General features: G+C 36.2%; 3 protein-coding genes across 3 annotated transcripts in view; all 3 read left to right on the plus strand.

The window, feature by feature from the left end:
* Positions 1-2,261: 2,261 nt before the first annotated feature.
* Positions 2,262-60,647, plus strand: LOC148949164 (tyrosine-protein phosphatase non-receptor type 11-like). The gene is made up of 13 exons (XM_089093215.1): positions 2,262-2,373; positions 14,227-14,352; positions 21,215-21,409; positions 23,435-23,597; positions 34,046-34,222; positions 39,297-39,444; positions 44,161-44,253; positions 48,588-48,718; positions 51,538-51,705; positions 53,441-53,624; positions 56,068-56,219; positions 59,117-59,298; positions 60,518-60,647. The coding sequence occupies exons 1-13, from the start codon at positions 2,360-2,362 to the stop codon at positions 60,618-60,620; spliced, it is 1,836 nt and encodes a 611-aa protein (XP_088949341.1). The 5' UTR covers positions 2,262-2,359; the 3' UTR covers positions 60,621-60,647.
* A 14,950-nt stretch (positions 60,648-75,597) lies between these two features.
* LOC148949165 (uncharacterized) lies at positions 75,598-76,212 on the plus strand. The gene has a single exon (XM_089092640.1). The coding sequence runs from the start codon at positions 75,598-75,600 to the stop codon at positions 76,210-76,212; it is 615 nt and encodes a 204-aa protein (XP_088948766.1).
* A 13,885-nt stretch (positions 76,213-90,097) lies between these two features.
* LOC148949166 (uncharacterized) overlaps positions 90,098-144,179 on the plus strand; it is a 173,160-nt gene continuing 119,078 nt past the window's right edge. Inside the window, exons 1-2 of the mRNA XM_089092641.1 lie at positions 90,098-90,141; positions 96,985-97,195. Coding sequence (XP_088948767.1) covers positions 90,098-90,141; positions 96,985-97,195 — 255 coding nt within the window. The remainder of the gene's footprint in view (positions 90,142-96,984; positions 97,196-144,179) is intronic.

Raw genomic sequence — 144,179 nt, forward strand, 5'->3', positions numbered from 1 at the left:
TGTAACTGCGACTATTTCCGACTGTGACTACTTGCAACTGTGACTGTGACTACTTGCAACAGCGACAACATGTGAATACGACTGCGACCACTTGCGAAGGCAACTACTCTTGACTGTAACTGTGAATAATTGATACTGCGACTGCATGCAACCACTTGTGACCACGACTTCAAATCTGACCACTTATGGTTGCAACTACTTATGACTGTGAGTGTAATTACTCGCACCTGTACTTTCAACCACTTACGACTCTGACTACTTGTGGCAGTGACTGGGACTACTTTTGACTGTGATTGTGACTAATTGCAACTTTAATTGCTCGTAACTGCTACTACTTGTGACAGGGACTGTGACTATTTGTAAATTTATTTGTGAATAGAAGTACTAGCGACTGTTACTTCTTACGATTGATGCTGCAACTATTTGCAACTGTGACCAAGTTTGACTGTGACTACTTGTGACTGAGGCTACCTTTGACTACAAATATTTGTCACTGTGATCGATGTTACTTGCAACTGAGTATATTTGTGACTCTGACTGGAGCTACTTGCAATTGCGATTTCTTGCGTCTATAAATTTTACATTCTAAGTTTATTCGATAACAGTTCACCAAAATTTATAAATCACGTTGTTTTAATTACTTTGTAATCAATGACTGATGTGAATCTTAATTTTTTGAATGAATAAAAAAGAAATAATATGATAATGGTAAATTATTCTGAGCTATTACTCTGAGGTGTAACATTTTAATGATTTACAAAAGACCTTTCCATTGAAAATTAAAATAAGTTAAAATAGATCCATTCCTGATGATTTTGACAAATTGGAAGACAAATTCGCTTGTAGCGCTGAACCAGTTTGGGACAAGAGTCTAGCGTGACAAAACTCACAAACACAGTAGAAGGAGGGAAATAAAATAAGACTAAGCATTAATAAGAGAGAAAAATTTCCGGGAGAATGGGGAATTTTGTGTCAAAATCTTTCTTTTAAATGAGTTGAGTGATCCTTAGAACTTGCAATTGTCGTTTTAGGTCACGTTTTGACTATGATGTAATTGTGTTTGTACTGGATTGGTAACGTATTTCGACTACTAGCATCCTTGCGTTGGCCGTGCAGTGTGCTACTCCAGCTCGGTTCGAAATCTTGGTCTCACGTTACTAAGCCAAGATCAAACCTACTGCACCATCACATGACTTGACACTTAGGTCCTTGCTGACCACTTCCATCAAGGAGGCACACTTGTGCCTCTTTAAAGAGGCGACCCACCACAATGTTAAGCGATTTCCGGTCCTAGAGGTCGCAGAGAGACGGCGGTGATTGCATTTTGTAGCCCAAGCTCAAACTAAGAAACGTGCAAAATTTCATCCTCCTCCGAATTTATCTTCATGGGGTAAACTGGGCCGGAAGTTTCGACCCTCACACCACAGCCCCCCTTTTATGTTGTCCGATCGGGCTGAAATTTAGAGGTTAAGCTTTCCTAGGGCCTGGGAGCTTATCCTCGAAGCTCATCCCCCTGGGAGCTTTATCTCCTGACACGATCAGCTAACAGTTAGTCAAGCAATAATAAGTAATAAACTGTACAAAAATGTGCAGAAATTATTTGAATAAAACTAGGTTTTCTAAAGAGTTAAAGAGGCTGAGTCACAAGTTCGAACCTTAAAACATACAGGGATTAGGAGGTACAGTTGGGGGGCTGCCGCCCCCAAACCCCCCGCTTTCGCAGCCTTTAAATGAAAAAAAAAAGTTTTTTAAAACTGAAAGTAAGGAGCGACATTAAAACTTAAAACGAACAGAAATTATTCCGTATATGAAAGGGGCTGTGCTCTCCTCAACGCCTCGCTCTTTACGCTAAAGTTTTTATTGTTAAAAAAAAGAGTTGTGAGAAAGTCAAACTTTAGCGTAAAGAGTGAGGCGTTGAGGAGGGCACAGCCCCTTTCATATACGGAATAATTTTTGTTCGTTTTAAGTTTTAATGTCGCTCCTTACTTTCAGTTTAAAAAACTTTTCTTTTTTTTATTTAAAGGCTGCAAAAGCGGGGGGTTTGGGGGGCGGCAGCCCCCAAACTGTGCCTCCTAATCCCTGTACATTTTAAGGTTTGAACTTGTGACTCAGCCTCTTTAACTCTTTAGAAAACGTAGTTTTTTTTCAAATAATTTCACTAAGCAGAGGCATCTAGGATTAATCATTTACAGTATTTCTTTTATTCAAAGCGATGACGCATTATGTAGCCAAACGCCTTTAACGATATTTAGAAGAAATAAATAGAATAGCCTAGGCTTTATCAGGTTCCAATAATTAATTAACTAATGATTCTGTTCTAGCTACCCTAAAACGCCACTCTACTGAGTGCCCAACCAAGATGGGTTCTAGGAGGTAAGTTGATTTAAAAAATATTAGTAAGCATTGTATAGGGCCTAATAGTTCCTTTCTTTTCTACAAAGTATCCTAGGTTTAGGCTAGGAAGCTGCTTTTAACAATTTTTGTTGATCATCTAATGATTCAAAATGCTATTGAAAAAATCTGATGGTAAAATTCTACTGTAGCTACTTTTGGCTGTCTTGGAAAGGGGTTAGGCCTAGGTTAGGAAAATGAAACTTTCAGGGATGGGTCTAGGCTACAGGCTAAATGATTTCCCAGGAAGCATTTTGAAGTACCTCCTTTCACTCCTTCTCTCTCTAGAGGGTCCTGAAAATTGCCTACATGATAGGTCTATACCTAGCCTATTGAAATTTTGACAAATGAACATTTTATCTTAATTTTTAGTTATCAGTTTCCTTTTCTCTGGCTTTAGTTGTGAAAATGCAATTCCTGTTATTTGATTAGAATTTTAAGCCATATCAAGGTTTTTTTTTTCATTTCAGGAAATGTATTTGCATAATTTTAAACCTTATAAATTGGGATTCAGTAAAGTTGTGAATCTGAAAATTATTTTGTTGTAGGCTACTTCATCTGAGCAGAAGATCTATTTTGCAAGGTTTCACTTTTATAACACAGATTTTAAAGGTCATCAAAGGTCAAGACCCTCTAGAGAGGGAAGGAGTAGAGTTAGGTCCCTTAAAATACTTTCCCAGGACATACTTTAGCCAGTAAATTTTTCTTTATTCAGATTATTGACTTACAAATGAAGTAAACATACCACTTAATGCCTTTTTTTATGCTCTTTCCGAATATAATAATCATTTTTGTCAGAAATGAATTTTACCCCTACCCCTATAGGCTATATAGCCTACCAATTCAGGGTATATATTTGGGGTGTAAAATTTGTTTCTGACAAAAATGATAATTATATTTGTAAAGAGCATAAAAAGGATTATGTTTATAAAAAAGGATTATGTTTATAAAAAAGCATAAAAAGGATTATGATATAAAAAGGATAAAAAGGATTATGTTTACTTTATTTGTTACTCAATAATATGAATAATGAAAAATTTACCCTTTAGCCTGTAGACCCATCCCTGAAAGTTTCATTTCCCTAACCTAACCCCTTTTTAAGATTGTCAAAAGTAGCTAAAGTAGAATTTTACCAATTTGATGAAGGACTTTATGTAAAAATAAAAGAAATCAACCATCTGCTGAAGTTAGTGTAGCAAGAAACTGCAGGAAGTCAAATTCTAGAGAAGCTACTTTTTGCTAGCCTACCTTGGAACTTAACTTTCAGTAATGAATCTAAGGCCCAAAAACATACTCTGGGATGATATTGCCAAGCTACTATGTCAACCCTCCTCTGATTTCTAAGTCTTAGAAATTTGCCTACTTGACAGGACAGGTGTATAGGCTACCTAAGATATTGGAATTTTGACAAAACATCATTATACCTTAATTTTCACTTTCTTTTTTTCTAGTTTTAGTTTTGACAATGCAATTCTGATCATTTGAGTAGAATTCTAAGCCTTAAGTAGCATTATAATATATATAATTATTATAAGCATTTGAGTAAAATTATAATATCAATTGTTTTTTCTAGCCTATATTTAGGAAATATTTTTCAGATCTTTGAAACCTTTTAAGTTGGGATTCAGCAAAGTTGTGAAGCTGTAAATACTTTTCTTGTACTTCATTTAAGCTGAAGATTTCACTTAAGCAAGGTTTCACTTTATGGCACAAGAAATTTTTTTTAAGGTTATCAAAGGTCAGTGACCTTTAGAAGGTGAAGGAGGGAAAGTTGGTACTTCAAAATACCTTTCTGGAACATACTTTATTCTATAGATCCAGCCTTAAAAGTTTCATTTTCCTATCCTAACCACTTTCCATGAGAGCAAAAAGTAGCGCATTTAGAATTTTACTGTCATCACCACCTATCTTGCTGGCAGAGCTGTTCCTATGATCAGAGGTGGCAAAGGAAAAATTTATTTCAGTGCTGCTTTCCCAACTCAAATAAAAGCAAAAAACCAAATCAAAGTGGGTAACCCCTCCCCCCCCCCCCAGTTGCATTACCTAGGGTAGCTGACCTGGCTGCCCCCTTGGCATAATCAGTTTTGCCCCATAGTGTAACTTGTAATGTGAGGGGCTAAAGTGGCTAATTTTCAGTGGCAGTTCTCACCTCTCTTCTGCCTGGGGGAAAAATGTTAATTAGTTCCCCCCCCCCCCCCCCCTGTCTCCCATAAAATTTTCAGGCTGAATAAAACAAAATATTTTTTAATCAATTTATTTTTACTTTACTAATTAATTAACAATTTATTTTTTTATTATTTTTCATATTATTATTTAAATTATTTACTTATGCAACTATTTTTAGTTATTTTGATTTGATTATTTTCCTTTTTTAATGTATTTTATTATTTAATTAATAATCTATTAATTATTTTCATTTATTAACTGCACCCTTTTCTTTATTTTAATCAAAAATAAAATTTCAAAACTACAAAATGATTATAACCATTAGATTATTATTTGAAATTTTACATCCCTAAAATTTCTGCACCCTGGGCAAGTGGCCCCTCTGTCCCTCCCCTAAATCTGCCTTTGATAATTTTTCTGCATTTAAAAGGGTTGCTTTATCTGAAGATCAGAGTCTTGTGATGGTGCTGTGGGTTTGATCTTGGAAAAATAGGATACACATTTCCAACCTAGTTGTAGCAACACACTGCAGAAATGACAGAAGGACCTTTGTAATCAACAAGCATTGTTAATCCAGCAAAATAATAATAATAGAAGCTCACAAAGTAATGGAAGGCAAAATTAAAAGATATGGTTTGTTGCAAAACAAGTTTGTTATTGTTTAAAATTCTTTTACTTATTTTTGAAGCATTTACAAATTTTCTTATGGTGCATCATTGCTACCTAGTGAATGAAAGATAAGCTAAATATTAAATTGGTCCATTAGATCATGAAACATCTTACCTGATCATGTTTACCTTAAAATTACCTTAAATTGCATTGTCCAGTGAAATAAGGATTAAATCCTGTGGAATTGCTGTTTAGTGATGACAATGATTGGACATCTCAATGGCATCCCACTCAGTTTGCCATGGCTTTGATAACCATTCTACATCAACAGCTCTTTTAAAGACAGCAGTGCTAAGAGTAGTGACCACTTCTTTGGGGAGCAAATTCCACAAACTCACTATAATGTTGTTTCAAGAAATAATGTTGCAGCTTTTAAAACAACTTTGACTGGAAACTCTTTTTATGAAAGGCAGTGTATAGTACCATGATATTTATGGTTTGTCTTACTCAGTGCCCCTAAAAAGAGTTTAATGAATTTGTCTCCTTGTGTTCTGGTGTATTTGCTTATCTTTTTGTAATGTGTTCAGCCTAAGCAGTTTATTAGTTAGTTGTGGTACTAATCCATACCCTGGGGTTCAGTTCTTGTATATTGTCTTTTGTGTATTGTTGTTTATTGTTTTGTTTACTGTTAATTTATAATGAGACAAGCCTATGGCTTACTCTGTTTTTTTTTTAAAGTAAAAATAAATAAAAAAATTAGAGATTGATTAGAGGGAATTACTATTGATTGATAAAAACAAACCAATGATTTTCTTGTGGAAAATATTAGCCCAAAACATTGGAATAATGTTAAAAAAACAAAGTGTTCTAAATACAAGAGCCATGAATTTTGCATTGAAAGCTTCACTAAAAAGCCTCCTAGGGCTTTACAAATAGAAACAGAATGAAGCATAGCAAAAAGGGAGAGAAAAGAAGCAAAGTAATACCATACATTTTGCTGTTTGTTTACTCTTCTCATATGCTTCACTCAGTGCCTTGATGCTTCCTTCACTGTATAGCAACTATTTCAGTGATGCATGAGCTTTTTGCTTACTCTGCTCTGGGTCTTTCTCCTCAAAAGTTAATAATACCTTCAACAGTGTTACTCATTGCCTTTGATGTTCCCTGTATAATTTGAGCTTGTGGAAGAACAGGAGAACCATCCACTGCAGGTTCTTGTCCTTGACATGGATCTTTTTTTGGCAAACTGGGACTCAAGGGAGTGATGCTAGAAGGTTTGGTTGGGAGTAAAGAAGGACTGGATTGATTTTCAACTGAATCACCTCCAAGTGCAGAAGGACCCTGGTTGAAGCTGATTTCTAATGGGAGAAGGGGTGATGATTCTAACATAGTATTGTAAAGAAAGGAGTCATTCAGGATAGTTCAGAAACAAAAAGTAGTGAAAGATCTGATATGCTTGTCTGAAGCTCCTTGGCCTTAGTTGCCTGTTTTATGTCTTGCCAAAAATGAAAAAAGTTGTTGTAGGAGGTTTCTTCTGTTCATTTATTGATAAAATTGTGAAGTATGTTAGGCTCAGGATAGTTCTGACAGTGGCGATAACACAATGTACACACCAATATCACTGGAGCTTCCCTGCTTATATTGATGCTTTGCTGATTTGTTTATTTTGAGTTTCAGACTCTTTTTCCATGAGTTTTTTTTTTATATCAAGTGCTTCATATAGTCTATTGCATCTGTTGACCAAGGATGAATTGCATACTTCCTGAATGAATTTTTTGCAAAGAATTTTGATGAGGATTTGCTCAAAAATGGGAAACGCTGGGCTATAGTTTATTTGATGATTTTTTCTATTTTTTTTTTTTACTGAAATGATATTAGATTCCCCTGTTCATTACAAAGACCTCCTTTGAAACAAAACCTTTGGTGTCTACCACCTAAAACACTCCTGCCAAACCTGCCATACCTGCCAAAAGAAGTAAAAAAAAGAGCAATGAAGAAAAAGAAAAGAGCTTGGGCCAAGTATGTAAACTATAAATGTGATAACCACCATGACAGGTTAGAAACAGACTAAGAAATTTGACTTGGAAGGTTATGAGAGACCATGAAGATGCAATTGCAGCTAACTCAAAACAGAACCCAAAGATGTTTTGGTAACATGTCTCTGCAGCTAACCTGTCTAAACAAGATATCCCAGATCTAATGAGAGAGGATGGTAAAAAAGCTTCAGGTAGAAAAGAAAAAGTATACCTCCAAAATTCCAGTTTTAGTACTAATTCCTCTGCCCTACTCACAGCCAACACACCACCTCCTCTACCAGAACAACTAATCCCAGAACCGATGGTCATGGCAATTATTTGTAAAGAAGACGTTAAGAAGAGGCTAAAAAAACTTGAGGCTACAAAGCTCCTGGACCCGATAACCTATGCCCAAGACTGTTAAAAGAGACTGCTGAATACTTTGCCAAACTAATTGCTATGATGTTTGAGATGTCCCTCACTTCCAAATAATTGGAAGCAAGCCAACATCAAGACAATACACAAGAAAGGGAGAAGGGATCTTGCTAGTAACTATTGGCCTATAAGTCTCACATCAGTTGTATGTAAAGTACTTGAGGGCATCATAAACAATGTACTGGTCTCCCACCTCGAGAAAAACCAATTGCTTAGCAAAAGCCAACATGGTTTTTGAAAAGGCCACTCTATTGATACTAGGGTGAACTTGGGTAAGTCCGACACCGGGGTAACTCCGTCACCCCTGTCTTATCTGATTCAGTGAAGACAGACATCTGTGGTTCTGTACTTCATTTTCTTCCTTTGGCTTGGTACTTGACAACAGTGTTTAGTATTGCCGCCATTTTTAACCCCTCGTGCGGTGACGACCTTTTGAAATTTCGAGGAGCGGCATCTTTGCTGACCACGAGGTGGGTAGTAATTTTAACTGATAGTGCAGAAAACTAAGGAGAGGATGGACTGATTGTAAATAGCCGATGAGTTAATAGGATAGTTGAAGTATCTACTGTAATTTATTAGTATTTTATCCTCAAGCCAGTCAGGAGATACAAGGGGTGTCGGACTTACCCCAGAAAAACCCCCGTTCGGGGTAACTCCGGCATGTCGGACTTGCCCCGTACAGGGTAAATTCCGACACGGGGGCCGGACTTACCCCGTGTATACGATTGGCTAGTCTTTTGCAGTTCTAGCCTAGATCTCAGTGAATTGTATTTGTCAACTATTCCTTGATCCCAAGATCTTGACGAAAAGGAGCGACCTCAACTGAAAAATGGAACTGGAAAAGAAAGATTATGCCAAAAATATACTTATAGTTATGAGAAAACCTTGAATAAATTCCTTTTTTGATTTTAATTTGATCAAAGATACTTTTTTCAGATTTGACTGTCTTAATTTTTTGCTTAAGATTTTGCTTTCATATTTTTCAATTTTTATGTAATTTTCTTGCATCTTCCAGTTGTTTATTATGTTTTTTTCCAATAATAAAGGTTTACAGACATGAAAATGATATATACGAATCTTTTTTAGTTTGTTTATTCTTGACCCAAGTTGATAGTGTGATGGAGTATTATCAACTGCTTTTTCCAAACCATCTGCTTTTTCAGCCATATCTAATGTAAATTTGAAGGTCTAGAGGGGGGAGGGCAGCTGCCCCCCTCGCTACACCCATGAAAATCAATACTATTAATAACAGCTAAATCTGTCAAAGCTGAAAGTAATTAGGCATTGAAGAATCGCATTGTGCCAAGTTAATATTAAACCTAGTATCGTCGGATTACTTTCCAATGAAACACTAGATAACATCGGATTTTTGGTTCTAACAGAAAAACAAATGCATGGTAGACACGTTTAGGGGAATATATTTGAGTGTGAAGGGAGTTGGGGTCGAAAACACCATAATACTGCCTGTGATTAATATGATTTTTTTCTAAACTTTGTCAATCAGTAACAATATAGCTGAATTCACGAGTACCCATAGGGAATAAACACAATTTCTGATGTTTTTCTCAGGATGCAAACGCCAACAATTTTCTCATGAGAGAATATTTGTTGCTCCCCATCTTCAAGAGATTTCCCCTCCCCAACGAGGCCATAAGTGGAAAATAAAAATTGGTTTTTTTAATGTGGTTTAGAACAAAAAAAAGGTAAATTGTCTAACTGAGGCTCTAAAATTGTTTTCTGTAGGTTTTGGCTAATAAAAAACCTTGATGAGGATATCTGATAAACTTGTACAGATATTTTTTAAAAAAAACGTTAAGTCTGGACAGCTTTTCCTTCTTCCAATTTTCCAGAAAACGGATAGTCTGGACGCGCTATAAGCTTGAATTTGTCAATATGGCTTGTCGTTTCTTATACAATAGCTACGCTTTACTATTGTTACTATAAACCTGCATTTTTTCCAGATGCCACGCAAGTACAACCGAAAAACCAACAAGGGGACAGGAGGACGATATACTGCTGAACAGCTTAAACAATCCAAAGATGAAGTTCTATCATGTCGAATGTCTTTAAAAAAAGCTGTGAAATTTTACAACATACCGAGGACAACACTAATGGATCAGACGAAGAAGCAAAGGACTTTCCGCGAATCGCCCGCTGTTACTCTCGGGAGAGCTCTGGACCTACCTCCTGATGTTGAGAAGAGTATGGCAAATTCGCTGAAGGTCATGGAAAAGTGGGGCATGGGGCTTACCAAACAACAGTTCCCAGACGAAGTGCAAAAACATGTCAGCATGAACAAAATCAGTACTCGTTTCACGAACAACCGGCCAGGTGAGGACTGGTGGTTTGGGTTTAAGAAAAGAAACAACATCTCGCTTAAGAAACCTCCATCCAGATGCATGTTATTCAGCTACTAAGAAAGGATGGATGACTGCGGACCTTTTCTATAACTGGTTTAGAGATGTTTTCCTGCCTCAGGTGAAATAAAAACCACTTCTTATTCTTGATGGCTATGGCTCCCATTTATCCTTGGCTCTTGCGAAGCTCGCTTCAGAGAAAAACGTTACCATTCTCAAATTGCCAGCCCACGCATCCCATGTTTTGCAGCCCCTTGACAGGGTTATTTTCAAAGGGCTGAAATCATCCTATGAGCAGAAGCTCATGAACTGGCAACGAGCACACCCAGGTGACGTCTTGTCACGACCAGGCCTCGTGAAAATTTTATGTCAGATCTGGGAGACTTACTTAACCCCTTCACTGATTCAAAAATCATTTCAAGCAACAGGAATTTACGATTCCGCTATTCCAGCGCGTATCAACCGCGACGTGGTCGACAACGCGAAGTTTGATCCAGCCAGGTTCAAACAATATGTTGAGAGTAAGAAATAGGAGACTCAGAATTTAGCAAGAGTGACTACCAGGGTGAATACTGCAACTGGGAGTCCGAAGAAGAATCACACGCATGACAAATCCTTTGAAGAACTTCTCTTGGACTCAGTACGTTGCCCTTCTCTTGATGCCTCAGCATCCGGGACATCCGGTAGGCAGAGAGCTGCCCGGGAAGCTGAAGTAATCACATCTGCAGAGGCTTTGAGAGTGCTTGAACAAAGAGAGAAAGAGAAAAAAGAAAAGCTAGAGAACAAAAAAGGGAAAGTAAAAAAGAACACGCTCAAGCAAAAACTGAAAAATAAAAAGAAAAATGATCTTTCCAGTGAAGACTCTGACGTTGATGTGTCATCGGGTTCCTCAACTCACGAAATGGATATCTGTGATACTGTTGGCAGTGAGCATGAAGAGAAAGGGGAAAAGAAGCTAAACATACAGCTAAATGAGTACTATGCTGTAGCATATGATACCAAACGAGATCAACAAGGCTGGTATATTGGAAGGGTGCTTGATTTTCCCGATGAAAATCTTGTTCGTATAAAATATCTTCGCTGCCTGAGCCTAGCCAACTATTCATACGATTGGCCGAAAAAAGATGACATTGACAAAGTCGAAGAAAACTACATCTGTGCCGGACCATTGAGGCTCTCTGAAGCTGGAACCTTCACTCTACCACCATTCCAAATTTGGCACATCATCAGCCTGTACAAGAATCACACTAGTGCCTGCAAGTTATCAAAATTTTTCTTTTTCAAATCTCTTTGATACTAATTGAAACTGCTTTTTTTTTTTTTTATCCTATTATTTGTAGTATGTCGTTACCTTTTTCATATTTAAAATAAACAATTTTAAAAAATACCTTTCTCAGAGACTTCTCCTATGTACGGGGTGAAACCAGCACTGTCGGAGTTACCCCATGATAAGCAGAAAGCTGATGTTCCGCTGTGGCACAGACAAACCATTAACAAGAGTTTTTGGTTTTTATGGTTTTTCCGTACATTGAGGGACCCTCTATCATGTCTTAGTGTGGAATAATTTTTATCTCTACTTACATAAGATTTACCTGGGAGGTGCCGCATTTACCCCCAGACTCGGGGTAAGTTTGGCCTCCCTGAGATGGGTTGCTTTGGTGTAGCAACTCATGGAAACAACAAAACTTGGGGACTTTCTGGATTGTGCAGAATATTATTAGTATGATCAAAAACAACATCAAATAATTTTTATTGTGGCAGAAACTCCAAAACAATCTTGGGACCAGATTAAGCTGAAAAAAACTCGATAAAGGGCCGGACTTACCCAAGTTCACCCTAATCTAATTGAGTCATATGATTTTGTGACTAGACTCTTAAATACTGGTCAGCCGGTGGATGTCATATTGCTCAACCAAGCCAAAGCCTTTGACAAAGTTAAACACCAACTACTAATTTCGAAACTAAAGGCATATGGAGTGCATGAAGATGCACTCTAACCAGCAGGACTCAGAGGGTGTTGGTGTACAACTGCAATGGCAATGCTGTCTATTCTGAACAGCTACCAGTCACAAGTGGAGTGCCAAAGGGCACCATCCTGGGGCCCACATTATTCAGCATGTACATCAATGACTGTACTACAAACATGAAGAATCCTTTGATGCTATATGCTGATGACTACAAGCTCCTAGGACTGGCCCAGAATTACCTAAATCTATCAACTATGCAAGAAGATCTGGACAGACTATCTAGATGGTCATTGGATTGGTGTCTACAGTTCAATGCCTTAAAATGTAAAGTTCTACATCTTGGACACAATAATCCAAAACTTGCATATCACATAGGAGACGCCCAGCTTGAGGCAGTCAGTTAGGAGAAGGTCCTGGGGGTTATTGTTGACAGTGAGCTGAAGTTTCACTGCCACGCACGAGCTCAAGTTGCAAAAGCAAACCAAGCCCTTGGCCTCATAAAGTGAACATTTACCACCAGGAAGTCAGGAGTGATTACAAAACTGTACAAAGCCATGGTCTGTCCTCACCTGGAATTTGGCATGACCTTAGCCTCTGTACTATAAGATGGATGTGAAAGGACTTGAAAGTGTCCAAAGAAGAGCAACTAAACTTATCTCTGCATTCCAAGACAAATCTCACAAGGAACGTCTCACCTTACTCAAACTCCCTACCTTAGTATACCATTGGAAAAGAGGAGACATAATAGCAACTTGTAAGTTGCTAGAAAATGACCTATTAAGTCATGTCTTTTCCCCATCCTTCTCAACTACCACAAGAGGACACACCAAGAAGCTGCAGGCCCCCCGTTTCATCAAGCGAGAGCGCCAACAGTTCTTCTCAGTCTGTTCCATCCCACTCTGGAACAGCCTGTCCAAAGCCACCGTCCAATCTAAAACTCTAGATGCCTTCAAGAGAGGAGTTGATCAAGACTGGGCCAATGCCAAATGGAGGCTGAACTGGGATGTCAAATCATAACCTTGAAACACCAACAGCAAGATTTCTACAGGAGGCTCAACACCACCTTATCTTGCTGGACATGCAATTTAAGGTAAATGATATTGTTTTTTAATACAGTTGGGAAAGGACCAACAGATCATAAGAAGGGTGGCTTGAATGGCCAGCAAGCGTAAGAATAATGTTCTTGCTGTGCAAACCCCTTGCTTCTAGCCATGGAATGAACAGGGTTTCAATAAAGTCAAGACACAGTTGCCACAATTCTTTTTGGCACATTCTGGAGGAGTGTTGAGTCTGGACATTTTCCTTTTAGCAGCATAAAGAGTTTAGGGTACTCCCCTGCTGTTTTCATACATAAGAGGACAGTAAATCCCTCTTTTTCATGGTCTATAAGATGGTACCTTGACCCCTTATCTGCAATTACTTTTGTTTTTGCCAATGCTTCCAGATTGAAATGCATCATGGTTTCATGGGCATTGAATCCTAAGCAAAAGTTTTTGAAATCCTCTTATATTACTCTGTCTTCTTTAAGGGCTTGAGGTTTTTCATTTGTGACTGAGGTTTTGACCACTCTTCATGAATATATACTGTGAAATGACTAGATATATGCAAAAATTGTTCATTAATCCCTCATCAACATAATGCACCAGTGTACACAACACTGTCAATCAAGAGGTTTTTTTTAGAACATGTGGAACCACTGTGTTGGAGCATCCACTATTCAGGCTTGACTTTCATCCATTTGACTTTTTATCTTTCTGGTCAAGAGCTTATTAGAAGAAATATATTTTTGTGTCTGTAGAGACAACAAAGAAAACAGAAATGATGATGAGTGTCAAACCAATATGCAGCATTGGTTCCAAAAATGTAAAATTTCTATAGAGTAATGTAGGGATCAAGGAGATGTATATATTGAAAGGTGCTAAGGTTTTCAATGTGCAAATTGTGCTTATTAATTGTCTTTGTCCATACAATTGCTTTATATATTGAAAAAGACATTATAATTGTCAAAATTATGACAAGGAAGACTCAACAAGCATTTATTTACCTTGACTTTTAATATTTTTTTCACCTTTCATTTTATCTTTAGACTGATTATACTGGTTTTAAATCAACTTTTTTTTCCTTTTTAGCATTCATAATTACCCTTTATTACTTTTATGCCATAAATAATAGTGATTGCACATATTTGGAACTTATAAATAATCTATTATCATTATAATAATCAATAAATAATCATCAATAAATAAATAATCATTATAATAATCTATAAATGATTTTTTATTGTAGTCGATGGTTTCATCCAAGTGTTTCAGGAAGGGAGGCAGAATTGCTTCTGAAGAATCTTGGAACAGATGGAAGCTTTTTAGCAAGACCAAGCAAAACAAATCCTGGAGACTTCACACTTTCTGTCAGGTATCACTGCTTTTTTACTTTTTTTTTATCCTCTAGTAATAATTTAATTTCAGCAATAAATGGAATAATCATCATTTGCCACTAATAATTGTCTTTTCTATCAAACTGATGTAGTTAACCATTCAGATGCATCAAAAGAAAGGTTCATTCAGTTTTTTTTTCAGTTTTTAGTTAAGTAAAATAATATAAGCTTGTGAAGCTAAGTATAATATCTCAACTGTTTTTCAATTGCTTTTTGGACAAAGCTGGAAATTTGACATAATTTAATTCAATGACATCAGTGCTATGCTTTGGCAAGAGTTTCTGACCCTTTGGACTGTCTTACAATTTAACAGCTCTTCCATGTGCTGAATTTACTGGATTCCTACAACAACCTGTATTGCAAAGATAACAGACATGTTAGCCAAATTGTCTTGAGGATATTTTATTTTTAATAGAAATATTTAGTTTTTGAGTTCACTTCCTAATTGTTTTGTTCTAAATACAGTTTATCTAAAAAAAAAGTTTAGATTTGAAGAGCTCTGCACTTGTGCATCAAATCAGAGGGGAGTAAGTCACTTTCATCACTTGTTTAACCTGGGAGAATTCACTTTATATAAAGCACTTCTCAGGAGCAGACCATGTGTTCTGTGTGGAAGAATTTTGCTAAATTGGTGCTGGCAGGGCTGTATCTAGGATTTTTGTTCGGGAAGGTTTTTTTTGTGGGGGGAGGGGAGGGGGTTCACAAAAATAAGATAAAACACACATCAAAAATTTGTTTATATGCATTTTTTTTTACGTTTTTACAAGTCAGACAAACATTTCGGAGGGGGGTTCATTCCCCCCCCCCCGTAACTCCTCCTCTGGATACGACCTCAGGTGTTGGAGACTAGCATGGAGGAATTTTTTATGCAACCATGGATGGCATCATGATGCAATCTTCCAGTTATCTGGGAGTGGATAAAAGCGTTTGAGGAGACTAGTTCAACACTGGCCTAACTGAAATTTCGGTGATCAGGGTCTTCTAAGAGCTACTAATCAGAAGTTTCTGAGGGGGCATTAATGTCCACTCGCTGAATAATTGGGTCATACTCAGAGGTGATTTTTGGGGAGGGCCAGAGCACTTGCCCCAGGTGCAGAAATTTTAGGGGTGCAAAATTTCAAAGAAATGATCTAACAGTTATAATCATATTGTAATTTTTGTAGTTTTATTATTTACTAAAGTAAAGTAGAGGTCACAGTTAATAAATAAAAATAATTTTATAAATTATTAATTAATAAACCTAAAACTGAATTATTCAATAATAATAATTGGAATAATTGACTTAAAATAATTAAATAATTAACAAAAAAGATTAAAACATAAATTATTAATTTGTAAATGAGTTGGAAATAAATTTTTTTTTTAATAAAAATTTTGTTAAAATTTGGCCTGACAATTTTGTGGGAGACAGGGAGGGGGATGGGCACTAATCAAGAATATGTCCCGGGTGCAAGAGTAGCCAGCAGCACCAGTGCTGGTCATACTTTGTCAAGGCCAAGAGAGATTGTGCAGTTTCAGTGACCTGGAATGCTACTCGCCAATAGTAAGTGGCTTTTCGGTAGCTGAGCTGCAAAACTGTCCTGGATGCAATCAAAGAACTTGATTTCAGCAAGACGACGCCACAGCATACACATCCAATGTGTCTATTTTGCGAGTTCTTCAAATCCCTCCTTGCAGTTGAATTCCAGAAGAGGTGTCTTAAATTGACATCCCATGCAGTCCAGATTTGTACCCCTTGGATTTTTCTTATGTGTATGTCCAAAATTTAAATTTTTTGTCAGTAAACCAACTTCTTTGATTCAGATGAAAGAACATATCCATAGTATCATGGCAGCCATTTCAGGTCTACTTGTTGTGCTGTAATGCAATTTTTTTAATTATTTAAATGATTGTAGTATGCTTGCTGGACTAAATTTAAATGACACAATAATTTAGAAGTTCTTCTTCTTCTTCTTAAAAAAAAAACACCTAGAATCCTAAATGGACTCCTTTTGGTTTCTAACTTCACTTTTTCATAACCATAAAACAATAATAATAAAAAAACAAAAAACATAATACAGCTTCAATTACCGTTAAATACATAATACAGGATTTGATTGACTTGTGGAAAGAGCATGTACTCAAGCTACCTGTTCCTAACAGTTTAAGGCCTACATGCCGGATAGCACTGATACGGCTCTTCCTGCTCACTCAAGCTCTCTTCTGCAGAGGTTTACAAAAAAAAAAAAAAAAAAAAAAAAAAAATAAATCCCTCAAGGCACATCTAAATTTATTAACACACCAATTGCCAGTTAGTTAATTTCCACTTAGAGAAGTTAATTTCCAAAACTCTATATTTGAATGATAAATAAAAATTTTGTCAATAGACTTCTTCCTCTACTTCATTTTGACACATCAATCAGTAACTTTTTTTTCAAACATCCTATATAAAGCTGAATGAAAATACAGGAAGGGAACGTTGTAGTAAGAGTTCACGCCCCCTGTGACTTTCATTAACAGCCCTACAACAGATTGAATTTTTTGGTGCCCAGCAAAAACATGAACGTTAAAAATGACTGGCACATTAGTCTGAGTATCTTCAGGAACTTTTCATTAACACAAATATTAAAGTATCTTGTCAAATTTGGAATTATTTTGCTTTAAACATAAAGCTGTAATTTTATCATGATTTGATGCGAGTACGAGAAGGGAACATCACAATAAGAACTCATGCCACTTGATAATCCACTTGATATAAAGCACTTCTCAGGAGCAGACCATGTGTTCTGTGTGCAAGAATTTTACTAAAACGGTGCTGGCAGGGCTGTGTCTAGGATTTTTGTTCGAGAAGGTTTTTTTTTTGTGGGGGGGGGAGTCACAAAAATAAGATAAAAAACACATCAAAAATACGTTTATAAGCATTTTTGTTACGTTTTTACGAGTCAGACAAACATTTCGGAGGAGGATTCACCCCCCCCTCCCAATCCTGCTCTGGATATGACCTTGAGTGCTGGAGACTATAGCATGGAGGAACTTTCGCAGCGACCATGGATGGCATCATGATGCAATCTTCTACTTATATAGCAGTGGATAAAAGCGTTTGAGGAGACCAGTTCAACACTGGCCAAAGTGAGATTTTGGTGATCAGGGTCTTCTAAGAGCTACTAACCAGAAGGTTCTGAGAGGGCATTAATGTCCACTCAATGATTAATTGGGTCATACTCAGAGGTGGTTTTAGGGGAGGGCCAAAGGGGGCACTTGCCCCAGGCACAGGAATTTTAGGGGTGCAAAATTTCAAAGAAATGATCTAGCAGTTATAATCATATTGTAATTTTTTTAATTTTATTATTTACTTAAGTAAAAAAGAGGGCACAGTTAATGAATAATATTAATTCAATAAATTATTAATTAATAAACCTAAAACTGAATTATTCAACAATAATGATTAGAATAATTAAATTAAAATAATTACATAATAAACAAAAAAGATTAAAACATAAATTATTAATTTGTAAATGAGTTGAACATTTTTTTGTTAAAATTTGGCCTGACCATTTTGTGGGGACAAAAATTAAGATACGAGCTTAAAAATTCTACATTATGGTTCTCTGATACGCTGAATCTGATGATGTGATTTTCATTAAGATTTTATGACTTTCCGATAGTGTTTTCCCTTTTTTTGCAAATAATGCAGAGTTTTTGGGGTTTTTCACTTTACGCTTATCGATCTGAGTAAAGTTGACGAGACTTATATATTTCACATAAAAGTAAAAATCCGATCCTTTTGATGTATCTATTGATATTAACAGTCCGTTTTTAGACTTCCGGTTACTATTGAGACGAGTCGCTCATACTGTACAGTTCGTTGCCATGAACTGTTTGATTGTCCTTACTTTGGCCCTGCAGTTTGTGGTTGCAGCTGAGTTTGAACTCTGAGTCCCGTATTACCAAGCTGAGAGCAAACCCTCCGTGCTGACACAGGACTTGTAGGAACTGAAACAAATTATTTACGTAATAAACGGTTTTTTAAATCTTGGTTTTGTAGGTGGTTTTGTAGGTTGTTTTTTGGTTTTTCAAAAATTGTGAAACTGTTTTGTATGTCTAGCTAGACTTATGTCCAGACGTGTTTTTCTCCAGGAATTTGTGCGAAGGTGTGAAAACCTTGCTAGGGATGCATATGAAAAGCGCTTTTAAAAATATTGGTAACAAGATTCTTGACTGGATGAATTTTTCACCCTTACCACAGAGTTATAGGCCTAAGAACTGAATACTAGGCTGCAACTTATTTCGGCCAAGCGCTAAATTGCATGCGTGAATGAGCGCTGCCTTGACACGATTTTCTGATCAGAAGTTACTAGTTTCACTTAAAGTGTTGCATAACCCAGCACTGAGTGGTGGAACACCAGCTTTAATGTCAATTTATTGTTCCCCTTTGTGTATAAAAATAACGCACTAAGATGAATATGATAAACCTAAAAACGAAAAGGACACAGAGAAAATTTCACGCAATTATTGCCAACTTTGACTTTTAAGTACTCACTCGACATGGGTCAAATACTATAAGGTTTCACAACTTACGACACTATGCACATGATAGAAGATACATCATTGGCAAATTGATGATTCTATTGCAGCATACAGCAAGCCTACGTGACAGTTCATCTATTTTTTGGCAAATCTTTAAAATACCATACCGTCGGGAAATGTAGCTCTAATAACAAGGATTTTGATAAAGATATCTTCATCCAATAAGGATGCTGATAGTGTGGGCATAGGATAGTTATAAAGATACTATATCCAAATAAGGATTCTGAGATAATACTTGCAGAACCTTAAGAATAACGTCTGAATTTGCTCTCTGTCAGAGATAGTGAGAATTGTGTGAGATGCTGTACCTTCTTTGAAATGGTCTTCCAAGGGATGCTCTCCCTGAAAATCCGTCTGTTAATTCCTTTAAAAAGAAGTTTAACTGACACAACTCTAGGGAGATAATCTAGGTAAATGGTTGGCTAGTGGCAAGCCAGGCCCCGTGTTCTCAGCAGCTGGTTGCCAGATAGAACAAAAAAGCTCGGCTTGTATAGGGAGTGTAGGTTAGTTAAATGAAAATATTTCCAAACATAGCTATTTTCTCCTTTTTTCAAAATTGATTCTTTTATATTGGACCTAATATAAAGCAAAGATGTGAATAATCGAGCTAATATTTTTGTTTTTATAATTAACTCAATGATTTTGTTCAGTAATTGTGGATTTCGCTAGTTGCTTTTGCAAATTCGGAGACAAAGTCGAGGATCCTCTCTCATCAGTTTTCTTAGCCTTTTGACTTGACAAAACTTTGGCTATTGACAAGACTTGGCTATTTTAAGAGATTGTTTATTAGGAGGAAGCCTGAGATATCCATCGGTTTAGGAGGATCTGTCATCTCTTGCTTTATTTACTAAGGGAATTTATAATTCTGAGAATTATTCCAAAATGACTTTGTTTGCTGAGAAACGGCAAAGGTAAGTACTCGTGCTATGAATAAATATTTTGCAATTTCTAGGGGTAATTGCTTAGCTTGGTTTCCATTTTTATAGCCCCCATAACTTGGTTGTGAAACAACTAACACTTTACTCCTCTGTTGAGAAAAAAATATTTGCAACTCAAGAGATAAGGTATTAGTTTTCTGTTTCATTCCCTTGTGTTGTCAATTTTGTTTCCTCTCCAGCTTGAGAGGTAAGGAGGTGGAGAAAATCACCACATTGTTCTTCTTTTCTGTTAACTGTATTAACCTCAATATTCTACAAGTGATTTGGTAGTAATTTTAAAGCTTGTATTTCTTGAATTCTTGTCTCAGGACTAGTGGGGATAAAAGTACAAATGAGGAGTTTCAGTGTTTCTATTAAAAATAAAACCTTAGCAATTTTGTAAAAAGAAATCTAGTGAGTGAATGAATGAATCGGATTTGCCACTAAAGAGAAATGATGTCATGATGCGGAGACATGATGATTAGATGTCATAATTCACTGTATTACCATTTATCATAGATGTCATCATAGACATGATCATGATGTCATCACCGTGACGAATAGACATGATGTCACTAGCGGATGAATAAATAAGATCAAACAACACTAATAAACAAACGAGAGTCGTATAAATGTAAGTGAACTAACCAAGATTAAACGAGCAAGAATGGAACAAAAATAACACCAGAGAATGCAAGATATACAAATGTAAACGAAAACATAAAATGTAGAAATTTAAATGTAATGATAAATGTAATTTATGATGTAATTCATGTAAAATAAAAATATAATTATAAAAAAAATGTATAAAAAATATAAAATTTAAAACGAAAATGAAAATATAAACGAAAACATGGTCGCTAATATAAGATAGCATCGTGATTTTGTTGTCGTTTGAATCTTCATGGAATTTCAGTTCTTTTCTGCACCACCGTGCACAAATTGCAGGCATTGTAGTGGTTACTAATCACTAAATGCGCTTCCAAAATGTAGCTCGTATACGCAATAAAAATATATATTATGTCGAACTTTTCAAAAATCGTTTCTTTTTCAGAATAGGGGAGGAAGTGACTCATATGATAATTTAAAATAAAATTTGATCCTTTCCTTGTCAGAATAAGGGAGGAACTGATTCATATAGTAATTCAAAATAAAATTTAATCCTTTCGATCTCAGAATAGGGGTGGAAGTGACTCATATAAAAACCCAAAATAAAATTTAATCGTTTGTTTTCAGAATAGGGGAGGAAGTGACTCATATAAAATTCAAAATAAAATTTAATCCTTTCTTTTTCAGAATAGGGGAAGAAGTAACTCGTACAAAAATTCAAAATAAAATTTAATCCTTTCTCTTTCAGAATAGGGGAGGATGTGACTCATATAAAAATTCAAAATAAAGGTGATTTCTATGACCTTTATGGAGGAGAAAAATTTGCCACCCTTGCAGAATTGGTCCAATATTATATGGAAAACTCGGGACAGCTGCGGCAAAAGAATGGAGAATGCATTGAACTTCGCTACCCTCTAAATTGTGGCGATCCTACAACCGAAAGGTGAGAAGTAGTTGTGGGAATTTTATGCTATGGTGATTCATCAGGCTATGAATTTAAAAGCTTTAAAAGTGATCAGAGGATTGGGGGGGGGGGGCTCTTGTCTCAGAAAGGTCGAGGAACCATCGGAATCTATTTAAGCATTAAGGATTCGAAAAAATATAGCCTATATTTTATATATATCATACACAACCGCATTAAAAGATCTTCCTAGATGTTTAAATTTTCTTTGCTTCTCTTGTGTTTTATTTGTTTGTGAAATATCCTATATTCAACAGCCAAAAAAATAAAAATAGTATTAAGCGCACAAAATCTATCAGTGCTACAAAAAATGTAATTGACTTTTATGTGCATTATATATAGCTGCATTAGAAAATCTTCCTAGATGTTTAAATTTTCTTTTCTTTTTAATCCCAAACATATATAACACATGTATTTCCATTGTTGTAAATTCCTTTTATTATCTGTCTTGTTGGTATAGGTTATTCAAATTTTTAGTGCCACTGATACATTGACATCTTATAATAAGTTGGATGTCAAGTTAAAAGAAGAGGCTTGTCTGTGGTTACGGCCTTTTCATCCTCTTGTGCGATTATTTTGATTTTGTTGTTTTTTATATTTAATATTGTTTTGTATGTGTTTTTTTTATCTTCTATTTCTTCCCTTTTTTATAATGTTAATGGGTCAAAAGTAAATTGATTAATAAGCTGATATCTTAAATACTCTGAAGAAGATTATTATTCTATTCCAGAAAACACAAAAAATGAATATAAAGACGACAATATGGCCAGTAAATGAAAACGAAGAAAAAAACAAAACAAAAACGAATATTTCGCCCATAGCTAACAAGACGTCTTGTTAGATACGGGCGAAATATTCTGGCTGGCCAATTTGGCTTTAGAACTTCTATTCCAAGATGAATAACTTTATCTAGTGAATGCTAAGATATGTTTGAGTCTCTGTGCTGGACTTACGACATTTTTATTATCTTAGGCTAACACTTGTACCTTAGGGATGGAACTGGAAGAATTAAGAATGAGTCATAAACGTATGTTTTCACGCGAATTGCTCGCTTCAATGGGTCAGCTGGTTTTTATTTTGGTAAAGTAACGTGTTTTATTCCTGCATGACTGGCTTTCATTTATTTTTGTACTAAGGTTTTGTACTATTACAAAATATTACAAAAACTATTACATAAAACTATTACTATTACTAAAACTATTACTATTACTAAAACTATTACTAAACTATTCCTAAAACTAAAACTATTACTATAAAACTATTACAAAACCTTCAAAAAAGGTTTTGTAATAGTTTCTTTTTGGAGACAAGATGATCTCAGTATCAGGGGGGTCGGGATCCTTTGATGCATGAAAAGGTGAAACAGAGTTCCATAAAATCCTGCCCAATTGATATTCTATCCTATCACATTATGTGTTTTTCGTCCGGTCTATGGTAAACGGTCTTTTGCATAAGAGGATGGTGTGTCAAAGCGAAAAAAGTCGGCAAATGTCCATTACATAAGGAGAGTATCTCACGAGGATATGAAAATGTGGCAGAAATCTACTCTCACTACTCCTCACTACTCTCACTACTCTCACTCTCTAAGTACTCTCACTACTCCTCTTCTTCATAAATAAACACTTCATCAAGGTATTTTTTTCGTGCATCTCCATCATAATCATATTGGGCATTTAGCAACATATACATATCAAATAAATCAATAAATACAAATGATGAAATGAAGTTCTGGAAAATCCTACCGGGCGGGGGGGCGGATTTCCATAATAAAATGAATTTAGTTTTTACATCGTTTTCGGAATCTGCATTTGTAATCCAAATATATTAATTACATTTATTTATATTAATGTAGGGTAATGGATAATTTTATTGAGTCTAGGACTAACTTAATTTAATGGTTGATACTTCAGTAATAAGCTTGGAAAGTTACTTGGGATTTATTCAGAGTAGAATTAGAAAGGCATACATTGTTTTGTTGTCATAACCAAAAATTTCCCCTCTTTCCAGGTGGTATCATGGCCATCTCAGTGGGCTGGAAGCTGAGAAGTTGATTATAGAAAGAGGGAAGAATGGCTCATTCCTTGTAAGGGAATCCCAATCAAAACCGGGTGATTATGTTCTATCCGTCAGGACAGACGACAAAGTGACCCATGTCATGATTAGGTTTAAGGTAAAGTTTAGATGGAATTCAGGGTGGTGCACGTGATTCGCCAGTCTCATTTGCGTAGCTCCCCAGAATAGCTTTTTTGACTATCTATCTCAGGTTTGAACCTATGGTAGCGTGGAATTCTGATATTACTCGAGAAAGTGTGGTTTTATTTGGTTCTCAGTGACGCTATGACTAAAGGCAAAATATACCACTTTTTTCAATAATTTTATGTCAACGGAAAACTTACTTACTTACTTACTTGGTCACGTCTCATGTGGGTGTAAAACAAGGATGTACATTATCTCCTAAGCTCTTCTCCTTGTTTGTTAATGATTTAGATAGGTATATGAAAATTAATGAAGCCCCTTATGTATCTTTGGATTGGTTTAGGCTATCATACATGTTATTCGCGGATGACATAGCTCTAGTGGTGGATAGCAGAGATAATGTTCAGAAGTAATTAAATATAATAAAAAATTATTTAGAAAAGAAGGATTTAGAGTTGAACGCTAAGAAATCACTAGTATTAGTATTTAGGAGTAAAGGAGATGTTGATTCAGAGGTTCATTTTAATTTTGGAGGAAAAGTTTTAGAGGTTAAAGATCAATTTGTTTATTTGGGTGTTAAGTTTAGTGCTTTAAGGGGGATGTCTAGGCATGTAGAAGATTGTAATTTAAGGGGTAATATGCTAATAAATATGCTTTTGAGAAGTAATTTAAATCAGCTAGCCGACATGAGGATCCAGAAAAGAGTTTTCCAGACAAAAGTAGCTTCTAGTCTACATTGGGGCTCTGAGGTTTGGGGTTTTGCTAAAGGAGCTAAGCTAGAAGTAGTTCAGCTAAGATATTTTAAGAGAATTCTAGGCTTGAAGGATTCATTTAGTCCAGTGGTACTGAAAGGAGATTTGGGGCTATTTTCTTTAAGGAGTGTTAGATTGGTCAGAATGGTAAAATTCTGGGAGAAGATATTTAGGCTACCTGGAGTTCGGCTTCTTAAGGCAGCTTATTTGGAGAGGTTGAAGGATGGTAGACGTGATTCATGGTCAAATCAGGTAAAAAAATACTGGACCTTTGTGAACTTTCGGAGATGTGGAATGAAGGAAAAGGCCCTATGGATGAAACCGTGTCAGTATGGAAGGAAGTCCAGCGAACCCTAAAGGACCAAAAAATCCAAGAGTGGCAAGCTCATAAGGACCAATATATGTCTTTGAGGTTTTACTCCCAAGCCAAAGACGGTTGGGGGGAGGAGGTTTATCTTAAATTTGGGTTGAATAAAGAGAATTTGAAGAATTTGTTGTCGATAAGAGGGGATAGTTTGGATTTAGGTGAGAGAAGGAAATTTTTGGGAAAGTTTAGGCTGGTGGCTGGCCCTTATTTCTGCCCAATGTGTGGATTGGTGAATTAAAACTTATTTCATTTTGTATCCGAGTGTTAAGAGCTGCCTGAGTTGCGGAATGAATGTTTCGGACGAGTGTTTGGGAGCGAATGCTGGTTAATAGAGCGGATGGCTGAGAGGAACGCATGTGCTATTAAACAGTTGTGTAAGTTTCTTCGTTTAGGGATTAAATATAGGGAATCATGTTTGAGGGGATAGCCTGATAATATTCTTATGATTTGAATTTTATTATTTGGTGTTTGTTGGTTAAAAGTCGAACCTTTGTGTTTTTCTTTTTTTGTCGTTTTGTTGTTCTTTTTTCTTTTTTCCTTTTTTGATTTTTACTATCTAAAGTTGTATTTTGTTAATGATTGTTGGTTTGTAGATTGTATTATGTGTTGCTATGGCCCACAGGCTTTTTGCAATAAATCTTATCTTGTGGCTGGAATTAGCCGTTTCCACCGTGCCCGGCATCAAGGATCTTCGAGACCTGTTGGGTCTGCCGACGGCTGCTTTGCAAGTGGGATTCATTGGGTTGTCTATATGATGACATTGATCGTGGGTTGCCTTGGTCGTGATGGCAATGCATCTCTTGATACCACACATTTGTCGTGCATCCACGTTTGATATGTGATCACTCAGGTATATCCCGAGGGTACTACGCAGACAGGTATGCTCAAACACCTTCAGTGCATTTTCATGTAGCCACTTCTGTGACCGGTCGGTCAACGGAAAATACCTCTGATTAGCTGAAAGTGATGTCATGTGATCCCTTTTATTCAATCCCAGACCATGTCACGTTACTTTTGTTTCAAATTTGAGCTTTTAATACCTGCTATGTATACACATGCGCTTGACAATGCACAAGTGCACTGGTTCAAAATAGTGATACTGGGGGATTACGTTTATAAAATGATTGTGATGCGTGTGTTCGTCACCCAGTATTTGAACTAGATGTCGTTAGAAAATATGAGCGAGGTGGATATTTTATTTTGAAATTTAATCTTTTAAATTCATTTATAGGAGATAAGATATTTATTTTTAAAAAAAATCAGTATCACAAGCCCACAAAGGGCCAAATTCGGACTTCGGAGTCGACAAATCATATGATTACACGAAAACTGGGGAAAATACACAAATAACAACGAAAAAAAATTGTAAAGTCAATTAAAAGTTAAAAAGATAAAAACTGGTTAAACTAAACTTAAACAAATGCAAGTCAGAAAAAAAATAAAAGGGATATTAAAAAAAGGGGAGGGGGAGAATAAGCAAATAAATACAAAAAAGAACAAGATATAAATATTTGTATATAAAAATTAAAAGGGACACTAAAAAAGTGTCAATAATTTAACTGCATAAAGTCAATAAAAAGTTAAGAAAATAAAAATGGTCAAAAAATTGGGAGAGAGGGGACAAAATAAATGAATAAACACAAAAAAGAGAACGGGATATAAATATGTATATATAAATTAAAAGGGACACTAAAAAACGAGTGGGGGGGAACAAGCAAATAAGTGCAATAACCTGGGCAGCACCATCAGCCAATAAAAAAAAAAAAAGAAAAAAAGGGGGAGAAACGAGTGTGATATTTTATTCTTTTTTTTCTGTGATGAAGGGGAAATTTTTTTTCATATCTGGAAGTAACTTAGCGAATGGGGGACAAAATAGGGATGGGCTTAGAAAGAGCTCGAGACGACCGTAATCTAGATGGGGAGTGGCGTTTGGGGAAAATATTTGCCGTCTGAGGGCTTGCTATTGTATTTTTTTTAAACAGAGGCACAACGAAACCCTCCTGCGCTTAAGGGTTTCCAAACTGGCTTTTTTTAAGGAGCAGAGAGTTTGGCACCTCTTCTTTTTTGAAAATTATTCGCAAGGCTCTTTTTTGGATTGATTCAATTTTTTGCGATTCTTCGCGAGAGATACCAGGGTGCCAAGCTGGACAAGCATGTTCAAGATGTTGGCAGACAAAAGACGTGTAAATCCTTAAGAAATGAGAAGGGGGGACGCTAAATTTATTTATGAGCTTAAGGAGGGCGATAGACACATTAGCTCTATGGATGATGTTTTTAACGTGGATATCCCACTTTAAGTTTGAAAAAAAAGGTGAAGCCAAGTAATCTAAATGAGGACACAGAAATTTCAGGAGGATAAAATTAAGAAAATGGGGGGAGGATTTGAGGAAACAAATCGGCATTGTCATAGATTTAGACGGGCTTACTGTCATGTCTAAGTCCGAGGCCTCATCTCCAATTTCAGATACTCATAGGATCGCTTATTAAATTATCTGAAGCAAGTTTCAACAACCGTTAGGTCATCAACAAATTTCCATCGATCAGGAAATTCCATCGATCAGGAATCATTTGTATAATGATTCTGGTATTTGACTACCTACGATCTATTAGTTAAGAAGGAGGCAACCAATTTCACCAGTAAGGGATCAACATTCAACTAACTGACAAGTTTCTCAACTAAAATATTGTGGTTAACAAGGTCAAATGCTTTCTGAAGGTCAGTGGAAATTAAATTTAGCCAGGAATTGGGCTTTTGGGGGATTTTCTCGGTGTGGTCAATAAGAGAAACGAGGTTGTGGGAAGTAGAAGTGGATTTTAGGCTCCCAAATTGCCTCAGGTCAGTAAGAGGTAGGATTTTTCCCTTTAGCCACTCTGCAAGGAATCCTTCATAAAGTTTCGAGAAAATAGGAGTAAGAGTAATAGGATGAACGCCTTCAGAATTTTGTTTAGGTTGACTTCTCGAATCACTTTTGTAAACTGACAAAAAATCTGTAATAAGCATTAACACATCCGTTAACTTTTCTTTTAAAGTCAATATTTTTGTAAAATCTGGTTGTAAGGAGGGGGCTGCCGTAACGCTGTCTGTTTGAACATATTTATCCATGCTTGTATTCAGTGGTTTGGCACGATACGTGCGTTGAGCCTTTGGAAAGAACTTCAAGATCTTGGCTCTGAGGTGGGACCGGGGAAATTGTAGGGCCGACTGATCTAGGCCCAGCCTCGTCAGGCACGTTTGGTTTTTCTGTCAAAAAGGAAAGGTGGCTGTATAGAGAGTCAGGAAAAGGAGCTGGACTACATAGGTCACATAGGATGCTAAGAATTCTTTTTCTTTCAACAGGGGTACGAGGTGTTCGAGGGAAGCAAGATCGGGGTACAAAAAGACCCGGAGAAGAGGTAAGGTTTACCTTGGATTTAGTGGAGCAACCAAGGTGCCTCCAGGAATCACTTCAATTGATATTTATCTTGGCACACTTTTCGGCCCCTGCGTGGAACCAAGAGTCACAATTAACAGATTTAATTGAGTTAGATGTAACTTGTAGTCTCCACTCTGGACAATATTGCTTTTGTTTTGCCATTTGGCCATACAAAGGTCAACAATCACGGAATGTCTCTGGTACAGTTACTTTGAACTTAAGGAGGCCTGATACGGTCAATCGATTGATTCAAGCATGATTGAACGTCTAGGAACCTGTTTGACGCTTGAGTCAAGCGTTGACGGTGATTGATAGCAAGTTTTAATGGCTTAAGTTGACGTGGGTGATTGTCCGTCTAGACTAGTTTTGTTAAAGTATTGCGTCAGTCACGCGCCAACAACAATGGTGTTGTTCGAAGCATGGAAAATATCACGAAGCATGCCAAATCTTTTTTTCATGGGTTTCAGATTTTGTTGACGATAAAATAGCAGTTCTCTTTCTTTTCTTTTAATTCGTTCGGTTCTCGTTCCGTATACACTCTGTCACACTCCATAATTTTATCTCACAATATCACCAGCAAATCACCGTTTAAATCCATCAGTGCTCCTTGTTGCTGTTAGCTGCACCGCTTTTCGTCTGCCGGACAGGAGCAGCTTTTCGTCTGCCGCTTATTTCCTGCCTAATATTTGCCCATCTTAAAGGTACAGAAGAGATAGTATAAAATTGAATTAAAAAAAAAAAAAAAAAATTTGAATTGAAAACGAAGAGGAAGGAGGGCTCACCTGTTCTTTAATATCTTGCAGTTGTTGTTGCAGTTTCACAAATTCCGTATTATTTACATCACGACAGCCATTATTTATCAAAACTTGACGAACCTCCAGCGGAAGACAGTGGCATACTTTGCACAGAATTCGTCCATTTATCCCATTTAGCACTCTGCCAATTAGCACTCGTTGGCCAATCTGATCCTATAGAGGAAAAATATCTAGAGATTTTGGTGTTCATTTCCGTGTTAGAATTTAGCAGTATTGTGGAAGTTTATTCAGATATAAGTTTTATTAATTTGTTTGTCTTTTGTTCTTTTTTTTTCTCTTGTTATGTTGTTTTTTGTCTTTTTCTTCAGATGATTTAACAATTTTTTTCCCCTTTTTTTCCCTGTTGATGAAGGCTCAAGAATGCGGAATTGGAATATTCGGAATTTTTCTTAATTTAATGTTTTGTTGTTGTTTTTAGTTTGTTGTCACTGCTTTATTTAACAAGGAAGAAAAACTCAAAACGCCAAATTTGGCCAGATTTAGCTATAAATATTTCTTTCTTCTTTTATTGTTATATTGCCTAATTTAGCGACAATGCTGTCCTTTTATTGTCTAACGTGTTCAAATATCCATTAAATTGTCTCATATACTGGTGTTATCTATGAAAATATAGAAACTAAGGGTACGTCAAAGTAGTTAGCTTATTCTGGAAAGCGGTTGAAATATGCAACTTAGTTAGATTAGCCAATTAATTAACAAAATAATTTATTGATGAATAATTAACTAGTTACACAATTTACTTAAATACATTCTTATACTACACTGGCTATACATGACAAATGAAACTCAGAGAGGAAAGAAAATAACAAAATGAAAAATAAAATAAAAAAAGGTGGTATTATGAAAATCTTGTTATCCAGTGACTAATCATGGATAAAAAGAAATCAGAATATATTTTGGAAAGAACCGCTGTTAAGTTGTGCTCCTTGCTAAACAAAAAAGAAAGAAAAAAAAAACAAAAAAAAAAACGAAAATCAAACCTTTCGAAGTTTACTTATCAACGACAGAACAGAAAGTAAATAAGAACCAGATTGGAATCAATGAAAAAAAAAACTACCAAGATGATTGGGCAATAATCCTTTGTTCTGCTATTGCTTTGGCTGGCTTACAAATTTGTTCAACATTTGATGGGCAAATAGGTTCTCTCAGGCTGTACTGGGTGAAAATATTGATTGAGTACTTCAGAATTAACCTGTCATAAAATGAGCTTGACAAAGTATCTCAGTATCTTTATGTACTGCTAAATTTTGGGTTATGTATTTTTTTTAATCTCAATTACCTCTTTAAAAGCTTTTTGTACGCCTTTTACAGTAGATATTAATATTGCCTCGTCAAAAAGAGCCTGAAGGGTCAGTTTTACGAAAGTATGCGAAGCCAATGCTGAATCAAAGTTGTCATTGTTATTTTGTAATCTCAGGGACTTATCTATTGAAATTTTGTGCTCATGCAAACGTTCACCTAGTTGTTGATGGGTCCTACCAATGTAAAATTTCTCACATGAACACGGGATTCTGTAGACACCACTACCCAGTACAGGGTCAGATTTAATTTCTCCTGAGTTGAAAAAATGTTCAACTTTTTGTTCGGTTTTGAAAGAAACAGAGAGATTATGTTTTTTTTAAATTTTTCCAAGTTTATCGCCAAGTTGATTTTCGTTGTTTTTTTTCTTTTTTTTGTTTAGCACTGAGGACGACTCGGCGGAGGTCCTTGTCGAAATATTTGCTTATTTCTTCTTCTTCATGGTTCGCCACTGGCTGACAAAATCCTCGTTTTTTCACCTTTTTTGATTTTTTTTTCATTTTGTTATTTTCTTTCCTCTCTGAGTTTCATTTGACACAGTTTACTAATTGACAATTAATTATTAAAACTATAAAATAATCAAGGCCGTACCCAGAGGGGGGGGGGTAACCCCCCGCCGTCCCCCCGAAATATTTGTTTGACTCATAAAAACGTAACAAAAATGGATATAAACAACTTTTGAGTGCGTTTTTTGAGTTTTTGTGTGTACCCCCACCCCCGAAAAAAAAAATCCTGGACACGGCCTTGAAAATAATTGAACACTTGATAAAACAATCCACAGCCTTTACTTTGCTTCATCATGAAAATACGATGGTCTTATAAATTGTTAAGACAACTATCCAAATTATATGGCATTTACTGTGTTCCATAGTATTCTTGTGTAATTTACCAGTGCTCACAGCGATATCAATTTCGAGTAAACACCCCTACTCATGGTACCTGCCCTTCTTTAGAAGTTTGAACTCCTTTTACTTCTACTTCTACTGGGAGTCAAATATTTCTACTGGGAGTCTACTTCACATGTCAACTGATTGTCAGATAAAGCTAATTGATTAATATTTTCAACTAATCTATGAATTTTTTGATTATTTATTCTTTAACTTTTTTTAAACTTATTATTATTCTATTACTATTACTATATTTATTTAATTATTATTGCTTATTTATTATGTATTATGAACTTACCATAAATATTATTAACGGTGGTAAGCGTGGTTATTTGTAATCGTGGTTATAATAACAAAAACGATTTGCTGTCGGTCTCTTACCTCTTACAAGTATAGCATTCAAAGAATCTCACCAAAGTGATGATAATACATACGCTTGTTGAATACCAACAAAATTTCCAAGTCAGAATGCTTCTGAAGAGACTATGGAGGGGGGAGTACTATTGCCAGAGGATGATGTGCTTAGTGTGTTCTCCGTGCTCCCGCAAACAGAATATAAGTATATTCAATTAAGTGTCTTAAGCAAAAGGGCGATACATTATGACTCCTATTTCTGGTGATTCATTCATATGATGAATGAATGAATCAGGTGATTAATTCATATGATGAATGAATGAATCAGGTGATTCATTCATTCCTATTTCATACGATGATTTTCAATCGATTTCAATGGGCAGATTAATAGAAACCCTAAGAGACATATAGCCACAGACGACACATGTTACTATACATCATTGTTTTCGTCCAATTATTAATGACTGAAACTTTAACATACAGGATTCTGAACGATATCAACTACTACATTATACAATGTAGTTAGATTCATAATTCAGATTGTAGTTAGAGTTCAACCTGTCAACATCTCTCTAAAGGATGCTCGAGACAGTCAACCATTTTGATCAAAAGCTTCCGTCAATCAATTGGCGTGTGCTTCAATCAACCCTTCAATCTTGACCAAAGCTAGTTTTAAATTTAATTTTAACTCACGGCTAGATTTTTAGTTTCAGTTCACAGTTGGGAAGTGAAGTATACCGTGTGTGAAATGCAGCATAATACTGATTTGGCGTTTCTTGTATGTATTTTGGTTGCGCTTAAGCAAAAACAAAAATAAAATAAGAAACGTCGTTGGTTTACAACTTCTTTTTCTGCTTGATCGCCTTGTACTCGTGGTTGGAGTTTATTCTTAAAATATTAATTTTATTTTTTAGTTCAGAAACTGTATAGTCTGGTTTCAATGTCTTTACCGCCCACAATATCCTGTCAAATGCCGCACTTTTCTTATTTCGGTTATAAAAGTCTTTACTTTTAACTTTCCATAACTGAGGGTGATCCCGGTGTACCTCTATTAATAAACATATAAACTCGCGCTTACTTCCGATGTGTCTTCCATTGTTGTTGGCGCGTGACTGACGCAATACTTGAACAAAACTAGTTTAGACGGCCAATCACCCTAATCAAGCGCTCGAGTCATTCAAACTTTCTATCAATCTTCGTCAACGCTCGACTCAAGCGTCAAACGGGCTCCTAGACGGTCAATAATGCTTGAATCAATCTATTGACGGAAGCTTTTGATCAAAATGATTGACCGTCTCGGGCCTCCTTTATGTGTGGTACATGCAATAAATCCTTTCAAAATTAAAATAATACTTTAATTTAATGTAAGTTAAAGTCATCAGGCTCAAGCTTTAAAGTCATTAGGCTTTACATCAGGCTTCAAAGTCATCTGGCTCAGGCTTTAAAGTCATCAGGTCAACACTAGAGCGTTGTCTCTGACCACTGTATATGAATAATTACAGTAAGATAACGGCTCAGTGATTTTTGGCTACTACATTCTCGGTGCATACAAACACATCTTTCCATTTAATCTGCCATCAGCAGTCCAGTGTATACTACCGTGGAACACGTATTTTCGCTGAAACTTTCTCAAAATGCCTTTGAAACCAACTCGAGACTTCTAAACCTACTTGTAATTTCTAAAAACATCTAATAATAACACTGCACTACTAATTACCGATTTTTATATATGTATTGGAATAAATTAATTTAAATTAGATTCCTTAAAATTTAGCGTTACAAATGTGAAATCAAGTTTCGCGTTCAAGAGTAATCTGACCTGTTTACCTGTGAAAAAATCTAATGTCGCTTATGTTTCTACTTGATTAAATGTTCTCCGAAGCACTTGCGTCTCGGAACGGCTTTGTATAATGGTTGAGATACGGAATAATCCAACTGTATTATATTTATATACATTGTCTCTGACTAGCAGGGATGCCTGTTGAATAACAGGCATAAAAAAATATTAGCCTATGGGTTCTTATGAGTATTGGAGAAAAACTATCCCCCTCCCCCTAAATCATAATTCAAGTCGTGTTGCCCCATTCCTTACTCACCATGCCATAAAAATGTTGCAGCTCCACCCGGGTTAGACTTGCCAACATTGTAATCTTGTAATCGAATTTTTTATCTATCGGCTTGTGTGAAATAGCTGAATCTTAGCTCCCAAAAACGTAACTTTTGTTCAAAAAAGAATATGTTCTAAATAAAATACATTTTAAAGACGGAAAAAACCCACGGTTGAATTCGCGCCCATGACCAGAACCATTAGTTCCAAAATTGGGAGTTGGATGCTCAACCTAGTGGGCTAACCGGGCTTGATAGCTTGTTTTATACCTTTGATGTATCTGCATTAATATAGAAATAATTGGATTTTTCTACACTAGAGACACTATTAGTTGATTATTATTGATATTATTAGTTGATTAATTATTAATTATTACTTGACAATATAGTTGACAATAATTAATTATTAGTTTACTTCCTCTCTTTTAGGATGGAAAGTATGACGTTGGAGGAGGGAATCAATTTGTTAGCTTGGCGGATCTCATTGAATATTATAAGAAAAATCCGATGGTGGAAACAACTGGAACTGTTGTGCATTTAAAACAACCATTCAACGCCACAAGGATCACTGCAGCAGGGATTGACATGAGGGTTAGGGAATTACAGGTACAAATGCTATCTTATATCATTCTTGACTCTATATTTCTTTTCCACATTTCTTCAGAGAATGTAGGGGGTTTTGGGTCAATTATTAGAGGGATTCCTCACTCCTTTATGTAGGCATGATTTAAATTCTGATGAATTAGGTTGCCAGTCATGTTATGAAATAGTGATAATTTGGTGATAATGGTGAATGTCTAAATGGTAAACAGGCGTTCAACGCCACGAGAATCACCGCCATTCTCAGTCTTTTTGTGCCTTGTTATGCCATTCTCCACTCTTCACTTTGCTTCCTTTTTATCTTCTACCTAATTCTTAGTTTTAGGTTTAATTCGTATGATTTATCTTTCGCTATAATAGCCTGAACGTTGGAATATTAATTCTAAATCCTTGTATTTACCATAATGAAGACTACGCTGGAAAATTCATGCAAATACATCCATTTTGCTTCCATATACTGGTTAAAGTCTAAACTTATCAATGAATTTGTGAATGAATAATCTACCTAATGAAACTTCTTGCTCATTTAAAAAAATATTGATTATAGTGTGTCGACAAGCTTATTTGTCGGGGTAACAGTGCCCTTTTCATTACGAGGATCTTTTTCTATGTAGCATAAAATATGAAATTCACATGCCTACCGGTACAGAGGGGGAAAAGATGAGGTGGATCATCATGAATCCTGCCAGGGAATTTATTGGGGGGGGGGGACAAGTGCTGCCAGGACCTTTGATTTCAGCAACTTTAAATAGTAATGTTTTTTTTTTAACTAGCAATGAGTTTCTCAGTGGACCTGTCTGCTCAGTGAAAATTCTTCCTTAGATAAAGCATGTTGATTAAACTTAGAATTGCTTTGGATTTGTGTTTGATGAGATTATTTCTGAAATTAAACTATGAGTTTCTGGAATGATTTGTTAAAGTGGAAGTATATAGAAATTACTTCTATTTGCTCAATATCACAAATTACCATTCAAAAACTAGCAATGAATTTTTCAGCAGACCTGGCTAAAAATGAAGTTTCTTTTTAAGTTAAGGTTCGTCGATTAGGCATGAAGAGCTAAGATTGGTGCGTTGACAAGCTTCTTTCCTAAATCAGATTACGGTTTTCTGGACTGATTTGGTAAATTAGAAATAGAGGAATGCTTGTATTTTGGTCAATATCACGAATTACGAATCTAGAATTACCATTGAGTTTTTCAGCCGACCTATCTGCTCAATGAAGCTTATTGCTCAGTTGAAATACGTCGATTACACATAAAGGGTTTAGAAATGGCACGTTGACAAGCTTATTTATGGAATTAGATTATGATTTTTTGAGGTGATTTGTTAAAAATGGAGATGGAGGAATTGCTTGTATTTTGGTTAATATCACAGCTTGTATCAATTTTTTTAATGTTGTTCCAATCTTGAAGCTTCTCTACTAATCAGTTCAAAAAAATTAAAAAAGTATTAGAAAAGTATTATTTAAAAAAAGAAGAGATTTACCTGACCAGTTGTTCTGTTTGCTGCTAACAAGTAACCTTTCAAAACCCAAGGTTAAATATATGCCGCTAAAGCCCAACGGAGGGTACAACTGTACCCCATTTGTTTTTCACAGTTCTTAGGCTAAATACCACGTTTGAAAGCTAAATTTTGTTAATATGTCTACTATCTAAATGCTATACACCTTTTACAGTTTTGTTTCTATCTCTCTGTGTTCTGCCTAACGGCAGGTCCATGATGCATAACGTTTCCACCCTTCTCTATCCTCTGTTTTTTTGTTTCATGATTGTGTTTCACTTCTGTGATCTGGAAAAGTTGAAAAAATACTCCGACCAAAATATTCTTAAACTGGAACATTTAGTAAATGATTAAACAAATGTTTACTTAAAAACTTGCACAATTATTATACATGTAATTAGTTCTACAATTAACTAATGCGATACTCCGCAATGAAAATCATGAGCACTGTCTCAAACGATAGGCATTGTTTCATCTCAGACTAATTATTTTCTCATCTTATATTAAATAAACATAAAACTGTGCGCTATAATGTCAAAGTGTTCTTACTTTTATCACTGTTTTTCAAAAGCAATCACATTCGTTACAGATTACACTTGTTATCTTCCTGGAATGTTCCTGGCAAATGAATTTGTGACACGTATCACATTTCGCTCTTGATTTTCTATCTCTGCCTCTAGCGCACATGGAGCAGCGACCAGAAGTCTTGTCGTCAGGCTGTGGCAAGTTTCGAGCTACTCTTTCATCAACAGCAACAAAAAGCTTAAGAGCATCCACTGTTTTCTTTCTTAGTCCAACGGGATTAGTTGGTCTTTCTCTCATCACAAGAGATGACAAGGGATTCTCCAAGCTTTAGAAGAAAGAGTCTCCGACGCGATGATGACTTTGGCTCCCAATCTGGATATTTGCCCATCCAGACACAGTAGGTGTTCTGTGCAGTAATGTCAAGCAAGTCATAAAATAACTGTAACGGCCATCACCAGTTTGTACTCAAGCAACTGCGATACTCGTGTAGCAACTTATCCGAAGCATCAACTCCACTTTTGGTGTGGTTATAATATTGAATTATTTTAGGCTTCAACTGCTCTTCCTCAGTTCCAACTGCCTTATCGTCATCCTGACTTGATATTAGGACGACAGCGTTATTTTTTTGGCACATACAAAACTATTTTAATATGGTTATCAAACAGGAGCATTGAGGACTTTACTCCACGTTGCCGATTTGCTTTCATTAAGATGGGAATGTTTCGTTTGTTCGCTCTCTTGGTTCCAACAACTGTTATGTCTCTGTCGAGCAGTTCTTCTGCCAGAGCATCATCTGTAAAGAAGTTATCCATTGTCACGCCATATCCTTTCTTGAGGTGTACGGTTAGATCACGGACAACTATCGCCCCCTGACCAACTTCTCATGTGCCATCAACCTGCATATACCTGTAACTTAGAGGCATAATAATTTCTGTTGTCTGCAAGAACCCAGACTTTTATACCATATTTTCAGGGTTTACTAGGTGTATATTGACGGGAAGGGCAATTGCCTCTGAAGGATATCATATGTTCGTCAATCGTCAGTTCAGGTCCAGGATTTATAGCCTTCGTGCAATTCCTGTCAAACTCATCGAATACATCACGAATAACTGCTAAGTTATCAGTAGACCTACGTTCTATTCTTGTTGCTTCATCGTCAAATCTGAGAAAGCTCTTCAGCTGCTTCATTCGTTCACGGCTCATAGTTGTCGGAAACACAGGGCGTTGATATGAAGCAGTCCCTGCCCACAGTGAAGATATTGGTTCCCTTCGACATTGAAGCACACCAGTCAGAAGGCATAAACCAAAGAGAGCATACAGTTCATTGGCTGTTGTTGCACGCCATTGCTTTTGCTTATCTGGATGCTGCTGATTCCACTGTTCATACACTTCTCTGCTCTAACGTTAGTTGCTGTAAATATCAATGCGACGATCTGTTGAGAAAAAAAATAATCGGAATGAATCGCTTATGTTATCCACATCTCTGCTATATGCCGTCAAGCCAGGTGCTACTTCCAAAATGTTATGTCTGGGTCGCCTTCCGCCTCTTGGTGGTTCAGCAGTCGACCATACACGACCAGATTTTGATGTAACATCACCTGGGTGTTGTTGAGTCGTTAAAGCTTCCTCTTGGCCGCTGTCTTCGGATGATGAATCATTCGACTTTATCTGATACGACATATCTGTATCGTTACTATTTTCAGAAATTGGAGCAATATCCTCAACATCAGTATCCACATCTCGAATACATTCATTATCGTCCACTTCACTCATATCTTCATCATAATTAGAACCATCATCGTCCGTAGAGTCCAAATTCAACATTTGTAGTGCTTCTGCTGCACTATATGTACGATTTTTATTCATTGCAAATCTGAAAATAAAAAAGCAATGGATGGAGTAAAAGAGTAAAATGGAGGAGTTATATGCCATGGACCTGCCGTTAGGCAGTACACTGAGAGAGAGAGAGAGAGAGAGAGAGAGGTAGAGATGACGCCCCTGACATCGCCTTCGGGTAAGGAACAGGACGTTAAATCCTCATTGATTGATTGATATATTGTAAATAGCTAAATACACACTAAATAGAGCCTACGTGTAAATGACTAGGTTAGTACTGTCGATATAATTATCTTCCACTGTCTACTGCTAGAAATCAAGTGACATGACAGCGAGAGCACGAGGGCCTACAGTTGTAGGTCTCTAGGCTAGCGGCCTGACTATAGCTACAACCTTCTAAGCCTGCAACCTGAATAGAGTGATAACACATGAGGACGATGTTGTATGTTTGGACTCTCCTAACCGACAGTGTCTAATACAGTCAAAATATTATATCTGCTCTCACCGGCCTATAAGGACTGGAACCCGTATTTCCCTATGTCCGCTGGGAGCGGCCTAAGGACCGGTATAGATTATAACTATATGTATCCTCTGCATAATTATAAATAAATAAAAGTCCTAAAAGGAATTGTGCTTATCTCCAAAAAAAAGTACAAAAATAGCAAAAATTACATCCTGCGGTACAGTTGTACCCCCCTTGGGCCATGAAGGGTTAAAGGTACACTTCTGTAGATTTTGAAAAGGGTTTGAAGAGTTTTTCTTTTAATTTCTTACAAATCTACTTCTATGATTCATCGCGAGACAAAGGAATCGTGCCAAGCTTCTGATACCCATAGAACACTCATCCGTACACACTCTCGCCAACCTCTCAAAATCATAATCCCCCCTACAAAACACTTCAAGTCTCCAATCACTCAGCTCCTCACATTCACACATTAATTGATATACACTCTCATCTAATCCTCCACACATTGGACAACAATAAGGACCAGCCTTTGACTTTTCCCTCCCAATAAACTTTCTTCTTTGGCCTAGTGGCAAAATATCATCCCTCATTTCAATTAATAACTATTTCATTTTTATTCAAACCACCTTAAAAAATAAAACTTCACCCCAAATTTCTTTCGACTTTCGAATAAAGACCCAACGTGGAATATTTCTTAAAGGGTTTAAGAGCTGGTCGTTTCCACTTAAAATATATGTTTGGCAATTTTTTCAGAAAGAAAATAGTATGTCATCCGGAAAAGGTGGATTTTGGGAAGAGTTTGAGGCTCTTCAGCAGCAGGAGTGCAAACATTTATATTCAAGAAAAGAGGGAATGAAACCTGAAAACCGTCATAAAAATCGATACAAAAATATCCTGCCATGTAAGTTCTTTGTTTAATTTTTTTTTTCTAAGTCAACGACTTGTGAATTGAAAAGATAATAACAAGACGCAGGTATGGACTTCCGTCCTGGTTCCTTCGAAAAGCCCAAATTCGTGGAATATCCAAATTTTCTTGTGATTTACGCGTAATGACAAACTGTAATGACGTGTAATGACGTAATGACACAATGTTTACGTGTAATGACGTAATGACAAACTTAGCACCTCTCTTGGGTAAATTATTGCGCACGTATCTGAAGATGCAATTTTGTAATTAGTTGAACTTTAATTATTTTTTTAAAATTTACTATATTTTTGACGTGAGTAGTTCATATTTTCGCATTTTACTGAAAAATTTTTATTTTAAAAATTTCAGTGTGATAGTTGTTATAGTCGTTGTGAGTGCCGTCTGTTGTGATAGTCTGTGATAGTCGTCTCAAGTGGTGAAACTTGTGCTAGCTTGGTGAGAATGCTGAGCTTACATTTCCTCAAATTTTTATACTTCTGAAATTATGGATGATTAAACTTAAAGCACCAAGGGCAGTGAAAATTAAGTCTGATAGTTGGGATAAGTTCAGTGGAGACTTACAGAACCATTTAAATCTTAAAAAATTTGTAATTTTCTATCTATCTTTTATCATTAAATTTCACTTTCTAATGAAAAACACCCTCCATATATAGTTATGCACTTTTTGGTGTTAGCGGTGCCACATTAAAAAAAAAAAAAAAAAAAACTGGGTGGAAAATAAGCCAAAAGTAAGCTTGATCATATAGCATCAAACAGCACAAGAAGTTGTAGCTTTCCCTTGAAGGTGTAGTTTTTTTGGGAATCAACAACTTGTTATTGTTTGAATTTTTACGGAATAAAAGCGCTGTCAAATTTCGCTAACTAGTTTTGCATATTTATCTTCAGGATTCAACTTGACAATGCTCCGAAATTAAGGGCTTTTCAATTCTAGCAGGCACTAAAAGAAGGAAACGTGGGTGGAAAACTCTCAAAAATTTAGCTAATTAGGTTTGTTTTTGTATTTTCATGGTTCAGATGTTTCAATACTGATGGAAATTTGGTACTACCCTAAGGAGTTTGCAATTTTAAAACAACCTAGAGAAAAATCTTAGAAAATCAGGGTCTACTACTCACAATTCACTGCAGCACCAAGCCACCCGAGGTCAACACCGCTGTGGACGCCACTCTCCATCCCAATATATACAAAGCTTACCTCTATACACCCTCCAAGAAGTCTTAATTTCCTTTAAATCCTTTTCTACGACCTCCTCCCAGCCCATTTAGGGACAGGCTGTTTTTCGTTTGTTCCATAATGGTTGGCTGTAAAGGAAGATATTTGGCTCCTTAATGGCTCCTTACTTTAGTTGAAAACCCTTTTCTATTTGTTTAATTACATTTCATGAAACTGTAAAGTTTTATAAATACAATACTTTTGGTGACGCACAAAAAACGATCAATATTGCAATGATCTCTGTTTCGATTTTGATGGGAAATCCAACAATTCGTGGTAATGAACTGTAAGTACGGAGCAATCCGGCTCAATATTTACCGAAACACTAAAAAACTGAATTTTGATACAAATTGACATATCAAAAGAATTGGCTTATGATGCTGATTTGAAATATATAAGTTTCTTTAAGTTTAGTTTTACCCATTAACACACCATCAGATTCAGTGTATCAAAGAACTCTACTGTAGAGGTTTCAAGCTCCTATCTGCAAAAATGTGGAATCTTGTAATTTTTGCCAGAAGAAAGATCACGGATGCGTGTTTATTTGTTTGTTTGTTTTTTTCCCCTAGGGGTGATCGTATTGACCCAGTGGGCCTAGACCGTCGAGAGAGGGCTCATTCTAATGGAAATGAAAGGTTATAGTGCCCTGCTTAAGTGACCAAAATAATTGGGGGGCAACTAGGCCCCCTCCCAATCCATCTTTTCCCCAAAATCGTTCGATGAAAATTTTGAGATAGTTTTTCTTGTTCAGCATAGTCGAAAGGCCCAATAACTATGTCTTTAGACATAAAATGACCCCCTTTAGCCCCTGGGGAAAGATTTTTAAGTTATAAAATTTACTCGTTTTTTTATTTGTTATTGGGACTGTGCATACATTTTTCGGGTGGGGAGGGGAGGAAGAATTTTCTCCTGGGAGGATTTTACACGGGGAGAATTTCCATGGAGAGGGAACGTGCCAGTTGGTGAACTTTTCAGGGGAAACTTTACACTTGGGGAATTTGCCAGAATTCCTAGAAGTTGGTTATCAAACAGCAAAAATATTTAATGCCTTTAGACTCAAATGATTATAAAAAGTAACGCATTATAAAGTAGTTTCCTCAAAGTAAAGCATTAAAACTAAGATTAAGAAAAAAGATTCTTTTAATATTTTTAATTTAATTTTGAATACCAAAAACCAATATATTTGACACCTTTATACTTCATAACTGTAAAAAAAATAATCTTTTTCAAAGCGACAAGTAGATGAATACAGTCACTCCTGGAAAATAAATAAATTATAATAAAACACAAAAACATATCCGTTCAGGGGAAAATATAAGAATTACCAGCATTCCTTTCAGGGGAGACATTTCTGATTATATTGGCTTCATTTATCAGCTCATGGGTACTCTGGCAATGCAAGCAAAAGTTGACGGCATATTTTTACCAAAATTGCCCCTTATTAAGTTGTTTTCCTTGTGTTTTATTTAAATTATACGAACTTTCTTGCGTACTACTAGCTGCACTAATTACTAATAAACAAATACATTTTTAGGATCACCATAAAAAGCTGATTCTTTGATTGAATGTTATCAATAGTAAGGCTCTTACACTTTAGTTATATGGTCAAAATCTATTGGCAGACAGTCAACAATGGGACAATACACATTTTTTCCATGTTTTTTTCATATTCTGCTTTTTTCTTTTGGTTTCGTTATTATTACTTTATAGGCCCAAATTCCTAGGGGGGGGGGGGTATGCCCCCCCTTGCCGGTGCCTATGCTTTAAGATTGATCTTGGTGGACAAAAATGTTTTGTGTTGACGTTATTGCCACTGACATTATTGGCGCTGAAAGCCCTGACTTTGAAATCTATATTTAAGAAAACTTAAATTTCAGATAAATATGCTTCAAGTATAACTACAGATATTACATCGCAAAAACTTTATTTTTTGGCGATCCAGCTGTGACCAAGCGAAACGAAAGACTTAAAGCCGAACTGGGCAGCCATGACAAAAACAAAGAGAGAAAAAAAATAACTAGATGAAACGAAACAAACGGGATTAAGACGTAGAAGGAAAAGACAAACTAAGACGATACAAACTAAAACAAAGAGAGAAAAAAATAACTAGATGAAACGAAACAAACGGGATTAAGACGTAAAAGGAAAAGACAAACTAAGACGATACAAACTAAAACAAAGAGAGAAAAAAATAACTAGATGAAACGAAACAAACGGGATTACGGCGTAGAAGGAAAAGACAAACTAAGACGATATTTTTTCCCCCTCTCTCTTTAACAGTAAATTTCTGTGGTCAGGTTTTAGATTATTTTTGACTTTATCTTTGTTTTTCGCGGTTAAAACTACTCGTATCGTGCAGGCGGTGTATCCTTGCCGTGTTTGGTATTCTTTCATTCTACTGGCCGTAGTCCCGTTTGTTTCCTTCGTCTTGATATTTTTTTTTCCTTTCTTTGTTTTGACCAAACGAAATATCGGACGTCCTCAAGGGGGGGGGGGTCTTGGGAAAAGATTTAAAAGGAATTGGTGACTAAAATAACCTTGTAGTGAACATATGTTTTGCAATTTATTGGACAAATAGATGGAATTTCTAATGGGATTAAGTGGGAAAGCGAAAATTTAAAAGGAGAGTGACCATCACGAGATGAATTTTTCAGCTCGGTGTTTTTTGAGTGCGTTAAAACTTTAGACTACTTGCCTGGAGTTTTCAGTTTTACTTCAAGTTTTGCTTTTGGGTTAAAAAAATTGGGTCATTCTGAGGCTTGTTGCAATCTTTTGAAAATTGAAAAATGATCAATAGGAATATTAAATATCGTTAGATTAACGAACGGGCGCTAAATTATGTTAGATTCACGAACGCACGCTAAATTATGTTAGATTTCATAAAACCTCCTCTGCTTCTCCCACTTCTGAATATAATTAATATTTTGTACTGGTTCATTGTCTTTTATGCTGTTAAGATTTTTTTTTTTTTCATCTGCTTGACGGATTTAAGCAAGTTTAAAAAAAAATAAGTTGTATTGCTTATTGTAAAAGAAAATGAATTATAATTCAGAATAATTTTTCTTAAAACAAGAATCGTATTCTGTGTGAAAATGAATGAATTAATTCAGTTATATGAAGTTGAATTTTTATGGGGCTAAGTTGTTGAGGTGGATGGCTGTGGGTGCAGTTATATGAATTATTCTTGAAGCACGATTTATAATCTTTATAGTTGAATTGTTTTTCGTTTTTACTCATTTTCATAGGGTTGGTGGCGTGTTTTTATTGCTATTCATTGGTTTGGTGGCGCTTGGGACAATGTTAAACTTGGCGCCCCTCTCCTTCAAAATTTTTTATGTGAACTAGTAATTGACTAACAGAATCACGTTAAAAAAAAATCTTGTCCGCGGTGCCTCCAGCCCCGGCACCTAGGATTGCTTGTTTCGGTCACCCCCCTCCCCTTCAAAGGGCCCTTATTGACACATGTATTCTCTTTATAGTTGACCACACCCGTGTTGTTTTGACTGAAGTTACTAATGAACTTGGGGCTGACTATATAAATGCCAATTATATTCGATTCGAAGACGATGTGGGTAAGACTGCTATTTTTCTCTTTTTTACTTCTGTTTCTTCTGAATTGTCACTATGACTTCTGATTAGAGTCTGAAACCTTTTTTTGTTTATTTTTTTTATGCTAGAAGAAATTAATTTTTGAGTTAAAAAAAAATAAAAATAAAGGCAGAGCTAACTACTGTCATTCTTATCCCATTCTATCTTAAACGGGACCACTTCGGTGGTGTCAGCTTAGGGGGGGGAATTTATCCCCCTACATTTTTTTGCTCCCTATTCCTAGATTTTGCATAACACTGATTTGGGTATTTTCATTGAAAAATATTGGAAACAAATAAAATTGCCCACCTCCTCCTACATTTTGGAAAATTCATTTTGACCCCCCTCCCCAAATACTCCTGAAGATTCTTGTGAATTGGTGTCACTGGTAGGGCTTTTAGATTATATTTATAAAATTCTAGTAGTTCCAAAAGTGTTTAATAAAATATGAAAGCAAATACAATTATCTGTACCATTTTAAACTTGTAAGCAAATTAGTGTGCTACAAAAGAATGTCAAAAAAGTTACGTGTTATCAATTACAAGTAGCTCTCCCCTCCATTTTTGAATGGTTGGAATTGAATCTTAGCAAAATCTGGCTAAAATTAAGAATTCTTTATTATCAAACAAAAGTCAAGTGGTCTGAGAAATCTTGATCTTCGTCAAATTTCACAATTTGTTTTTTCTTGTATTACGGAAATAATTTCGCATCAGATGAAGTTGCCAATTTAAGTCCCGCTATTATGATTTTATCAGGAATATTTTATAGCTCTTTGTAATAATTTGTATATAAATCAATATAAATTGTATATAAATCATCTTTGAAATTTCAAAATTGTAAAATTCGTGATTTTAGAGTTGTACGTAAGTCAGTAAGATATTAAAAGCCCATCTTCAGATAACCTTGATCAAAATTCTATCCTGTGGTTGATCTTTGGAAAAACTTGGTAGCGAACTGTGGTTTGATTTGGTATTGGCAGAGGGAAACTACCGGTTTTGATCTCGTAAATCCTTTGAAGCTAGCTGTGAAGCCTGTTGGACACAAAACTTGGAGTTGCCTTGGTCCTCCCCCTTAGAGAAATTGGAATGGAAGTTTCAACACGATCCCCCAGCCCTAAGAAAACATTGTAAACTCACCAAAACGTTAACTTCCGAAGTACTCATTTATGAATAAAAAAGGACTACGCCCTCCCCCATCTATTTAAATTTCGTATGCATCTGCACGCGTAAAATAATCTGATATCAATTTTTCCTCTATAGACGTAAGTTTCACCCGAAAAGGAATATATTTTCAGTATTTATTTTCCAATGAAAAAGACCAGCATTGGGTTCGAAACAGTGACCCCGAAATCAGGAGTCTGATATTCTACTATCTGAGCTAGTTGGGCTTGTTATTCGAGTTTGTGCCTTTTGTGTGTTAATTCGTACAAATAAACGGGTTTCGACTAAAGATCTTCCCTAGATTTACATGGGTTTATCAATCATGTCTTTAAAAATCGGTGCTTTTTTCTTATATATAGCTCTGATCACCAAGACTTTTCGATAAATTTTCAAAGAATCATATAATCTTTTACTTTGCAAACAAAGATTATTCTACTACCAATAGATGTTAAATCTATTAGGGGCAACAAGTTGCTGAATATTGAGATTTTAAAATGGTTGATTTTTTATTTACTGATTAGAGTTTGTGAATTTGCATATTTTGAGGCGGATTTGTATGCATGTTGTTAATGCAAAATTATAAAAAGGTCTGATCGTATAAGTACGATACCATAAATATAGCTTATTTGTTTTCCACAACAGTTTTTTCGATGCAATAAAAACAAATCTAGAAAATTAACAAAAAATATTAATTATGCAGAAAGAAGACGTACACAACACGTAATAAAAAACAATAAAAAAGACAAGGAGTGAGGATACTAGTGAGGATTATACAATCACTTAAAATGAAGAAGTGGGAAAAATAATTAAAACGGACCTATTGGGTCAGTATTGAACCTTAAGGTTGGCATGGCATCGACAAGCGAGTATTGTGCAGACATAATGGGATAGGAAATTCTATATTTTCTGACAAGCTAAGAGTTGTGAGTCCATGGGGGGGGGGGGGGGTAGAACATACTTTGCGGAAGGAAAGAGAATAGAGTGAAATCCTTACTTGACCAAATTGGTAAACATTTACCAGAGTATTGCAATTTATAAGTAATGCGGGAGGGCTATCAAATTGAAAAGCTTCTAAAGAAGGTGGATATAAATCAACCTCGAAACGTTATAAAAGACACAAATAAAAGTTAACTCGACGTTTGATGTGAGCTACCAAAAGCTAACAAATAAACGTTCAAATGGGGATAAATCCATTTATTAGACAGCAAAGACAGATGCAAAAGTCTGGATATTTCGATCACATGTAGAGCTATCGTCAACAGCAGAAATACTAAAGCGTTAAATTAAAGTTAACATATTTATACAATACAAAATAATAACTTCCGGCTCACAAATATTTTAAGGTTCATTCACTAGATTTGCCTGAGAGAGTTCATTAACAGGGTTCATCCGAAATCTTGAGTTCCAATCAAGCATATAACTATAAATTGACCATCATTTCTTTTACAATTAGAAGAAGAGGAAGATTTTGCCACCTTCATTAGTAACTCAACTTACATTTAGGCAATGTTAAAGAAGAAAATGTTGCAACTCAAGACTTTCGATGAGCCCTGTTAATGAACTACCTCAGACAAATCTTGTGAATGAACTGCAAACTATTTCTGGAAGATTATTATTTTGTTCTGTCTAAATATGTTAGTTTTAATATTAATGCTTTAGCATATCTGCTGATGACGATCGCTGTATATGTGATCGAAATATCCAAACTTTTGTATCTGTTTTCACAGTCTAATAAATAGACTTATTCCCATTTGAACGTTTGTTTGCTCATCATAGAAAGGCAGTGCGGTCTTGGAAAGAAATACCTAATTTAAGGTATTGCACCGAAAATACCCAAAGCTAAGGGTAGACGGAGGTAAGTTAGGTGACTGACTGGCTTGATCCTACTATTTTCAGAGGAGTGTCTTCTGGAGGCTCTTGCTCCCCGTTAAAATATACAAATATAGACTTCCTGGCAATAAATCGCATTAAGATTGAGTTTTTCTTATTCAAATTGTAACGAGGCAAAGACATCGCCAAGAAGCTGGATAGCATGGCTCAGTTTCAAAATATCGTCGGTAAAACAAACTGATGACATGTTATTGCCAGTAAGAATAAAAAAAGAGGGAGCAGCTGACTGAGCACTAAGGACTCCAGGGTTAGAAAGCGAGGGAGAAGAAACGATAACTTGAGGAGTGCCTTCTGCCACATGAACAGGAATGGCGGATGATTATATGTGACTCGAGGCAGGGCTTGACGTTTATAGGGGCTTAGGGCCACCTCCCTTAGACAATGGGTCAAGCAGTAGCCAAACTTTGAGACTGGAATATATGCTTTGGAGGGCACTAACATAAGAGAGACTCACCCCAGGTTTTGCAGCATGAAGAAGCATAGTGACGTGAATCAGCGAGTCAAAGGCTTTACGCACTCCTTGGCCTGCAATCACGACTGACGCTTTGACATCAATCAGTGTGTTAGCGACAGTGGACAATAGGTAGGTATTGCCGAGAATGGTTTGGAACCCTAATTGGTAGGATTGGACGGAACGCTTTGAATTTAGATGCTTGATAAAAAACAATCCTGATAGTATGTAGAACATAGTATGTAGGGCGGAATGATGAACACTGGATGTCAATTTTACCTTTTCTGGAATTGAAATTGGATGCTTTACTAAGAACGAAGGAGTTACAATGCTTTGAACGACAATCATTTACACAAGAAGAGAAATATGACGAACCAGCAGCTCAATGCTATGAAAAAATGCATTCTTATTATCAACACATGAAGATTTTTCTACGATCTCAACGCAGAATAGCTCGAATGTTTAATTCCGTCGAAACAACAAAATTGTCATGAGTACGCCTTGTAGAAAAGTATCACACTCTTTCATATTCCCACTGATGGGAGTTGACATTTTATTCATTTCTATATTCATAAGGCAAAGAATTGGCCTTTTTTTACTGTCAGGTGTCTTGGAACGCAAATACCAATAAATATTTAATTATAATTGCCCTTTTGAATGCATTTCTAGGAATAGTCTAGCTGAAAGACTAGCGATATACCATAGTGTGAATAGCGGCGCCACCAGTCACCTGTTAAAAACTAATACGGCTTTGTTCAGTATTTAGTATCCAAATTTCGTATATTTGACCTTTGATTTACCAGTTTCTTTGTTTTAGATAAGAACAGCTGTGGGTATATTGCTACTCAGGGATGTTTACCTGGTTCTATAAATGATTTTTGGCATATGGCCTGGCAAGAGAATTCTCGAGTAATTGTAATGACGACCAAAGAAGTTGAACGGGGAAAGGTGACCTGTCTTCTTTTCTTTTCATTTTTCTTGCTTTTTATTGCAACAACTCGTAGATTCAATACTAGTGTACATAGGTCTAACTTTTTGAGGGGGGATGGGGATTCTCCCCCATCTTCCCCTGTGTATGGGGAGATTATTGCATGATTTATCTGCCCATTGCACAATTTATAGATTACAATTTTTTTTAATAATAAAAACTATCCAAGTACAAATGATCCACTAGAAGTGACAAAATAGGAACAAAGGGAAACGTAAATATTAGGTGATCCCTACAGTATAACTATAAAATACTTCTTAAAGAAGATGTTATCTAAAGGAAGCAATGTTCCAACATATCCGTTTTTTTTTTGGGGGGGGGGGGCATGAGGGGTTCCACGGATTGGTCCAAAAGACCCATCTCCTCCTTGGAAAATGTAAAATTGATGATGTACAAGCCATTTTTTTTGTATCTCCAACCCCCTAAATCTCTAAGAAAGAATTCTTTGATGCCCTCTTTCTCTTAAGTGCTGGACCTCTATATGCATATGATAGAGGGCTCAGTTAAAAAATGTAAACTGCTGCTTCTTTTCTATATGTCTCTTTTTGATATTGTGTACCGTATGGACTACGTGAATAAGTGATCGTTTTCAATAATTCTTAATTACCGTTTTGGGGACTAGTTTCTGTTAACTATAGACATGGTCTTTATTAGCGATAAAAAGAATATCAAGGCCTCAGGTGTGTTGCCATGAGGCATGGTTATTTGTTTGGCAATATTTGAATGCTAATATTTGCCGCCTCCTATAGATGAATTGTTAAAGTAATGAATTTCAGATGCACTTCTCCTACATCCGTCTTTACCCGTACGAAGCTAGGAAAGGTTTATTTAGTGATTCGTTACGTGGATTAGATAAGTATGCCTAAAAACTCATTGCGCACTTTGGGACAGTGGTTCCACTCTTCTCTAATTTTTCGGGCTTTCTCTGATATTTTCCGAATGATTCTTTTTTTTCCATTTGACAATAAGCATGTCAAATGGTGTTAATAGTGGCTGAAGGCATTGAATACGAGGGTATTGATATGGAAGAGGTCAGAGAATTCAAATATGTTGGTAGAAGAGTGATTCAAGATGGGAACTGTGACAGAGTCATGCTAAGTCATGCTGTGCGTAGGGTATGGAGATGCAGCATTTTTTAGCTAAGTAACGTTTAAAAATCCAGAAACTCCGACTATTTAAGAGTAACGTACTCTCTGTACTTATGTATGAATGCGAGCCATTGAGCCTTTCAAAGAATGCAAAGAAACGATTGCTCAGCTTCGAAAACAATTGCCTACGCAGACTCTATGCGATCCACTGGGCCGATAGAGTGACGGGTGTCTAGGTAAGAACAGATACTGAACAGCCACTGGTGACCAACGAGATCGGACTGAGGAGATGGAGATACTGGAAGAAATAATCTGCATAAATGAAGGACGCCTCCCACAGGATGTATGGTGTTGGACCCCTCCCGGTCTTCGAAGGTAGGGGAGACATCGCAACTAAGTTGATCCCCGGAGAAAGAGGCAACAAGTCATAAAACTACCCTGAATGGGCTATGGTTCCAGGCAAAAGATTGACTGAATTGAAAATCTGCCATTGCTGGTTTGTGCGCATCTAGGCTTGGAAGGACCCACATCTAAGTAAGTCCCAAAAAATTAAAGCTCGCAAACAGATGAATCCTAACGTAAAACACACATTGTTATTTTTTTTTTATGGGGAAATTTTGGAAAACCGGAAAACCCAATTTTCTTTCAGGGACATTGTGGAAAATTAGGGGCTTCTTTGTCCGCGTGTAAATACTTCTTTGGGCGTTTGCCAATATTTCTTGGATTTAAACTTTAATTAAGCCCATTTATAAGAAGGGTGAAAAAGAGTATGTGTGGTTACCTGGTAACCACGCACACATTGTTTTTACCACACTGTGATTTTTGAACTTTAAGAGGTATTGAGAGTTCAGGGTAAAGGAATAAGTTTGAAAATGAATGTTAAGAAGACTGACTAGCTTAGACAAGGAGTAAATGAGGCTGAAGACGTGATGCTAAGTAATTAAAAAAAAAATCGATCAAGTGAATAACTTCACACACCTGGCTACTATTATTAGTAAAGATGTTGATTGTATTAAAGATATAGAAAGTAGAATAGTTGAGGTGCAGGGTGTTAAGTTTACAGTTGAAAAACGATTGGAAGAATAGGATGACAAGTCTGCGAACTATGAGGAGAATATTAAAAGCCACAGTGGCCAATTATGGCCAAGCCATTAGGTTACAGGGCAAAAGCCTCTGTAAACAGTGGCCAAGTATGGCTCTGAAACTTGTGTACTTGGAACAGCCGAGGAAGATTTGTTAGATGTATCCCAGTGAAATTGCCTAAGGATAGTCTTAGATACTCGTTTGACTGACTGTCTATCTAATAATAAGCTATATGGAAAGTGTGATTTGATCCTAATTTCTAAGTCTGTTGTGAAAGAAAGATTTAAGTGGCCTGGTGGTGTTATACGTGTAAACTATGTCAAATTGCCAAAGATTTTTCTATTTGGCCAATCATTTGAGGCTAAGCAAAAATTCACTCACTCACTATTTGGCACTAAATTGTCTCGAAAAGGCCAATATCCAAGATGAACACAAGTTTTAGTTGATTTAGCTTTAGTTCTGTTTGTTTTGTCACTATTAAACTAAGGTGGCTTCCGGTACTTGTGATAGCATGCATTTACAAATGTATGCTGTATTGTTCATACTATGTGTTTTTTTTTTCTGTCTTTTTTAATTTTTCCAAATATGATTTCATTTTTTATACTTAGTCAAAATGTGCAGTGTACTGGCCCAAGGAAGGAGAAACAAAAGAATGCGGCAAAATAACAATCAAGTTTAGTAGTGAAACAACCACCGCTGACTATGCCCTCAGAGAATTTATTGTGACTAAAGCCGATTCCGGTGAAGAAAGAAAGGTCTATCACTACCATTTTCAGGTTTGTTTACTCTATTTCGTCGTAAATTACCTTTTAAATATTCGGTTTTATAGACTTTTAGCAGAGCTTAAGCATGTTTGTCCTTCTTAAATTTATTTCGCCTAGGAGGGGGCTAAATTTGAAAATGTGAAAAAAGATGAAGTAGGGGGTCGTTGGAGGTCTCTTTTCTGGCCCACTGGTATGGCCCTCGCTTAAAAGCCTATTTGAACAGTTTTGCTACTTCCAAAAAAAGATCCATGTAGAAAAAAATTGGAAAATTTCGTTCTATACGGGCAAAAAACGCCAAAGATCGTATAACAATTTCTTGGATAAATAATTATTATATATAACTATAAGTATATATTATACTCTTATGCAGTTATGTACACGGTGAAAGGGGAGCGTTTCCCATCTCCTTGGGTCTCAGGAATTTTGCTATCTACCTGTTACTATATTTTTATATGCGATAATTCACGTTTGCTTCACATTTTTGCATATATATATATATATATATATATATATATATATATATATATATATATATATATATATATATATATATATATATATATATATATATATATATATATATATATATATATATATATATATATATATATATATATATATATATATATATATATATATCACGGTTGTATCCAGTACTTTTTTCTGGGGAGGGGGTGGGGGTTTACAAAAAATTTTAAAAAATGCATAAAAAATTTGTTTTTATCCTTGTTTGTTACGTTTTTATAAGTCAGACAAACGTTTCCGGGGGGGGGGGGGGATCTAGATAATCATAGGTGCTTCTAGGGACATACTTATACACAGAGAAAAAGTAGATTTCTCTCTTTAAAATTTATAAAATTAAAGCAAAAAACATTTTAATTTGTAATCCCCCTCCCTAAAAATGACTGTCAGTAAACACCGTGTTTGATGCACTGATGCACAACGCTTGATGCACTAGACGAGAACAACCCGTGTTCGAACCCGCTGAGCCGTGAACAACCCGTCTCCGAACACGGGTTGTCCTCGTCTAGTGCATCAAGCGGGGTGCATCAGTGCATCTAGTGCATCAAACACGGGGTTGAAACTTTGAACCCGCTGAAACTAGACGAAAAACTAGAAACTGGACGAAACTAGACGAGAACATCCCGTGTTCGAACCCGCTGAGCCTGAAAACGCGGCTTTTGACTCCGCTGTCGCTTATCTTCAACCCCCATTTTTCTTTCTTCTTCATTCTTGGATTTTCATTGCTTCGGACAATTTGCCAATGCCCTTTGCTTTAGTTGCCTGTATTGGTCTAGTTTTACATGGCGGTCCAGATTGTAGAGTTGTTAATTGTTCAGGTAGTGGGACAAAAACTCCTTTTTTTCCAACGAATTATCATTTATAACACTTAAAAATTTTGGGTTTTTTTTTGGGGTCTTGTCTCATTTGATAGTCAAGGTTGTTGATTTTCATCCGTTGTGAATTTAATTCGTTCGTTCGAGCTGTTCTCTTGGTCTTATCACGGTTTATAGTTCAAGTGGTTCCAAAGATTCATTATTTTAATTCTCATCGGTATCATTTTTAACGCATGTGCTAATTAAATATATATGTACTGAAATTAATCACATAAAAATGATTAGAAGACACAACTAGAATACTCTATATTCTCCAAAGTTTGCCCCCAATGTTTTTCTTAATTCATAAATTTGGTTGAGAGATTATTAGCACCTTGTTTAATAAAACTGTTTTTTATTATCTCCTACAGGCATGGCCAGATCATGGTGTTCCTGCAGACCCTGGGTGTGTTTTAAATTTTCTTCATGATGTTAATAGCCGCCAAGAAGCAATCGAAGGTGCTGGACCGATCATAGTTCACTGTTCTGCTGGAATTGGAAGAACTGGAACATTCATTGTTATTGACATGATACTGACTCAAATTAAGAAGCATGGTCTGTATTATCTGAAGATGGATCTTATTTGTAGAAACATGTATCATCAGGGGCATATCCATTTTTTCGGGGGGGGGGGGGGGGTACAAAATATTTTTTTGGGTAGGGATTTTACAAAAAAGCTTCAAAACGCATAAAAAATTGGTTTATATTCGTTTTCGTTACGTTTTTACGGGCCGGACAAACATTTTTTGAGGGGGGCGGGGTTCAAACCCCCTTGCCCCACCCCCCTGGATACGGCCTTGTGTTCCATAGATTGTTAGACGTCTTTTTTTCTACTCAGTTTTCTTCTGAAGTCGAATAGAGAACTGTGAAATTTTTCTTTTAATATTAAAGCTGCAGCGATAACTGCAACCTAGTAAAGAGGGAACTTCGGTCCATAGCAACAAAAAGTTTAAAATGCTTTTTTAAAAATTGTCTAATTAGAAAAAATTGGCATTTATAGTTTATTTAGAAATGATAACTATTTTTACAAAAAATCTAATAGTAAAATGTTATTTTGAAAACAAATTTACAGGAATTTTGACGAACTTGAAATTTTTTTTCTGTCTTTTTTAAGTTGAATAAGAAGTATGTGATACATCTTTTAAAACTTAGCTTGCAAATTGTATCTTTTATTGTACAGTGTTGCTGACTTTGTACTCATATTTTGAAAAATCCCCAGTCCATAAAAATTCCTAAAATTCCTAAAAATTCCTAACATTCCTAACTCTTGGAATCCATATTTGTCAATAGCCGCAATGAACTATACACAAAACAATTCGCAGTTTTTGGAAAAGGTCTATACATAATCAATGTTCGGCTCAAACCAGAGTAAATAAATTGGACAGAAGACTAACAGTATTTACTGGAGATTGTATTACTGTTTCAAGGAAATTAAAATAAATAAAACATTGCCCCGTTTACGCATCTTATGTTTATTAATATCAGAAAACCGTGGTTTTCTCGTCCTTCTCTTTTAGTTGTTTCAAATTTATGAAGTTTTTAGGGCAGACCCACATTTTCGTCAGTGCTGCCACGTCGAACCGCGAAAATAAATCAACGAAATTAATTATTTATATTTGACAACGATTTTGGTCTGTAAAAACTCAAACATTACCTATCTGTTCGTTCCAAAAGATAACTGCTTCTTCAAAGGAAAGTATTGTTTTCTAAAGCTGTTTGGTGCTCGATGTTTTTAGCTTATTTTTTGTTCATTTTTCACCCGTTTTTTTATGTGTCTGAATCTGTTACCAATAGTGATATCCCTGTTTACGATTCAAGTTTTATTCTTCTTTTTAAACTAAAAAATTAATTGTATTGAATACCCTCCCTAGCCCAGGGAAAAAAATATCAAGATTTTTATAATATCCTTAGGCTCCCCATTTTTCTTTTTCATTCAGGGAATTAAATGCCTAATTGTTATTCCCACAGGTAAAACAAGAACGAATGTTTAACCTTGGACAATTATTTGATTTGCTCAGCCAGGAATTATCACTAAAATTATTTCTAATTAATTAATTATTACTGAAATTATTAAATTTACTTTTCCAACTCCCATTCTAGTGCCCTTTTTAAGTGACAAAAAATATCGGAGGATAGCTAACCCCCCTCCCATACCCATTTTTTCCCAAAGTCACCTGATCAAAAGTTTAAGGTAGCCATTTTCTTCAGCATAGTCTAAAGATCTAATAAGTATGTCTTAGAGGATGACATGACCCCCCACAGTCCCGGGGAAAGGTTTGCAAGCTGTGAACTTCACCTTTTCTTTACATATAGTATATAGTATTGGCAGGAGGGGGGGGGGGTATGTTGGAGGATCATGCCATGGAGGAACTTATCGTAGGGAAAGGGAATTTTTCATGGAGAGGGAGCTGAATTTCCCGACATAATTTAGAAAACGATCAGAAATTAAATTAAAAAACAAAGTTTTTCAACTGAAAGTAAGGAGTAGCATTAAAACTTAAAACGAACAGAAATTATTACGTATATGAAGGGGGTTGCCCCCTCCACAATACCTCGCTCTTCAGAACTTTAAAAAAGTTTGTTATTCCAATTAAACTAGAACTAATAAAAGTTTTTTATTATAATTAATTAATATTCTAATTATTCTATTTGTGGCTCGGGAATCATTCTTATATAATTGGAACGAAAAGTCATACTTTAACATAAAGAGCGAGGTTTTGAGGTGGGGACCCCCCCCCCCCTCATACAAATTAATTTATGTTAGTTTTAAGTTTTAATGTTGCTCCTTACTTTCAGTTGGAAAAACTTGTTTTTTTATTTAATAATTGCCAAGAGACAGGATAATTTGATAGAGGAATGTTCAGTTGAATTTGATTATACTTTTTGTTTGTAGTAGTGACATCTAAGACCATGAAGATGATACCTTTCCTTTGCCAGTCTGAACTGCTCTGGACGTAAACCTTATAGATTATCGCTAATACTAATCTTGATATTTTAGGGACTAATTGTGAGATTGATATTCAGAGAACAATTCAAACAGTACGTTCTCAAAGATCAGGAATGGTCCAAACAGAAGCTCAGTACAAGTTTGTCTATATGGCTGTCCAACATTATATGGAGACCTCTATGCAAAGAATGCAAGCCGAAAGAGTAAGTTAGAGTTGTATCTATTCTTTCTTTGAAAGCTAAGATGTAAAAGCTTTCACTCTTAAAGGCCGGATCGGTAGGAGGCTGGGTCGGGTCGAAGGGCCGGGAAGTCCATAGAGACTTCTAGGCAAAGAATTTAAGCTGAAAGGGTAAAAGAAAGTTATATTTGTTCTTTCTTCGAAAGCTAAGGGGAAAACGCCTTCACTCCTAAAGGCTGGATCAACAGGAGACCGGGCCAGGATAAAAGATCGGGAATTATATAAAGACTTCTGTGTGAAGAATGCAAGTCGAAAGAGTAATACAACGCTGTATCTATTATTTTTTTGAAAGCTGAGGGATAGAAAGTGTTTGCCCTTAATGACCGAGTTGGGAGGTCTTTTTAAGGGTTTGAATAGCGTTAATGTGTAAATGATAGGCTAGCTTTTTTAATGAATAACCAGCGGTTTTTGATGACAATAAATTCTAGGGTTTTGCATGGAACTGTTAAAAAAAAAAGTGTGCAGATACAACTGAGCATTAGTAGCATCGTTAGTGAGGAGAGAAGGTGTGTTAAAGAGGTTAAAAGTGGAATAGCCAAGGGGTAGCGTGTTCCGTTTTTGAACCTGAAAAAAGTATGTTAAATTAGGAGGATTAGTCTGTGAACTAAGGCTGGGGTACTGGATGCCAGGCTAAATTGCAGTGGTCAGTTATGACCCTGAAAGTGGGGACCTTGAGAGATTGTGGAACATGTTTTGCAGGGGATTTATCCCTTTGCAGGGGATATTTCGCACAATAAGCTGTACGAAGAATTTGGTTCCATCTGCTCTCTAGGGCTATTAGTGTAAGAATTGTTATGTGATTATTTACGGATGAAGGATGATGGATAATTTTTTTTTTTTTTATAAATTTGTTCGTTTTGGAAGTTATCTTTTTGTAATTTATATAAATTAATTTAAATCTATTAAATTTTGTAGATTTATTTTTTGTAAATTTTTGTACAATTTGTAAAAAAAAAAATAATTTTTTTATATTCTTATATCACAGATTAAAACTGTACTTCTCAACCATCCACATTGAACCAGAGGAAAAACAGGACATCACTAAATACGACAGAAGAGGTTATTAGAAAAGCTTCTGAAGAAAACTCGAACTTCTTGCGTGAAGTTTGAACAGATTTGGGTTGTGAAGGGGGATACCGCCGATGTGTTAGCCTTCGGTGGCTTGCTGCTGCGATGGGTGGAAAGAAGTTGCACCAAGAGGTTTCGGTTTTAGTCCCTGATGTTTTAGGTTAGTTCTAAGTAAAAAAGTTATGGCATACAATCTAGCCACTATAAAAATTTCTTTTGAATCATCCGTAGGTATAGGTATCAAGGTGGCTCTTTTGAGCAGCACATTCTTTTGATGTTTTAAATAGTTTATTTATTTTCAAACATTTTCTTTTATCTCAGAATAAAAAAAAGTGTATGCCTTTGAATATTGACTACTTTGAATTATTTTTTACAGTTAATACTTTGACTGTTCAAGTGTATTCAGTTTAACAGCTCTGAATAACTCAACATATTTTTTTGGCTACAGATAAAAAAATCTAATTTCTTGTGCTGTGAATCACAGCAATAGTGGGAAGAAGTTTCACGTCTAATGGGGGCATAAAATGGGGTTATTATACAGCAGACGTCAGCAGTGGTGTCAGATCCTAACTGGCTGGCGTTATGAATTTTGTCATAAAACAAAACTTGGCTTAAATCCGATCATTTACGTCTTCTCCCCAAAGGCCTTGTTCAAAAATGGTAGATTATCATTACGTTAATTTTTTTTTTTTCATGTGCGTGACTCTTTTGTAGAAAGGAGTAGACACGGCGGAACTAAAAAAAATGTAAAAAAAAAGTGGAAACTCAGTTATTCAAGTAAATAGTTGTACATCTTTAGAAAGCTAGTTCAAAAGTGTGCCAACTGAAATTTTTTTTTCCACATGTCGTACACTAATATACCCCACTCTTCACTAAATATTTCTCTAACTAGTGGCCTTAGCCCTCCCTATTTTGGAAGCTTCACTTTTTGTTAAGTTTAAGTTTAATATTGTTGAACTGTAAGAGCATGGTGATATTTATTGGTCATACCAGAACAAAAAAAAACTTTTTTTTAAGTACTGCTCGTTTAAGTACCAGAAATTAAATGGAGGTTGTTAATGAAAAGTTAGTCACTGATTGCAGTGTAATGTAGTACTTGTTTCATTGATAGTGATTATGACTGTGCCTCTTGTCCATTACCAGTTATACAAGTGACAAAAAACGCTATGTTTTTTTTTTTCAAAGTATTGTTCGTTATAGTAGCAGAAATAGAGCGGAGGCTGTTACTAAATTCACCATAATATATTTTTAAATCATTTTTGTGGACTATTTAACACCACTTGTCTCATTGATAGAAGAGTGCATTGGTTGGCCGTGAATACACCAATATTCGGTAAATTATTCACATTTGAGGATAATAAGATACAGCCAAATGCAATCATTTAAATGACTATAGATTTTGTAATACGAACGAGTACAGCATATGTTGTAAACAACTTAAATTTTACAAGAGAGTGGAAAATAAATAACTTTCAGGCTAGCAAATTAGTCAAAAAGAAAATTAATTTTTGTTCCTCCCAATAACTTGGCATTTTCCCCCATATGGAATTATACGCTCAAGGACCACGATAATAAAATTTCAAATAAAAAATTTCGCTTTAATATAGTATTCTCTTGCTATTGAAATCATTTTCAGTTACTAACCTACATTTTCGCTAAAAAAACCGTGTGTTTTTTTCCGAAGTGCTGCTCTTTAAAGTAGCAGAAATAGAGTGAAGGTTGTTACTGAATTCGCCATAATGTATTTTTAAATCATTTTTGTGGACTATTTAACACCACTTGTTTCATTGATAGAAGAGTGCATTGGTTGGCCGTGACTACACCAATATTCGGTATTCAAGCGAAGCCGTCGGGCTTTCACCATTGACAGTATCGCCCCAGTTGGCTGCATCCACTCCTGTATTGCCCGCAATGCAGTCTGGAAAACTTGATGATAAGGGACCAACCAAATGTACTTCCGAAGTTCATTTAGCTAAGTACGATCTCAGTTGATTCTCTGTCAGTTCTTTCTTCTCTCCATCTTCTTCCCTCTCATTCTTCCGCTCTCTCTTTCTCTATCTCTCCTTCCTTCTCTCTCCTTCCCTCTGTCTCACTGCTTCTTTCTCTTTCCCTCCCTCCTCTGTCATTCTCTTTTTTTTTGCTTTTCCATATTATCATATTTCAGATAAGAAATCTTTAGTATACAGTTGGTGAGTTCAGCCTTATTCTGTGTTGTGTCTCTTTTTTCTTGAATAGTGTAGTTCTAGGTAGAAAGAAAAATAGCTGTGGCATACAAGTTTGCCACTGTAAAATTTATTTTTGTAAGTCTGTAAGACTTTAAGCTTATAATTAATATTGGTGAGCGATGAGAGTTCCGTAGATAATGAGAACTAGGTCCCTCCCTCTGCCTAATCGTTTGAGCAGCACGCCCCTTAGATGTTTTTAGTCTTTTGTTTCTTTTTAAACATTTATTTTATCTCAGGTTAAAAAAAAGTACATGTCTTTAAACATAGTTGTTTCAAATGTATTCAGTTTGATTTTTTTTTTCTTATCACGCTATTAGGATTTCTGTTTAATATCTGTTTTATCTTACGGCGAGAGTAGGGGGGGGGGGGTCGTGTTGAAACTATCAGGATTCTATTGGGAGGGGGGACTTAAATTTTTGTGTTTTGAGTAGGGGCAAGATAGTATAGGTGCATCTTGTCCTCAAAAAATAGTATACGCTACTTTTTCTTCTTTTTTATGCCTATTGTCCGACAGGTTTTTGATCATCAAAATTCATAGAATATAGCCTGTTGCCGATTTTATTGTCAATAGTATTTCTATTGATATGACATAATTATCTGTTTTGACTCACTATCGCCGTTGTGATTTTGTGGTTTCTCTTGTCAGCTACAAAAGCAATTATGGTCCAGGGGTGTCAATGGGGGGGGGGGGGGGTGCAGTCATCACCCATTCATCTTTGTTGTGTCTACCCCTTATATATTGAAAACCACTTTTGTTATGGTTTTGTATTCTGCAGAACTTGTAGTGTTTATTTTAATTTTATTGATTCAAAATTTTGGGATGGGTGAAAAATAGTAATACCCCTCCTCCCTTTCCCATGAGTGTGCCATTACCTTGTTAGTTGTAAATGCCTCCTTGACTTTTCTACTTTTTGATTCTCTCTCTATTTGCTTTTCGTTTCATAAATAATAATAATTTTTTTTTATTTAGGAATGTGGACGAGGTTTTTAGGCCACAGATTTATGAGAACATTCCAAATAGAGATAAGAAGCCTCATTTACTCCCGCTATTGACAAGTGCTGCCAATATGTGACCGCCACCGTCCAGTGCTGCACCACCAAAGAAGCTATGTATTTTATATGATAGTTTTTATATTCTCACATTATAGATTAATAAATACTATTATTTTTTATTGTTAGATAGAGTTTGATTAGTCAACTCGTGATCTTTTATAAATATGAACTACCATAACATTATGGATTAATAAAGGCTAATAGGTTGTGTATATGTTTTGTGTTTTTTTTTATTCAGTTGATAATGCTGTTGCTTATCTGTCTGGTTTACGTCATTTATGGGTGTTATTTACTATATATGATGTAATTTGTTATCTATCAAGAGTCATCATTTGTTTTAGAAATATATCTTCGTTCATATGAAGATTAATTTTTTTTATAAAAGTTATATTTAATTACAATTATATATCTTATGAATTACAAAAGGCACTAGATATAGAAGATTCCTTTCTAATAAGCCCCTAACAGCCCTCTGTGCTGTTCCATGTCCATCCTAGTGGTGAAGAAAAAAGGGACGTTAAAAAAAGACGACCCGCCCGTGCTCCACATGCACACCAGGGATGGTCAGGGGGTTGCAAGTGGGGGTGGTGTGCAAGTGGCAGGTGGGTTGTGTTCGACTAAGAAGTCTCACCGTCCCGAATGGTAGTGTATATACGACGCCGATTGTGATTGAGGTCGTTCTAGGTCAAAAGTAACTTGATTTTTTATTTTAATTATACTTTTAATATTAATACAAATTTTAGTAAGATTTACAGGTTTTTTTTTTAGCTTTTTTAATTTTTTTTGTTACTGTGGGCCGTGGTTTCTTATGTAAGCTTTTAGATATATAACATCAGCCATGATAATATTTGTTTGTACTTGGATTTCTGCCAAAATAAAGACTACTAACAATTCCTGGATGTCTAAAAAAAGACTTGTTTTCTTTAATTCGTTTGTATTTGTGCATAGAGACTGCTGACAAGCCATGAATATCTAGAAAAAAGTCCTGTTTTTTAAATTCGTTGAATTCCTGCGTAGAGACTGCTAACAATGGTTGAATGTTTAAAAAAAGCACCTGTTTTCTTTAATCTCTTTGAATTTCTGCAAAGAGACTTCTGACTAGCAATTAAGATAGAGACAATTTTATATATTTTTAAATTATTTTAGTTTTGTAGTATATATTTAAATCAATGTCCAAAAATCTAAAAAATAAAAAATTCTCTATATTAATTATTATATTTAATTACTTTATACTTATAACTCTGAATTGATATCTAAAAAAAGATACCTGAACATAAAGTTCTGTAACGGACTGCATGTAGAAAAACACAAAAACTAAAAAAAACGCATATAAAATTTGTTTATGTCCATTTTTGTTACGTTTTACGAGTCAGACATATATTTTAGGGGGGGGGGAGGGAGTCAAACCTCCTAATATTTCTATAAACCCAATATTTATGTTTATAGAGATTGGTTAAATAATACAATTATAGTTTCTTATAATTATACAGTTTGATATATTACCATTTAATAATATAAATTAATTAAAGTAAATTAAACAAAAAAACTGATAAAATAAACATACATGGCTTACTTTAGTATTAATTTAGTACAAATCAAGTTAACTTCAAATTAATTAATTTAATAATTACAGTCTCATTTAATTAATAACTTATTTATAAATAAGTATAAAATAATAAATATGAAGCACATAAAATTAATTATAGCATGCCTGTAAGTGGTAATTATTAGCACAGTTAGTACAGTCGTGCTATTAATAAATGACAACACACTTCCTAATGAAAGGCAAAATAATTTTTTTTTTTTTTTCTTTTTTTTGGTTTTAAGCCCAAAAAAACTAAAATACAACATTAACAATTACTTTATTATCTTGTTAGTTTTTCCGTCATCGACATATCCTTCGTTTAGGTAGTTAAATTACATGTTCAATATATTAAGATACAATATCGACACTTTTACCTAGTGTTTGTTTTATTGAAGGTTATCTACTTAAAAAAGAAGTAGAAAATCTTAAATGCTTACATTTAATGATTAGTCCGGAAGTCTGTTGAATCAATATTATTAATAATGTATAAAAAGAATATTGAAATGTCAAAGTATTAAGTACAAGCGTTATAATAGTATACATTCAATATATGTGTTTAAAATATATTCACACCATATAACCGAATATGATTTAAATTTAAATTAATTTTAAATAATCACGATAAAGTCTAAATTCATATTTTAAAGACTAACATCTTGGCTTAATAAAGACACATAATGTACCAACTAACTAATTTACAGATAAGTATCCATCAATAAATTCACCTAAATACAATTCAATAAACCTAAATGGCCCGGGAGTGTTTCAATTTTTTCACTGATTATGTTCAGCATTATACAGAATCGTTCTGTTTAAGGCCTGGGCTCTTTCATAGTGAATAGGGACTTAGTCCAGGGTGATTCTGAGGAACGAAAACGTTCTCGTGAGGTCTGACTTTTAATCTTATGGCACAGACTATAATAATTTATATTTTTCTTGTCTTTTTAATCTATCATAAGTAAATGTCATTTTAATAATGTCACTGTTAGAATTTTAGAGGGTAAAAAAAAATATTGTAGTCATGTGTAGTTATAAAACAAGCATTAAAAAGTAAAACAAGGGTTAAAATAAAATTCATTTGTATTTTGAAAAAAATAACTTTAGCAAAGAAAAGAGAATTTTATTATATTAACGAGTTTTTATAATTTAAGTATATTATTATATATTTATATATAGTATTTTTTTTCCTTTTATTAAAAAATTTGCCACAAAAACATAAGATAATTCTCAATATAAAACTAACAAAAAAAAAAAAAAATATATTTAAAATAATTCACTACTCAAATAATTGTGTTTGAAATCAATTTGCAAAAATATCTATTCTTAGTATACTTCATCCGAGAAAAAATGTCTTAATAACCCCTCCCCCTCCCCAGCCCTACTACAAAACACTAATAAGATTACTTATCGTATTGCACATTGCCACATCTATTCACATATAGTGTATATTTCAATATTTACCTAAGTGAAAACTTCACGCAGACTCTCCCCACGGACTGCGCCTCCCAGAACATATTTATGTGTAATGTGTCGGTTGTCATTGTATTAGAATTTTATAGTGGTATTCAAAATACCATCAATGTATCTTTCGTCATAAGAATCAATTGCAAAACCAGAAAAAATATTACCACATTAAATTCTGTAAATAACACCATCTAACTAAAGATAGAATATAAACATTTAAATTTTTTAAATACATGGACCAAAAATCAAGTTCAGCAAACGTCACCTTCAAATAATTCCTAAACCCGGTCATCCAGGCGACATCACCCCACCAAGTTTCCCCCCTCAGTCAAGCTAATTACGTCCAAAAACCCAAAAATGAATTACATCATCCTCCCATCTCCATAAATCGGACGAAAGTAAGGACCTATCTGTTAATTCACCATTCCCTAATTTTCTTTATTTTTTCAAAAAACTTCATTAAAATAGAGTCTAGCCGGTATTTTCTAAGTCGTCCAACATTCAGGCCGCTAAGCCCCCCCCCCTCATCCGGCCGTTACCATCGCATCGCGAGCGTGACGGTGACGCTTTGATATTTAAACTATCACTAAAGTCTATCATTGAGAGAGAATCTCAATAGTGCGTGATTAACTACATCTCCACTGTAGCGTCATAGTACTCTAACCTTAGTCCACGGCCGCTCTAAGCCACCCTTGTCTAAACTCGCTATGTAGGTTCTAGGCAACTACCTTGTTATAATTTAATTAAATAACTTTGTGTATTCGTCTTGTTATTACTTGAAAGGATTTTATTCGAGAAGTTATCTTCTTGTCTAAAAATGACTACCCATTATAAAGCGTATAGACAATCGTACACTCAGACTTATCCTTAAAAAGGTAGTTTGACCAATATGTAAGATTAATATTTTTAAGTACTCTTCATACACTACTCGAAACACTCCAGAGTATCAAAAATATGGCGTGTGTTGCAGGGACTCCTCAACCCCTACTAGCAGAACTCCAAAGGATCTTAAATAGTAACCCCAAGAGCGAGTTGCAGCACCAATCCGATAACTTTATAGCCTCTCAGTGAGAGATTTGGTGTGGCGTCAGTGGCTGTTTTCCACAAGTACATCCACTACCCTTGCTCTGATGATATATCTACTTTTACTGCCACCTGTCTGGCACCTGTGGCAAACACGTAGAAGTATGGTACGTTCGGGTTACCTCGTAGACACATCCCATGATTACTTAAGGAGTGGCTGCCCCTTTTGGAATGTTCTCCCAAGAGGGATTATCCTGAAAACCCATATGTTGACTTGTTTAATTGAAATTCAACAGACACAGCTCTAGGGAAAAGACCAAAGTAAATGTTATTACTTTTATAGTATCTTACTAATATAATGACTTATTATATATTTCTAGACTTGAAAAAAGTTAATTGGGTATGTAATTGCAAGGCCGTGCCCAGAGGGGGGGGGCCGTACCCCCCCCCCCTCAGAAATGTTTGTCTGACTCATAAAAACGTAACAAAAATTGATATAAGCAAATTTTGTATGCGTTTTTTTGTTTTTTTTGTGTAACCTCCCCCCCCCCCCGAAATTTTTTCGTTTAGTAAAACCCCCACCGAAAAAAAATCCTGGGTACTGACTTATGTACGTCTAGTCACATTACCTGCCCGAGTTCGGTAACTGAAATCAATAGGACGACACTCAAACACTTTAAAACAATCGATACCTCATGTTTATAATAAAAGTTGTAAAGTGATTTTTTTTTTTTATTACTATGTTTTTTTTTTCAAGAAATTGACTTTTATTGGTTTGCATATTTTAAGAATATTGTATAATCTAACAAAAAAAAAACTAAAATATTACGATAATAAAATTAAATAATTTTTACTTTTAAAAAAACAATATAATATTTTTTTATAAGCACATAATATCATTGTTTATTATATTATTATAAGTCCTTGTTTTTGTTATATCAAGTTACAAACTTATGGTTCTCTTTTTTCAGAATACATATAAATATTTTAACTATATGTATGTTTTTGAAAAGATTTTTGATAAGATATTATTTGGACCAATCAACGCTTGTCCAAGATATTCGACGAAAGCGTGCAGTCCCCATAGTGACAAATACAACCAAGACAAGAAACAAATTTTAAATTTTCCAGGCGTTTTTAAGAAGAATTGTAAATTATTGTGAAAATGACCAAGGAAATAGTTAGAAAATTCCAATGTATTTTAATTAAATTGAATGTTCTTAAAAAAAAATTTGTAATTTTTTTTAAGATAAGCAGTCAAATTAATGACTTACAATGCAGGTCGGTCGCCTGACATAATTATCAAATATTCTAGCACAACGAATTGTGGTTCTTCTTAAAGACTTGCGTCAATTTTAAAAGGATTCAGGAATCTGTGGAGAGGTCAACTGCCAACACACAGTGAACAAATTTGCAAAGCCAGTTTGGCATGGTGGAATCTAAAACGTGCCCAAAAAAATTATTTTCCAATTTTTTAAATGAAGACACCAACAAAAGCATTTTCTAATGAAAAGTTTCAAAAAAGGATATTTTAAAAACTTGCGGGGGGGGGGGGGGTGCGAATATGGGTAAAATCTACCCTACAACCCCCTCACCTTTTGACACCCATGTGATTAAGACTCAATAGGTCCACAAAAAGACTAAATTTTAACATCCTACTGAAACAGTTCAACGATTTGGTCAAACCTCTGGTCAAGTATGTAGTCGGATGATAAATTTATCAGTGAGAGGTAGTAACTTTGTCCGGGATACCACCAGATAGCTAATTTGACAGTCTATATTTATCCAAATGTTTAAATTAGCCATACGGCCGACCAGTTTTTTAAGCATAGGAGTCCAGCTGGAACTAAGAACCATATTAAGAAAACAATTCTTACTCCATAATTTATAGAATCACCCTAGTTAACACATTTTGCAGGGAGAGAGATTTTATCTTCACTTCTTTGCTTGTTTTTCCAGTTTTTCTAAGAAATTCATGAATTTCTTAGAGCCTATATATTTAGAGAATACATACCCCCCCCCCCCTAATCTGCAAATATATACCAAGGATTGTATCATCAATCTAAATATAAAAGAAAATTGCATAAAAAATGAACTTTACTCCCATATTAGCCAGATGCTGGATGTCCAACTTTGTCCGTGTTCTGCTAGAAACACAGACATTGGAGAGAGGATTGGCACATTTTCTATAAGTACCTGCTAGCAAGACGGCGATTAGATTGGCATAAGGTTGTGCATCGACTCGTAGTTGTTTATTGGGTAGTTAAAGATAAAGCTGTGTAGCGCAGAGATAAGGTAGTTGGTTAAGAAAAAACATAGTTTTTGTGTCGTCATCTTATGTTTTAAAATAAGATTTGTGTTGTAGGGAAGCTTAAACTTGACACCGCCTGTGCATTGAAAAAACCCCTCCCCTGTTACAAATAGGATCGGTCGAAGCGATCCTCCACCAAACACTTCTCTTGAACTTGTACAAGAAACTGCATGCTAGAAAAATTTTGGAGGGGGGGGGGGAACTTAGAATCTATTTAAGGAAGGGTACTTAATTAGAAATAATATCCTTTTACATATTTTTTGGACAACAAGACAATAAGTTTTCTTTTAAGTTTTCACTTTTAAAGCTTATCACAGAGGTTGCAGGGAATGTATAGGCAGCAAAATAATAGGCGTTTCACTCAGCCCTATCTTCACTTGACGGCTGACAGTGAAAGCTGGGCCACCATAACAAATTTGTTCATGGGCCTTACCTTTTAAAAATGAACAATTAGACTTTTCTTTGCCATCGTAATAACAGTATAACATTTTTAACCCATTGTATAATAGTGGAATAACACAAAAAAAGAGAAAAGAACAACAATAATATTTAAATTAATATAATATATATATATATATATTAATATAATACTAAATTAATATAACGTTTAATTTTAAATAAAATTTAAATAGTGGAATAACACAATGAAGGAGAAAAGAATAACAATCCTGGAAACATTAATATTGACTGATAAAAAAAAAATAGGTAAGACTATGATTTGGGACACACCGAAAAGTAACATCCTGACTTATCTTCACTTGCACAATTAATGACTAACCTTTATTTGCTTCAGATCTTGCTTAGTAAAAAAAGGATAAGCCCAGAAGTGGATTAAATCACACTTGGACTCTGAGATTCAGGCTGCAGGGGTCCTCTCCATTCGACGGCCCTAATGCTACTGATCTTCGTGACAAGTTAAATTCTTAGAACACATAAGATAATTGCCTTTGCGCCAATCCATTCCCCAACGTAATGGTTTTAGTACCCAGACTAGTTTTTTACTAATATCCCCCCCCCCCCCGATTAGGAACTGGTAGTGAAAGATTAACAAAACCCTCCTAATAGGACTTAAAATCACAAAGACATATCAACGATAATGCGTTAAAAACTTCCGACAACCCAACTGACGATAAAGTGTTAAGTAAAAAGTGTTGTGTTATTCTCTTACATAGCACTAATCACTTTAATGCATTTGTCTGGCATCATAGGTAGCGCAATCGCGCAGCCTCAGTAAAGAACGATGTTGGCACAATGTATTATTTTTATATTTTTTTTTCTTTAGACCAGGACACTTCGTATCGAAGGAGTTTCCGTAGAAACTTTGAAAGGGCTCATTCGATTGGAAATTGAAATGACTTACGCCCTTTATAATAGTCGAAAGTAATTTGAAGGAAACTAACCCCGCTCCAACGCCTACCATTTCTCCAAACACATCCAATCAAAATTTTGAGAGGGCCATTTTGTTAAGCGTAGTTGATTTCCAGATAGAAATTATGTTTTTGAGGAGGTCACTCCCCCACAGTCCTCAGGGCATGGGTTGTAAGTTATGCCCTCGAGGCATATAAGGTTTTTATAGATAGCTTTGTCGTAGAAACTTCAAAAAGGGCTCATTCGATCGGAAAATTCAAAGGGCTATTGCCCTTTTTAATAGTCGAAAGTGATTGGAGGACAACTAAGTCCCCTCTCACACCCACCTTTTTCCCAAACACATCCAATCAAAATTTTGAGACAGCCATTTTGTTCAACGTAGTTGAAAGTTCTGGAAATTATGTCTTTGAGGCTTACAATCCCCCCCCCCCCACAACTCTCAGGGCATGGGTTGTAAGTTATGCTCTGGGGGCATATAAAGTTTTTATAGAAAGCGTTGTTGTAGAAACTTCGATTTGTAGAAAATCGAAGTTTCTGTTGTAGAAAATTCGTAGAAATCGATTTGTAGAAATTGAAGCGCTGTTGTAGAAAATTCGATTGGAAATTGAAATGGCTATTGCCCTTTTTAATAGTCGAAAGTGATTGGAGGGCAACTAACACCCCTTCCACACCCACCATTGATCCAAACACATCCAGTCAAAATTTGTTAGATAGCCATTTTGTTCAAGGCAGTTGAAAGGCCCAGAAATTATATCTTTGAGCAGGATACTCCCCCCACAGTCTTTAGGGCAAGGGTTGTAATCTATGCCCTTGGGTCATATAAGGTTTTTATTCAAATCGTTGTCGTAAAAACATGAAAAAGGTCTCAAACAACCGGCAATTCACGAGATTATTGCCCTTTTTAATATTTGAAGGTTATTGCAGGACAACTAACCCCCCTCTCGCTCCCACCATTCCCATAAATATATACAATTAACAATGTGAAATATTCATTTAGTTTAACGTTGTTGAAATTTTTATAAATTTGGTCTTTGAGGATGATAACCCCCTCAGGGCAAGGGCTGTAAGTTATGTCCTGGGGACATATAAGGTTTTATAGAAAGCGTTGTCGCAGAAACTTCAACAAAAGCTCATTTGATTGGAAATTGAAAGGGCTACTGCCCTTTTTAATAGTTGAAAGTGATTGGAGAGCAACTAACCCCCCTCGGATGCCCAACATTTCTCCAAACACATCCAATCAAAATTTTGAGATGGGTATTGTGTTCAATTTAGTTGAAAATTCTGGAAATTACGTCATTGAGGATGACAAACCCCTCAGGGGAAGGGTTGTAAGTTATGCTCTGGGGGCGTATAAGGTTTTATAGAAAGCGTTGTCGTAGAAACTTCAACCAAAGCTCATTTGATTGGACATTCAAAGGGCTAGTGCCCTTTTTAACAGTTGAAAGTAATTGGAGGGCAACTAACCCCCCTCTCACGCCCACCATTTCCCCAAACACATCCAATCAAAATTTTCACATAGCCATTTTGTTCAACGATGATGAAAGTTCTGGAAATCCGGTTTAGAGGGAGACAACCCTCCCCCCCCCCCGGCCTTCAAGGCAAGGGTTGTAAGGTATGCCCTGGGGGCATATAAGGTTTTTCATTGAAAGTGTTATCGTAGAAACTTCAAAAAAGGCTCATTCAATTGGAAATTGAAAGGTCTAGTCCCGTTTTTAATAGGCTAGTCGAAACTGATTGGAGGGCAATTAACCCCCCTCTCACGCCCACCATTTCCCCAAATACATCCAATCAAAATTTTGAGATAGCATTTTTTCAACTTAGTTGAAAGTTCTTTATATTAAGTATTTGAGGATGACAACCCCCCTCACAGCCCTCAGGGCAAGGGTTGTAATTTATGCCCTGGGGGGCATATAAGGTTTTCATAGAGAGTGTTGTCATAGAAACTTTGAAAACTTTGAAACTTCAAAGGGCTAGTGCCCTTTTTAATAGTCTAAAGTGATTGGAGGAAAACTAACACCCACGCCACGCCCACCATTTCCCCAAAAACATCCAGTAAAAATTTTGAGATATCTATTTTGTTCGACGTAGTTCAAAGGTCCAGAAACTATGTCTTTGAGGATGACACTCCCCTCACAGCGCTCAACGCAAGGGTTGTAAGTTATCCCCTGGGAGCATATAAGGTTTTATAGAAAGCGTTGTCGTAGAAACTTCAAAAAGGGCTCATTCGATTGGAAATTGAAAGCGCTAGTGCTCTAATTAAAATTCGAAATTTTTTGGAGGGCAACTAACGCCCCTTTCACGCCCACTATTTCCCCAAGCACATCCAATCAAAATTTTGAGATAGAAATTTTGTTCAACGTAGTTGAAAGTTCTGAAATTAGGTCTTTGCCAGCATTGTCGTAGAAACTTCAAAAATGACTCATTCAATTGGGAATTGAGAGGGGTAGTGCCCTTATTAATAATCAAGAGTGACCGAAGGGTGAATGCCACCCCCGTCCCATATCAATCATTTTCCCAAACACTTTCGATCAACAATTTGATACAGCACTTTTCTTGAACGTAGTTGAAGGGTCTAGAAATTATGTTTTTGAGTATGACAACCTCCCACAGCCCTCAGGGCTAAAGTTGTAAGTTATGCCCTGGGGGAATATAATGTCATATAGAAAGTGTTGTCGTAAATACTTCAAAAAGGGCTCATTTGATTGGAAATTCAGAGGGCTAATGCCTTTCTTATTAGTCAAAAGTGAGCAGACGGCAAATGCCCCTCTCCCTACGCCTATCATTTCCCCAAACACTTCCAATCAAAATTTTGATATAGTGATTTTGTTAAGCCCATCAGAAAGGTCTGAAAATTATGTCTGAGGATATAAAAATCCCCCAGCCCTCAGGGCAAGGTTTGTAAGTTGTACCCTGGGGACATATAGGGCTTATATAGAAAGCCTGATCATATAAACTTCAAAGGGGGGCTCATTTGACTGGTAATCAGACGCTCTAGTGCTCTTTTTTAAGAGTCAAAGCGATCAGTGGGCAGCTACCCTCTTCCCCCTACACACACCTCATATTGTCCCGAAATGTGTCTCATAGAAATTTTGAAATAGCCATTCTTATCAAAATAGTCTAAATATCATGGAACAAGGCTTTTGGGGCTGAAACAAACCCCATAGATTAGGGGGCAAGGGTTGAAAGTTATGCCCAGGGAGTATTAAAGGTTTTTATGGAAGGATGGTTGTTTAACTTCAGGAGAGGCTCAGTCTTTCTGCCTGAAAAATACTGTGTCAATATAAAACGAACAGAGATCTGGGATGCCAAATGGACACTTTTAGATGCTTTTGGACACTTTTTCACTCTGAGGGACACCGGGACACTATTCGGTAAGAAAAGGCAGCATTTTGAAAAAAAGGACACTTTTTGTTCATTTTTCCAAGACAAAAACCGAATGTCTTTATTTTCTTCATTTTTTTTTTTATAAATACGACTGCTTTTAATTTGTATTTTACTTTTAAGCTTTGGTAACGTCTTGGGGATTTTTCTTAGATGTTTTTGCGCCCTGCACGAACATTATTTATCAACCGAATAGGAATAGGACCTAAATTCTTAACCAATGTGGTATGCTAGAACTATCTTATCCATCTTTTTCTTCTATGTTACGGTTGACGTTTGTCATCAAGTCGGTCAACTTCAAGGACCCACCTACTACTGGTGGCAAAGTCACCAAGGCCGCTGAGAAGGCTGGAAAGAAGAAGTGAATGGCCATTCCCTGCTGGCGCTTTCCGCGTAAACCCATATGGCGTGTAGCCGTATGCACATGGCTATTATTACACTGCTGTCATAGAAAGAAAAGAGTTTCGCAGAAAATCTGTGTTGCGGCTCAATTTTATTTATTTCCGCTAGCTAATGTTTCTGTTTTATATTCTATACTTTCAGCTGCGAATTTTTGTCAAACGCTGGTCGCCAGTTTCTATCGAGTTTATCGCCAGTTTCTAAGCGAATTTATTTCAATCGGCCTTGTCTTCTTACTTTTTTAGTTCTCGAAAACGTTTTTTTTTTGCTCAGGGCTACTTCTAAATATTCAGAAAACGGCAAGATAGAGGAGTTGTTAAACGATTTTAACCACTTGACCAACCAGTTGGCTGAGTGGTTAAGGTAATCGAAGTCTTTTGTTTAACTTTAAAACCATGTAGGTCAAAATAGATATTTCGTTGCTACAGCCGTTCGGAACTTGTCGCACCCAAAGATCCTTAATAGCTACCGAAGATCAACGACTCGCATCTTTTTCGCATAACTTATGAAAATGCCGAAGTGAAAATGAATCTCTATGGTTGGAAGAAAAGATTAAACCGTTGGATAAATTCTTTACTTCAATTTTAAAATCTTTTAGTGAGTTTTGTGGATTCATAAGAAGTTATTCAGTCTTTTACCTCTTTAATAGTTTCAAAAAAGTGTGTTCTAATTTATCATGTTGCAGTTCAGCATATAGACCACTAATTTAGGTTAGCCTGTAACATATTTGACATACTCTGGCACCTGAAATTTGGCAGGTGTTGCTCAGGGCTTGGACCTTTTTCTAAATGAAGAGGCAGACACTTTTTGTAAATTTAGTCAGAGACAAAATAGGCTAATCCTCGAATACAAGAAGAATTACAAAATTTAGCCCAACCTTAGTAGAGCTTAGATCTAGTCATTGGTGAGACTATGTGTGATATTTTTGGGAATATTGGTGATCACTGGAGCGGTTAGTTGAGTTTTAAAGATACTGTTATAGTGTTGTGGAGATAAATTAGAATCAAGAGTAATGGAGCCAGTGGCTCCATCTCCACTTCTGAATAATGCATACATGATGCAAGCTGCATATGGTATTCATATGGTTAATCAATATGGACAAGTGTTTTACCATTTCAGAAACCAGGCAGCCCCCCAGTAAACGTACACTATCCAAATATGTGCAGACCTAGTTCATCACCTGATGTGCCTATTAGTGCTACTCAGAACCGATATACCCCGGTAGATGACCAAAAATTTCCATCTTTACCTTGTGATCTGGATGTGAATTTAGAGACCTGCATAAGCCCCTACGAAGCAGAAGGCATTGTGAATAGCCCAAAAAAGATAGCAGTGAAAAGAAGAGCATCTGAATCAGTCAGTGCACAACCTCAGTTTGAGAGAGCTAACCAAATGAACCAAAGAATGGATTCAGTGACATACTCACATGCTGATGCCAGCAAGAAGATGCCTCAAAAGGAGAAGTTCACAGTAAGTCAGGAGTTTGAAGTCCCAGAAGAAGATCTCTACAGATTTGGAATGGTAGCGGAGCTTAATGAAGTAGATACATCCAAAACACTTCCAGAAGACATCAGCCTTGGTAAATGCCTGAAAGAAATACTGAAAGGTGATCGATTTGAATTTGAAACTCTCAATGAAAGAAAGAAGATGATCTTAGTCGTTAAAACAAAATAATCATGTTAAAAAAATAAGATTAAAAAAGTTATTGGAGGATTACATTTGAGGAGTCATATGATAAGCAGGACTTTGAAAGTAAATATCATAGTTGTCCACTTGGAAATGTCAGAACAGGAGGTAATTGAAAGTGTTGACAGTCAAATTTCAATTATAAGTGCAAAAAGGCAAACGCGGTTCAATCGTTAATCAAGGAAGCTAGAGGACAGCCTGGAAATTTTAATAACTTTTGAAAGTAACTTCCTGCCACCTGCAGTTTGGATGTGTGGTAGGAAAAGAATTGTGCAAGAATATAATAGACCAATAATACAGTGCCGCAAATGTCAAAGATATGGACATATCAAGAAGAATTACATAGCCAAAGAAGATCTATGTCTGAGATGTGCTGGTAAACATCAGTCAGCTGTTTGCCCATTGAAAAACTTAGAACAACAGAAGAAAGCAGATTATTTCAGGTGTGTAAATTGCAAAGGAAACCATCCTTCTACCTCCTCGTTATGTAGTGTTAAAAGAAGTAATTTGGAAGTGTTGAAAGTGGCAGAGAAACACCAGATGAGCTACGGGAAAGCAGAAACTGTATACAGATCATATGCTGAAGTTGTCAATAAGAATGTTTACAAAGAACATTCAGTGAGAACACACAATGTGCCCCAATTTGAAGTTAAACAAGCTATAAACAATACTGCAAACAAAATTGTTATTGGACTTTTGCTATCACCAGAATTATTGGATATGGCAAACTTACCGTTAAAAGAGAAGGTAGAGAAATTATGTAAGTTTATCGAAAACCTAGGAATTGCAGAGCTGGATTGTTGTTAAGTAATTCAACAGTGTAAAGGCAAATCACTTTGAGACAAAGCCTGAAAATTATGTGATTTACCGCTCAATCTTTGGTTAAAGTGAATAAAGATCTTTTGCTGGACTATTTTACTAGCGTTGATGCAAATATTTTCTGTATTAAAGAGACTTTCTTAAAACCATATATGAGTACTAAGTTTTGGAATTACAAAGTGGTTAGAATGGACAGATTGGATAAAGATAGTGGAGAAGTCATCATTAGAGTCAAGAAGAAACTCAATCACACTCCTCTCTATTTTAATCGTTATGATGTTTGCGAGATGGAATTAGTTGGATGTAAGTTATATCTGTCACCATCATTAAAGTGAATATATTTAAGTTCTATAGTTACAATGGAAATTCTTTGACAACGCCTGAATTCTTGCAAAAAATACTGGACTTAGTACCTAAAGGAGATAAAGTGATGATAATGGGAGATTTTAATGCTCATCATAGAACATGGTGCACTTGTGGACTAGAAAATAGAAATGGAAAAATTGTAGCAGATTTCCTGCTAGAGAATGGTGAAGTTTCTCTTTTGACTCCCAAAGATTTGCCAACCAGACTTAATGGAAGGACAGGAAGAACAGTAACAATAGATCTCGTTATAGGATCAGCAAACTTAGCTTCAAAGGTTGAATTAAAGAATGACAAAGCGTCATGTTTTTATAGTGATAACTACCCAATAATCACAGAGCTGTACTCCTAAAATGATCCAAGAATTCAAAACAAGACGTATACGAAGCTGAATCTAAAGAAAGCAAATTGTGATTTGTTTAAAGAAATTTTGAAAAATATATACAGTCTAAGTAAATTGAATTGTCAGGAAGACTTTGAAGCAAAAATTGAGACATTCCAAAATGAACTGAGAGAAGTTGCAGAACAGGTGATCCCTAAGACAGGAAGAAGACAAAAAGGACATAAATTTAGTCTATGGTGGAATGAAGACTGTACTATGGCAAAAAGAGAGTTAGTCAAAGCAAGGAAAATTTATAACCAATTCCCAAATTTTGAAAATTACATGTTGTGTCAAAGAAGATATGCCATATTTAGAAAGAAAATCATTGAAGCAAAGAAAACATCTTTTGAAGATTTTTTAGAAAGATTGGATTTCAGTGAGCCTGCAAATCTAGTTTACTGGAAGTTTAAAATTGTAATTAAAGGGAAGAATGATAATATTGAGAATATTCCTGTGATTGTAGATGGTGTGATAGTTACTGAAGATCAAGAGAAGGCTGATAGAGCGGCAGACGCTGTAGAGTCGGTGATGCTCAATCAAGATGAATTAAGTTACCTGGAAGCACTAACAATTGTCAAAATACAGATACCAACTGAGATAGATAATGAAGAAGAATGTAACAAATCATTTACAATTGGAGAATTGAAAAGAGTGCTGGAAAAACTACCACAAACAGCACCAGGAAACGATGGAATTTATCCTCAATATGTCAAACAGTTGGATGAGAGATGGGTAAGTGTATTATTAGACATCATGAATACTGTTTGGGACAAAGGATGTTTCCCAAAAATATGGAAAGATGGAATAGTCACTATGATCCCAAAACAATGAAAAAATTCAACCACATTTAAAGACTACAGAATGATAACTATTCTTCCGGTATTAAGTAAAGCCTATGAGAGATTAGTGAAAGTCAGACTAAATTAGGCATTAGAGAAAGCACAGCTATTAAAGGATATTCAGTGTGGCTTTTGAAAACAAATATCTACCACGGAAGTTTTGACAATGTTTATAAATGACACAGTATTTGCTTTGGAAAATTTGAAGTTTTTAATAGCAGTATTACTTGATGTGAAAATGGCATTTGACAAACTGGTTCACAGACATATATTGGAAGGGGTGCTAGAAGCAAAGATTAAAGGACATTTACTTGGTTTTTGACATGATTTTCTAATGAAAAGAGAAGTAAACGTGAAGATAGGAAAAGCAACATCAGCGAGGAGAATATTGAGGCTTAGAGGGGTCCCTCAAGGCTCGGCTTTGGGGCCTGATTATTATAATATTAGTGAGTTGAGGGCGAACCCCCTCATATACGTAATAATTTCTCTTTGTTAAAGGCTACTTGTTATGCACAAAATACTGCTATGTGATGTGATGTTTCTCCCTAAGCATATTTTCAGTCCCAATAAAACAAATGGCCATTATAGACAAGGCAGCGCGCTAGCGCTGCCTAAGTAAAGAACGATGTGGCCACAATGTGTTTTGTTTTCTTCAGTTGGGCACTTTGTATTGAAGGAGTTGTCATAAAAACTTCAAAAGGGCTCATTCAATTGGAAATTTGAGTGGCTAGTGCCCTTTTTAATAGTCGAAAGTGATTGGACGGCAACTAGCCCCCCTCCCCACGCCCATCATTCCCCCAAACACATCCAATCAAAATTATGAGATAGCAAATTTGTTCAGCATAGTTGATTTCCAGATAGAAAATATGTTTTGAGCAGGACACTCCCCCACAACCCTCAGGGTAAGGGTTTTAAGTTATGCCCTGGGGGTATATAAGGTTTTTATAGAAGGCGCTGCCGTAGAAACTTCAAAAAAGGCTCATTTGATTGGAAATTGAAAGGGCTAGTGCCCTTTTTAATAGTTGAAAGTAATTGGAGGGCACCTAGCCCCCCCCCCACGCCCATCATTTCCCCAAACACATCCAATCAAAATTTTGAGATAGCCATTTTGTTCAGCATAGTTGATTTCCAGATAGAAAATACGTTTTTGAGGAGGACACTCCCCCACAGCCTTCAGGGCAAGGATTCAGTTATGCCCTGGGGGCATATAAGGTTTTCATTGTAATCTTTGTCATGGAAACTTGAAAAAGGGCTCATTTGGTTTGAAATTCAAAGGGATAGTGCCCTTTTTAATAGTCGAAAGTGATTTGAAACCAACTAACCCCCTTCTCACGCCCACCTTTTCCCCAAACACATCCAATCAAAAGTTTTAGATAGTCATTTTATTCAATGTAGTTGACGGTTTTGGAAATTAGGTCTGTTAAGGATGACAACCCCTCCCCCCACAGCCCTCAGGGCAAGGGTAATGCCCTGGGGCATATAAAGTTTTTATTGAAAGCGTTGTCGTAGAAACTTCAAAAGGGCTCATTCAATTGGAAATAGAAAGGGCTAGTGCCATTTATAATAGTTGAAAGTGATTAGATAGTGACTAACGCCCCTCTCACCCCACCATTTTCCAAAACACATCCAATCAAAATTTTGAGGTATCCATTTTGTTCTACGTAGTTGAACATTCTGGAAATTAAGTCTTTTAGGATCATATCACTCAGAGCCCTCAGTGCAAGGGTTGTAAGTTATGCCCCGGGGGCATATAAGGTTTAAATAGAAAGTTGTTGTATAAATCATAGGCAGCAGGATCGCGCTGCCTAAGTAAAGAACGGGGACACTCGAGTACGAGACAAGAAATGGGGACTAAGTAAAGAGGAGGACACTCCCCCACAGCCCTCAGGGCAAGGGTTTTAAGTTATTCCCTTGGGGCATATAAGAACGATGTTGGCACAATGTATTATTTAATAATTTTTTCCTTTAAAGCCTGGCACTTTGTATCGAAGAAGTTGTCATAGAAACTTCGAAAAGCACTCATTCAATTGAAAATTGGAGCGGCTTGTGCCCTTTTTAATAGTCGAAAGTGATTGGAAGGCAACTAACACCCCTCTCACGCCCACCCTTTCCCCAAATACATCCAATGAAAATTTTGAGATAGCCATGTTGTTTAACGTAGTTGAAAGTTCTGGAAATTCGGTCTTAGAGGATGACAACCACCCTAACAGACCTTAGGGTAAGGGTTGTAATTTATGCCCTGGGGGCATATAAGGTGTTTATAGAAAGCGTTGTTGTTTCCAAAAGGGCTCATTCGATTGGAAATCGAAAGGTCTAGTGCCGTTAATAATAGTCAACAGTGATCTGAAGGCTTGACATTTTTATAGTAAAGATCAATGTGGGTATAATGTATGATTTGTTGTTGTTGTTGTTGTTTAGACCAGGGCACTTTGTATCGAAGAAGTTGTCGTAGTAACTTTGAAAAGGGACCACTCGATTGAAAATAGAAAGGACTGATGCCCTTTTTAATAGTCGAAAGTAATTTGAGGGCAACTAATCCCCCTCCCACGCCAACCCTCCCATTTCTGCTCTTAAAATTTAACCAAATCAAAATAGCGTAAGTGTATCCAAGCTACCAAAGAAAGTAAACAGATTTTTTTGCGAATGGTATCAAGTTTTCCATTTCAGGTCAACTAGAGGAGGTATGAAACTAAATTAAACAGTACTATTTGTGTCTAGATTTTTAAAGGTGTATGTCGTTAAAAAATTGCTGAAAATTTTTCTCCAGCATACAAATAGTAAGCCAAAATATAAAGTCTTTAAAAACGAAAACACTTTAGTAATTATTGTCTTTTTCCATGAAAAGACTATGTAAATATAAAACGAACAGAAATTAATTAAAGAACTTTTTCCACAAAATCATTTTTTCATAGAAAAGCAAAGAATTCCATTAAACCAAACATTGGCTAAAATAAAATCAAATATTCTACCAATTGTGAAACTACCACAAATCGGCATCGATAAATAAATCAAACCCAAAGCGAAAATAAATTACAATAGCCAACCAAGACAATCTCAAAACGAGCAGAAATTAACACAAGTTGTTCGCAAAAACCCTATGCCTTCCAAAGGTCAGAACAAAATTTGCACTTTACTGAAAAAATACAAATGAATGTGTATTGTCAGTTTACTGATATTAAGTAATCAAAATGTTAATATTATTTGATTTATTAAAGTTATAAAAGTAAAAACATTTCTATTTTTTCAGTAAAGTGCAAATTTTGTTCTGACCTTGGGAAGGAAAAGAGGTTTTGCGCACAAATTATGTTAATTTCTGCTCGTTTTTAGTTTGACTCGGTTAATTATTGTAATTTCTGTTCGTTTTGGGTTTCATTTATTTATCGATGCTGATTTGTGGTAGTTTCACGCTTGGTAGATTATTGGATTTTATTTTTGCTTCTTTTTTGTTTAATGGAGTTCTTTACTTTTCTTTGAAAAACTTATTTTGTGGAAAAAGTTTTTTTGATTAATTTAAAAGAAAAGGTCCATATTTAAACATAACCTTACCATCTGGAATTGTGGGATAAGCAAAACTTTTCAGATCTGGTGTTTTTTTTAAATAGTTTTTTAGTTTTTGAGTTGTTTTGTCTGTGTATTACTTTTGTTTGCTTGAAGTGTAGTCTTTTTTATTTTTCTGTGTTTTGTCTCCCGATTGAAAGAGATTTTCTTTTTCACAAAAATATTTTAACAAATAGGAAAATGAAAATGCACATATTCAAACAAAGCTTCTCAAGTAATTTTAAAAGTAAAAATGACAGGTTTTGTTTGGATATGGATTTTTTTCATTTTTCTTTTTGTTTGCTTGAAATGCATTTTTTTCATATATATTTTGGTTGTCCTATTGAAGACAGCCAATTAGTCTTTCACTAGCTATTGAAGAGTGAACTACTATAATCAGATTACTTTTTCGATGTAAAGTGTAGTCGTAATTTGATGCAAGTGTAGACTTCTACACATGGATTACAGCATTTATTATGGCAGTCACTCAAGCAAAGTCTGATGAAGAAATGGAACAGCTTCAGGCATTGCTGGATAAAATATTAGCAGAGCAGAAATGTTTTTCTGTCTCAATGATTGCCCTGCAAGACAAAGTTAGGCAAATATAAGCTGAAAATGAGTATCTACGAGATGAATCTAAAAAGCTTTGAAATGATCTAGAGCAAGAAAAATTGTGGAATAACAATTTGGAGAGTAAGCTTTTGGACATTGAAGTGAGGGAAAGGGATTAAATTTGATTGATCATGGTCTGCCTGCTCAAAAGCATAATCAATCAGTGACTAGCAATGTAAAGTCTCTTCTTTCTGACAAATTGCAAGTTACCAAGGACATTTCTCTTACCAAGTGTTATTGCCTTATGAGAAATAGCAGTTCAAACATCAGTAGTAGGAAAACTAGTGTTTGACCATCTCCTGTTTTCATATTGCTAGACACAGATCATAGCATTCAGGCAATTCTCAGTGAGGTGAATAAGTTGAAGGGTAGTGGAATTCGCATTTGGACTGATCTCCCACCAAAAGTAAATTTTCTATGAAATGAGCTATTGTCTAAGGGAAAGGACATGCGTGATTCGTGTTCGGTTCATCTTATGCGTATTAAACAAAAAGGGAGCAAGTTTTGGCTCAAGTGTAAAAAGTCTCCGTCTTCACAGTGGGTTAAGAATGACTAGTTATGGTGATTAATAATGATATTCATTTGGTGAGATTATTTTTATTACTTTGTGTAATGTTTTTCTGTTCATAGGATCTATCTTTTTTCTTGTGAGGTTTTTTGTCCCTCTGTAGCTTATTATGAGTTCATTTTCTGTCTTTTTTTGTGTGTTTCGATTTATATGAAGTAATTGAGTACAATAATTTTTTCTGTATCTGCATTTCACCTTACAATGAATATGTTCCATTTGTTTCTCTTGTTTAAGTTAATTCTGTTTATAAGAAAAAGAAAGAAATTCTATGTTTCCTGAAGTTGTTAGTTTGGAGGATGTATTGACTACTAATAAATCAGAGAAAGTGGCTGATATTTTGAATACTTATTTTGCTAATATAGGAGAGAAAATTGCTTCCTCAGTAATGAACCAGTTTGATTCACGCAGTAATAAACATTTTTTTCGTACCTTCCATCTCCTCAAAGTAATTAAATTTTTCTTGGGTCTATTTCTCAGTTTGAAATAGCAAAATAGTGTGTGATCTAAATCCAGGTAATTCAGCAAGAATAGACGGGTTTAGTTCTATAATTGTTAAAGAAATATTGTCTGCGGTAATTTTACCATTACATCATATAATTAATCTTTCATTTAAAACTGGAGTTTTCCCATCTGCTTTTAAAGAAGCGAGGATAATTCCACTTCACAAAGGTGACTCTCCTAAAAACCCATCAAATTACCGCCCTATTTCTATTTTGTCAGCTTTTTCTAAAATATTTGAGATGACAATTTATAAAAGGATTTAATATTTTCTTAAATTGTCTAATTTCTTCACAAATTTCCAATTTGATGTTAGGTCTGGACACCATACTGAATACGCTATCCTTGCTCTCATCCAATATATTCATGAATGCTTAGATATTATTTGCCCTACTCTGCTTCACGAAGCATTTATTTTGCTTTGATTCAGTCTAATTTTAATTATTGTTCTCTAGTATACTTATCTACATTTAAAAGCCATATTAAACCAATACAGATTTTACAAAACAAAGCTCTAAGAATCCTGAAACTTCTTATTCCATCACCTACTGTACTTCCAAATACGTTTTCTACAGCATCTTTATATATTTATCAAGATATACTTCCAGTTTCTCAACAATTTACTTTTGGAGCAATCCTTTTCAAATTTATTTATGACATCAAGAAACTGTTCCCATATTACCTTAATCCAAATTTATTCTCCCAATCACAAGATTTACATAATTATAACACTCGACAAAAAAGAGTATCTACATTGAAAAGTATATTACTGAGAGATCTAAATTGGCTCCGTTTGTGTCAATAGCCTGGTGCTGGGATGCTCACAAGGATCTTATTGATACATTTTTTTCTATCCATTTAATAAAAAGGAATCTTAAATTTTATTTAGTTCAAGAGCATCTGTAATTTAGTGTCTATCTAATAAGACAAAGTTATTTGTACGGTTTATTGGTCTGGGTGAATGTGAGCCTCTTGGCTATTGTCTAGTATAAATTTATACTTATTAATATTTTTTTTTTTTTTTTTTTTATTCATTTATCGATCCTGGGCTAGCTGCTATTTTCATATTATTGTTGTTTTAATGTATCTTTGCCGTCGTGTTTATTTTTGTATTGTAGCGTAATTTTATCTTTGTCTAGGCCTAGTTTTCGAGCTTGTCTCTCCGTGGACCTATGCCAAATATATACATGTATATGTGAATAATAAAATGATTGAACTTGAAACAGATCTCCGCATGTGAGATCAAAATATCTGAGCTCTATTTGCTTTCATTGTCTTTTTCGAAAGTTGGACCTTTTTTTTAAATTGTTTTTCATTTGTTTTGGCATATTTCTTTGCTAGAAACATATTTAAATTACAGTATCTCTTCAATATTCTAGTCTTTTTCTTTTTCAAAACTTACTTTTTCTGGTTTCTTTATTATTTCAATTGTCTTTGGTGAATTTGTTTATTTGAGAAATATTAAATTGCAACCTCTTTTCAATATTCTAATCAGTTTTCTTTCTTGTTTTTTTTTTTTTTGTTAGGGAATTTTTCCCATTTTAAACTACCAGAATTGTTATTGGGAATTAAAACATATTTACAGTATTTGCAGGTTTTGATTAATTTTCTCAAAATTCACAACCTTTGCAATAAATGAAGACTACACATGTTTTTATTAGCTTTGTTAAATACTATTTGTTCTGTGTTCAGGATACAGTCCTGACTGTACTATAGCCTTATTTGAACTATGACCCTTTTATTAAGTAGAAGTTTTCCAGATTTGATTGTTGATTGTGTATCTTGTTCTGTTATTCTGTCTCTTTTTGTTGTTGCTGGTTTAGGGTGAGGGAGACCATGAACAATATGTTAGGTTTTATGTTTTTGTTGTTTCATAGAGGTACCTTTCAAAGAAAGTTAGTATTTCTTTTTTTTGTATTTTTTTTGGGGGGGGGGGGGCAGTCCTGCACGCAATTGTGCATAGGTAAAATCGAATTGTAGGCAAAACATATCTGATAATGTGTTTTTTCATAACCCAAGCTGTTAAAAGTAAATAAATTAAGCTCAACTGTTTTAGAGTAGGCTATTATTATCTTTCTTGCTCATCTGATGGTCAAGCTGTTTGATGATTCTAAGCAATGATGTCAATTCACGTAAAAATAGGGGGTGAGAGCAAAATATATTTTTAAAATCTAGGGAGAGGGGAATTTTGTTCTTTTTGAATGAAGGTCTCCCAAAAAATTACTTTCAAAGAAAATACCAAAAAATGTGTTTTTCCAAATGAACTTTCCTGATTCTAAAAAAATGAACTGACATATTTGTTGGTCATTAATGTTCTTGTATATGTGAAACAGTCTAGGTAAAAAAGACTAAAATATACAGGCCAAAATGCTTTTATTTTGTCAATAAATTTCAATTAATATTGCAAAACAATTTTCAGGATTAGCAGGAAGCTGATAATTTGTATTTTTGGCAAATTTTTCTTTTTCTTTCTTTTTTTTGGAGCCAATTTAACCAACTTATATGTTGTTCCATGCATAAATATTATAAGATTTTTTAAGTCCATGTTATCGCGGGACCCGGTATAGGGTCCTCGGGTCCAATCCCTATTGGAAAATATTTAGCTAAATCATTGTTCTTTCTTTCCAGAAAAATAATAATTCAGATTGCTCAATATAAGCAACTTCTCAAGAAAAGAGTTGATGCAGATATGCAACTGCAGGTATCATTTTGTATTCTGTTGGCCATAGTTGGTGTTCTTCTGGCCAGAATCATAGCTGCTTTGAAGGTTCACACTAGTCCAGTCCAAGATAGAGAAGTCAAAGATGGTGACACACTGGGAAGTAAAAAACGGTCACTCTTTTATTTTGTTCAGATAAACTTGTCTGAAATGGATATACAACACTAGGTACACCCAGAAATCTACTTTAGTATAGGCTGATGTCCAAAATCTGTGTAATTTTTTCATTACATTTTGCTGGCTCAGAGATTTTTTCAAAGGTAAAACTAATGTGTTCTCAGAACTCTTCCCCCCTAAGGCCAAGATTTTGGGTATTATTCCTACCCCCCAAGACTGAGATTTCTGGTGCTATTCTCTACCAAACTAGGTTTTCAAGTGCACTCATAATGCTGTGAGCTGATTTCAAAGCAATTGTAAAAGGTTTCATATCTCCTGTGTTTCTTTCTAGGTAAACTAGTTTTTCTAAGTCCCCAAACATGACTAAAAGTTACCATGCTGGTAGTTTATCCTCTTGTGATTGTAGTTTATCCTCTTGCGATGTCTGTTTGTTTGTTTGCTTTCTAACTTTTTTTTTCTTTGTTTTGTTTTTTGGCTCACACAACCTATGCTTATGAGTTGAAGCAAATAAACTGATTATGTTTTCTTTTTGAAATAAATTCCTTGCATACGATGGAAGGAGGAAGGAGGAAGGAAAAAAAACGAAAGGAGGAGGGTCACATCGGACTTTGCAGGGCTGAGAATTAGGAGGGGAGTAACAAGCAGTATTAGAGATTTAAGCAAAGACAAACAGAGGTATCATCAGATAATTCTTGTAACTGGTCTGGCATTTTGTCATTCGTATTTGGCAATCTTCCAGTATTGTAACAGTGAATTGGTGTCTAATGATTGAAATTTTTTAACTAATGTTCTAGGTGTTCAGCTTTTTATCCAAAAACTTTCTGTGCTACTTTATGAAGGCTTTATAAATGTCATGTTACAGCCCATTCAATTGAGGCTCTTACCGCATGCTATAGTATGGATACAGTTTTGGGCCCAGCTTCTAAATATGAATAATAAACCAGCACTTTTTACTTATTTTTGCTTTTGTAAAATGTATCCTGGGTTCTCCTTCTTGAGCTAGTCCGAATAGAGTGGACAGTTTTATCAAGAACAAACTAATAGGGTTACATCACATTTCAATTAATCTCCTTCAACGAGCTCTCCTTGGCTAGGGATGAACTTAATACAACTTTCATTCCCCGACTGGAAACGTATTCGGAAGGCTTCCCTTGTAAGGGCCTTCAGTTGCTTTGTTTTGGCCCTCTCAATGTCAGGAATAACGTCAAAACGTGTTCCTTTTATCACAGATTTTATTTTGGCAAGAGCCAGAAGTCGCACGGTGCTAAATTCGGAGAGTAAGATGGATGTGGAAATATAAGAACCTTTTTCTGGCCAAAAACTAGCGAATTAGAAGTGAGGTGTGACACGGCGCGTTGTCGTGATGAAGGAGGAAACCATTGGCCCATTTTTAAAGGATGAAACCATTGCCTGGACCCATACGAGATGATAAGTTCTTCAGAAAGCTCTTGAATAGTCAATTGCCTGCATAAACGAATAATTTTTGTCACTTTTTGAACGTTTTTGTCTAATTTTGAGGTCGAAAGACGACTCGACCTTTTCCACGTCTTCAACCAGCTCATTTCTGCTTTGAAAACGCTTATATATATATCGCTATATATATAAGATTCAACAACTTTACTAAAATTGATTCACGCCGGCCTGACGACCGGTTACAAATAGAGCACATATATGCTTGAAAAACGCAACCAGTACACATTTACTAAATTATAAAACTAACCAAATCATCACTGAAATAAACACAAATAAAGAAAAAAAAGAGATATTAATAATAATTACTGAATAATAAATTATGAAAAAAAAATAATAATAAAAAGAAAAATAGATAAATAAATAATAAATAAAATAATATAATCAAACGAATATATTAATAAAAGAACGAAAACGAAATTACTTAATTTGTCCTCTCTCGTCTTCCAGCCCCACACTCACCAACCGCCCGCAAGGAGATGCTTCTTTAACCGGTTTTTAAATTGCGGGACACTTACTGCTTCCCGAATTGAGTCTGAAAAAGTATTTCAGCCCACCGGACCCGAGTGCCTTGCCACATGGCTAGAACGAACCGTACTTCTTGGCTCACTTACCAGGTCTCCAGCATTTCTCGCAGCATATCCATGATAAAATGAGTTAAAACGAAAAAAAATTACTAAAAACATCAGGCGCTAAACCATTCAAACTCTGAAACAAAGAAATGCCAATCTGAAAATCTCTAATCTGACATACATACAAAATCCTAAGTTTCATAAAAATCGACTCTGTACTTAAAACTCCTGTATCATACTTACCAATTAATCTCACTGCTTTATTTTGCTGAATCTGCACTCGTTTAAAATTGCACGTAAAATTACTAGCCCAAATCATACATCCATAATTTATATACGGCGCAATCAAAGAATGGGATAAAAGAACTAAAACATGAGAAGGTAAAAAATGTTGAAAACGTCTTTAAATCCCAAGGCCACGGGCTACCTTACATGCAACCACATCACCATGTCTTCTCCAGCTGAGGTTCTGACGGAGTATAAATCCTAGGTGACACATTTCCTCAGCCCCCTTTAGTGCATCACCATTTATTGCTATTTTACTACGAAAAGTCGGGAATACACCAGTCTTACTAGGCAGAATATAGTTACTCTTTGCCGCGTTAATGCTAAGTAAGCTAGTGCCTACAAAGCCACTCAACCCTTGCAGAGCTCTGTTTGATTTCTGGACCAATTCTTCAAGAGTCTTTGCTGCCACAGCAAGTGCTGTATCGTCAGCGTAAGATGTCATAGACGCACCAGGAATATAAAACTGCATACTGTCAGCATCCACTAAATACAACAGGGGTCCCAATACGGAACCCTGGGGACTCCACAAGAAACAGGGTAAAACTTAGAAAATTTCTCCCTTAGATTTACCCTGACTGACCTATCATTTAAATATGAACTAAACCAATCCAAACATCTCCCTTTTACACCCAAATTTCTTAATCTATCCAATAAAATACTAAAATCAACGGTATCAAACGCTTTTTAAAATCTATAAAAATACTAATATAATATTCACCCTTTTCCAAAGCTAAATTAATATTTTCTAAAAGATGTTATACAGCATGCGAAGTGGAATGGCCCTTCCGGAATCCAAACTGTCCATCATACAATGCATGCAGGCTCTTGAGGTGATCATAAAGTCTTCCATGGATAACTTTTTCATAAACTTTCGAAAACACTGCCAAATAGAAATAGGCCTCCAGTTTCATATATCTAGTTGAGTGCCTCCTTTGTAGAGAGGGAGAATTTTTACTGTTTTCAATAATTTTCAAAATACTCCCATCTCCATAGTTAAATCTATCAGATGCAAGAATACAAGAAGAATATGCAATAGAACTGATCAACTAGTATTCAAGACAATATCATACAAACTAGTACTGTTTGATCCAATAGATCTGACGATCTTTGTTTTTTCATATGAATCACAGGGACGAAATTCTATTTCCGTTCCTTCGCCCCTCCCATCAGCACAAGAGTTGCCACCAACAAGAGCTTGGGAATTTCTAGTTTCCGCTTGTATCTTTGTTCCAATGTTAGTAAAATAATCACCGAACTTGTCACACAACTCTTGTCTATCCTCTACAACCATTCCTTCGATTTCAATTCGAGGGTATTGAGTTCTCCGAGGCCCGCTGACCAGTTCATTAATAACTTTCCAAGTTCTTTTCAGATCTGCTTTATTTTCCTCAAAAAGTGCCGAATAATATTGTTTCTTTTTTTTCCTTTTCAGTGAGTTTGCCATATTCCGCAGCTGTTTAAAATGAGCATTATCCTCCTCCTTTGAAGATCTCAGATAATCCTGAAACACACTGTCACGCTGTTCAAATAAGTCAACTAAGCTCTTCATCGGCCCATGGTTTTCTCGACATACTTGGTTTCTCTCTGAGTGTCTTCAGTGGACAAGCTTTGACATATGCCGTGGTTATAATGCTACTAAAATGCGCAAAAACTTCACAGGGGTCTTCCTGGTTCATGTTGCACTTATTTCTTCTTTAAACTTCCGAATATTTTCAGGCTTAATCTCTCGGATAAATTTTTTTTGCTTTTTCTGGCGTGGCACTTGTAAATATAAACTAAATACCACTGGAAAATTATCAGATGTCGAATTCACTACAATATTAGAAAACACCTTTCTGATATACTTTGAAGAGACAAACACATTGTCAATCAGGGTAGCAGAGCGGTCCTAGTAGGAATTGTTACAGTGGGAAAAAGATCATTAGAAACCATAAAATTTAAAAAATCAAAATTAAAACTACCTGTAGATAAAAGATCAAAATTAAAATCACCCATACATATTAACTCTTGCTGTGACTTCTGAGCTATCATTAGAAGACTTTGGAAACCTTCTATGGATTCCTCATACGACGCACTTGGAGGTTTATACACTACTGATAGAATAATTTTTCTCACACCAAGCCTCATACCAATCTCAATTTCAATAGAAAGTGTTTCTACCTTACCTTCTCTCCAGACATCAAGATCCTCCCTGGGCTTCCATTTAAGTGAATCACTTACTATCAAACCGAGTCCGCCGCGGTTCATTGAAGCTCTACTCCTCATGGTAAGCTGATAGCCCGGAAAATTAAAAGACGAGAGAGGACTATCCTCACTCAAAAATGTTTCACAAAGAGCCATAACATGGAGATTCCTACATTTCAAAAGAAAATCAAATATCTCATCATACGAAGAAGTAAGGTGGCAGTTCCACGAACACGCATTAAACCAGCATTTTGCATAATTCCAAGATAAGAAGAATCACGATATTTATTAAACTGCAAAGGTCTATAACTCACTTTAGACTCTTCATTTGCCAAATCCGAAAGTGAATAACTATCAATATCAAACGGGCAACTTTCCAACTGGCTCAGCCTCAATGTGGAACCGATTGATACATCACACATGTTTATATATAATAAACACTTTCATAACTTTCATTGTGAGAAAAAAATAATAATAAATAATAATAAAAGACAAAAAAGGTGCAGCTGAGCTCTCGGAACAGATTAATAATAAATGAAAAGAGAACAAAACATTGACAAACCATAAACTAAAACTACAAAATAACCACAAGCAACCAAAAGCAATCCGCCAGTGATCGAGTCCTGGGAGCAATAGTGCCTGTTGGGAGTTTTTCAAGAATTAGCCCATGATCAGACCAACCATTTCGAACTCCAAAACTGTTACTCATTGTATTCAAGGTGTCACAACAGTGTTCCTATAGAATCCCTGGCACGGAAAGGCCCGACTTGACAATCTTAGTTTTGGTCTTGAAAAGTTTTCTTGCTATTTCACTGTTTCTCAGTTTCACAAACATCGTTATAGCGTCTCCTTGGCCTTGTAATTTAGAATTATTTAAATGGTAGCGGTAAATACTCTGAATGTCATTTTTCTGAAAACTAGTGACTCCCATTTTCTGTGATGCTATTCGTCGCTTTTGCTTTCAAATCTTCATCTAGTAGTTACTTCACACCCTAGAAAACTAAGCTGTCTAGAAGAGTCTCTTCTTCAAAATTATCTATTCTACTTTCCATCTGTTCCACGCGATTTTCCAAACCTTGAACTTCTGCTTTCAAGCTTCTGTATGACTGTAATATGCTCTGAAACGTTGGTGTAAACTCATGGGACTTTGGGGCATAGATTTCACTAATTATCGTCTCGCACGATTGCTTTAGGGAATCCCCACTTTTCTGTTGTTTATCCCCGCACTTTTCTAAAACCTTCTCAGTAATTAATTCTATCATTTATTTTTGCGTTCTTGCAATCTTCCTCACTAGCAATAATTATCTCCAACATGCGAGATGACGAGCTCGCTGGCTCGCTGATTTCAAGCGCAGCGTACGATTTGCTTTGTTTGTAGATTTCGGGAGAATTTTTAGCTTTTTAAAACGCAAGCTTTGCTCCTTTTCCCGTTTTTTGCGACGCAAAAAACGTTTTTCCGTTTTTTTCCTTTTATATTATCTTCATACGACACTAAACTTTTTTCAGTGAGCCTAATTTCCTTGTGATCTCCGTAGCAGAAAACAATAAAGTTTTCTTGGCCTTTGCTGTCTTTAACGATCCGCAGGGCACTGACTGGCCTTAACGGGAATACTTGAAAACGAACAAGGGCTTAATCAAACTGTTGAAAGGGCATCTTGAAGACACAGACGAGAAAAAATCCAAAATCACTTATCTTTTACTGAGCCGGCACACGGATGGCATTGGCGATCACCTTTGTGGCGAGTGGCGCGATGTACCATGGGGACCTGCAAACATTTATTCCATCGTACTCTGGCATCCACAGCAACTGGTATAATATTATACAATTATCCAAAGCAACAATAATCCTCTTTGAAAACTGGCTAAACAATATAAATTGGTTTAGATCTTAATCAAACAGTTCGTGGTAACGAACTGTAAGTAAGGAGCGACCCGGCTCAATGGTAACTGAAACTGTAGAAAACGAAATTTTGATACCAATAGATACATCAAAAGAATCAGATTTTAATGCTGATTTCAAATATATAAGTTTCATCAAGTTTAGTCCTACCTATCAAAAGTTACTCGCCTGAGAAAATTTGGCTGATTTTCGAAAAAATGGGGAAAGACCCCCTAAAATATATAGAACCTTAATGAAAACCACACCATCATATTCAGCGTATCAGAGAACCCTACTGAGGAGGTTTCAAGCTCCTGTCTACAAAAATGTGGAATTTTGCAACTTTTGCCAGAAGCAAGATCACGGATGCGTGTTTATTTGTTTATTTGTTTATTTTTTTTTGTTTTTTTTTTTTACCCAGGGGTGATCGTATCGACCCAGTGGTCCTAGAATATCGTGGGAGGGCTCATTCGAACGGAAATTAAAAGTTCTAGTGCCCTTTTTAAGTGACCAAAAAAAATGGAGGGCAACTAGGCCTCCATTTCCCACAGTCACCTTGGAGGTTATGTGGGAGGATCTTACCATGAAGGAAGTTTTCATGGGAGAAGGGACATTGCTATGAAGGGGGCGCCGGATTTCCCAGCATTATTTAAATAAAGATCAGAAATTATATATAAAAAAAGAAGTTTTTAACTGAAAGTAAGGAGCAACATCAAAACTTAAAACGAAAGAAAACATTACTTATATGATTCGGTTCATCCCCTAGTCAATACCTCGCTCTTTAAGCCAAAGATTATTTAGTACTTTCATAAGAGCTATTTATTCTAATTAAGGGCATTTGTGATTAAGGGGTCATTTTTATGGAATTGGAACAAAATTTGAACTTTAGCTTAAAGAGCAAGGTATTGACTAGGGGGCGAACCCTCTAATATACGTATTAAAAATATAAGAATATAGAGGTTCGTTACGTAAGTTAATTCGTAAGTTACGTATATTTATTATTAATAAAAACGTTTGTAAATAAAATTAAACAGGCCATTTAACCAAATAAAAGTAAAATTAATATTCAATTTTTTTTTTAATTATTCATGTACGGTGAGCCAAAATCAAAACCTGCATTAATTCAAAAACGTTCAAAAATTAAATAAAAAAAACAAGCTTTTTTAACTGAAAGTAAGAAACGACGTTAAAACTTAAAACGAACAGAAATTATTCCGTATATGAAAGGGGCCGTCCCCTCCTCAACGCCTCGCTCTTTACGCTAAAGTTTGACTCATTCTCACAACTTTTTTTTTTAAACAATGAAAAACTTTAGCGTAAAGAGCGAGGAGTTGAGGAGGGGACAGTCCCTTTCATATACGGAATAATTTCTGTTCGTTTTAAGTTTTAACGTCGTTCCTTACTTTCAGTTAAAAAACTTGTGTTTTTTTAATTTAATAGGTCAAAGACTGAAACAAGACTGGTTTATATATATATATATATATATATATATATATATATATATATATATATAGACTATTAGTCAAAGTTAAGCCTAGATAATTATTTTGCCCAAATCATATAATTAAAATCAATAACAGAGTCAAACTCAAAACGAGCAGAAATTAATCTGAGTAGGGTTCTTAAACCCTATGCTTTCTAAAAGCCAGAATATAATTTGTACTTTACTGAATAAAATTCAAATGAATTTACTGAAAATAATTTGCATTGTCAGTTTAATATACATATGCTAATATTTATTCCTTAAAATCTTAATTAATTTTTGGTTTCTTAAAGTTATAAAAGTGAAAACATTTAAAAGATTTTTTTTCAGTAAAGCACAAATTGTATTCTGGTTTTGAGAAAGCCTAGGGTTTAGAACCCTACTCAGATTAATTTCTGCTCGTTTTGATTCTGACTTATTTTAATCTCTGTTTTTTTGTGTTTCATATGTTTTTTGATTCTAATTTGTGGTAGCTGTATGGTTGGTAGATTATTCGATTTTATTTTTGTTTGTTTTTGGTTTAATGGAGTTCTTTACTAATTTTTTGGAAAACTTATGTTGTGCAAAAAGTTTTTTTGATTAATTTTTATTTGTTTTATATTGACATAGTTTTTTTTCAGGGAGAAAGATTGAGCCTCTTCTGAAGTTAAACAACTATCCATTTCATAAAAACCTTAAATACCACCTGGGCATAACTTACAACCCTTACCCCTAATCTGTGGGGTTTGTTTCAACCACAAAAGCCTTGTTATATGATATTTAGACTATTTTGAATAATGGCTATCTCAAATGGCTATCTCAAAATTTTTATTAGATGCATTTCGGGACAATACAACGTGTGTTGTGGGGGGGGGGGGGTAGCTGCCCTCTGATCACTTTGACTCTTAAAAAGAGCACTAAAGCGTGTAATTACCATTCCAACGAGCCCCCTCTGAAGTTCATATGACCACATTTTCTATAAAAAAAACCTATATGTCCCCAGGGCATAACTTACAACCCTTGCCCTGAGGACTGGAGGGATTTGTTATCCTCAAAAACATAATTTTCATACCTTTCTGATAGGCTGAACAAAAAGGCCATATCAAAATTTTGATTGGAAGTGTGGGGAAATGATAGGCCTGGGAGGGGGGGGGGAGGATTTGCCCTCTGATCACTCGACTAATAAAAAAGGCACTAGTCTTCTCAATTTCCAATCTAAGGAGCCCTTTTTCAAGCCTCTACGACAAAAATTTCTGTAAAAACCTTATATATCCCAAGGCCATAACTTACGATCTTTATCCTGAGAGCTATGGGGGGAGGGTTGTGACTCTCAAAGACATATTTTCAAGACCTTTAAACTAAGATGAACAAAATGGCCATATCAAAATTTGATCGGAAATTTTTGGGGAAATGATGGGCGTGGGGGGGGATTCTCCTTCCGACTACTTTCGACTATTAAATAGGAAAGTAGCCCTTTCAGTTTCCAATTGAAAGAATTGTTTTTGAAATTTTTCTGACAAAACTTTCTGTAAAAATATTATACACCCCTGGGTTGTAACTTACAGTCTCAGCCCTGAGGGCTGTGGGGGGGTTGCGATACTCAAAAGCAAAATTTCCAGACCCTTAAATTACGTTCAACAAAATGGCTATATCAAAATGTTGATCGGAAGTGTTTGGGGAAATGATGGGCGTGGGGGGGGATTTCGCCCTCCGATCTCTTTTGACTATTAATAAGGGTACTAGTTCTCTCAATTCCCAATTGACTGAGTCCTTTTTGAAGTTTCTACGACAACGCTGGCAAAGACCTAATTTCCAAAACTTTCAACTACGTTGAACAAAATGTCTATCTCAAAATTTTGATTGGATGTGTTTGGGGAAATGGGGGGCGTCAGAGGGGGATTAGTTGCCCTCCAGTCACTTCCTACTATTAAATTGCGCACTAGCCCTTTCAATTTCCAATCGAATGAGCCGTTTTTTGAAGTTTCTACGACAATGCTTTCTATAAAAAATCTTTTATACCCCAAGGGAATAACTTACAACCTTTGCGCTGAGGGCTGTAGGGTGATTGTTATCCTCAAAGACATAATTTCTGGACTTTTCAACTAGGTTGAACAAAATGGCATCTCAAAATTTTTATTAAATGTGTTTGGGGAAATGGTGGGCTTGGAAGGGGTTTTTGCTAGTTTTCCTCCAATCACTTTTAACTAAAAAGGGCACTAGCCCTTTCAATTTCCAATTGAATGAGCCCTTTTCGAAGTTTCTATGACAACAGTCTCTACAAAAACCTTATGTGCCCCCAAGGCATAACTTACAATCCTTGCCCAGAGGGGTGTGGGGGGTTAATCATCCTCAAAGACATTTTATCCAGAACATTCAACTACGTTAAGAAAAATGGCTATCTCAAAATGTTGATTGGATGGGTTTGGAGAAATGGTGGGCGTGAGAGGGGGGTTAGTTGCCCTCCAATCAGTTTTGACAAGTCTCTTAAAACGGCACTAGCCCTTTCAATTTCTAATTGAATGAGTTCTTTTTGAAGTTTCTACGACAACATTTCCTATAAAAAAAAACCTTATATGCCCCCAGGGCATAACTTACAACCCTTACCCTGAGGGGTGTGGGGGGAGTGTCCTGCTCAAAGATATAATTTCCAGAACTTTCAACTGCGTTGAACAAAATGGCTGTCTCAAAATTTTGATTGGATGTGTTAGGGGAAATGGTGCACGTTGAAGGGGTTTTAGTTGTCTTCCAATCACTTTCGACTATTAAAAAGAGCACTAGCCATTTCATTTTCCAATCAAATGAGCTTTTTTTGAGGTTTCTACGACAACGCTTTCTATAAAAAAACTTATATGCCCCCAGGGCATAACTTACGACCCTTGCCGTAAGGGCTCTAAGGGGGTTATCATCCTCAAAGACCTAATTTCCAGAACTTTTAACTACGTTGAACAAAATGGCTATCTCAAAATTTTGATTGGATGTGTTTGGGGAAAAGGTGAGTGTGAGAGGGGGGTTAGTTGCCCTCCAATTACTTTCAATTATTAAAAAGGGCACTAGTCCTTTGAATTTCCAATCGAATGAGCCCTTTTTGAAGTACTTACGACAACGCTTTCTATAAAAAAAAACAACTTATATGCCCCCAGGGCATAACTTACAATCCTTGCCCTAATGACTTTGGGGGGAGTGTCCTGTTCAAAGATATAATATCCAGAACTTTCAACTACGTTGAAGAAAATAGCTATCTCAAAATTTTGATTGAATGTGTTTGGGGAAAAGGTTGGCGTGAGTTGGGGGTTAGTTGCCCTCCAATCACTTTCGACTATTAAAAAGAGCACAAGCCACTCCAATATCCAATTGAATGAACCCTTTTCGAAGTTTCTACGACAACTTCTTCGATACGAAGTGCCCTGCTCTAAAGGAAAAAAATAATAAACAATACATTTTGCCAACATTGTTCTTATATGCCCCCATGGCATAACTTTAAACCCTTGCCCTGAGGGCTGTGGGAGGTTATCAGCCTCAAAGACATAATTTCCATCTGGAAATCAGCTACTTTGAACAAAATGGCTATCTCAAAATTTTTATCGGATGTGTTTGGGGAAATGATGGGCTTGGAAGGGGTGTTTGTTGCCCTCTAATCACTTTCGACTATTAAAAAGGGCACAAGGCCTTCTGATTTCGAAGAGAATGAGTCCTTTTCGAAGTTTCTACGACAACTCTTGCGATAAGAAGTGCCCTGGTCTAAACCAAAAAAAAAAATAATAATAATAATAATTAATACATGTGCCAACATCGTTCTTTACTTAGGCAGCGCTATTGCGCTGCCTATGATAATAGCTTTTATACAAAAGTCTAAATTGCTATATTCCCAAGCTTAATTTATTAAAAATTACAAATTTAGAGAATGGTGCATAAAAATCAGTTGGAAAATAATTGGTTTGGCTTGTGTTTTAAATTGCAGATAAAGATATTGCCAAATATAATATATGCATAAGGGTACCATTAGGTAGTAACAGGAGTAATTTTTAGAATACTCTCCATCTAAGAACGAATCAAGAGAAACAAATGAATGGTTCGAGCTCTTAATAAAAAGGAAATGGATAGAATTTGAATTTTTATTTCAAATTTGGAAATCCTTTTCAAACGGAAATGAAAAATGAAAAAAAAAACATATTTAAGAAAACAAAATGCGAAAAAAGAGAAAAGGTCCACATTTAAACATAACCTTTCCATTAGGAATTGCTGGATAAGCAAATTTTTCAGATCTGGAATCCAGTGTTGTTGTTTTTTTTTCATATGAGGTTTTAATTTTTTAGTTTTTAATTTCTGTATTACTTTTGTTTGTCTTATATTGCTTCTATATGTTATGTTTCCTCATAAAAAGAGATTTTCTTTTTCACAGAAAGAGTTATAAAATAAATTAGAAAATCAAAACGCACATTAAATGTCTTCAATTATTGAATGAAAGGTTTTGTTTAGATATGGATTTTTTTTTCTTTTTTTCATTTTGTTTTCTTTAAATGCATTTTTTAAGTATATTTTTATTATATATTTTAGTTGTCCTATCGGAACAGATCTCCACATGTGAAATCAAAATGTCTGAGTTCCATTTTTTTTCATTGTTCTTTTAAATATTGGATCTTTTTTTAATTTATTTTTTCATTTATTTTGTAACATTTCTTTTTTAGAAACATATTTGAATTACAACCTTTCTTCAATATTCTAATCTGTTTTCTTTTTCAAAAGTTAGACCTGGTTTTTTCATTGTTTTTCAATTATTTTGGTGAATTTGTTAATTAGAGAAATATTAAATTGCAACCTCTCTTCAATATTCTTATCAGTTTTCTATCTTGTTCCTCAGAAAGAAAACAGTACTGCTACGTTCTACTACGTCATTGGACGACCTAAATTATTTCTATAGTGTTGGATACGTTACTCCTGAGGTAGAAGACGATTCGTTGAATTATATGTTTGGTCCAGTAACATCTTGGTCTCTTGGAGTACTTCTGGGATCAATCCTGATTGGGGCAGAACCATTTGAATTTGGTCTACGGTCGTACAACGTTAAGAAGGTGATATTTACAAGAATGAAAAAGTCCAGATTTTCGAAATTGGCGTGGGATCTAGTATGCTGTTGTTCGGAAGTGAAAACTGACAAGCGGCCAGAAATATGAGAAATCATCCACTGACATCCATGGTTCCGAGAATATAGATTCGAGGTTAAACAAGACAAGCTGAAGGAGTTTAACCCCATGAACATCACCAGCAGAAAAGAAACCAACTTTGTAATTGTTCACAACTAAAAATGCTATGAAAGAATCAAGAACTTTTGGTGAGTACAAATTTGAATAAACTGCTTACAATTGCAGGAGCTAAGAACTCGAGGCAAAAATATACCCAGAACACCATCAAGTCAAGAGGAATCGCATCGTCTGCGAAAACAAGTGGATCGCACTAATTATCTGTGTGCATTTTGGACGACCATTTAAACCATATCATGTCAGGAATTCAATCCAAGCGGGCGAAAATGTGTGTTGTACCACTTTTTGTTATGTTTGATATTTGTTTTTTCTGTGGAAATTAAGTTATGTACTAAATAAAATTCACATATTTTTATTAATATTTGACATACCTTTATTATCTAATGTAGGTTACGCAAATTCAGGGGCATAGTTTTGCTAAGATTATCAAATTTTAGAGAAAAGCAAAATTGGGATAATATTTTCTCAAACTTACGAGATTGTTAAAAAAAATAAACATGTTATTATTTTTGCTCTAAAATTTGTACTTATTTTTGCACTCGATATAAGGTAAAAAAATAAGACAACTGCCAACATGCATTTGGTTGTGCATATTATAATGCATTTCTATTTTGCACCCTATCTTATGACACTTGTCTTCTTGTTTGTTTTATGAAACTTTCTGGGATTGGTTCAGATATCAATCCAAGAAGATCTCTAAAAGTTTCACTTAACTAACGTACCTTACTCTCTTTGCCATATTAAAAAAAGAAGCCAAGAAACCTGTTGCTTACCATAAGTGTTGGCAGTTGGCACAGACTTTCTGAATAGCGACGTGTCTTCCATTCATTCTTTCACCTGACTCAATCATAGATGGTCATTGGATGTCAAAAGAGAGTTCATTCGATCTTAAATTAAAAGCTCTAGTGTCTTTCTTAAGGGCAAATAACAATCAAAAGGTAATCTGCATCCCTTCAACATTCTATTTGCCCCGGGCGACCCCCGGCCCTATTTGCTAACAGATGAAAATTTCAAGATAACAGTTTGAATCAGAGCAGTCAAATGATCCAGAAAATGGTCTTTGAGGGTGACGTGATAAGTGTATCCCCAAATTATGAAAATAGACCATACAAAACAGAGACTTTGTAGATACATCTTAATAGTAAAAAGGTGGACTTGTTACAACTTTGATTGAAGAATCAATGTAAGGCTCTTAGCCCCGTCATTTCCCCTTTACCCCCTAACTTTCCCTTTACACACATTTTGACCCTTTGATCCGTGGCCGCCCCTATTTTAATCTTCCCTATTTTCCTAGTTTGAGCTTGCTGTTTATATATCAGGGGTCAGTTGGGTAACATAAGCTGCATTCCAAGAACGACTGAGGTTACTAAGTTGAAACTTTCAGGGCTACTACTATTTTTACTTCTGCGTATCCAGGTTGTATCCAGTGTATCCAGGTTGTCAAAGAGCATAGACATAATTTTTTGAATGGTGTTAAGTTTCATTTTTCAGGTTAAATAGGGGAGGTATGAAAGTAAATTAAACACTACCATTTCTATCAAGATTTTCAAAGAGTGTATGTTGTTAAAAATTGTTGAAAAAGATGCTCCAACATACAAATAGCAAGCCAAACTATGGGTTCTTACAGAAAAAAAAGAAAATATATAAAATATTTTCTTTTCCCGCGAAAAAGACTTTGTCAATAAGAAACGAACCAAGTTTAAAAGCTTTTTCTATAAGACATGTGTTTAAAAGAAAAAGTAAAGAACATTAAATTCAAAAATTAGCAGAAATAAAATCAAATAATCTACCAAGGGTAAAACTAACACAAATCACCATCAATAAATAAATGAAACCCGAAGCGAACAGAAATTACAATAGATTACCGAGTTGAACTCAAAAGCAGAAATGAACATGGGTAGGGCTTACAACCCCCATACCTTCTCAAGGCCAGAACATAATTTGTACTTTACTGAAAAAAATACGAATGAATGTGTATTCTCAGTTTAATATACATATGCTGATATTTATCCTCTTAAGTCTTAATAATTTTTAGTTTATTAAAGTTAAAAAGTAGACAAATTTTAAATGTATGGTTTTGAGTAAATTGTAAATTATTTTCCGGCCTTGAGAAGGTATGGGGGTTGTCAGTCCTCATCATGTTAAATTCTGCTTTTTTTTTGTTTGACTAGGTTATTTATTGTAATATCTGTTCGTTTTAGATTTCATTTATTTATTGATTTTTCGTAGTTTTATGCTTGGTAGGTTATGTTATTTCTGCTCATTTTTGGTTTAATGAAGTTCTTTACTTTTCTTCGAAAAACTTATTTTGTGGAAAAGGTGTTTTAGATTAATGAATAGAAATATTGATTTGTGTTCAGTTGCTCGTCAATCAAAGTTAAGCGAAACAAAACTGAAGATAATAATTAAGCCCAATTTTAAGAAAAATGAAGCTTCAAAATAATTTTATATTTAAAAATATGGTAATGTTAGTGAAAAACTATTTCTGGCACTATAATTATAAAATACGTACTTTTGTACAGAAAAACTACACTCCAGTAGCAACCCCCAAGTTGCCTGGATATACCCCTAGGCTACATCCATGAGTTGCTTTGTAAATAGAAAAAAGATTAGTAAACTTTTGGACGTAGCCTACGGGTGAAGGGGGGCAGTGGCGTCATTGTGGGGGAAGGGCAGTTACCCCCCCCCCCGAATAAATTGGTGGGAGAATTATTATATACCCGATGCCGCTTGTCGCTCCGGCTGGGAGCCCCTTTCCCCACAATAAGAATGCTGGAGCTACGCCCCGGGCGGGGGGAGGTTACTCCCTAGCAGCTCTTCTCTCTGAGGAATATACTTGGACTAGTGGTGCAGTACAGGCACTCTGGAGCGACAGCTCCCATTTTATAGCGAAAATTAGTAAAGTAGTTGTATTACCTGCAAAATAAATGTGCAAAGACGCTAAGCAGAGTATGAGTAGAAAGGCCCCTATTGATCCCGTACGAACACATGTGCTGCCATCTACAATTTAGTTTAATGCCGACGGGGGTCCATATATGGGCATAGAGTCCCTAGGGAGAACACCTGTGCTGTCAGTCCGACGGGGCACCATATATTGGCATGGAATCCCCAGGGAGAAAGCGTTTCCGAGAAATTGATTGCGTAACCTAACCTAACCTCATGAGCTCGTGACGGGGGCACCATATATGGACATAGACTCCCTAGGGGAAATGGATTTCTGAGAAATTGATTGCGTAATCGATTGGGAATTTTATTGATCGGATAACGGGAAACAAATCACGTGTCTCTTTCTAAGCCAATCAGAGAGTCGCTTACAGATTAGTGGGAGAGGATTACAGAGAATATAAGGAAAGGATTTTTGGTATAGTTTTTTTATTAGTCTGTGAATAGAATTCAAAGGAGTGAGAAGAACAGTTTGACTTTACTCATTTGGATATATATTTGTGTTGACGAGTGGAATGCTTACCCTATTAGAAGTTGATAGTGGAGTTGATGGCAATAGTACAAGAGCACCAAACATTGCGGTGGAAATCACGAGAGGATCACGGCTTTGTCTGGAATGGGATGAAGTATATGCAAGATATGTGATATCCTTGAGCAAACTTAAAATGGAGGATCAATTATGTTTCGCTGCTAAAGTTGATATAGCACATGTGAATAGACTTCAATGTGCTTTAAAGGCATTAGTGAAACATATCGAAGACAATAAACTCTATTGCTAATTGTACATGCTTAGTATTATTGTTGTTGTTGTAATTATTCAATAAAATTGTTTCAAAATCGAAAATGTTCCCTTTCTTTTCTGGTCAGGTTAGAATGCTAGGGCTAACGATTCAGGGTCAGTCTAGAGTCAGCAGTCAGAGTGAAAGGATTGAAAAATGAATAAATTTTAGAAAGAGAGAATAAGATCGAATCTAGTGTTTATGGAAAAACATTTGATTTTTGATGACGATTTTCTCGAGTTATCTCTTCAACGCAGGATATTCTCTCGGGGAACACTTGACAATATAATGAGGACTGATTCTCCCCCATTGGACTATTGTACGAATCTTTGTCGATGTGACTCAAATACTTATACTCAATTTATTGATATATTAATTGGAACAAAGCAGAATAATATCGTGGATACACTTTTGAAAACATTGCCAATGGATTCAATGTAGATGACTCCCCATCCACCATTTGAAAGAGGTCACGTCACAGAGCTACTCCTCCCCATTCCTCCACCTTGAATTTATCCGTCGGCCTGGATGATCAGTTCCGTTTCAGCTGTGAGAGAGTTGACATCAGAAACCAAAAAATTTTCTATACATGTCCATTATACATGTACACTCTTCGCAGTTGGAATCAATGTGAGAATTGTACAATTATTGGTGACTATAGTAAACAGAGTAAATTTTTTAATCCTTTAAAATTACATAGATACTATGCAATACAATTTAAGGAATGTAATTAATGCCTTGAGGAGAATAGTGACTATCACCCTAGCGGGCACCTCTGCTCCAATTGTCTCTCTGATAAATGTGATCAGTGGGAGAAGACTTACCCCGATATGATTGGAAAGAATCCCAAACGTGATTTTAGTTTATTTCTACGAGATTGGTATCGTCGTGGATTTCAATTATTCTGGGAGGAGGAGCCAGGTCTACAATTCAACTGTTGGGGTAACAAGACAATTTGGTTTCTACGTCATCGTTGTGACGACACTGCCTATTATGACTATAAACCAATTGATTTTTATTTGGCAGTTACCGAATGTGATTCACCATTTGAAAACACTGTATGTGATATTGCTTCAAATAGTCAGATTGAAACTCGTTAATTTCATAATATGAATGTAAATAGTATCATTGACTATACAAAGAGATATGACAAGAGTGAAGTTACATTATACTGTATAAAATGTGACCCTGACTTTGCAGTCAATCAACATCAATATACAGTGAATCCAAATGATTTACCGGCATTAGTGGTTCACGACAGTTGCCTATACACCGAAGAAGAAGAAATCTAAAGTGAAGATTTAAAGACATTGTTGTATATATATATATATATATATATATATATATATATATATATATATATATATATATATATATATATATATATATATATATATATATATATATATATATATATATATATATATATATATATATATATATATATATATATATATATATATATATATATATATATATATATATATATATATATATATATATATATATATATATATATATATATATATATATATATATATATATATATATATATATATATATATATATATATATATATATATATATATATATATATATATATATATATATATATATATATATATATATATATATATATATATATATATATATATATGCATTTTATTAATAAACAAATTTACAAACATTTTTTAAGCGCTTTACTCTTAAGGCACTGAAATCAATACTGTACAGGTCTGAGAGGATATTTTCCACTAGGAAGTCGTTCAGACGTAGATTGTCAACATAAATTTTGAGAAACTGCTCGTAAGTATAGCCATGACATTGGAACACAAAATATAGTAGTGCATGGAAGCCACAGCTTTTAGTCGTCAGACCCTGCACCCTTCTCCGATTTTGAATAATAGTTTTTCCACTGCTCTCAATATAGTTGTTGATGTGGGGTGTGTAAAATTTTTAGGGTAGACGAAAAGGATCCAAAAATTCAATCTTCATCTTCATTGTTTGAAAAATGCACAGTCAATGACCCGTCAGCACAGTCGACGGACTGCTATTAACAATAATCAAGATATTGTTGACACTTTGAATTTTTCCAAGAAAGTCTGAGGGCAGACAATAGGATTTGTACTGGGACACGTAGGGGTCCATATTAAATACATTGATTATTTGACTGGTGTTCATTGCGCCAAGTCTAGTAGAACACTGCCTTCGGGAGTGATTTCCCAATAGGTTTCATATTGATTTAGTGAGATTAGTGCAATACTCTCAGCCAATGGGTCAGCAAATGTACACTCTAAACGCACACTCCCCGTACGTTCTATACTCATATCCGGCGTGCCAGACAAATCTAGTACAATGATACCATGTGTTTTAGCAAACATTTCTTCGGTTATACCATTTTCAAATAGTTGCGAATCATGATCTAGGGTTTGCATGGTCAATTCATACAATTTCCTATAGGATTTATCAAAAGATAGATTGTAGAGTGGGATGCCGTTTACTTTGCACACAAGAGATGAAAGTCCAAACATCTCGAATTTATGTGGGCATCCAGTCCATGAACCTATTGCAATGGCGCTGTTTACAAATGCCAAAGCGAGTTTTGACGGAATTTCGCCATTGATAAAGGATGAATCGGCGAAGGTGCGTGACCCCATGGCAATATGACGTTGATTGGTGATTGTATGAGGAAAAATTAGTTTAATATTATTTCCACTGACTCTCAGTTTTTCCACTGCCAAAGCAACAGAACTCATGACCTGTTGTTTGCGTACATGAAGTATTGCCGAGGTGAGGAAGACAGTTACATAAGATTCGGCTGTTGGTTCTTTTCATATTATGAAATCTGAGGGCGCAAGTATCAGTTTTATATACGGATAAACATTTGTCGACAACCATTAGGTTATATCAAAAATGTCACGATGCGCTTCCCCAACTAAATGCAACCCGCAAGTTTGAGCATGTTTATTCATACCTGTACTATTAGCATTAGCAATATGCTCATATAAATTTGAGGCACCTCTCAATTCATTGTATGAATTGTGAGTCATCAGCATGAATTGAATATAGCTTGTATAATTTGAGAGATTGTTGCTTGTGCTCACCAGCGTGCCATTGATGTAGACACTGATTTGACGAAATAGATTATGTAATGTACAACTTTCATAGGATATTCCATCGGCCCAAATTGGCATTGTATTATCAGATTTCCGGACTTTCATTTGTAAATCTATAAATGTTGAAGACATGTCCATAAAGTAGTCTTCATTGGAATAAATTTGAAAGTGGAAATTATCAGAGAGGGGTTGTTGAGGATAAAATTGTTCATAGTATCCATGCTTGACACTAAAATCAATATTTTCAGCATTGAATAGGTTCAATGAGACGGTGATTGAAGGTTGAGAATCCTAATGCGGTAGGTAGGACATCTTAGGAAAAGAAATCTAGTTTCGATCTAACAATTCTCTTCCTGGGGCTTCTTCTTCTATTAGTGCTTCCAGTACGTGTCGGCTTTTTCCTTCTTTTCTTTGACAGGGGTGATGTCTTTCGTTTCCGACCTGAGTAGAGAATGATGAGTGATGCGTTGTTTCTCGACCTTTTTAAACCTTTACCATTCTGTTTTAATTTTTCGCCAAGGGTTAGCGCACTGGACCTAAGATTTTCCGTAGCACTTTTTTTAAAATCCTTGCCAGAGCCCCAATCGTATAGTGTAGAGGATGCAAAATCTGTCACAGCCGGTACAAGATATTTTCTAGCCAGTGGTAGTGAAGAGCAAAACAGCTTAGCAAACAAGCTGCCAAAACCATAGTCGGACATCGTAGTACGCCCCTTGTAATAGGCCATTCAATTGCCCAGTTGTTTTGGACCAAGAGTATTAACATTGCAGTCAGTATAAGGACAAGTGAATATCACTTTTCTATTAGACATCTTGTTGTTGTTGAACGATGGGACGAAAATGACATGTAATCACAGCCAAACCTTTTGAAAGTGCTAGGAGATCACCCAATTCAGTTCGTAGTATTAACTAAGTTCTTAGAGTTCCAAATAGGAAGTGTTTAAAAGAATATGCTGAAGATGCTTTATATTGTAGTGATGAACATGTTCTCGATTGGTTTTTTGTTCAAGAACTCGCAGAAGGGGGACAGTTGGATTACCAACCCGAAATGTTTTCAAAAATGAGGCGTAGAGAAATATACAAGTGTCCGTGGAGCAGGCAGGCGGGTAGTTAGCAAAAATGAAATTAGTGTTTTCCGTACTTTTGCAGTTGATTATATTGAACTTAAATCCTAGAAAATCTTTTAGATTATTATTGAGAATAACCTTTTCATTGGTAGTAGGTGAACTAATGTAGATCTTGCCCTCCTCCTTTGAACAGTTGAAATGAAAAGCTCCTTTTTTATGAGCCGAAATTCTTTTAATAATAGAACGACATAAATCATTCATACAGGTGAGTTCCTCGTAGGTAATTCAAAATATCGATAATCCATCCAATTGATCTTTCGAGTTTGATCTTGATCACTTTAGGATGACGGTGGCGGTCAATCACAGTGTCTAATTTTTATTTCATATTTACAATCTTATTTCAGGATGTCGTAGGTATTTTTGAGAATAAAGTCAACAATAACTACTTCATACTTTCCGTCATCGAATTTGATGGTGGGGGAGAGTTTCGTCCAAAAATCACTTGTTCTATTCAGGTCATTGTAGAGAGGATCAGAAGCATTGGACATGAAAGTCATATAGAAATCATTGGGCATTGTTAATATCTTCAATACTGACCCAAGAATCCAAATCTGAGTTGTATCCTAGCCAACGAACAAGCAACTGTCTCTTGCCCCTGCGAGTACGACTCTTTAATATCTTTTCTATTTGATAAATTTCACTAGTGTTTCTAACTTTTTGCAGTTCATATCCATAGGAAACGCTAATAATTTCATCATTCCTGGTTTCTTGCAGTTAGTATACTGTGAATCCGGTGTACAGGATTTGGGACACTTTAAGTCTTTCATCGCTTTAAAGATAATTCTCTTTTTCAAAAATATTAGTGGTTCAATGAATTCGAATAGTATCACTAAAATTGACTTTGTTCTCTCCATTTATTTTCTTTGTCATTGGAATATTGCTTTAGAAGAGCATCAAATATATTTTCAGTGCAATGAACTTCCCGAGGACTTGGGATAGACAATAATCAATGAGGTCGATGGTTATATATCCGCATGATTTTATCTAAATCCTGAATAAAAGCAGATGTATTTTTCAGTGTACAATATCTTGAAATTAATAGACGAATCGTTCTTATCAATCGTTCAGCCAATGCAGCCTTTATTGGGCTGTGACTATGATAAAGTGCTGTATTATATTTCAATAGAACCTTTTGCACATGGGGATTAATAAATTCGCTACCACGATCCGATTGAATTTTTCTATAGCAATCCTGTTCAAGAATACTTTCAATGGCCTGAGCAACTTCAACACCTCTCTTTGACTGTAAAGGGATGGCATAGGCATAGCGACTAAGGATACTGATTGCCACCAGAATATATTTGTAGGGTTCAGTGTGACGCTATTGAATTGCATCTAAAGTTAGAAGATCCGTTTGCATTATATGCAGAGGGAAAAAGGCTTTTGTTTGCTGATATTTTTTGCCACGAAGCCTGCGATTCCTATGCAGTGTGTAACTCGGTTCATTCTCTAGATACTCTTTTGCTTTTTTTAATGTGCTGCCAGAGACAACTTTAGAAAGGGTTTTGGGGGAACTTAAACTTCTCGCTTTACCAATATCTTCATAACATGTTTCAGAACTTCAACCATTTTCAACGCAAACACGTAGTGTAATATCCACTCCCCTTTTGCATACTGGAGGGTGAATCAATCCGTCTTGGCTTTTGACTAGCAGTCACAGGTGTTATAAAATCATTGCTGCTGCTGCTGCTGCTAGTATTTTCAAATATTGAATCTTCTTCTTTTTTAAATGGTGGTGTTGGTGTTGGCGCTGGCGTTGTTGGAGGACTATATTCTCTTAGTTTCTTTTGAATTTACTTATTGCCAATAAGACTCTTGGGGAAGTTCGATACACTTAGAAAGGTGTATAGATTATTTTCAAAGGATAAGAGTCCTTTACGATTCGTCACCATATTACATATTAAATCCACTAGATTATAACTTTTTTCCTGAATTATAATTCTTTTCCCTGTGCTGTCGACTTGAAATTGATGTTCAACACCAGTTTCCAACATGAAATAAGATAATACTCTTTTACTCTGTTCTCGATAGGTCAGTGGCAATAGATTCCTAATTTTCAATACAATTGAATCCAATTCCTTCTTCTTTAATTGCACTGCTGCTGCAGAATCTTGAGGATACGATTCTCGTTTAGAGGGATCGGCGACAGCGGCGGCGGTTGGTCTCTCACGATAAGGTCTATGTTTGTCCACACGTCGCAATGTATCTTGAAGTAAAAGCAGATTTTTGTCATCGGCAATATTTTCATCATTAATTAATTTACTTAGATTGTCTTCAAAATGTTCTATGGGCGAGAGGACAAGTTCAAATTGCGTCAATTTATAGGGTTTAGCCATTTTCTAGAGAAAACTGTTTACAAGTCCTGCAATGATTGGCAGTAAAAGTGTAAAAAAGCTACCGCCCGCTTGAAGGAGACGTTTTCTTTTAAAAAATTTTCCCTTGTTTTTGCAAGCCAAGGCGCGTACAGCGGAACGATGTTGCTTTGTCTGTTGTCTAACACCTTCTGGCAAGTGTACATTGCCCTCAGTTAAATTTAAACAAAGTTCAGATATTAGATTAATGAAATTACCGTCAACACCATGTTTGATTATGGCCATCCTAATTGGAGGTCTTGAAGTGCTTAGAACAGAAAATAAATGCCGTTGTTCATTTAGTTTATTCGGTATCACAATGTCAACTTATGAATTTTATTATTGTTCACTGGAAAACATACTGTAATTTCATTGTCAAAAATGTCGGTGACAACACGTAGATCTTCGAGTGTGCTCTGATTAAGATCTAGCAAAATGTAGCCGTAGGGTTTTTTTGTCGCCTGAGTGTACGCTGAAAGCAGAAATTTAGGAGCGCCGGGGTATATTTGCTTATTGAGAGTTATTAGCGAGTTAGAATCATGAACAACTCGGTAGATAATATAGATAGTGCAATTCAATGCAAGGGTTCGCATACATTTGCTCTGATGAAACAGATTGTGCAGAACTAGGGTTATGGAAATCTGTTCATGATGAGAGCGAACGGTGAACAGTTGTAGCATTTCCTGTGAGAACTGTTCAATTGATTCAGCCAAATCATCAATAATCAGCAACGAGTTTGGTTCAATACTACTGATAATATCAAGTCCTCATATGAATTGCATTGGGATGATTGTAACAATAGCTTTTATTTGATCTTAGGACTCCTTCCAAATACTCAAGCATCTATCAATTTTCCTCGGTTTTTCCAAAAAAATTTTCTGAAAATTTTGAATTATTTTAGTTAAAAGTGTTGTTTTCCCCGACATTGATGGACCACACAGAAACGATCTGAAGGGTTTTTTAAATTGATACATGCTGCTGCTGTTGACAACAGTCGGACTACAACTAACTGTAAATCATACGTGTCCAATGAATAAGTAGTAGTAATAATTTTCCCATAGATCTATCTAGTACAAGAACAACAAAAAAAACAATATTGCGAGGGTCATTTATTTGACATGAAAACTCTATTTGTTCAATATAAACAACAACATAAGAATGACAATTGTTCAACAAGAATAACAACAACAAAAAAACAGTGAAATTTGTTCAACATGAAAACTCTATTTGTTCAACATGAAAAACGATAAAAAAACACTTTATTTACTACATTTATTATTAAAACACTTTTGTTCATCAACAACAACAATAACAACAACGATAACACTTTATGTACAACATTTATTATAAAAACACTTTTGTTCATCAAGAACAACAACAACACTTTTTTTTGTCCACCATCACTTTATGTACATTAGCACACACACACTTTTTGTACAACAACACATGAAAAAAAAACACTTAAAAAAATAGCACAGTTGAACATTATGAATTTAAAAAGAGGACCCCCACCCCCCTCCGGGGCCGCGGGGCCGAAGACCGGCCACGGGTGGGACCCCCCCCCCCCCGGGAGCAACGGGAACAAAACAGTACAGTAGTCGTCGTCAATGCAGGTTAGGTTTGGTCAGTGGTGGTTAGGTTAGTTAATTTATGAAGGGTTATGGTTAGTTAATTTATGAAAGGTTGGTGGTTAGTGGTTAGAGTCAAATTCAGGTTAATTTATCCAGACCAAGTTGATGGCGATAGTCTATGCATTCAACTCGGTCTGAAATAAGGTAGTGGCCATGTGGCAGTACACTTACACAATTCTCGAGCACAAAGAATTTGTCGGATATACATGACATTACATTTTTTTCCACTCTTACAGTACAATTTCTGTACTGTAGAGAGCGAATTGCAAGCACTTGTGGTCTCGGCACTAGGCTACTTTCTACACAGTCTCTGTACACGCTCATGTTGAAATTGCTCTTTACAAAATGGGTAGGCACCCCTTTACACGCCTGCGTTACATCCCTATTATGAGTTTGCACGCAATAAACTTTAGGACGCGGGAACACCCCCTGGATATCAAATCACTCTCCGTCTCTGATTTTAACATTAGTAGTTGGTTGGGGGCTTGACGTTTCACCAACTTGGGGTAGAGGGACGGATTTCAGTTGGTGAAATCCATCCACGAGCTGATGTTCTCCCTACTTTATAGATCCCCCATTACAGCCTCGGTTTTTACCTTTAACAGCAGAGAATCTGTATCCCTATAGTAAACTTGAACCTGCCCCTCCCGTGGCCATTGCACCTTGCACACATTGTAAAAAAACGACAACATGAGCTTTTTGGAAATTTCAAGTACTAAACTACCTCCTGCTATATTCTTGTTCAGTACCGCATTTCTCTTTTTCCTGTCTAAAATAACCATGCCAGCCTCTATGCTCGTGAACGATGTAAAATTAGGGTCGGCATTAATTCGTGCGCATTCTAGGGGGTCAGTCACGACGTCACAGTGAGATCTGTTGCGTACGCTTTCACACATTTTGCCAAATGCTGAGTTTGGAATGAGTTTGTACATTTCCTTCTCCATTTTGCTGTTAGCCATAGAGTGTTTATCAACAAAAGTGTCGATAAACGTCTTTGAATAGGGTTTCTGACTAAATTGCAGGACCCTATGTATTTTGGTGATCTTGAAACCATTGTTCACCATCCAGTGCAAAAGCACATGGTGAAAAACGATATTCTGCTGATCTTGAAACCATTGTTCACCATCACGTGCAAAAGCACATGGTGAACAACGATATTCTCCTTAGGGTCCAAATCTGCAATCAGTTTTTTGCTTAGAGGGGGTCCAGTGCATCCCCATATCTTCAACCAATGATCGAATGTAGGGGCTCAGTGAGTCCCTGCTCACTGGCCGATTGATACAGGGAAAAACAAAATCCCTGACTGAATCGTGAAGCACCAGTGGAATGTGCCCGTCAATTTCAAAGAACCATCCTTGTGGCCCATTGTCTTCGACGGTGGTAATGTCGGGGAACTCACAAGGATTCTCAAGCCATTGATAGTTCCCACACGGCAAAGAGTAGTGAGACTTTGCAGAGGGGTACAATGAGTTCATGTCCAAGAACACTGCATTTGACATTGCACCGGTGTTGCTGTTTTGTCCGCTCGGATCGGTTGTCAAGACGCTATCCCCATGAAAAACATACCCACTCCTCATTGATCTTCCTACAAAAAGGTGTTGATCTACGTCGGTGATTAAGCCTATTTCCTCCCTACTAATTTTTAAAATCAAGTCCATCACCAAATGCGGTGTGGAAAAATAATAGCCTATATCTATCCCGAACTCTGAATAGATTTGGTCTGTGTTCTTGCAGACTATGTCAAACAGAGTTAAAACGTCACTGGCCAAGTACAGTCTACAATAATCCCACCCATTTTTACAATTCCCCTTAGACCACGCCTTCTTGGCAAACTCATAGTCCTCGGCTGTGCATTCCCTGTTGGTAAGTGAATTGTAGAAAGCTTCAATTGGAGGTAGTTTCACCTCGCTTAAGCGAGCGCCAGAACAGTAATAGTCGTATGCGTATACACCTTTACAGGTCAATGGGTCATATATTTCACTGTCTGGAAAGTGCTGTTTAAGCAAAGGAAAACAATCAAAATTGTCGCTTTTCTGCACTTGAATCAATCGACTCAATGCCTTGGGAAAAAAATTAAAGGAATCTAAAAACCTAATTTTATTCCAACACGTATGCCCATTATTTACTACCTGCCATGTCAGCTCGAGAAGCAACAACTTCTCGGCCGATTTGGGAATGATTTTATAGGTAAATGAATTATTTACCCGTGGACTACCTACTCCCCCTCCCTCCCTGTGCATACGTGCCAGTGCTGGTAAAATAAATTTTAAATCATAATTTGAGTTGTGAATAAAAACTGGAATGAAAAACTGCTGGCGAACATTTAAGTTGCACAATTGATGCGCTACCCCTCTAAAATTACTACCCCCCGAGGATATATCCTGCCAAAAGTGATTATGGTCTCTGACTTTCCCCTTCCACCCTTTTTTCCCTCTCTCCGTATCTATCTTTCGACACTCCCCCTTAACCAACACACATATTTTTGGATTTTTACTTGTAAGCAGGTCATTTATGGACCGAACAACATGATAATGCGTATAACTCATGCGAGACAAGGTATAGTGGTTGGCTCCAATTAGGTTATTTAGTGACCCGACCAAACACTGCCCCTAATCCAGGGTTTCAACTATTTCTAACAACTGCATGGTGTTAGAATTGTCTCTTTGCGCATGGGCATAGGACACTGCAATAGCTTGATGTTCTTTGATTCGGTTTGGAAATCGAGGATCGTTCACTTCCACCAGCTTCACTTCACAATCCAAAGAGATTTTGTTAATCTGGAGGAGGGTGTTTTAGATATTTTTAAAGCGTAAAATGGCCCTATCCCCTGAAACTGTATGCACTGACTGGTAGCCATGCCGTCTACAATGCTTCATATGATTTTGTAACTTTAATTCTGTCCAAAATCGAGACAGGCATGTTGGACAGTAGAAACGGGCACTCTGTTTCTTACCCTCCCCCAGAACTCTACTGATGTTTTTGATTGGGTTTAAATGGCCAAATTGAATTGGCTAGGTCACTAGATGGTGGTGTGTACAACAGCCAAACCTAGTGTTTGACCAATTCAATCGACGGGGCTCTTACTGGGAACACCACCCCCTTCTTTTTTGAACGAACCCCATCGTCAAATTCAGTTTCATACTGAACCACAGTAACTCCGATATTTAAATGGGCATTGGCCCTTTCAAAAATATCAATAGACCTTAGCGTTACTGGGTATTTTCCCTCTAAACAAGTGAAATCTACAATGGGGAAATTGGACCCCTCCTTCCCATGTACAGCCCAGTGATCTAAATTCGTCTTGGTAGCGTCACGTGCTAGAGGCTCGAATGCTGATATGAGGAAAGCGTACTTGAAACATTTTTGACCTGTTCCAAAACAAATTCGTTGGACACCACGACAACCTTCTAAATCTGGATTATATTTTAAAACTATTGACCTTTGCCCCGCCCCACCTGCCCCCCCTCGTAAAATAAAATCTTTCTTAAATTTACAAATATTAACACTTAAATTTTCAATATAAAGAACTACCGAGCCGCTCCCATTTTCCTTATAATTCTTAAGTTGCGTAATAATATGACTGCTCGATTCGGAAAAAGTCGCCGAAAAATCTTCAAAATTTAGAATACTAAATAGCATCTTAGTATTTGCATAATTATGGTAAACTTTACTTTTCCTCTAATTTAAATAAAACACTGTAAAACGATAGAAGCCTCCACTGAATCCCTCCCACCCTACAATTGAATTTGGTTCTCCAGCAGTACACGAATTATATCTACATATTCTTGCACAATTTCAACGGGGTCAACCACAAAATTACCACACAAAAGTGACTTAAATGGATCTCCAAAGGTTGCAGTGTAGACACCTATTGTATTTAAAATTGAGTTTGACAGTTGAAATTCGGGAAATGTCGTAAACTGAATATTACCCCCCTCCTCCCCCTCCCCCTCTTGTATATGATTATCAACACCCCTCCCCCACAATGTTCAATAATTGGGCTATGGGAAGACACATCATTCGATTGAAGTTGAACTATGTTATCAGGGGCTAGAGGAGGGCTCCCTGTTAATTCTCAGGTAAAATCGTCTAAAAGCTGCAAGGTGTTTAGACTCAACAAAGGTAAGTCCCCCTGCTCAACTGCGCTATAATCAACATTAAAAAAATCAGCTAAAAAGTCGTCAATGTTGTCTGGAATAAATTCAAGTGAATTAACATGCCATTCACTGATAGTAGATGCTTCATTGTTGCTGTTGTTGTAAAGCACCATAGGCGCGTCCTCTCCTTCTCAAACTGACGAGCAGGGGGGAGATGGCTAATATGGACAGAAAGACCTATAAGTGAAAAATAGCTTATTTTCATACTGTCTAAATCACCCCTACTTTTGAAAAATTGGATTATTATTGCTTAAAAACACGCTTAATAGCAGTAGCATTTGATAAATGCACTACGCAATATGTTCTGAAAGTTCCAACTTAACGAAAATCTAAAGGATGACATAGAAGGTTTTGATTTTGTTCAAACAACCCCTCCCAATTTCCACTATTTAATGCACCCCTCCGACCCCGCCCAGTGGGCCCCCCGCAGCGCGTGGCGGCCCCCCTCCCCCCTGTATACGATTATTGACCGGATTTAAAAAGGGGGGAACATTTTTTCTTTTAATATCTTTGACAGGCTTTGACTGACTGATCGACTGATGAAATGAGTCGATTGTTGGAAGACCGAATCATTAAAACTATAATATTCAATGGTGAAAAATAGCATTCTGCTTTCACTTAAAAGAATCTAGTCAATCTATGATCAGTAATTGACAACACTAGAAATTAACAAAAAATATTACTAAGAGATAGCGAAGAGATAGCAATAGTTTATGGCTACAGTGGGGACAGAGAAAATAGGAAAGATTAGAAAAAAGAGTGGTTTTCTTTGACAAAGCAAAAACAAAAGAAAATTACATTATATTTAGATATCTCTGAGGTAGGGGGGAGTGTGCAGAGAAATTTAAAACAATGGTTGGGACGGGGGGGGGGTTAATATTTTAATATCTTAGACACACACACGCACACACACTTTTACAGCGCGATGAAAAATGAGTTTGTTGTTGTTTTTCGCATATTTCTGTAAGGTAAAAAAAACTCACATTTTTATATCCCGGCTGTAGTTGAGTGTCTGAAGCCACTGGCGAAGTGTGTTGGAGGGCAACCTCCTGACCTTGTGTAGGTGGAACAACGTGGTCATGGGCTTGAGGGGTTGGAGCACTTGGGCTTGCCATCATGTGTGCAGCCGTCCAATCTCTTTTTAATTTTCTGACAGCGACATCAGGTTGAGCGACAGCTCGATGGTCATGAGCTCGCGTTGAAGATGTAGTTTGCGCAGGCACTGTTGATCTTGAATAGCCAACCTCCCTTGCCCTCTTAGGTGGAGGGGGGGCAATACATTCTTCATAATTGTCCTTAAAAGAAGAGAAAAAAGTTAGTATTGAAATAATTTTCCCCTTTTTCACAGAATAAAAAAAATTAGTCCCCCCCTAGCCATAATTTTGTCTAGAAAGCATTTATCACTAAAAAGCCCCCTCCCCCTGCCAAAAGCAAAGCAAAATGTCAAATTTGCGAGAAATGCTCCTATTTTTACCTTGTTGAGAAATTTTTTTTAAATGTTTCTCATCTATAGGCTTTTAAAATAAAAAAAGATTGTTAGCCTTGCAGCTTATGGGTCTAAATTATGATATTGGATGTAAATAGTATTCAATTTACACATAATAAAGCTATATTTTTCATAGAAACCCCCGACCATCTTACTGCCCCAATGTAAAGAAACAGTTTTGTTTTTTCACATTACAATCATGGCGATAGAATTGATGAATGCCCTCTTCCCCCACTTTTTACACGATGTCCTAAAAAATTATTGTTAGACCTTAATTTTGGAAATAACTTGTTTCACTCTTACATAGAATATAGAATTCCAATGTCCTAAATATCTATATTAATTTTGCAGACAATTGTTCTCAGCTATTTCAGACAACACAAAATTACGCAAATGCATTGAAACCTAGATTGGCTAAACCTCTAATGTAAACAAACAGGAAAAGGATGAGAAACTAATTATAACCTTGCGCGGAGCTTATGTCAAAACAAAGCGGCTTAATGGCTAAGGGGTTGACGGATGTTGTCTGTCGCCTTTAGCTAAAAATATAGAAAGCATGAATTTTATCGAAAAAAGAGAATTATTTCTATTGCGAGAATTAAAGTCATAAACATAGGAGGGGTTTTGAGGGGGGGGTAGGTTTAGGTGGTAAAAAGAACATATTTTACATTTTCTCAATTATAATTATATCTTCTGGTGTTGATTGCATAGAGTCGAGTTGGTACATTAAAAGGGGACAGCTTTTATACACTGTTTTTAGCAAGTCAATACCATCTCATCCAACGACTGAGTATGCGGTATTTTAAGGACTTTTTTTAAATGGAGGGGAGGAGGTATAAAGAGACCAAGAAATTTGTGTTTACGGGAACAGAGTACAATATATGTTGTGGTGGTCACAAAACACTAGATAATACAATTTATGTATGCCTGACTTCGAACAAACTCCTTTGATTAGTTAATTGGTTGTTTTAAACTGCTTAGAAGTTGTAAATCCTCCATGTGCTGTGAATGGCAATGGATCATCTTTGTTCTTTTTGTTATAGGTGTACTCCTTTTGGAAGGCTTGGGCGCACTTAAGAAGAAACATTTAACATTGGAAATTAGCTAAGAATGTGGGGTTTAAGCATTCTGTTTATATCTCGTAGATCAAGCTACCTGGATTTCCTTTTTTTTATTGCAACTTATTTGAATTCACTAAAAATAATCAAAGATTAAATTGTGAATTTTAGTTGCATATTTTTTAATCAAAGCTTTCGGATTTTTGTTTTTCAGTGACAATGGTTGTTCTTTACTTACGGTTTATTAGTACAAACTGTTTTACCCAAGACTCGCTTGAATGTGAATGCAGGAACATCAAATTATTTTTTTTGTCATAATTTCAACGATTTAAAAGGTAAACTCGCCAGGGAGCTTCTCCCCCAAAATTTTAATTCTCATGTAAAATTCGCCTAATCGAATATTTATCCCATCTGAAACCCTCCCCTCCCCAAAAAAAAGGCCAGTAAAATCTTTATAAACAAAAACTAAAAGTAAAAAAATGAAACGCCCAAACAAAAGGACCATTTCCCCAGGGCTATAGACGTTCAGGTTATAATTAAATGTATATACTTTTAAACTATGCTTAACAGAGTGGCTTTGTTATTTAAAAACGGCACTAGAAGTTTTAAATTTTTTTTGAAAAACTCGGTTCGATAATTAGTTTTAATCGGATTAACTCATGGGAAACAAAAACTCACGCCGCTGAAATACTTATATAGGTACAAAAAAAAAGAAAAAAAGGATGCTAAATTGGAATATTAAGCCTTTGCGATGTATCAAATGCTTAGATCTAACGATTAAGGAGCTGACGAATGGGTAACCTTTATTATATGTGGAATATTTCTAGTTCATTTTGAGTTTTAATGTTGCTCCTTACTTTCGTTTGAAAAACTAGCTTTAAAAATTTGATTTCCGACAGATTTGCTAATAAGGCCTTAAATTTTCCCCTTCCTCACTGTGGAACATTACCCTTGCCAATAAAAATTCATCCCAGAAAATGCTTCTAAAACTTAGCTCATGATTCTTGAGCAGCTTTTGGAGCTAAAAGAGAGGTTTTGCCAATACTCTACTCGAACAGGACCAAATGTAAGGTACTTGGAAAAGAAGACAATGGGTATGTTTTGACTTTTTTTCTAAGAACCGTAAAAAATTTCTTCGAAATTTCTATTCTATCCCAGGCTAATCGGTATGAGTTCTGATTTCCATTATAATATACTGTTGGTAATTGTGGTGATATGGTTGACCTACGATCTATTAATGATGCTAGTCGGCACGTAAGTTTGATCGGCTACAAGAATCAACAGCCATTTAAACAATCGTCTTGTTATTGGGGCTTTTCTAGCAAAATACCGAGGAAAGCTAATGTCACTTGGTAAAGCATCTTGAACTTCTAAAAACATAATTAGAAGAGACATAAAAGAAGTTTGACACCAATGTTTATACATTATATGAAAAGAAAATTCAGTAAATTTTGACCAAGATGTAGTTCCAAAAACCAAAGTGATACATATAGAACACCTCTATCTTTAACAGAATTATTTGATTATTCAACCAAATAAGCTTCCTCTAAAGTTTCTACGGCAATATTTTCCAAAAAAAAACGTATATGCCCCGGGCCTAACTTACACCTCTTGCCCATGCCCCAGGGGTTTTTATCAACCCCAAAGGCATTGAGATACAATATTTGTACTATTTTTAGCACAATGGCTATCTAAAATTTTCGATCATATACATTTGGGGAAAAGAAGACAAAGCGGGGGGGGGGGGGGCCGCCATCTGATAATTTTTTACTTTTAAAATGGAGAACTAGAAATTTCAATTCCCAATCAAATAATACTCCTCCAAGGTTTATACGACCATCCCCTTCCAAAAAACATTATATGCCCCTGGGGAATATCAGACAACTCTTGACACTGGGATTTACGGGGCTTTATCAACCCCAGACATTGCTATATGATGCATGAATTATTTTAAACAAAATGGCTATCTCAAAATTTTGATCGAATTCATTTGAGAAAAAGGGCGTGGGAGGGCTAGTTGCCCTCCGATCACTTTAGACTCTTAAAATTGAACTAGAACTTTCAATTTTTAATCCAATGCACCTCGTCCGAAGACATACGACAACACCTCCCATGAAAACCCTATACGCCCCCAGAGCCTAGTTTACAACACTTGTCCCGGGCTCTAAGGGGTTGTGTCGACCCCGAAGTGTTTGTTATCTAATGTTTGGACTACTTCAAGCGAAATGGCTATCTCAAAATTTTGGTCAGATGCATTTGAAGAAGAGAGCGTGGGGGCAGCTAATTGCCTTCCAATCACTCTTCCTTCTTAAGAAGGAAAATCGAAGTCATTGTAGATTCAAGTCATTATAGAGAGGATCGAAAACATTGGACATGAAAGTCACATAGAAATCATTGGACATTGTTAATATCTCCAACACAGATATCCCGGGCTCTAGGGGGTTGTGTCGACCCCGAAGTTTTTTTTTATTTAATGTTTGGACTATTTTGAACCAAGTGGCTAACCCCCCCTTTCTACCCTCCCCTCCATTTGAAAAAAAAGTACATAAAATAACGCACAAAGATTCGTGTGCTGAGACGGGATTTAATTTCTAAAAACAGTGCATAAAGGCTGTACCCATTTAATGTAAAAACCTGACTCTATGCAAACCAGAAGATATAATTATAATTGAGAAAATGATGAACACTCTTGCTTGGGGCGCAGATTCCATCATCCCTACAAAAGTTATTCCGAAATTATTGTTAGGTTGGATTAAAAATTTCAAGAATCATTACCAGGCCTACCAGGAGCAAAATTTTTTTGTAGGAGATGACTGAACTAAAGGAGACTTACTCCTAAGAAAATGATACGGATTACCTCATGGGAAAAAAATAAGCACGCCTCTGAAATCCTTATATAGGTACAAAAAAAAAAGATGCTAAATTAGGAATATTAAGCCTTTGCGATTTATCAAATGCTTAGATCTAACGGTTAAGGAGCAGACAAATTGGTAACCTCTATTATATGTGGAATATTTCTAGTTCACTTTGAGTTCTAATGTTGCTCCTTACTTTCATTTAAAAAACTACCTTTAAAAATTTTATTTCCGACGGATTTGCTAATAAGGCATTAAATTTTCACCCTTCCTCACTGTGAAACAGTACCCTTGCCAATAAAAATTCATCCCACAAAATGCTTCTTAAACTTAGCTCATGATTCTTGAGCAGCTTTTGGAGCTAAAAGAGAGGTTTTGCCAATGTTTTGTTCGAACAGGACCAAATGTAAGGTGCTTGAACAAGAAGATAATGGGTACGTTTTGACTTTTTTTCTCAGAACCGTAAAAATTTTCTTGGAAATTTCTATTCTATCCCAGGCTAATCGGTTTGCGTTCTGATCTTCATTATAATATACTGTTGGTAATTGTGGTGATATGGTTGACCTATGATCTATTAATGATGCTAGTCGGCACGTAAGTTTGATCGGCTACAAGAATCAACAGTCATTTAAACCAATCGTCTTGTTATTGGGGCTTTTCTAGCAAAATACCGAGGAAAGCTAATGTCACTTGGTAAAGCATCTTTAACTTCTAAAAACATAATTAGAAGAGACATAAAAGAAGTTTGACAACAATGTTTATACATTATAAAGAAAATTCAGCAAATTTTGACCAAGATGTAGTTCCAAAAACCAAAGTGATGCATATAGAACACCTCTATCTTTAACAGAATTATTTGATTATTCAACCAAATAAGCTTCCTTCAAAGTTTATACGGCAACATTTTCCAAAAAACGTATATGCCCCGGGCCTAACTTACACCTCTTGCCCATGCCCCAGGGGTTTTTATCAACCCCAAAGGCATTGAGATATAATATTTGTACTATTTTTAGCACAATGGCTATCTCAAATTTTCGATCATATACATTTGGGGAAAAGAAGGCAAAGGGGGGGGGGGCTACCATCTGAGAATTTTTTACTTTTAAAATGGAGAACTAGAAATTTAAAGTCCCAAACAAATAATACTCCTCCAAGGTTTATACGACCAACCCCTTCCATAAAACATTATATGCCCATGGGGAATAACGGAAAACTCTTGACACTGGGATTTACGGGGCTTTATCAACCCCAGACATTGCTATATGATGCATGAATTATTTTAAGCAAAATGGCTATCTCAAAGTTTTAATCAAATTCATTTGAGAAAAAGGGCGTGGGAGGGCTAGTTGCCCTCCGATCACTTTAGACTCTTAAAATGGAACTAGAACTTTTTTAATCCAATTGCACCTCAATTTTTAATCCAATGCACCTCGTCCAAAGACATACGACAACACCTCCCATGAAAACCCTATACGCCCCCAGAGCCTAGTTTACAACACTTGTCCCGGGCTCTAAGGGGTTGTGTCGACCCCGAAATATTTGTTATCTAATGTTTGGACTACTTCAAGCGAAATGGCTATTTTAAAATTTTGGTCAGATGCATTTGAAGAAGAGAGCGTAGGGGCAGCTAATTGCCTTCCAATCACTCATCCTTCTTGAGAAGGAAAATCGAAGTCATTGTAGATTCAAGTCAGTGTAGAGAGGATCGAAAATATTGGACATGAAAGTCACATAGAAATCATTGGGCATTGTTAACACAGATATCCCGGGCTTTGGGGTTGTGTCGACCCCGAAGTTTTTGTTATCTAATATTTTTACTATTTTGAGCGAAGTGGCTATCTGAAAATTTTGGGCAGATGCATTTGGAGAAAAGAGCATGGGGGTTGCTAGTTGCCTTCCAATCACTCTTCCTTCTTAAGAAAGAAAATCGAACGTTCCAGGTCCACTCAAATGAGCCCCCTCCGAAGTTTTTACGACCACCCCTTTCATAAGAACCTTATATGACTACCATGCATAATTTTCAACACGTGCCCCCGGGCTCTGGGGGGTTGGGTCGACCCCAAGGTTTTGTTATCTGATCTTGGAACTATCTTTAACAAAACCGGTGTCTCCAAATTTTTATTGGATGCATTTGGGGAAAATTGGGCATGGGGGGAGGGCAAGTTACCCTTAGGCAACTGGAATGACTTTTAAAGGAGGTGAAATGGAGTTGTCAGACAGATGATAATCCAATATAGTGTTAACTGTATCGGCGGTCAGATTTGAAGATACAGCAACGTGGTCCAAGTTAGAGGTTCGCGAAGACGTGTGAATATACGTAAAATCGGACATACACGCGAAAAATTACTGAATAAACCTTTAAATATAATAGTACGTGGAAACGCCTGAAAATCTGGTTCAGAAAGAGTACAATTAAAGTCTCTGGCTATAACACAAGGTAAACCTAGACACCGAATCTTTCTACACAAGAACATAACTTTTTCCACAATAAAGCAAATAATCGCTCTGACTGATCGTTGGAGTAATCAGTGGGTAGATACACTAATATAAACACAGGAAACTACTCTCACAGCTAAAAGGCCCGGCACCCATAGCTGATTTCGGGAACCAATTTCAGCATCAGTGGACAAACGATAGCAGTAAGAAAAAATGTTGAAAGAAGAATTTATTGAGCGAGATTTTCAAAAGAAAGAATCAGGGAAACAAATAGTCTACTGGAGTTTATTAAAAGTTGCATGATTGATCTCAGCTTAGTTCTCAGTTTAGTTTTTAACTCAGTAGCGGGGCCTTTCACCACAGACATCTCTGGCTGACTATTTATTTGTATTCCTAATTTTTTGTTATGATCATGATGAAAATCGGTGCCGAAAACTAGAAATTTTTTCTAGCTCAAATCGACGCCGATTTCTTTTAAAATCGGCGCTGATTTGGAAATCAGTGCCCAGCCCTTGTGCCCAGCCCTTAAGTAATGATCATTTAGTTCAAACAAGCTAGAATGAAGAGGCGATTTAACGAAAGAAACAAGTCCACCAGAAGGTTTGCCTATGTTATTCAGCTTTCTAGCAGGAACGGAGTACGAAGTACGACGTCATGCCATCAAGTGTAAGTATGTTGATACAATGTTTAGTAACAAAATGTTCCTGGAGGAAAATCACGTTATAACTGGATCTGAGACTTTGCAACAGAGAAAGTTTATTTGTATATACCCGTTTATATTCCATGATAATAGAAACGAGTCCATGGGCTTCAGTTTCGCAGTTTTTCGGGCACTTTACACTATAACACGTATGAAAAATGGTCTTGCAACAAACGCGCAAGACGCTTTTTTGGCAGGGAGTATCAGCCGTCGATTTGTGATCGATGGAGCCACATTTAGAACAAAGTGTACTGTTCTTACAATTCACGGCGAGGATATGGATGGCATGGCAATTAAAGCAAGGACGTGGTAGGAAAACTAACTTCAACCGGATTGCGTTCTTATCCAACTTTCATAGATGCTTTTAGAAATGTATCAAGATCTATTCGAGACAGTAAGTAAACTTCAAATGTTCCGGACTTGCCACACTGTACTGTTTTAGTCCACTTGGGGATTATCTGTTTCAGAGACAGTTCGTTTAAATCTTCTGGCACTCGCTTAATCGCCACGACAGAAGCAGGCTCCTTGAGGGAAACAATGAGCGATGGTTCGGCGCGTTTAACATTTTCAACTATCTGGCCCGCAGTTTTCTTGGACCGAACCACAAGTTTCCACTCGTCGTTAGAGCGGCGTAACTGGGCTATATTGTTCAGATTTGGGCACACCATGTCAATGAATGTTTTCAATCACTTGGGTCTCTTAAGTCTTTGTGGGGGGGGGGGGGGGTTCTAAAGTATCACTGAGTAGAGTGGGAAGGGGGGTGTAAATTGAGGAGGGTGGAACTTATCAGGCTAGCTGGTCGGGAAACGGCTACCATTCAAAATAAATCTATTTAATTTTTTCAAAAATTAATTTACTTTAGAAACTACTGTGATATGAATAGACTTGTCGATAGAAGGTACTTCCAAAGACTGAGAATTACAAACGAGTGCAGTGGACTGGTTCAGGAATAAAAAAAGCTTGATGCTGACCATATCATCATACACAGCAGTCCAGCAGATAAGCAAGAAGCCGGAGTTGCCATGATGATACCAAAGCACACCCACAAGTCACTCCAAAAATGGACTCCTGTATCACCGAGAATATTAACTGCAAGGTTTTTGGCAACACATGCTAAACTGTCAGTCGTTGTATGTTAGGCCCCTACAGATGAAGCCACTGATGAAGAAAATGAAAACTTCTATAGATCGCTTGAACCCATAGCCCAAGATATACCAAGACATGACGTTGTCGGCTTCCTTGGAGACTTTATCGCTAAAGTAGAAAATGACAGATCCTTCAACCCACAAGTTCTTTGCCGACATGGTCTGGGTCAACGAAATGAAAATGGAGAGATTATAATTGATTTTGCCCCAATGAATGACCTTGTAGTTGGTGGTTCTCTGTTTCCTCATAGAGACGTGCAAAAGTACTTTTGGACAAAGCCAGACGTAATGACAAAAAATCAGATTGATCACGCCAAATAAGCAGAAAATGGCAATCAAGTGTACAAGATGTTCGGGCCTATAAAGGAGCTGACGGATCAGATCACAGCCATATGATAGCAAAACTCTGTCTAAAATTAAAGAAGATATGCAACAAAACGACAGTCCTAAAACCTGTTTTTAACTCTGAGAAACTACAAGACGAGACATTAAAACAAGCTTTTACAATGGAGCTATACAATTTATTTGAAGCTTTATCCATACCAGAGGAAGCTGAATGTGAAATAGTATGGGAAGCCTTGAAGGAATGCTACCCCGAAATAGCTATATCAAACCTGGGCTTTCGTAGTAGCCCTAGAGACCAGTGGCTGTCCGAGCAAACTTGGCAACTAATGGAAGAAAGAAAAAAGATGAGAATTTCTGTCTTCCAACAACAAGTTCCTGATTATCTTGTTTTCCAAAACGAGCAGTATAGAGCTTTTGGCAAATTGACAAAAAAAGTGCGCATACTGATAAGCAAAACTTTCTAGAGCGTATAGCAATAGAGGCAGAAAAAGCAGCAAAAACAGGAGACTCAAGAACTGTTTACAAAATCACCAATGATATCATAAGGAAACGACTGACAAACAGAGACGGTCCTATCAGAGATTCATCGGGGGTGCTTGTTAAAAAACAGAGTACAGTCAATGAACTATGGGGTAATCACTTCAAAAGTTTACAAAATAGACCCGTCCTAAAAAGCCCCCTGACATTCATGAGATTCCCATCTTCTTCCGGAATATCAGCACGGATCCTCCTTCGGCCAGTGAGATATCAGAAGCAGCAAAGAAATTGAAAAACAGAAAATCTTCGAGACTGGACCGCATATCTTCAGACATGATAAAGGTATCAATATCCTCATGTATCTCCATTTGGTCTTTACTCTTCACTCGTATTTGGACATTGGTCAAAGTACCATCAGACATGAACCGCAGCACACTCATCAGGATATTCAAAAAAGAAGAAGCTACCGATCCGGGCAACTGGCAGGGTATAAGTTTAATGTCAATGCCTGGGAAGATCCTCTCACATATTATCCTACAGAGGATGCGAACACAACTTGATTATCACCTCCAAGACGAACAGTATGGCTTCCGGCCAAATCGCTCATGTGCAGACCTTATATCCATGCTTAGACTTCTTAGTGAAGAAAGCAGGGAGCGGTGTTCGAAGATTTATATGATCTTTGTGGATTTCAAAATAACCTTCAACTCCGTAGATCGTGAAATCCAATGGAAGATTCTCATCCACTATGGAATCTCTGAAGAAATATTGACGATTATTACCACCATGTATGTGCATGGCGAAAGTTAAGTCAAGAAACTAGAGGGTCAAACTCGTTTCTTCCGGATTTTTTCAGGAGCAAAACAGGGGTGCGTTTTATTGCCATTACGTTTTGTAATAATAGCGGAACAAAGGGACAGAAGGCATCAGATGAGGCCCCGAAGTCCAGGTCATTGATACTGATTTCACAGACGACTTAGCAGTGCTTGAATCAAGCAAAAAGCAGCTTCAATAATTACTTAACAAGGTCACGGTAAAGGCAAACCATCTTGGCCTACGTGTGAATTCTGAGAAAACCAAACATGGTGACTAGTGACTCTCCTCTGTCCATTAAATGTGGTGACCAAAATGTTGAACAATTGTGCGGTTCAAATATCTGGGAAGCATCATTGAGAACACCAGCTCGATAGTGAAAGAAATACTCACCAGAATAGGACAGGCAAGTATGGAGATCTCAGAGATTTTGTCAGCGCCTGAAGCTACGCCTTTTCAACAGCAATGTTATGCCAATACTACTCTATGCAGCAGAAACATGGCATCTGAATCAAGAACAAGAGAGAAGAGTCCTAGCTTTTGAAAACTCGTGTCTTCGTAGAATATTGAACATCCACTGGTCACAGAAGGTGACAAACCAGTTCATCCGAGAAATGACGCGACAACCTCTAATAACCGACATCATTAGAGTCAGAAGGTGGAAAATATTTGGAACGTCCTACGTATGGACAACCATAGACTCCCAAAACCCGCTTTACACTGGCAACCATCAGGAACTCGTAGCCGGGAAAGACCCAAAAATACTATGTTTGTTTTTTAATATTTGAATACAGAAAAAACTGTGTAGATAGAACTCCAGGTAAGGATTTAAGAGAAGAACAAAAGGACTTTAGGGACGGAAGAGGATGTGTCGACCTGGATATCAAATCACTCCCCGTCTCTGATTTTAACATTAGTAGTTGGTTGGGGGCTTGACGTTTCACCAACTTGGGGTAGAGGGACGGATTCCAGTTGGTGAAATCCATCCGCGAGCTGATGTTCTCCCTACTTTATAGATCCCCCAATACAGCCTCGTTTTTATCTTTAGCAGCAGAGAATCTGTATCCCTATAGTAAACTTGAACCTCCCCTCCCGTGGCCATTGCACCTTGCACACATTGTAAAAAAACGACAACATGAGCTTTTTGGAAATTTCAAGTACTGAACTACCTCCTGCTGTATTCTTGTTCAGTACCACATTTCGCTTTTTCCTGTGTAGAAGAACCATGCCAGCCTCTATGCTCGTGAACGATGTAAAATTAGGGTCGGCATTAATTCGTGCACACTCTTGAGGGTCAGTCACGACGTCACATTGAGATCTGTTACGTACGCTTTCACACATTTTGCCAAACGCTGAATTTAGAATGAGTTTGTACATTTCCTTCTCTACTTTACTGTTTGCCCTAGAGCGTTTATCAACAAAAGTGTCGATAAACGTCTTTAGGTATGGTTTCTGATTGAATTGCAGGACCCTATGTATTTTGCTGATCTTGAAACCATTGTTCACCATCCAGTGCAAAAGCACATGGTGAACAACGATATTTTGCTGATCTTGAAACCATTGTTCACCATCCCGTGCAAAAGCACATGGTGAACAACGATATTCTCCTTAGGGTCCAAATCTGCAATCAGTTTTTTCTTAGAGGGGATCCAATGCATTCCCATATCCTCGACCCATGATTGTTTGTAGGGGCCCAATGAGTCCCTTGTTACGGGTCGACTGACACTGAAAAAAATAACCTCCTTGATAGAGATGCAACGCAGAAATGAACCATACTCGCGGTTTTCCAGGATTCCTCAATGTGGACTCGTGGCCTTAATGAATGTAATGTTGGAGAATTTACAGGGTGACTTAAGCCCTATCTTCCTATCGACCGGCACAGAGTAGTGAGACTTTGCAGAGGGGTACAATGAGTTCATGTCCAAGAACACTGCATTTGACATTGCACCGGTGTTGCTGTTTTGTCCGCTCGGATCGGTTGTCAAGACGCTATCCCCATGAAAAACATACCCACTCCTCATTGATCTTCCTACAAAAAGGTGTTGATCTACGTCGGTGATTAAGCCTATTTCCTCCCTACTAATTTTTAAAATCAAGTCCATCACCAAATGCGGTGTGGAAAAATAATAGCCTATATCTAGCCCGAACTCTGAATAGATTTGGTCTGTGTTCTTGCAGACTATGTCCAACAGAGTTAAAACGTCACTGGCCAAGTACAGTCTACAATAATCCCACCCATTTTTACAATTCCCCTTAGACCACGCCTTCTTGGCAAACTCATAGTCCTCGGCTGTGCATTCCCTGTTGGTAAGTGAATTGTAGAAAGCTTCAATTGGAGGTAGTTTCACCTCGCTTAAGCGAGCGCCAGAACAGTAATAGTCGTATGCGTATACAACTTTACAGGTCAATAGGTCATATATTTCACTGTCTGTAAAGTGCTGTTTAAGCAAAGGAAAACAATCAAAATTGTCGCTTTTCTGCACTTGAATCAATCGACTCAATGCCTTGGGAAAAAAATTAAAGGAATCTAAAAACCTAATTTTATTCCAACACGTATGCCCATTATTTACTACCTGCCATGTCAGCTCGAGAAGCAACAACTTCTCGGCCGATTTGGGAATGATTTTATAGGTAAATGAATTATTTACCCGTGGACTACCTACTCCCCCTCCCTCCCTGTGCATACGTGCCAGTGCTGGTAAAATAAATTTTAAATCATAATTTGAGTTGTGGACAAAAACTGGGATAAAAAACTGCTGGCTAACATTTATGTTACACGATTGATGCGCTACCCCTCTAAAATTACTACCCCCCGAGGATATTTCCTGCCACAAGTGATTATGGTCTCTGACTTTCCTCCTCCCCCTCTTTTTCCTTTAGTCCCCTTATCCCCCCCTCTTCAAACTCACCCTTACAAACCCAACATATTTTTTGATTTTTAATCGCGAGACGATCCTCTGCAGACCACACCAGAGGGTAATGCGTATTTCTCAAACGAGAAATAGCGCCATTATCTGTGCCAATTAATTTAGTCAGTGCCTTGATCATGCACTCTCCCTCATCCAATGTTTCTACTATTTCTAACAACTGCATGGTGTTAGAATTGTCTCTTTGCGCATGGGCATAGGACACGGCAATAGCTTGATGTTCTTTGATTCGGTTTGGAAATCGAGGATCGTTCACTTCCACCAGCTTCACTTCACAATCCAAAGAGATTTTGTTAATCTGGAGGAGGGTGTTTTAGAAATTTTTAAAACGTAAAATGGCCCTATCCCCTGAAACCGTTTGCACTGACTGGTATCCATGCCGTCTACAATGCTTCATATGATTTTGCAACTTTAATTCTGTCCAAAATCGAGACAGGCATGTTGGACAGCAGAAACGGGCACTCTGTTTCTTACCCTCCCCCAGAACTCTACTGATGTTTTTGATTGGGTTTAAATGACCAATTGAATTGGCTAGGTCACTAGATGGTGATGTGTACAACAACCAAACCCAGTGTTTGACCAATTTAATCGACGGGGCCCTTACAGGGAACACCACCCCCTTCTTTTTTGAACGAACCCCATCTTCAAATTCAGTTTCATACTGAACCACAGTAACTCCGATATTTAAATGGGCATTGGCCCTTTCAAAAATATCAATAGACCTTAGCGTTACTGGGTATTTTCCCTCTAAACAAGTGAAATCTACAATGGGGAAATTGGACCCCTCCTTCCCATGTACAGCCCAGTGATCTAAATTCATCTTGGTAGCGTCACGTGCTAGAGGCTCGAATGCTGATATGAGGAAAGCGTACTTGAAACATTTTTGACCTGTTCCAAAACAAATTCGTTGGACACCACGACAACCTACTAAATCTGGATTATATTTCAAAACTATTGACCTTTCCCCCGCCCCACCTGCCCCCCCTCTTAAAATAAAATCTTTCTTAAATTTACAGATATTAACACTTAAATTTTCAACATAGAGAACTACCGACCCGCTCCCAATTTCCTTATAATTCTCAAGATGCGTAATAGTATGACTGCTCCATTCATAAAAAGTCGCCTCAATATCTTCAAATTTCAGAATGCTAAAACGCATCTCGGTATTTGCATAATTATGGTAAACTTTACTTTTTCCCTAATTAAAATATAACACCTGTAAAACAATAGAAACCTTAATTGAATCCCTACCAGCCCACAATTGAATTTGGTTCTCCAGCAGTGCACGAATTCTATCTACATACTCATGCACAATTTCTTCGGGGTCAAAAACAAAACTACCACACAAAAGCGAATTAAATGGATCTCCAAAGGTTGCAGTGTAGACAACTATTGTATTTAAAATTGAGTTTGACAGTTGAAATTCGGGAAATGTCGTAAACTGAATATTACCCCCTTCCTCCATCACCCCCTCTCGTATATTATTATCAACACCCCCTCCCCCACATTGTTCAATATTAGGGCTATGGGAATCCACTTCATTCGATTGAAGTTGAACTAGGTTATCGGGGGCTAGAGAAGGGTTCCCTGTTAATTCCCAGGTAAAATCATCTAAAAGCTGCAAGGTGCTTAGACTCAACAAAGGTAAGTCCCCCTGATCAACTGCACTATAATCAACATTAAAAAATCTGCTAAAAAGTCGTCAATGTTGTCTGGAATAAATTCAAGTGAATTACCATGCCATTCACTGATAGTAGATGCTTCATTGTTGCTGTTGTTGTAAAGCCCCATAGGCGCGTCCTCTCCTTCTCAAACTGACGAGCAAGGGGGAGATGGCGAATATGGAATCAGAATGACCTATAAGTGAAAAATAGCTTATTTTCATACTGTCTAAATCACCCCTACTTTTGAAAAATTGGATTATTATTGCTTAAAAACACGCTTAATAGCAGTAGCATTTGATTAATGCACTACTCAATATATTCTGAAAGTTCCAACTTAACGAAAATCTAAAGGATGACATAGAAGGTTTTGATTTTGTTCAAACAACCCCTCCCAATTTCCACTATTTAATGCACCCCTCCGACCCAGCCCAGTGGGCCCCCCGCAGCACTTGGCGGCCCCCCTCCCCCCGATACACGATAATTGACCGGATTTAAAAAGGGGGGAGCAATTTTTTTCTTTTAATATCTTTGACACGCTTTGACTGACTGAGCGACTGATGAAATGAGTTAATTGTTGGAAGACCGAATCCTCAAAACTATAATATTCAATGGTGAAAAATAGCATTCTGCTTTGACTTAAAAGAATCTAGTCAATCTATGATCAGTAATTGACAACACTAGAAATTAACAAAAAATATTACTAAGAGATAGCGAAGAGATAGCAATAGTTTATGGCTACAGTGGGGACAGAGAAAATAGGAAAGATTAGAAAAAAGAGTGGTTTTCTTTGACAAAGCAAAAACAAAAGAAAATTACATTATATTTAGATATCTCTGAGGTAGGGGGGGGGGAGTGTGCAGAGAAATTTAAAACAATGGTTGGGACGGGGGGGGGTTAATATTTTAATATCTTAGACACACACACGCAAACACACTTTTACAGCGCGATGAAAAATGAGTTTGTTGTTGTTTTTCGCATATTTCTGTAAGGTAAAAAAAACTCACATTTTTATATCCCGGCTGTAGTTGAGTGTCTGAAGCCACTGGCGAAGTGTGTTGGAGGGCAACCTCCTGACCTTGTGTAGGTGGAACAACGTGGTCATGGGCTTGAGGGGTTGGAGCACTGGGGCTTTCCATCATGTGTGCAGCCGCCCAATCTCTTTTTAATTTTCTGACAGCAACATCAGGTTGAGCGACAGCTCGATGGTCAGGAGCTGGCGTTGCAGATGTAGTTTGCGCAGGCAGCGTTGATCTTGAATAGCCACCCGCCCTTGCCCTCTTAGGTGGAGGGGGGGGGGGCAATACATTCTTCATAATTGTTCTTAAAAGAAGTGAAAAAAGTTAGTATTTAAATAATTTTCCCCTTTTTCACAGAATAAAAAAAATTAGTACCCCCCTAGCCATAATTTTGTCTAGAAAGCATTTATCACTAAAAAGCCCCCTCCCCCTAAGCCAAAAGCAAAGCAAAAGGAAAAATTTGTGAGAAATGCTCCTATTTTTACCTTATTGAGAATTTTTTTTAAAATGTTTCCCATCTATAGGTTTTTAAAATAGAAAAAGAATGTTAGCCTAGCAGCTTATGGGTCTAAATTATGATATTGGATGTAAATGGTATTCAATTTACACATTATAAAGCTATATTTTTCATAGAAACCCCCGGCCCTCTTACTGCCCTAACGCGAAGAAACAGTTTTGTTTTTTCACATTACAATGATGGCGATAGAATTGAGGAATGCCCCCTTCCCCCACTTTTTACACAATATCCTTAAAAAAATATTGTTAGACCATAATTTTGGAAATAACTTGTTTCACTCTTACATAGAATATAGAATTCCAATATCCTAAATATCTATATTAATTTTGCAGACAATTTGTTCTCAGCTATTTCAGACAACACAGATTTACGCAAAAGCATTGAAATCTAGATTGGCTAAACCGCTAATGTAAACAAACAGGAAAAGGGTGAGAAACTAATTATAACCTTGCGGGGAGCTTATGTCAAAACAGAGCGGCTTAATGGCTAAGGGGTTGACGGATGTTGTCTGTCGCCTTTAGCTAAAAATATAGAAAGCATGAATTTTATCGAAAAAAGAGAATTATTTCTATTGCGAGAATTAAAGTCATAAACATAGGAGGGGTTTTGAGGGGGGGTTAGGTTTAGGTGGTAAAAAGAACATATTTTACGTTTTCTCAATTATAATTATATCTTCTGGTGTTGATTGCATACAGTCTGGTTGGTACATTAAAAGGGGACAGCTTTTATACACTGTTTTTAGCAAGTCAATACCATCTCATCCAACGACTGAGTATGCGGTATTTTAAGGACTTTTTTTAAATGGAGGGGGGAGGGATAAAGAGACCAAGAAATTTGTGTTTACGGGAACAGAGTACAATATATGTTGTGGTGGTCACAAAACACTAGATAATACAATTTATGTATGCCTGACTTCGAACAAACTCCTTTGATTAGTTAATTGGTTGTTTTAAACTGCTTAGAAGTTGTAAATCCTCCATGTGCTGTGAATGGCAATGGATCATCTTTGTTCTTTTTGTTATAGGTGTACTCCTTTTGGAAGGCTTGGGCGCACTTAAGAAGAAACATTTAACATTGGAAATTAGCTAAGAATGTGGGGTTTAAGCATTCTGTTTATATCTCGTAGATCAAGCTACCTGGATTTCCTTTTTTTTATTGCAACTTATTTGAATTCACTAAAAATAATCAAAGATTAAATTGTGAATTTTAGTTGCATATTTTTTAATCAAAGCTTTCGGATTTTTGTTTTTCAGTGACAATGGTTGTTCTTTACTTACGGTTTATTAGTACAAACTCTTTTACCCAAGACTCGCTTGAATGTGAATGCAGGAACATCAAATTATTTTTTTTGTCATAATTTCAACGATTTTAAAGGTAAACTCGCCAGGGAGCTTCTCCCCCAAAATTTTAATTCTCATGGAAAATTCGCCTCATCGAAAATTTATCCCATCTGAAACCCACCCCCACCCCAAAAAAAAGGCCAGTAAACATTTTATAAGCAAAAAAAAAAAGTAAAAAACAGACACGCCCAAACAAAAGGACCTTTTCCCATGGGCTATAGACGTTCAGGTTATCATGAAATGTATAGACTTTTAAACTATGCTTAACAGTGTGTCTTTTTTATTTAAAAACGGCACTATAAGTTTTAAATTTTTTTTGAATAACTCGGTTCGATAATTAGTTTTAACCGGATTAACTCATTGGAAAAAAAAACTCACGCCTCTGAAATACTTATATAGGTACAAAAAAAAAGAAAAAAAGGATGCTAAATTGGAATATTAAGCCTTTGCGATGTATCAAATGCTTAGATCTAACGGTTAAGGAGCAGACGAATGGGTAACCTCTATTATATGTGGAATATTTCTAGTTCATTTTGAGTTTTAATGTTGCTCCTTACTTTCGTTTGAAAAACTAGCTTTAAAAATTTGATTTCCGACAGATTTGCTAATAAGGCCTTAAATTTTCCCCTTCCTCACTGTGGAACATTACCCTTGCCAATAAAAATTCATCCCACAAAATGCTTCTAAAACTTAGCTCATGATTCTTGAGCAGCTTTTGGAGCTAAAAGAGAGGTTTTGCCAATACTTTACTCGAACAGGACCAAATGTAAGGTACTTGGAAAAGAAGACAATGGGTATGTTTCGACTTTTTTTCTAAGAACCGTAAAAAATTTCTTCGAAATTTCTATTCTATCCCAGGCTAATCGGTATGAGTTCTGATTTCCATTATAATATACTGTTGGTAATTGTGGTGATATGGTTGACCTACGATCTATTAATGATGCTAGTCGGCACGTAAGTTTGATCGGCTACAAGAATCAACAGCCATTTAAACAATCGTCTTGTTATTGGGGCTTTTCTAGCAAAATACCGAGGAAAGCTAATGTCACTTGGTAAAGCATCTTGAACTTCTAAAAACATAATTAGAAGAGACATAAAAGAAGTTTGACAACAATGTTTATACATTATATGAAAAGAAAATTCAGTAAATTTTGACCAAGATGTAGTTCCAAAAACCAAAGTGATACATATAGAACACCTCTATCTTTAACAGAATTATTCGATTATTCAACCAAATAAGCTTCCTCTACAGTTTATACGGCAATATTTTCCAAAAAAAACGTATATGCCCCGGGCCTAACTTACACCTCTTGCCCATGCCCCAGGGGTTTTTATCAACCCCAAAGGCATTGAGATACAATATTTGTACTATTTTTAGCACAATGGCTATCTAAAATTTTCGATCATATACATTTGGGGAAAAGAAGACAAAGCGGGGGGGGGGGGGGCTACCATCTGATAATTTTTTACTTTTAAAATGGAGAACTAGAAATTTCAATTCCCAATCAAATAATACTCCTCCAAGGTTTATACGACCATCCCCTTCCATAAAACAATATATGCCCCTGGGGAATATCAGACAACTCTTGACACTGGGATTTACGGGGCTTTATCAACCCCAGACATTGCTATATGATGCATGAATTATTTTAAACAAAATGGCTATCTCAAAATTTTGATCAAATTCATTTGAGAAAAAGGGCGTGGGAGGGCTAGTTGCCCTCCGATCACTTTAGACTCTTAAAATTGAACTAGAACTTTCAATTTTTAATCCAATGCACCTCGTCCGAAGACATACGACAACACCTCCCATGAAAACCCTATACGCCCCCAGAGCCTAGTTTACAACACTTGTCCCGGGCTCTAAGGGGTTGTGTCGACCCCAAAATTTTTGTTATCTAATGTTTGGACTACTTCAAGCGAAATGGCCATCTTAAAATTTTTGTCAGATGCATTTGAAGAAGAGAGCGTGGGGGCAGCTAATTGCCTTCCAATCACTCATCCTTCTTGAGAAGGAAAATCGAAGTCATTGTAGATTCAAGTCATTGTAGAGAGGATCGAAAACATTGGACATGAATGTCACATAGACATCATTGGGCATTGTTAATATCTTCAACACAGATATCACGGGCTCTAGGGGGTTCTGTCGACCCTGAAGTTTTTGTTATCTAATGTTTGGACTATTTCGAGCCAAGTGGCTATCTCCCCCTTTATCCCCTCCCCTCCATTTGAAAAAAAAGTCCTTAAAATACCGCATACTGAGTCGTTGGATGAGACGGTATTGACTTGCTAAAAATAGTGTATAAAAGCTGTCCCCTTTTAATGTACCACCCTGACTGTATGCAATCCAGAAAATATAATTATAATTGAGAAAATGATGAAGAATCTTGCTTGGGGCGCAGATTCCATCATCCCTACAAAAGTTATTCCGAAATTATTGTTAGGTTGGATTAAAAATTTCAAGAATCATTACCAGGCTTACCAGGAGCAAAATTTTTTTGTAGGAGATGACTGAACTAAAGGAGACTTACTCCTAAGAAAATGATACGGATTACCTCATGGGAAAAAAATAAGCACGCCTCTGAAATCCTTATATAGGTACAAAAAAAAAGAAGAAAAGGATACTAAATTGGAATATTAAGCCTTTGCGATGTATCAAATGCTTACATCTAACGGTTAAGGAGCAGACAAATTGGTAACCTCTATTGTATGTGGAATATTTCTAGTTCACTTTGAGTTCTAATGTTGCTCCTTACTTTAATTTAAAAAACTACCTTTAAAAATTTTATTTCCGACGGATTTGATAATATTGCCTTAAATTGTCCCCCGTTCTCACCGTGAAACAGTACCCTTGCCAATAAAAATTCATCCCACAAAATGCTTCTTAAACTTAGCTCATGATTATTGAGCAGCTTTTGGAGCTAAAAGAGAGGTTTTGCCAATGCTTTACTCGAACAGAACCAAATGTAAGGTACTTGGAAAAGAAGACAATGGGAACGTTTTGACTTTTTTTCTCAGAACCGTAAAAATTTTTTCGGAAATTTCTATTCTATCCCAGGCTAATCGGTTTGCGTTCTGATCTTCATTACAATATACTGTTGGTAATTGTGGTGGTATGGTTGACCTATGATCTATTAATGATGCTAGTCGGCACGTAAGTTTGATCGGCTACAAGAATCAACAGTCATTTAAACCAATCGTCTTGTTATTGGGGCTTTTCTAGCAAAATACCGAGGAAAGCTAATGTCACTTGGTAAAGCATCTTTAACTTCTAAAAACATAATTAGAAGAGACATAAAAGAAGTTTGACAACAATGTTTATACATTATAAAGAAAATTCAGCAAATTTTGACCAAGATGTAGTTCCAAAAAACCAAAGTGATGCATATAGAACACCTCTATCTTTAACAGAATTATTTGATTATTCAACCAAATAAGCTTCCTCCAAAGTTTATACGGCAATATTTTCCAAAAAAACGTATATGCCCCGGGCCTAACTTACACCTCTTGCCCATGCCCCAGGGGTTTTTATCAACCCCAAAGGCATTGAGATATAATACTTGTACTATTTTTAGCACAATGGCTATCTCAAATTTTCGATCATATACATTTGGGGAAAAGAAGGCAAAGGGGGGGGGGGCTGCCATCTGAGAATTTCTTACTCTTAAAATGGAGAACTAGAAATTTAAAGTCCCAATCAAATAATCCTCCTCCAAGGTTTATACGACCATCCCCTTCCATAAAACATTATATGCCCATGGGGAATAACGGAAAACTCTTGACACTGGGATTTACGGGGCTTTATCAACCCCAGACATTGCTATATGATGCATGAATTATTTTAAACAAAATGGCTATCGCAAAATTTTGATCGAATTCATTTGAGAAAAAGGGCATGGGAGGGCTAGTTGCCCTCCGATCACTTTAGACTCTTAAAATTGAACTAGAAAATTCAATGTTTAATTCAATGCACCTCGTCCAAAGACATACGACAACACCTCCCATGAAAACCCTATACGCCCCCAGAGCCTAGTTTACAACACTTGTCCCGGGCTCTAAGGGGTTGTGTCGACCCCAAAATTTTTGTTATCTAATGTTTGGACTACTTCAAGCGAAATGGCCATTTTAAAATTTTGGTCAGATGCATTTGGAGAAGAGAGCGTAGGGGCAGCTAATTGCCTTCCAATCACTCATCCTTCTTGAGAAGGAAAATCGAAGTCATTGTAGATTCAAGTCATTATAGAGAGGATCGAAAACATTGGACATGAATGTCACATAGACATCATTGGGCATTGTTAACACAGATCTCCCGGGCTTTGGGGTTGTGTCGACCCCGATGTGTTTGTTATCTAATATTTTGACTATTTCGAGCGAAGTGGCTATCTGAAAATTTTGGGCAGATGCATTTGTAGAAAAGAGCATGGGGGTTGCTAGTTGCCTTCCAATCACTCTTCCTTCTTAAGAAGGAAAATCGAACGTTCAATTTCCAATCGAATGAGCCCCCTCCGAAGTTTTTACGACCACTCCTTCCATAAAAACCTTATATGCCTCCACGGCATAATTTTCAACACGTGCCCCCGGGCTCTGGGGGGTTGGGTCGACCCCAAGGTTTTGTTTTCTGATCTAGGAACTATCTTTAACAAAACCGGTGTCTCCAAATTTTTATTGGATGCATTTTGGGAAAATTGGGCATAGGGGGAGGGCAAGTTACCCTTGGGCAACTGGAATGACTTTTAAAGGAGGTGAAATGGAGTTGTCAGACAGATGATAATCCAATATAGTGTTAACTGTATCGGCGGTCAGATTTGAAGATACAGCAACGTGGTCCAAGTTAGAGGTTCGCGAAGACGTGTGAATATACGTAAAATCGGACATGCACGCGAAAAATTACTGAATAAACCTTTCACTATAATAGTACGTGGAAACGCCTGAAAATCTGGTTCAGACAAAGTACAATTAAAGTCTCTGGCTATAACATAAGGTAAACCTAGACACCGAATCTTTCTACACAAGAACTTAACTTTTTCCACAATAAAGCAAATAATCGCTCTGACTGATCGTTGGAGTAATCAGTGGGTAGATACACTAATATAAACACGGGAAACTACTCTCACAGCTAAAAGGCCCGGCACCCATAGCTGATTTCGGGAACCGATTCCAGCATCAGTGGACAAACGATAGCAGTAAGAAAAAATTGTTGAAAGAAGAATTTATTGAGCGAGATTTTCAAAACAAAGAATCAGGGACACAAACAGTCAACTGAAGTTTATTAATAGTTGCATGATTGATCTCAGCTTAGTTCTCAGTTTAGTTCTCAACTCAGTAGCGGGGTCTTTCACCAAAGACATCTCTGGCTGACTATTTATTTGTATTCCTATTTCTTTTTTATTATCATGATGAAAATTGGTGCCGAAAACTAAAAAATTTTTCAAGCTCAAGTCGACGCCGATTTCTTTTAAAATCAGCGCTGATTTGGAAATAAGTTCCCAGCCCTTGTACCCAGCCCTTAAGTAATGATCATTTAGTTCAAACAAGCTAGAATGGAGAGGCGATTTAACGAAAGTAACAAGTCCACCAGAAGGTTTGCCTATGTTATTCAGCTTTCTAGCAGGAACGGAGTACGAAGTACGACGTCATGCCATCAAGTGTAAGTATGTTGATACCATGTTTAGTAACAAAATATTCCTGGAGGAAAATCACGTTATAACTGGATCTGAGACTTGGCAACAGAGAAAGTTTATTTGTATATACCCGTTTATATTCCATGATAGTAGAAACGAGTCCACAATTTTCACTCTTAGATTAGTAATTGAGAGGTTATTGAGTTATCGAGCCCATTTACTCCTCAATTTTATATATTATGAGTAGAGGTTTGCTTTAAACGATAGAAGGGCTATAGCAAAGGTCCTAGCTTTGTAGGGCATACCAGATAAATCTTTGAAATGATTAGTTTTTATGTAAGACAATTAACTTTAAATAGAAATTCTGAAAAAGAAGTTTTTCAAAGGAAAGTAAAGACGACATTAAACTCAAGATCAGTATAAATAAAAATCTATAATAATTCAAAAAAAAAATGACCAGAAATCACCATTAAAGAATAAATGACACCCAGAACGCAGAGAAATTCAATAAACAATCATAGCAAAGAAACCTACAACAGGTACTAACATAAATGAATAAATAAATCTTAAAACGAGTAAAATTTAGACTGAATATGCAAATCAAGCTTAAAATGAGTAAAATTCACTACAAAAAAGGGTTTGGCATACTGCCACCTTCTCTAACTATATAAAACTATTAAACCTTCTGGGTCATTGGCACTTTACTGAAAACTATATGTGTCTTGAACAGTCTTGGCAAGAACTAATAGACTAAAATAAAATATTTGTTATATAATTCGTTTCCAGACATCGATAAATAGCCCAAATAAATACGTTGAAGTGATTAATCTTATGTAAGGGAGTAAAAAGAGCTTGGCAAAGGCTATAACAGAGCACAGATTCAAAAAGAGAAAGTAAAACAGGTCCCAGATGAAAATTATGCTGATGATCTGACTGTCCTAGTTGAAAAATTAAGCAAAATGAACGATTGTTTTTAGGTTCTGAGAATTACGGGTGCAAAATGAGTTTGAAAAAACATTGAATAAAAATTAGTGAGGATGAAGAGTAATAGTGGGTAAGGAAAAGATGGATCAAATGGATAGCTTCACTTAATCATTTTTTATCATAGGCAGAGCTATAGCGCTGCCCATGATAATATAATTTGTACTTTACTGAAAAAAATTCATTTACATGTTTTCATTTTTATAGCCTTAAGAAATCAAAAATTCATATAAATATCAGCATATGTATCAGGAATAAATATCAGCATATGCATATTAAACTGACAATGCACATTGTTTTTCAGTAAATTCATTTGAATTTTTTCAGTAAAGTACGAATTATATTCTGGCTTTTAGAAAGCATAGGGTTTTAAAACCCAACTCATATTAATTTCTGCTCGTTTTGAGTTTGACTCTGTTATTTATATCAATTTTTGTTTGTTTTTGGGTTTCATTCAGTTACTGATACTGATTTGTGATAGTTGTACAATTGATAGATTATTTAATTGTATTTTTGTTAATTTTTGGTTTAATGGAGTTCTTTAATTTTTTTCAATAGCTTATTTTGTGGAAAAAGTTTTTTTTTAAATAAATTATTAGTAAAGAGGGTGGATGCAATAAAAATGTTAATTTAAAATAGCCAAGGCCCAGGGTATTTTTACGAAAACGAAAAAGATTCGGAAGAACAAAACGATATGCATGCAAACAAGGATTAGAATATAGGAGGCTACAGTGATGGCCGAACACGGCTCTGAAATGTGGGAAATACTAAAACGGAGGAGGATTTGTTGGATTATTTCGAGAGAAATTATCTACAGATTCTTTTGGGAACCCGTCTGACTCACCGTATTTCGATCAGCAAGCAATATGAAAAATTTGGTTCTATCCACGTTTAATTTATGAGGAATATGTATTTCTTTTCATTGAATATTGAATTTCTTGTTTTCAAAGTAAGTCCTCTATGGAGGAGGATATAATATATAGACTTGCTTGCCTAGAAAATTTCAAGGCTCTAAAATCTTCATCTTTTTCTAGGTATTTTTCATCAGTCTTGTAGGTCGTTTAACAGTAGGCTGCCCAGTGAGACCTCAAGATCATTTAGCGAAGGTCAAAAATCTGAATAAGCCAAATGAGCCTAAGAAGTCCGAATAAAGCGAAACTGTCAAAGTATTTGTACCGCATTGTTTTACCAGTATGAATCTTTTTTTGTGTTCTTCTTTTTCTTCTTATTAAGTTATTTGTGTTTTCGTATGAGAAGTTCAAGCAGAAAATTTTGGTTGATGAATGAGGAAAGTAATTCACCATTTTCCTTAAATTTGGAACCAAAATTATTTAGGTCCAGAAGAGCTGCTGAAGTTACCAGGTAGTAACTTCAAAGCTTCCAAGCTTTTTAAAATACCACTCACGCTGTATAATTAGAAGTGCCCCAATCTAACGTTTTTACCTTGATCAGTAACAGATTTGGAGCAGAATTCTTGAGAGTCAGGTTCAAGCTTACATGGTATCGAAATGATGGAAAAAGTACTTATCGGGTCAACTTCAAGTTTGGGAAACATAGAAGGATCTGAACCGTCACAATGGTTCTTAATGTCACTTGGTAAAGCATCACTAACTTCTAAAAAAATAAAATTATAACGGATATAAAGAAATTTCGACAATAATGTACGAAAATTTTATATAGAGATCCCCCAAACAATTAGAAAACAGACTCCAACAGCACAAAACAGCAACAAATTTTTTCTTAAAGAATAAAATTTCGATTCGGCAACAGCGTACGATATATATGATCTTACAAGCCATAATAAGATGTTTAACAAAACAAAACTTATTGATTATAGTTTCGGGATATTACAATAATTTGAAAAGAAAAAAATATGTAGAAGTTAAGTAATTTAATAGAGTTAATTAATTTAACTAAGTTAATTAGCTTTTTTTAACAAGCAACGAAAAAGTAAATTGATAAAAACAAATTCATAAAAGCTTTTTTACAAAAAAATAGTTCAGAAGCATTAATACTATCAAAATTGAAGATAACGAAATTGTGCATAATCAGCCTCATACCAAGTTTGAATTCAGCATATCAAGATATAATAAACTTGTAAGAGGGGGGGGGGGTAATTCTCAGGGTGATGACCATGTCGAAACTCAGCCATGAGACCTCAGTACCCCTAATTAAGCCTCGAATAGAAGAAATGAACCAAGTGAGAGATATCTTGACAAAATCCTAATCATCGTAATAAAATATACAAGACAACACAGGTATAAGGAAAACTAAGATTTTATTATTAAAGAAGAGAACTGTTTAGTTAATAGTTATGGTTATTTCATGGTAAATCAAGATTCAACAATATTATTCACAATCAAAGATCAATTCTTGTTCATATAATTGCTAGAAGTGAAATTCATTATTATTAAAGAAAAGCAAGCATTATAACTAATATATTAAGGCCAACATGTTCTTGCTTAAAGAATCTAATAATAATATTAAAGAATGAGATATATACCCATTTACTAGGATTTTAACATAATAAAATTAAAAAAGAGCAAGGAACACATCAGACTTACATTCTACATACATATGAGAAGCTTCAGCAAACCCATAACCCGAACTGATTTCTATCGTCAGTGTCGCGCTATATAAAAAGATATGTTCCCCTTTATTTGTCAAACAAACGCAGCTAAATTCAATCCTTCTAAGAAAGGGTGTGTATTGCAAATTAAGGAAACTGTGTTAAAAAGGGAAAGGGTTACAAAATAACTTCATTGGAAATATACTCTGAAAGGACATTGGCTGAAGCCGGATTCTACCAAATTCATAGCAGCTTGATATTAATTCTAAAATTAAAAGGACATTCCTTATAAACTTTAGAAAAAGTCGACGAGTTTGTTGCGTCAGTAATGCAAAAGAATAATTGAATTCATCAAACCCAATAGTTTTTTTAGCATTAGCTCATTATAATCAATTGAACCAAGGTCCTAAGCTACGTAAAATTTTTAAATGAGTTTCAGAATTACGCCCCCGGGGCAAAAATTTCAACGCTTTCCCCCGGGCTCATGGGGGTTGTGTCAACCCTGGAGCTTTGTAATCTGATCTTTGAACTAACCTTAACAAAATGGCTATCTCCAAATTTTGATCAGATACATTTGGGAAAAAGAAGGCGTGGCGGGGAGAGGGGATGATAAGGGACCCGTCAATCAATTTTCAATTTTAAAAAGGGATATCAGAACGTCTTATTTCCAATCAAACGAGCCCCCTTCAAAGTTTATAGGACCACACTTTCTAAATGTAGTACAGCAGGAAAAAAAATTATTGAAGCCTTATGACCTTTACTATAGGCAATGATATAGTGTTGGCTCTGATGACATTGTTGTGGTTCGTATTTAATCAGGAGTCAAGAGGGGTCACGTTCTATGCCCATCTATAAGACTGTTTTGATAGATTTTGTCCTAAAGAACACTGCAAAGACTATAGAGGAGCATGGAACCAAATAGAGAAAGTAAAACTTGTCCCAGATGTAAATTATGCTTATGATTTGACTGTCCTAGTTGAAAAAGTAAGCATAATGAATCATTCTTTTTTTTAGGTTCTGAGAATTATAGGAGTAAAAATAACTTTGAAAATAATTATTAAGAACAATAAGTTATATTGAACCAAAACTAGTGAATGTGAAGATTAATACTGGGTAACAAGAAGATGGATCAAAAAGATAGCTTCACTTACCTAAGTATTATCGTAGGCAGCGCAATAGCGCTGCCTAAGTAAAGAACGATGTAACAATGTATTTTTTTTCTGGACCAGGGCACTTCGTAACAAGGGAGTTGTCGTAGAAACTTCGAAAAGGGCTCATTCGATTGGAAATTCGAATGGCTAGTGCCCTTTCTAATAGTAAAAAGTGATTGGAAGGCAACTAACACCCTTTCTACGCCTACCATTCCCCCAAACACATCCAATCAAAAATTTGAGATAGCCATTTTGTTCAACGTATTTGATTTCCAGATAGAAATTATATTTGTGAGGAGGATCCTTAATCCCCCCCCCCCCCAGAGCCCTCAGGGCACGGGTTGTAAGTTTTGCCCTGGGGCCTTTAGGGTTTTATAGAAAGTTTTGTCACAGAAACTTCAAAAAGGGCTCATTCGGTTGACATTTCAAAGACCTAATGCCCTTTTTAATAATAAGGTGATTGGAGGGTAACTAACCACCCTCTCACTTCCAACTTCCCCCAAATATATCCATTAAAAAATTTAAGATAGCTATTTTATTCAAAGTTGTTGTAAGTTCTGTAACATAGATATTTCAGGAAAAAAGCCTCCCAAGTCCCTCAGAACAACGGCGGAACGCTTTAAACTGGGGGAATATCATGTTCATATAAGAAGCATTGTCGCAGAAACTTCAAAAAGGGCTCATTTGATTGTAAAGTGAAATAGCTAGTGCCCTTTTTAATAGTCGAAAGTGATTGGAAGGCAACCAACACCCTTTCTAGGCCAATCATTTCCCCAAACACCTCCAATCAAAAATTGGAGATTGTCATTTTGATCAAGGTAGTTGAAAGTTCATGAAATTATATCTTTGCCCAGGACACTCCCTCCACAGTCTTCAGGACAAGGGTTATAAGTTATGCCCTGGGTGCATGTAAGGTTTTTATTGAAATCTTTGTCGTAGGAACTTGAAAAAGGGATCGTTTCCTTAGAAATTCAAAGGGCTAGTGCCTTTTCAATAGCCAAGAGCTAATAAAGGGCAACTAACCCCCTTTCACATCCACCATTTCCCCAAACACATATAATCGAAATTTTGAGATAGCAGTTTTGTTCAACGTAGTTGAAAGTTCTAGAAATTAAGTCTTTGAGAATGAACCCCCCCCCCCCCAATCCCCTCAAGACAAGGGCTGTAACTTATGCCCGGGGGGCATATATGGTTTATGGAAAGTATTTTCGTGCCAAATTCAAAAAGGGCTCATTCGATTGAAAATTCAAAGGGCTAATGTCCTTTTAATAGTCGAAAGTGATTGGAGGGGAACTAACCCCTCTCTCACACCCACCATTTTCCCAAACACATCTAATCAAACTTTTGAGATAGACATTTTGTTCAACGAAGTTGAAAGGTCCGGAAATTATGTTCTTCAGGATGAAACTCCCCCTACAGCCGTCGGCGCAAGGTTTGTAAGTTATACCCTGGGGGCAAATATCTAACCGTTTCCAATCTAGATCCATTAGTCTGTAGAGGAACCCTTTCCAAGTATCTTAATCAGATAGGTCAGCAATAGCCTTTTTAAGTTTTCTTCAAGTCCTCTGCGTCCTCAGTCGGCAAGTTTTCA

Source organism: Artemia sp. Qi Xiang Cuo, chromosome 8, assembly GCF_049724085.1.
Source record: "Artemia sp. Qi Xiang Cuo chromosome 8, ASM4972408v1, whole genome shotgun sequence".
NCBI classification, from domain to species: Eukaryota; Metazoa; Arthropoda; class Branchiopoda; order Anostraca; family Artemiidae; genus Artemia; species Artemia sp. Qi Xiang Cuo.

Coding starts and splice junctions, on each gene's coding strand:
- LOC148949164 (XM_089093215.1), top strand. Junction 34,223..39,296: donor TGAGGGTTAGGGAATTACAG/GTACAAATGCTA, acceptor CAATTTTTTCAG/AAAGAAAATAGTATGTCATC. Junction 39,445..44,160: donor ATACAAAAATATCCTGCCAT/GTAAGTTCTTTG, acceptor TTCTCTTTATAG/TTGACCACACCCGTGTTGTT.
- LOC148949165 (XM_089092640.1), top strand. CDS start 75,598: ATGGCAAAAAGAGAGTTAGTCAAAGCAAGGAAAATTTATAACCAATTC.